Source organism: Oncorhynchus kisutch, linkage group LG10, assembly GCF_002021735.2.
Source record: "Oncorhynchus kisutch isolate 150728-3 linkage group LG10, Okis_V2, whole genome shotgun sequence".
Classification (NCBI taxonomy): Eukaryota; Metazoa; Chordata; class Actinopteri; order Salmoniformes; family Salmonidae; genus Oncorhynchus; species Oncorhynchus kisutch.
Window position 1 is genome coordinate 50,127,344 of NC_034183.2, and position 144,179 is coordinate 50,271,522.

Below are 144,179 nucleotides of genomic sequence, written 5' to 3' on the forward strand. Positions count from 1 at the left end.
CAGGAATTTGTTGGCTCTTTGGTTATTTTTGCTGCGCAATTCAATATCTTGACAGCAGCCCTTTTCTAAAATGCAGATATGGAAACTCATATTTCAAAATACCTTGGGAAATCAATTAATTTGTTGTCCCTCTTTAGAACTGTGTGCCGTTGAGCTCAACTAGTTAGATTTGTCTCTGCCTCATTATTCACGGCTCCTGTTCCTTCCTCTGATTTCTTCATTTAGCTCCCTCTTCCTCCTGCCTCATAGGGTGCATCCCAATTATCTCTTTTGTTCCATTAGCTTCATGTATTTTAAAAGAAGTGACTGGTATAATAGTGCATTCGGAAAGTATTCAGACCCCATGACTTTTCTCACATATTGATACGTTAGCATCATATTTTTCCCCTCAATCTACACACAATTCCCCAATATAATGACAAGCAAAAACAGGTGTTTAGAAAATTTGGCCAAATGTATAAATAACTGAAATACCACATTTTACATAAGTATTCAGACCCTTTACTCAGTACTTTGTTGAAGTGCCTTTGGCAGTGCTTACAACCTAGTCTTCTTGGCACAGCTATATTTGGGGAGTTTCTCACATTCTCTGGAGATCCTCTCAATCTGTCAGGTTGGATGAGTGTTGGCTGCACAGCTATTTTCAGGTCTCTCCAGAGCTGTTTGATCGTGGTCAAGTCCGGGCTCTGGTTGGACCACTGAAGGACATTGAGACTAGAGAATCTTGTTTCTCATGGTCAGTGTCCTTTAGGTGCCTTCTGGCAAACTAAGTGGGCTGTCATGTGCCTTTTACTGAGGAGTGGTGTCCGTCTGGCCACTCTACAATGAAGGCCTGATTGGTGGAGTGCTGCAGAGATTATCCTTCTGGAAGGTTCTCCCATCTCCACAGAGGAATTCTGAAGCTCTCAAGAGTGACCATCAGGTTCTTGGTCACCTCCCTGACCAAGGCCCTTCTCCCCCAATTGCTCAGTTTGGCTGGGTGGCCAGCAAGAGTTTTGGTGGTTCATAACTTCTTCCATTAAAGAATGGAGACCACTGTGTTCTTGGGAACCTTCAATGCTGCAGACTTTTTGTTGTTGTTGTACCCAGACCTGTGCCATGACGCAATCCTGTCTCAGAGCTCTATGGACAATTCCTTCCACCTCATGACTTGGTTTTTGCTCTCACATTCCAAATCATGTCCAATCAATTGAATTTACCACATGTGGACTCCAATCGAGTTGTAGAAATGTCAAGGATGATCATTGGAAACAGGATGCAGCTGAGCTCAATTTTGAGTCTCATAACAAAGGGCCTGAATACTTATGTAAATAAGGTATTTCCTTTTATTTGTAAAAAATAAATAATGTGCAAAAATGTTTTACCTGTTCACTTTGTCATTATGGGGTATTTTGTGTAGATTGATGAGAAACATTTAATTGAATCCATTATAGAGTAAGGAGTAATGAAATGTGGGAAAGGGGAAGTGCTGTCATAATTTATGACAGCACTGTATAAACCAGTCATAATGCAGTCCTATACCAGTCACTTCCTGCAAAGTGAACAATGCCCATGCCAACACCAATCCAGTGCTTTTCAATATCTGCAGACTAGTGAATGAGTCATACTTCAGGAGGGAGAAGAGATTATTGGGACACATAGACATATAGTAATGGGGCCATTGCAAGGTAATGATGGTTCTAGAGCATCGCGCTTGATTACTAATTTGCTAAGATGAAAATGTAATATTAATGCTCTAGGCAAAATGTATTGACATTGTTAGGGATCGTGGCTCGTGTTCACTAGCAAGCGGTAAATTGCCTACGGTCTGTAAGCTGTTCGTGTCTTAACGACCATTCCACAGGTGCATGTTCATGAATTGTTTATGGTTCATTGAACAAGCATGGGAAACAGTGTTTAAACCCTTTACAATGAAGATCTGTGAAGTTATTTTGGGGGGGGATTTTTACAAATGATCTTTGAAAGACAGGGACTTTTTTTTTTTTTTGCTGAGTTTGTATTACAATTATACACTTCAATGTTTACCAATCTTGGTCCTGAGACATCAATGGTTACACATTGTAACTAATAGACTAGAAACAGGATTTAACTAATTAAAGGCAGATTTTTAATTAATATATACAGATAGAATGAAAACTCATTTCCTTCATCTGCATTGATCTGATAAACACAGGATAGGTGTAGTATTTCATCAAATGAGACTTAATTTCAACCAGCAGAGACTATGAAACACTTTATTGAAAGAAGTTCTTGCAAACTATTACAGACTACAAAGGGAATCGCAGCCGAGAGCTGCCCAGTGACACGAGCCTACCAGACAAGCAAAATAACTTCTATGCTCGCTTCCAGGCAAGTAACACTTAAACAGCATCAGCTATTCCGGAAGACTGTGATCATGCTCTCCATAGCCGATGTGAGAGACTTTTAAACATGTTAACTTTCACAAGGCCGCTGGGCCAGACGGATTACCAGGACATGTACTTCGAGCATGCGCTGACCAACTGGCAAGTGACTTCACTGACATTTTCAACCTCTCCCTGTGAGTATGTAATACCAACATGCTTCAAGCAGACCACAATAGTCCCTGTGCCCAAGAACACTAAGGTAACCTGCCTATATGACTAATGTCCCGTAGCACTCACGTCTGTAGCCATGAAAGGCTGGTCATGGCTCACATCGACACCATTATCCCAGAAACCCTAGACCTACTCCAATTTGCATACTGCACGAACAGATCCACAGATGATGCAATCTCTATTGCACTCCACACTGCCCTTTCCCACCTGGACAAAAGAAACCCCTATGTGAGAATGCTATTCATTGACTACAGCTCAACGTTCAACACCATAGTGCCCTCAAAGCTCATCACCAAGCTAAGGACCCTGAGACTAAACATCTCCCTCTGCAACTGGATCCTGGACTTCCTGACAGGCTGCCCCCAGGTGGTAAGGGTAGGTAACAACCCATCCACCACGCTGATCCTTAACAAGGGGGCACCTCAGGGGTGCGTGCTCAGTCCCCTCCTGTACTCCCTGTTCACTGCACAGCCAGGCACGACTCCACCACCATCATTAAGTGTGCTGATGACAGAAGTGGTAGGCCTGAACACAGACAACGATGAGACAGCCTATAGGGGGGAGGTAAGAGACCTGGCCATGTGGTGGAAGGACAACAACCTCTCCCTCAACATGTTCAAGACAAAGGAGATGATTGTGGACTACAGGAAAAGGAGGACCGAACACACCCCCATTCTCATCAACAGGGCTGTAGTGGAGCAGGTTGAGAGCTTCAAATTCCTTGGCGTCCACATCAACAAACTAACATGGTCCAAGCAGACCAAGGGGGCACGACAAAACATATTCTCCCTCAGGAGACTGAAAAGATTGAAGGAGAGAGACTGTTATTGAGAAAATAGGGTAGTTAAAGAAGGTGGTCAACGGGAATCTGTGTGGCCTCACCTGGTGTCCACACTAAGTGGCTGCAGAGTACTTAATACTGAAAAACGTGAATGGACACACAAGGACAAACAATATAGCGTAGTTATAGAAATAATGAAGTGAATGGTTGGCCCTCTTGCCTATTCTTTGACGGTGGAAGGAGCCACAGTTATAATCCTGAGCCTGATTACTGCACAACACAATCCATCAGTCAGATTGATACATGAATGTTTAGGTGTGGGTTATAGGGTGTCTAATTGTTCCACATTCTTTCAATATGGGTGACTTTAAATAGACTGTTTTGTTTTTGTACAGACATCACACCCTTACCTAAACAGCACCCTCACCTGAGAAGTAGAAATCAGATGGAGAAACTAGGAATTGAATAACTGCAGTAGCTAAGTAAATGGAATAATACTCTTATTGCAATGTGGATGACTTAAAAAAGCCTTTGGTTGTGCATAGTGTAGTCTATGGTGTTGCCATGGAACAGCACCCTCTTCGAAGAAGTAGAAGGTGAATATCTCCCGCACACGGATAGCTTCTCTTGCTGTGTTGTTGGACCCCATCCTTGAAACATCCTGCAGAGCAGCAGACTTCTCCTCTGGCACACGGCGGCAAGCTGCAGAGCCCCTCCTTGTCCTTGTGTCCATCCTCAGGAAGTTATGCAGAGCACAGGTAGCCTTCACACGCCTGAATTTCTCCTGGAGGCAGTCCCAGATTGCCTTGGTCACCCAACCTTGCAGTGTCCTACACTAACTGTTTTGAAGGAATCTCCAGTTACAAGGTAACTGTAGGAATATGGAAGATAATGTCATTATTAGACTTTTACATCACCAGGTCATTGTGGATTACTAAAGTATAATATCCCTTATAATAAAGTATGATAACATTGGATTGATAGATGCATAGGCACACACAGTTGAAGTCGGAAGTTTACATACACCTTTAGCCAAATACATTTAAAAACTCGTTTTTTCCACAATTCCTGACATTTAATCCTAGTAAAAAATCCCTGTCTTAGGTCAGGATCACCACTTTATTATAAAAATGTGAAATGTCAGAATAATAGTAGAGAGAATTATTTATTTCAGCTTTTATTTCTTTCATCACATTCCCAGTGGGTCAGAAGTTTACATACACTCAATTAGTATTTGGTAGCGTTGCCTTGAAATTGTTTAACTTGGGTCAAACGTTTCGGGTAGCCTCCCACAATAAGGTGGGTGAATTTTGGCCCATTCCTCCTGACAGAGCTGGAATAAGAGCTTCTTGCTCGCACACACTTTTTTTTTTGTTCCGTTTCAGTTTACATAACTAAGTGTAAACTTCTGACCCACTGGAATTGTGACACAGTGAATTATAAGTGAAATAATATGTCTGTAAACAATTGTTGGAAAAATTACTTGTGTCATGCACAAAGTAGATGTCCTAACCGACTTGCCAAAACTATAGTTTGTTAACAAGAAAATTGTGGAGTGGTTGAAAAACGAGTTTTAATGACTCTCACCTAAGTGTTTGTAGACGTCCTACCTCAACTATATGTATGTGTAGCATGTGACATTAACAGGATCATATCAAGGAATAGTGTCAAAAATTAATACATAAATATCACTTGAAGCTTGATGATGAGTTGATCATTTGAATCAGCTGTGCAGTGCTAAGGCAAAAACAAAAACGGTCACCCCTTTGAGTTCCCAGGACCAGGACTGAGAACCGCTGCTCTTCATTGGGACCTCTACATACGTCGACAGACTTTCATAGCTCTCTTTATCCGAAGAGAAAACCTCACAACAGTCTTCATTATACTCAAATTACACTGCACTGAATAGTATGTTACTATTATCTCCGTCCATACTTCTAGGGACAGGAACTACACAAAAGTACCTGCCCTATCCGGAATAGCCTACTCTCTCACGTTGACAGTTGGGGCTACTATCCTTTCACCCTCCTCCATGGCTGTTAGCTAGCTACCTACAAATGCAGTTGGAGTTTTTTTTTTTTACAGTGATAAATACATAAAGATAACTAGCTAACTTAATTAAATATCACCAGCTACCTATCTATACACTATGTGAAGTTGGCTAGATAGCTAGTTAGCCAACTAGCTAGCTCATTTAACAGCTCATTTGAGTTAGCCTGCACTGTAGCTAGTTAGGTTTATTTTACATTTTCGAAATGTGTTTACTTGAATATGTTCTCCCAGCCGTGTGGACAATTGGAAACAGGGCAGAAAGGGTTGTTTGTCACCAGAGTGTTTTAGAGGATATTACTATTGAAATATTTACCCATTTAATAGCCAGACCTTCATACAAACTTTTTTAAATGTTTGAATCTTCATACAAACATGCTATGCAGAATTCTTGACGCACAATCGAACTTGCTGCTGGTATACGCTGCCAGCACGCCCACACGCGAGTCACAAAGGGCGGCTTAAGCGGCACGCGGCAATGTACCGCAGCCTAGTTGGCATTCCCCATTAAAATTAATGGGAAGCGGTGTTTCACCGCGCCGCACCATGTGCTCTTGAACACGGGAGTCAGCCATAATGATACATTATATATTCAAGAGTCTAGCATTACTGGTAGGCACAACACATGGAGGGGGAAAAATCCTACATTAGAATTAGAATCCTACAAAAATCCTACATTTATGCAATCAAAACTAGCTTATAGTGCTGTCATGCCAATTCTGGAAACGATATGAGCCAACTTCACATAGTGTATAGATAGGTAGCTGGTGATATTTAATTAAGTTAGCTAGCTATCTTTATGTATTTATCACTGTAAAAAAAAAAAACTCCAACTGCATTTGTAGGTAGCTAGCTAACAGCCATGGAGGAGGGTGAAAGGATAGTAGCCCCAACTGTCAAAGTGAGAGAGTAGGCTATTCCGGATAGGGCAGGTACTTTTGTGTAGTTCCTGTCCCTAGAAGTATGGACGGAGATAATAGTAACATACTATTCAGTGCAGTGTAATTTGACGGCACAAACGGCATGATAAATGGTACATTATAAACTGGGTGGTTCGATTCCTAAATTCTGATTGGCTGACAGTCGTGGTATATCAGACCATATACCACGGGTATGGCGAAACATGTATTTTTGATTGCTGTAATTATGTTGGTAACCAGCTTATATTAGCAATAAGGCACCTCGGGGGTTTGTGATATATGGCCAATAGACCACTGCTAAGGGCTGTTAACACGGATATCGGTCATATAGCACACCTCCTCGGGCCTTACTGCTTAATTAAGACCCTGGGAATGAGCTCAGTTATTACCTAAGAAAGGGATTTGTAGTCAAGAGAACAAGTGAGCATACCTTGCAATTAAGATGTGTGTGGGCTTGATGTCATTGCGCAATGGCCAAATCCTGAAGTAAGACTAATTTACTTGCGCAAATAAGGATTTTACAAACGGGGATATTAGTCTTCAATTGTTCTGAGGAAATAAAATAGGAACTAAGCATTAGGTAACCCAACCTTATTTCCTTAGTATATGCCTGCTCAGAGAGTAGCATACATAACATGTCGAATTGCTACAACTAGAGTTGTGAAATGATGTACATTAATTTTTTTTCTATGTAATGTAGCCCTACATGAACGTCACTGAAAATGCCATAAGGTTGTTTCCGTCTTGGGCTTGCCATGATGTCAACACAGCTGCACGTGCGAACGTCCCCTGCATTGTTTTTGGATGTGCGACTGTTTTGTAGAGCGCATATAGCTATTTTCAATCACAGCCTATTGTCCGCAGCGTGACCGTTCACTTCAGGCTATTGAATAAAAAAAAAGAAAAAAAAAAAGAATATGACATTTTTCTGAATTATAGGCTGGAACTAATTTCCCATCCACAAATGTAAATTAAAGAGTAAAACAATAAGACGTATAGACATGTTAATCAAGTCAAGTCACCAGCTAGGCCTATTTAAAGTGCATTTCATAAGTCTCAACACACTTTACAGATAAAATGTTGTTTAATACATGGGGTTAGAACACATACAGCTAAACATTAGGGAGTCCAGTATGGCAGGAGTGACAGAGTCCAGACAGTGACAGCCAGGTGGAAAGGTGAGGGATCACAGGGTAGGACAGAGTGGATGGAGAGTGCAGAATGGATCCAATCAATATTAGGCAATTAATAGCTTTGTTTCGTTTATTTGATTCATAATGTGCAGCTCAAAGTGCTTTACATAAGCTCTAAGAAATCAAATATTGGCCTAATAAAATACAAATAATAGCTTTATAATAGATATAAAACAGCAGAATACAACAATTAGGCTTAGCCTATATATAGTTTCTGTATTGAAAGCCTAATTAGGCTGGTTGTCTTTAAAAAAAATCATAAGCGCAGTTTTAATCACATGCATTATATATTTGCTGATGTTCTGATTTTTGAATGCATGCCAAGCTATCACAAGGTCATCAGGATGTAGCATGTCTATCTCTTAAGGGCTTTATTCAATATGTAAAACTGAAGCGTTACAGATTCCGCGATAGAAATGTAAAGGTAGCCTAATTTCCGTTTGAGCCTACTACATGTGTAGCATTTACCATGAATTCAGTCTCTGCTAAAGCGGGAACATTGCCTTTACATTTCAACCACGCTGTAAAGCTGGACTTCCGCAAATCAGATTGAATAGAGCCCAAATTATTAGTCACTCACTATTGCAGGTTTACAATGACCCTCCAGTACAATCACCCTTCAGTGGAAATTCCCATGAAACATACTTGAATCATATAAATACTTCAAGTCTCCCTCAAAAGGGAGATAAGAAAGAATCCTACATATTTAGCAAAATAGACTAACCATACTGACACGGAATGAACACTCTCAAAAGTAAGTGATATTTTATATGATATATTTATAAATACATTTGACTAGGACACTATTCATTTGTGTATTTTTTCTTAATGATGCAACTTTCTTTTTAAAAAACTTGGAAACAATATTTTGTTAAAAACAAAATTGTCTGAGGAAAGTCATAATAGCTTGGACATATTTTGAGTGGTTGTCTCCAGGCATTTTATTGTGCATGGATACTGCGTACCTCAACGCACTACATTTGACACGCGCCCCTTTCTTGCATAATGTTCTGCGGAGGCACTGGCTGTATCTCAGTTCAACTTGTTCAGAATCTGTATCGCCATAGAGTCGTTCTGCAGCTGTTTTTTCTTTCTCCAAGTTGTAGGTCTGCTCTGCTGTTTAGCTTTTCTGGTCCGGTCCGCACACCTTCCAGAGAGGTCAATGGACGCAAGGAGTTTGGTCGAAAAAATATTAGGCAACATCCCCATGGTTCACGGGTCTAGTGTCAAAATCACGGTAAGTCTGTTGGACGGCGACGATGCCCTATTCTTACGTGGTGTGTATGGTCTTTACTGTATGTCATTTAATCGCAAACTTTTATGGGTAAAATTACGCAGCTTTGCATGGTCTTTAATGCTCGATTTGAGTTGAAATCACGTTGACCGTTAGATCATGTAAACATTGTGTTGTTTTTGCATAAAACAAACCCTAGCACACGACAGGACATATTTGCGTTGAAGAATGCACAAGCATGTATCTAACAAAGATCAATATTAGTACATTTAGTAAATGCAATCATACCGTGTAACTGCAGGCACATTTAGGAAAATATAAGGTAGGTTTAGTTAAATTGCAAAACAAATGCATCTCTTTGTGCATTTAAACTTGGTGTGGTTTGGTTTTACAACCTGTCATGACCACTAACAACACAGATTCCAAAAGGGCACTAACCCCAACTTCTCTCTGCTTGATCTACAGTCAACCCATAGACATACATTGTATGCATTACATTGGCTCCAGCTCTATAACCACTCCACTCCTCTTCTCCTAGTGCCTGACCCTTGACCCGTCCAGCCAGTCTAGGAACATACCGTACCAGTCCATGGTGACCTCCCTGGGCATCCCCGCAGCACCAGAACTAAAGACTGTCTGCAGACCCCTAAACCAAATCGACTTCACCCTGGTGAGTGTGTGTGTCAGTGCCGGACGCTGCCGTTTAAGGGGAGGACAATCTTTTTTTTTAAATGAGCATGGCCTTATTTCTATTACAGTGTATTGGATGACTGTCATTCATATTCCATTCACCCAGCTCAATGTAACATCGATAGGTTGAGACTACTACATGATACATTTTCTCCCTTTACCCATCATGATGTTGCTACAACCTATACAACATAATTGCACAGGTCGAGATCCGCCTTGCTAGCTAAGCAAGTAAAAGTGGAAAAAAAAAATATAACGAAATATGGCTCTCTCGCTCTTTTGCTTCGCCTTAATTTTTGAAGAAATTGATTTGTTCAAAACTGTCCAGCTATTGTCTTTCTCTGAGTCGACTACTCACCACATTTTACACACTGCCATGGCAGCTAGCTGTAGGTTATGCGTTCAGTACTAGATTCAATCTCTGATCCTTTGATTGGATGGCCAACATGTCAGTTCATGCTGCAGGAACTCTGATAGGTAGGAGGAAGTTGTCATAATTAATGTGTAAGTCTATGGAACGGGGTGAGAACCGTGGCCCTCCTAGGTTTTGTATTGAAGTCAATGTAGCCAGAAAAAGATGGAAACTAGCTGTCCTCCAGCTACACCATGGTGCTACCCTACAAAAGTGCTGTTGAGGCTGTTGGGTTGTAATTTGAAATACTTGTTACACCAGAAGTTAATGGTTATCTGTAGGAGGAATGTATTTGGTGGAGTCAATTAAGGGTGGATATGAGCGATGGGCTTGGAGAGTTGCTAAGTGAGGGAAAAGGCAATCGCATGGTTGCGGTCACTGATAAGGGTGGAGCGCTGTGGATTAGTGAGGAATGGTGGGCCGAGGTCAAGTCAGGTCACTTATAAGGGTGGAGAGCTGTGGATTAGTGAGGAATGGTTGGCCGAGGTCAGGTCAGGTCACTGATAAGGGTGGATAGCTGTGGATTAGTGAGGAATGGTGGGCCGAGGTCAGGTCAGGTCACTGATAAGGGTGGATAGCTGTGGATTAGTGAGGAATGGTGGGCCGAGGTCAGGTCACTGATAAGGGTGGAGAGCTGTGGATTAGTGAGGAATGGTGGGCCGAGGTCAGGTCAGGTCACTGATAAGGGGGAGAGCTGTGGTTTAGTGAGGAATGGTGGGCCGAGGTCAGGTCACATGAAGGGAGAAGGAACAGTTTATTGCACGTCACTTAACTTCCCGCCAAGCAACAAATATGTCATGTTTAGAGAAAAGGAGGAGACTGCCTAAATTGTGGTGTAAATACTTGTGCTAGTGGGAATATGTCTTTGTCTTTTCAGCTGTCTGACCCATTGGGTGAATAAACTTAGTTTGAGCTTTTCCTAGTTGTCTGTTAATTTTTACTCTGTTTACATAGAACCTAACTCCACTGTAGACCTTCATTGCTAAACAGTGCGCTTTAATCAATTATTTGGTGACGTGAATATATTTTGTATAGTTATCTAAAAAGGATACAGTGCCTTGCGAAAGTATTCGACCCCTTGAACTTTGCGACCTTTTGCCACATTTCAGGCTTCAAACATAAAGATGTAAAACTGTATTTTTTTGTGAAAAATCAACAAGTGGGACACAATCATGAAGTGGAACGACATTTATTGGATATTTCAAACTTTTTTAACAAATCAAAAACTGAAAAATTGGGTGTGCAAAATTATTCAGCCCCCTTAAGTTAATACTTTGTAGCGCCACCTTTTGCTGCGATTACAGCTGTAAGTCGCTTGGGGTATGTCTCTATCAGTTTTGCACATCGAGAGACTGAATTTTTTTCCCATTCCTCCTTGCAAAACAGCTCGAGCTCAGTGAGGTTGGATGGAGAGCATTTGTGAACAGCAGTTTTCAGTTCTTTCCACAGATTCTCGATTGGATTCAGGTCTGGACTTTGACTTGCAATATACGACTGATTGTTGTCCTATGGACAGAGTCTCCCACCTCAGCTGTAGATCTCTGCAGTTCATCCAGAGTGATCATGGGCCTCTTGGCTGCATCTCTGATCAGTCTTCTCCTTGTATGAGCTGAAAGTTTAGAGGGACGGCCAGGTCTTGGTAGATTTGCAGTGGTCTGATACTCCTTCCATTTCAATATTATCGCTTGCACAGTGCTCCTTGGGATGTTTAAAGCTTGGGAAATCTTTTTGTATCCAAATCCGGCTTTAAACTTCTTCACAACAGTATCTCGGACCTGCCTGGTGTGTTCCTTGTTCTTCATGATGCTCTCTGCGCTTTTAACGGACCTCTGAGACTATCACAGTGCAGGTGCATTTATACGGAGACTTGATTACACACAGGTGGATTGTATTTGTCATCATTAGTCATTTAGGTCAACATTGGATCATTCAGAGATCCTCACTGAACTTCTGGAGAGAGTTTGCTGCACTGAAAGTAAAGGGGCTGAATAATTTTGCACGCCCAATTTTTCAGTTTTTGATTTGTTAAAAAAGTTTGATATATCCAATAAATGTCGTTCCACTTCATGATTGTGTCCCACTTGTTGTTGATTCTTCACAAAAAAATACAGTTTTATATCTTTATGTTTGAAGCCTGAAATGTGGCAAAAGGTCGCAAAGTTCAAGGGGGCCGAATACTTTCGCAAGGCACTGTACCTTTTTTAATGTTTCAAAATACAACTTTTGTATTTTTATGAAACTCACTGAGGAGGATGGTCCTTCCCTTCCTCCTCTGAGGAGCCTCCACTGGTGTGTGTGTGTGTGTGTGTGTGTGTGAGAGAGGGGGAAACTGCTACGGTTCTCCTGAATGTTGCAGATAGAATAATAAAGCTGACATGAATAGTTCTGATACGATTCCTTATTGCATTGTGTCCTAGCATACTGGCCATGGTCCATTTTAGTTGACTGACCAGCTGTGTGCTTCCGCCTACAGGAGGTGTGTCTGAGCAGTATGTCTGCGGGGCTGCAGCTGTATCAGGATGTGCTGGGTGTGCTGAAGGAGCGCGTGACCACTGAAAAGATGACAGGACTCCTGGCTGACATCAGAGACCTGCTGGCCCAGGTCAACAAGGTAAGACTGACACACACAAACTCCCTGAGTAATAGCAAGATCACAGAGGTCCTACACTCATATCGTCAGGCTTGAGAGGTTCGTTTAGGTTGATAACCTCCTGTATGTGTGTGTTTTTGTGCTGTTCAGATGCAGGAGCCGGGCCAGATGAGCAGTGTGGCCCAGTACGAGGCCTCGGGACTGGCCTCACGCCTCCCAGGGGACTACGAGGTTCAGGTTGCCACTCACTTTATCCTGGTGCAGCTCCGTGACTTCACACAGAACCTAAAACGCAGCCTGCGCAACGTCGAACACCTGACTTCCAGGCCAGAACAGAGGGGCTGAACTACTCATTTTCAGGCCAGGACAAAGGGGCTGGACTGCACTCTACAGCGGCAGCAAACCTGTGCAGACATGGATGGAGGACCGGAGTGTGGTCGTCCATGCAAGAAGCCTATTGGACTTCTCAGCCAGCTGCGTCATTCGAGCCTGCTTTAGTCTTTCTATCTATTCTGTCAATCAAGGTCAAACGGGACATTCGAAAACATGAAGCAAGCGGAGCACTTTATCTGAGAGAGAGGGACGCTACACAATTGGTTTTGGTGCCATCCCCTATCTGCCAAGATCTGGTCCTCATCCTATAACTGCAGGTAGCTGGCCTTGTTCTATCTGTTCCCCATCAATTGGTACAATAGCAACTGAAGGACTGAGTACCTGCGTTTCTTCATATCTTTCTCCCCATGAGGGTTTTGTTCTTAGCTTGTCCTGCCACTCTACGACACCTCTGATTGCTGTCTCAGATTTTCCTTGAGATAAAGCAACACTGATAGCTTCCAGATAGTGGCAAGTACCCGCCTGCACTCCCTCTAACTCGGATGTGAGATAAACCATGGCCACTGTTTGATTTGTCTGTTGATTCTCTTAGATACTTATTTATACTTAAAATATATATATTTATATTTATGAAGTACTGGGATATTTGTTTGTGTATTTTAATGTATTTGGTTTGCGTGTGCATGTCTTTATTTATTTAATGTATTTATACTGTATGTGTTTTTTATTGATTGATACAGTCATCCCTAGAATAATTTTCTGGTGGGTGTCAAAAGATTTGTATTGTATGTGGTTTGGCAGAGAGGTAAAACAAATGTTATATACCAGGAGCTCTGATCCCCTTCCCTTTGATTTATTTATTTATTTATTTATAATTATTTTTTTTACAGGACAGTAGGAAGTCGGGAGACATGTAAAGAACAAACAGTGAGGAAGGGTTTTAGACGAGCGGCCGAGTTGCCTTGAAGGCCATGTTGTAACTGTTTTGACTTGAGGTTATTGTTTGTAGGGGTGCCAGTTAGGTTGTGTCTACCAGAGAAAATATTGCTTTCTCCTTTTTGTTTTGTGAGGGAATGAGTCCCGTCTGGTCCGACAAGTCTACACCAATACAAAGGACACATGGAAAAGGATGGACATACACTTTTCATAAACCATTAAAAACATTGGAAATAACTTCAAAACAACTGTTCTTTTGCATTGGTTGTATTACCAACATAAATGATCACACACACACGTAATAATATGACGAACAATGAGCTCTGGTTCCTCCAGAAAAGTCCTGTACCTCGTGCCTGAAAGAGTCCAGCCCGGTAAAGGAGTTCAGTGAACTCAAGTGACCTTAGTCACGCAATGTATGTCCGTTTATAAAAGTGTAGCTTAAACCCAGCCTCAATCATACAATCAAACTCTTTTACTATACAACCATAAAGAGTATCAAATCTCAGTAGTCTTCAACTACAACTGACCACAAATCAACACGGTATAAATCACATTCAAACAAATGAAATACCGTATGCAAAAAAATTTATGCAATCCAATCCTCTAACAGATCTCCAGCAGAGAAAGGCCACGACGAAACAGCCGAGACCAACAGATGTGTAGTCCAAAGGAAGAAATGAGTGGATCCGATCCTGGTTAAACTTGAAACAAGGCTACAAAGCACATTTTTAAATACAACAAAACAAACAAAGTAAAGAAGCTTCGGAACTGAGGGTTGAACACTTCCTCATTTGCACCACCATCACAAACCCTTTTTTCGCAACTGATGCAGGCAATTTAATTGGGAATTAAAGAGGAAGCGAACAGGTCAGGGTTCCCTATCCGCAGGCAGAACAGTTGAAACTGGAGCAGCAGTACGACCAGGTAGACTGGGGACAGCCAAGAGTCATCAGGCCAGGTAACCCTGAATCATGATCCTAGGGCTCAGGTCCTCCGGGAGGGGAGGGAGAGGGAGAAAAAGAGAGTTAGAGGGAGCATACTTGAATTCACACAGGACACCAGATAAGACAGGAGAATTACACCAGATATAACAGACTGACCCTAGCCACCTGGCACATAGACTATTGCAGCATAGATACTGTTGAGACAGGTGGTGTCTGAGGAAGGCCCAGAAGATTTCCAGAGACTTCAGCCACACCAGCCATGGACTGTTTTCTCCCTTACCGTCTGGCAGGTGGTCTCGGAGCATTAGGGCCAGGACCAACAGGCTCAGAGAGTTTCTACCTGCAGTCTATAAGACTGTTGAACAGCATAACCCTGGCTGTCCTTAAGGCTATTTGCACTGACTCTGCATTCCCACATCAAACACAAATTCACTCACGCATGCACACACGCACACACACACACCCAACCCACCCACACCACTGCTGCCTCTATGTGTTATTATCTACCTCTCTACCTCGCTCCTAACTCGCCACTATTCCCTTTACTACTTGTATAAAGTATAACCGTACACTGATATAGATCCACAGTATATTCTTAACATTTCACAATATATATTTATTGATTTTCTTTTTAATGGACAATATGGTTAGCGCATTTCTTTAACTCCTTCTACACATTGCTAGTCATTAGCAGCTGAGATAGAATATTGTTATTGTTGGATTATTATATTGTGTGGCAAGAGAACAGCATACCCAGGATCAACACTTAAATAATAGTGTTGCAATAGTGTTGTAATAAAAGTGTTTTAAAATGTAAGAGGAACATTTTAACCAGAACCTCTATGCTTGTCTACCTTCGAGTTGAAGATGAACAGACTCAGTCTGAGGAATCACTCTGTCACCCCTACTCTGTCACAACCTCGGACTCAGTGGGGAGAACATATGATTCAGATGTTGCTTGCGGTTCCATTGTTGTCCATGACTTGATGGACCATTGTGAACAGATTCACAACATTGTCATGGAGCTGTGAAGAGATGTTGGAGACTGCAGACCTTTTCGCAAGAAGCAGGGATGAGAAGAGGGAACAGCAACTTATTTCACTGACATTTCAGCAAAGGCATACACACAGGCTTGGCGGAAAAGAGCTTCCCTGATTGTTTTTCCCACATCGTGAAAGTCGTTAGAACAATGTCTAACACACTTTTCCCCGCTGCCACTGATTCCATTAACAAACACGTTTCTGTGTTTCAAAATCAGGTTTTGGAGTTCATCAACTATATATTGGGACAGAGTGAGGATCTTATCCATGGAGATTACTTCATGTAAGTCCTGCTGGATTTACAACATCCGGGACTGTGTCAACTACACCAGTGATGGTTTTGCCACCCACTGGAGGGTCGGACTGTACCATCATTCACATCAATAATTGTACTTCGTACAATCGGACAACTATAGACAGGCAACTCACTAGGAATGGAAGTTCCCTCCAATATTTTGGGGCACTGAGCAAATATTTGGTCTTGTCAGGCCTCCCGAGTGGCACAGTGGTCAAAGGCACTGTACCGCAGTGCTAGCTGTGCCACTAGAGGTTCTGGTTTCGAGTCCATGCTCTGCTGCAGCCTGCCAAGACCGGGAGGCCCATGGGGCAGCGCACAATTGGCCCAGCGTCGTCCGAGTTAGGGCAGGGTTTGGCCGGGCAGGGATGCCCTTGTTCCATTGCGCACTAGCGACTCCTGTGGCTGGCAGGGCGCAGTGCACGCTGACACGGTCGCCAGGTGTACGGTGTTTCCTCCAACACATTGGTGCGGCTGGCTTCCAGGTTAAGTGGGCATTTGTGTGAAGAAGCAGTGCGTCTTGGTTGGGTTGTGTTTTGGAGGATGCACAGCTCTCAACATTTGCCTCTCCCGAGTCTGTACGGGAGTCGCAGCGATGAGACAAGACTGTAACTACCAATTGGATACCACGAAAAGGGGGGTAAAAAAACTATTGTGAGCCGAAACTTGAGCTTTGTGAGAGTTTTTGCAACTTCTGGCACGCATTTACAGTGAACACTTACAGTTTTAGACAGTAGCCAATAGGCTATTGTGGCTATTTGAGCATGATGTAGGCCTAAATCCCATAACATTTTCACATGGAAATAGCTTTTGACTTCTATGATTTTCAATGCAGGCCTACATTGCATGAGACTTTTAAAAAGTGTTTACATTATGAAGGGATTGACATTAATTAATTAATTTTGACTTGGTCTAACACCATGCACCAAATAGGTGACTGTAAATTGCATTGTATTGTGTTGTAATATGTAAGAAACCACTTTACAAAATGAAATTAATTATTATTACCATACAAAGAATTAGACAGTGTAGGCTACCCCTCTGCCTATAGGCTTGTTTGCATATTCAAGCCTATCTCAAAATACAACACTGCTCCTTTAATTAAGACATAAGCTTTTTACCTGACTGGCTTTTCAAAGGCAAACGTATCCTACACATGTTGTGCTCTTGTAGGAAGCGGTAACTCCCCATTGCTGACCTATACTTATCTATAACTGGGCTAATAACTCGCTAACTAGCAAAGAATATCAATAAATGTGCACACCCGCGGCTCTGATCTGAAAAGTGCATTCACTCGCGGGTGATTGAAAGACTCCCGTCAATAGAATTCTACTCCTTTGGCTCTGGCTGTGCATAAAACAAAATCACAGACTCAATCTTGAAAAGTTATATTTGTTTTGGTATGTTGCATTGAAAAGGGCTGATATAATGTTGATTCGATCACCAAAAAAACGTTGATCTATATAGTGCAAACTAATGGGGCGCACTCAGTGACGTTCAATCTGTTCAGCATGGCATTTATTTTGCGTGGCAGTCCTGTAGGAAGTGTGCTCCAGCTCTTCATTGCCTTCACATTGAGCCATCGCTACACTTTACGTCATAGTTCCCAAAATGTTATGTAGTTGGGCGAACTTCCCAGAGGTCTTCACTTCTTCAGACCTGGAAATTTCCTCCTGAATGATGACCAAGATCGGAGACTTTTTTGGCATCAGGCATGGTAGCACTGCTTTTGACACAACGGGAGAGAAAATACCCCAGCATTCTCTGAAGACGCTGGCAAGTCACCTGTGCTACAGACCACATCTTCATCTCGGACACAACACCTTTTTCTGAGTCTGTGGATGAGGTCTCTGAATCGTTTGAATCCTGAAGAAGGACCGAGTCTGTACCAGAGTACTCTGTGGTCTGGAACAGGCTTTTCACACCATCTACTATGATTTTAAAAGCATCACAGGCTGGTGTGTCCATACTCATAGAGGAAGCAGTGGGTGTGCTCTGTAAAATGCTGTCCTCACAGGTACGTGACTCAGTGTTGTGACTCTGTGTTAATAAATTCTTTACCCAGTTCATAATGCTGTCTACAAAATCAGACTGCTTCGTGTTGTCATTAGCTTCAAATGCCTTTTACAAAGCTCTCAGCATCCGCCACAAATGTCTCCATGATTTTAGATGTCTCTGAATCAACATTTATCGACGACACAGAGACATTGTCCTCTACCATAGTGGGCATCTTGGTCTGGCGAGCAGCTTTGCTGCATGGCTCTGTGTTCTGAGAGTGTGTTCTAAGACTTACATTTTTCTCAGGAGTACCTAACAATTTCCCCCTTGCTTTCTCTGGAAGCTCTGACTGGATAGTTTCCTGATGCGTGGGATTAGGATACCAGATGGGCTTTGGTGCTGGTTGCGATCTCCCGTGGACTCACATCGGATGATGACTCACAAGGGAAAAGAGAAAAGCTTGAAGCAGTGAATTCATCCAGTTGGGAGATTTTTTTAAATTAATTGATTTAACCTTTATTTAACCATGCAAGTCAGTTTAAGAACAAATTCTTATTTACAATGACGGTCTACCAAAAGGCCAAAAATATAGGACAAAACACATCACGACTAGAGAGACACCACAACACTACATAAAGAGAAACCTAAGACAACATAGCATGGCAGCAATACATGACAACACCCTATGGTAGCAACACAACATGGGAGCAGCATAAAAAAATAGCACAAACATTATTGGGCACAGACATCAGCACAAAGGGCAAGAAGGTAGAGACGACAATACATCATGTGAAGCAGCCACAATTGTCAGTAAGAGTGTCTATGATTGAGTCTTTGAATGAAGAGATGGAGATAAAACTGTCCAGTTTGAGTGTTTTTTTGCAGCTCGTTCCAGTCTCTAGCTGCAGCAAAATGAAAAGAGGAGCGACCCAGGGATGTGTGCGCTTTGGGGACCTTTAGTAGAATGTGACTGGCAGAGCGGATGTGTATATGTTGAGGATGAGGGCTGCAGTAGATATCTCAGATAGGTGGAGTGTGGCCTAAGAGGGTTTTATAAATAAGCATCAACCAGTGGGTCTTGCGACAGGTATTCAGAGATTACCAGTTTACAGAGGAGTATAGAGTTCAGTGATGTGTCCCATAAGGAGCATTGGTGGCAAATCTGATGGTCGAATGGTAAAGAACATCTAGCCACTTCGATAGCACCCTTACCTGCCGATCTATAAATTACATTTCCGTAATCTAGCATGTGTAGGATGGTCATCTTAATCAGGGTTAGTTTGGCAGTTGGGGTGAAAGAGGAGCGATTGCGATAGAGGAAACCAAGTATAGATTTAACCTTGACATGTGCTGAGAGAAGGACAGTGTAGCCATACTCCCAAGTACTTGTATGAGGTAACTTTCTCGAGCTCTAAACCCTCAGCGGTAGTAATCACACCGGTGGGGAGAGGGGCATTCTTCTTACCAAACCACATGACTGTTGTTTTGGAGGTGTTCAGAACAAGGTTAAGGTTTTTAATATTTTACGAATTTGCAAAATGTACAATATGTTACGAAATCTAGCTCAGTAGCGTTAGCTATAGGCTAGGGGTAAGGTTGAGGTTAATTTTAGGAGGTAGGTTAAATAATTAAACTAGGGTTAGGTGAAGGGTTAGCTAAAAGGGGTAGGGTTAGGGGAAGGGTTAGCGAACATGCTCAGTAGTTGCAAAGTAGCTAAAAAGTAGTAAAAATTGTTGAAAAGTTAATGAGCTAAAATGCTAAATTTGTCCATGATGAGATTCTAATTCACAACCTTTGGGTTGCTAGACATTTGCGTTATACGCCCGACCAACCACCATACTACGTAACCATCTGTCTCATGCAAACTTAAAATATCAAACTTAGTTTTACATAAAGAATAACACAATCTGAGACCAGGTTGTCTTTCCACTGCTGGTCCTGTCTTTCTTTGGCTAGACTACTGGCTCTTTCATCTCTCTCCTTTTGATATTTCAAATCCAACTGCTTTCCATCCGATTTGGGAAGGATGCAAAAAAAAGGGTATACTTGCTAAAACATGTACGACCAGTACAAACCCGTTTGAACTGCGCCCTGAATTCGAGGATTGCAGGTGTCATAAAGTCATAACTATAATGGTCTCATGCACCTGATAGGCTAGGTGCTATTCTATACCGCAACCACTGTAGATAGCCTATTACTAGTAGTACTAATATATATAGGACTAATATGTCTATAAATATCAGATATTATGTTAACTTTTGAAATCCCAGGCCTACATGTATTCCAAGGACTAAGCCTACCTTATTGTCATCCATAATTGATCACTTGAAGTTCGAATCCACGTCTGTCTCAGCTACATGGAAGAACAGTAATGATGACTGATGAAAAGTAACAGACTTTATAACGGTATTACGTCATGCAACCTAATGTTGTGCATGTCCTCAAGGTCGTTTTGTTCCTGAAGAGCGCGGGGGCTGGGAATAACATGGGGGGGCAAGGATATAGGCATGGTGCTGTGACTGTAAGAGCAATAATTCAAGGATGTGTTGGCTATGTTCCTTGTGATACCTTTAGGCCAAGTATTAGTCCAAAGCTCCCATAAGACACTTCGAAAAGGATCCACTATGAGGAAATAATTTGAACTATTACAGACTACAAAAGGGAAACACAGAAGTGAGCTGCCCATTGATGCGAGCCTAACACACGAGCTAAATGCCTTTTATGCTCTTAGCTCGCTTCGAGGCAAGCAACACTGAAGCATGCACGAGAGCACCAGCTGTTCTGGATGACTGTGTGATAACGCTCTCGGTAGCCGATGTGAACAAAACCTTTAAACAGGTCAACATTCACAAAGCCACTGGGCCAGACGGATTACCAGGACGTGTACTCAAAGCATGCACGGACCAACTGTCAAGTGTCTTCACTGACATTTTCAACCTCTCCCTGACCGAGTCTGTAATACCTACATGTTTCAAGCAGACCACCATAGTCCCTGTGCCCAAGGAAGCGAAGGTAACCTGCCTAAATGATTACTGCAATGTGGCACTCACATCGGTAGCCATGAAGTGCTTTGAAAGGCTGGTCATGGCTCACATCAACAGCATCCTCCCGGACACTCTTGACCCACTCCAATTCACATACTGCTCCAACAGATCCACAGATGACGCAATCTCAATCGCACTCCACAACGCCCTTTCTCACCTGTTCAAAAGTAACACCTATGTGAGAATGCTGTTCATCGACTACAGCTCAGCATTCAACACCATAGTGCCCACGAAGCTCATCACTAAGCTAAGGACTCTGGGATTAAACACCTCCCTCTGCAACTGGATCCTGGACTTCCTGACGGGCCGACCCCAGGTGGTAATAGTAGGCAACAATACGTCTGCCACGCTGATCCTTAACACTGGGGCCCCTCAGGTGTGTGTCCTTAGTCCTCTCCTGTACTCCCTTTTCACCCATGACTGCATGGCCAAACACGACTCCAACACCATCATTAAGTTTGTTGATGACAACAGTGGTAGGCCTGATCACCGACAACGATGAGACGGCCTATAGGGAGGTCAGAGTACTGGCAGTGTGGTGCCCGGACAACAACCTCTCCCTCAATGTGAGCGAGACAAAGGAGCTGACCGTGGACTACAGGAAAAGGCGGGCCGAACAGGCTCCCATTAACATCGACAGGGCTGTAGTGGAGCGGGTCAAGAGTTAAGTTCCTTGGTGTCCACATCACCAACGAACTATCATGGTCCAAACATACAGTCGTGAAGAGGGCACGACAAAACCTTTCCCCCCTCAGGAGTCTGAAAATATTTGGCATGGGCCCCCAGATCCTCAAAAGGTTCAACAGCTGCACCATCGAGAGCATCCTGACCGGTTGCATTACCGCCTGGTATGGCAACTGCTCGGCATCTGACCGTAAGGCGCTACAGAGGGTAGTGTGAACGGCCCAGTACATCACCGGGGCCAAGCTTCCTGCCATCCAGGACCAATATAGTAGGTGGTGTCAAAGGAAAGCCGATAAAATTGTCAGAGACTCCAGTCCAGTTTTCTCTGCTACCACACGACAAGCGGTAGCGGAGCACCAAGTCTAAGACCAAAAGGCTCCTCAACAGCTTCTACCCTCAAGCCATTACACTGCTGAAAAATTCATGAAAATCGCCACCGGACAATTTACATTGACCAGCCCTTAACCACTGCTTCTACTCGCTGTTTGTTTGTTACCTATGCATAGTCACTTCACCCTCACCTACATGTACAGATTACCTCAACTAGCCTGAACCCCTGCACACTGACTCTGTACCGGTGCCCCCAGTATATAGGCTCGTTATTGTTATTCTTATTGTGTTACTTTTTATAATTACTTTTTATTTTAGTCTACTTGGTAAATATTTTCCTCTTGAACTGCACTGTTGGTTAAGGGTTTGTAAGTAAAGTCTACACTTGTATTCGGGGCATGTGGCAAATACTTTTTGATTTGATTTGAAAAGTGAAATAAGCTCTAATCTTTTAGAACCTCTTGACTTTTGTGAACAAATTCACTGCATAAAATCTAAACACACCAACATTAATACACCTTTCATTCATGAAAACGACACCCCTTTCAGTGAAGTATTGCAGGTGCAACCGGTTATAAAAATAAAACAAGCCAACGTGACCCTTGAGCTCTTGTTCAACACATCTGCATTTATTAACAATGACAGTAAATCATGTGAGAGACGAACATTATGAATTTCTGGACTTTCTCTTACTCATTGTGTTTGCAAACCACAAGGCAATGATAAAAAGAAAAATACAAAAAGGAATGTAACTAGTTTCCTTCCACCTCAGAGGAGGGCAAAGCTATTACACTGTACTAATGGGCCATGGTCAATAATGCAAGAGTCCCTAGTGTGAAGCAGAGATCCAGAATGAGTTTCCAACAGCATTTTGTCTGGGCATGTCGAATCTCATGCACTCGTATAGAGTAATGACAAAGTGTACAATGGAATGTTAAAAGATGAGAGAAACCATACAATCGTTCGGGTCCAGATGATAGAGCTCCTGTTCCATGGCCTCATTGGGGGTTGCTTCCTATTCTGAAGTGCAGATATGAACACTCATTTCCCAGCATATGTACTGTATTCTAACAGTACCCCTCGAGGCAGTATCAGAACTGGAATCATAAAGATGCTAAAATGTCTCAAATTCAAGGATCCACTTCAGTAAATCACATCTCTTTTTCACCCAGACATTTCCATTGGTCAACTGTCCCATTGCTGACATGTTGCCCATGGTTGTAACTTTACTGACAGCATAGCTCTAGCCAAGGAATATTATTTTGTGAACATATTTCATTTAGTCTAGTTTGTAGGTAAATGATACTTGTCCAGTGTCTGCCCGCCATCTGAGAGGAGAAGTCAGCCTTGTGATGTCCCTTGGTTAGGTCCATTTGACAGTCAATACATGAACAGACATCGTATCTATCCAAATGTGTTCTATGCAGTTCGCTTTCTTTTTGTTAGTAGAGGTCAACAGTTTTGATTCACAACTGTAGGGCAAGGTATTCACTATGAAGATGGATTTTAAAAAAGGTAAACATATACCGCATATAGCCAAGAGAAAAGCGCAAAGTAGCAATAATACCATTGGGGACAGTGGTTTAAAGGTCTTGAGATGAGAGAGGCTCTGCTTATCTCTAAGGTGGACCGTGTTTGTTCCATACTGGCACACTCACTATGATAAGATCAGCATCCTATACAAGCATACTGTATGGAGTTAGTAGGCCAATGATGGTTCAATGTCATACAAGACAAAACACACAAAAAGTACTTAAATTTTTTTTTTTTTCCTTTTTCTTGAAAAGATCCAATGCAGCCATTTTATCTCAATCTGAAATCATTTTCTGGGTCACAATTAAGTACCTTACTGTGATGGTTTTCAATTAAAACCATCACAAAGAAACAAAATACTTAGCAAAGAGCAATACTTTTTCTAGGACTGTCTGGGAGTGGTCTGAGTGGGGGAGGGGGAAACTAGATTTTTGGGGCAGGCCAAAAAACGAATTAGGGCAGGCCAAAACTCCATCCCACCAAAACAGTCCGGAATTCACAGGCAGTCTTTTCAATGAACTCTTACACTAAAAGGGCATTACCATAATTTTCACAATTTGACACTATTATTAAAACCTCAGTGTGGAAATATATAATTTTACACAGGTAAACCATGTTGACTGCACTGGGCCTTTAAGTCACTTTTTAGTTCTATGTTCACTACCACTTCTCAGCATGTGGAAGTTGTTCGCACATCGACTCCAATATTACCTAATACTGAAAAATATGGTCATAAAACCTGTCAACTTATTCCAGAGACGGTAAACCAGGAATTAGCCACGACCTGATATTCATTCTCTCAATCCAACTCACTGAAATAGGGACACCTCCTGGTTTAGAGCAGTACTGCAACAGAAATATACAGTAACATTGGGCCCATGAAAACAGATGTACTTGACAAGAGTTTTCACAGTTAAAATACACATTTTTACATTAAAATGACAGAAGATTAAAATAATAATGGGGCCAATTTTTTTTAATACATCGTGGGGGCCAAATGAGTCTGACCTGTTTGTGCCACTAGGGGACAGAGAAGTAATGACAGGAGGTTCCAAATGCCTAGTCTTGGATAAAAAAGACACTTGACAAACATGAGCAGCACAGAGGGAGGAAGGCAGCTGACTGGTATTATTGGAGATTCAAGTGAGAGCATCGCGTCTACAGACAAAGCCCTTTCACCTCACCGCAGTATTCCACAGTGGCATCCTCCTCCCGTCTCCTTCATCTGCACTGACCTGCGATGGACTGGACAGGTGACAGGAGGTCCTCTGGAATCAGATCAGACACACTGCTTTGCTTTAACCTTCCCTATGTTTTTTTCCGATCAGATGAAATTAAGAAAAGGAGACAAGGAGATAGGAAGCCACTTGAGACATGCTGGAACATTTTTCCCCCTGCTTCCGTCGTTCGCTTTCATAAAGCTGCTATGCTACATCAACATTATCCCATGGCTCTAGTTAACCCAACATTCTCCAGAGATTGCCATCCAGTCCCCAAATTCTTAGGGCTATACCGATCTGGGGGCTAAATTTCAACCCCTTTGCTAAACTAGCAGTGATTCCAGGCTCAAACGTTAGAGCGTGAGTAAGACATTCCTGGTTGGGGCGGGGAAAATTGATATAGAGCGAAGCACAAAGTCAAATAATACTGACCCTCTACATTATCAGAGCCCAAGGTGAGACATATGCAAGTAAAACCACGAGTAGCACATTGAACTGTTAAGCTTGCACATATTCACACCCTGTTTGCCATTTTGCTAATATAAAAAGGAAAATGTGCCACTTTGCGTGGCCTATATCCACTTGGAATTAAACCATCTTCTGTATACCCAATCTTCTCGATGCTTAAGTCAATTCCATTCAACGCCCTCTCAACCCAGCCACATTGCTTAAGCTTTTTAAGCAATTTTAAATATATGTAAAGAATATATACAAAAAAAGCATATCATCACTGTACAAATGAACTTGAACCCAACCTGAGTCTTTCCATCATACAAGGGGAGCAGTTGAGCAAAAAAGGGGAAGCGGCCATTTTCCTTTTGTTCAGTTAGTAGAAATCAAGAGAACGTGCCATAACAGCAGAAGCACTGTCTGTCACCAGTAGGCTATACGCCAGTATTTGAGGATCTTTGTCATCATATCAGTTTCTTCTGTCCAATTCTGGTCTCCATATCCAGTTTATTATTGAACCAGTAAGTCCAGTATAGAAGCGTTAAGTCAGTAGGGGCTGTATTTCCTGGTTAATTATTTTACATGTGATAAGACAGAAGGAAGAGCATAGAAGACAAGCGACCTCCTTCACAGATTGATCAATTGGGTAGTTAAACTAGGTGAATGTGTTTCGATGCAACAAGGACTCCAGGTTCTGAATAAGGAGCATATAGGGATTGTTGACGCGGCTCGAAGCAAATGACAGACATCAGTTGAAAACATAATTTTTTTCTTCCATTTTCGCTTGCAGGTGTCTTTTGATACCCCTGCCCCCAAAACTGCTGCCCTTAAAGTCGTCCTTTCTCCATTATTTTCTTCTTCTGTTGTCGTTCTGACAATCCGTCAAGGAAAACGTGGATTGGAAAAAGGATAGCCCCAGTGTGAAGGCATTGTTCCTCCTTTCCCTCTCTCTGCCAGAGGTTTAGGAGGGATCAGAGGTCTTCAGCGCATCCACCTTGGTCTCCAGGTCTGTGATCTGAGGAGGACAGACAGAGAGAGAGGGGGGGGGGCTTTTATTACACACAAAATCCCAAGGCAGAATGATCATAACTCAGTAGCATCTTCATGCTATGTGTCTAGATTAACCACAGCAAATTGTGTTACATGATTATTGAGAATGTCATAAAATATTTCCACCCACAGTAGAACCTAAATATACAACACCTTGTCCTGGAGGTTGTCTGCCTCTTCCTTATGAGTGACCTCGTTCTCCTCTTGGGCTCTGCGCTGAGCCGTCTCCCTCTTCAGATACTCAATCTCCCTGAGACACATAGCGTGGCGTGGTTAGGCTGAATCTTGCCCACCCATCCCTCTCCAACTCCTGAATCCTCCATTCCTCCTACAAACCCCAGAACCCCCATTCCTCTTCCTCCTACAAACCTATAACCCCCATTCCTCTCATTCCCCTACAAGTGCTGAGCGATTAGTGCTGTTTTGAGGTCGGTTCGGTTTATTATACAAAAAATTATCACGGTTTTCAACAAAACGAAATATAGTTTACATTGAATTGCCAAAACATTGAAAAACATTTCATTGTCTCTGCAAGGTGCACATTGGGTAAACATCAATAGAAAAATAGGGAATTACTATGAAATAATAAAATATTTCAGTGTATATTATTTCGTTTTTATTTGATGATTTTATTATTTTTCATTTAATCATCATCTCATCTCTGCTCAGGCAATAGCAGCCAGCCAGCCAAAGATCCAACGTTCTCTGTGCTCCCCATACTGTACTGTCTGACTAACCTAGTAGCTGTAGCTAGTATCTCTGCAGTCAGTAAACTTCGGTACAACATACTATAGAGAGTCGCACTCTCGTGATTTCAGTTTAAAAACCTCTTTGGGGTGGGGGGCAGTATTTTCACGTTTGGATGAAAAGTGTGCCCAAAGTAAACTGCCTGTTACTCAGGCCCAGAAGCTAAGATATGCATAATATTAGTAGATTTGGATGGAAAACACTCTGAAGTTTCTAAAATTGTTTGAATGTTGTCTGTGAGTATAACAGAACTCATATGGCAGGTGAAAACCTGAGAAAAATCCAACAAGGAAGTGGGAAATCTGAGGTTTGTAGTTTTTCAAGTAATTGCCTATCCAATATATAGTGTACATTTGGTCAGATTGCACTTCCTAGGGCTTCCACTAGATGTCAACAGTCTTTAGAACTTTGTTTCAGGCTTCTACTGTGAAAGTGGGGCAAATAAGAGCTGTTTGAACCAGTGGTCAGGTTGAAAGCCTTTAGTTTAGTCACGCGCGCGGCCGTGACCACGAGCTCCGTTCCCTTTCCTTTCTAAAGACAAAGAAAGTGTCCGGTTGGAATATTAATGAAGATTTATGATAAAAACATCCTAATGATTGATTCTATACATCGTTTGACATGTTTCTACAAACTGTAATGGAACTTTTTTGACTTTTCGTCTGGACTTAGTGCCCGCGCCTTGTGCATTTGGATTAGTGTACTAAACGTGCAAACAAAAAGGAGGTATTTGGACATACATTATGGACTTTATTGAACAAAACAAACATTTATTGTGGAACTGGGATTCCTGGGAGTGCATTCCGATGACGATCATCAAAGGTAAGTGAATATTTATAATTTCTATTTCTGACTTCTGTTGATGCCATAACATGGTGGGTATCTGTATGGCTTGTTTTGGTGGCTGAGCGCTGTACTCAGATTATTGCATGTTGTGCTTTTGCCGTAAAGCTTTTTTGAAATCTGACACAGCGGTTGCATTAAGGAGAAGTCTATCTTTAATTCTATGCATAACACTTGTATCTTTCATCAACGTTTATGATGAGTATTTCTGTAAATTGATGTGGCTCTCTGCATTACTGAACATAACTGAGATTTTCGGATATAAATATGAACTTTATCGAACAAAACATATATGTATTGTGTAACAGGAAGTCCTATGAGTGCCATCTCATGAAGATCATCAAAAGGTTAGTGATTCATTTTCTCTCTATTGCTGTTTTTTGTGACTCCTCTCTTTGGCTGGAAAATGGCTGTATGTTTTTGTGACTAGGCGCTGACCTAACATAATCACATGGTATGCTTTCACTGCAAATCCTTTTTGAAATCGGACAGTGTGGTGGGATTAACAAGACGTTTATCTTTAAAATGGTGTATAATACTTGTATGTTTGAGGAATTTTAATTATGAGATTTGTTTGAATTTGGCGCCCTGCATTTTCACTAGGTGTTGTCAAATCGATCCCGTTACCAGGATTTGATCCCTAAGAAATTTTTAAGGATCTACAATCACGCCTGACCAGGCCAATGAAATCCATGCCTCGCCAAAAGCCCTGTCTTCTATAGGTGATAAATTTGAGGGTCTGATTCATTCGATAAGTTTGAGGGTCTGATTCATTCCTTCAATTATTCCGCTCAGTATGAACAGGAATGATTCACGCTACTAAAACAAACAATTAGAAAATGAGACTGTCTTACGTTGTGCCAACTAAACTGTCCCATAGTGGTAGAGCGTGCTCATCCTCTGGACGTTGTGTGCTGAAGTTTGTATTTGTTCTCATACGTTTTCTAAATCAAATGACGTGTTCTTCTTCAATTTGCTGGTTCGATGATTAAGACGGCTAAGAAAATGAACGAGACGACGACGGCTAAGCCATTTATCTAAAAGGTACTCACGATCTGTGTGTAGTTAGTCTCCGCTTGCAGCCCGCTCAGGCGGCCCCTCGCTCAAACCAGTCCGTGGGAGTATTGCCCACCGCCTGTGCGACTCGGTCAAGCACCGCTTGCCACTCTTCCCAGACTTGTTGATGAAGGGTCCGGCCCCACCTCGGTTATGTGGACTTTCTCGACTTGGCTAGCTAAGTGAGCGCTGCATAGCGTGCTAGCCAGGTTGGCTAACACGCATAGGCGAGCTAGCTATTACTAGCTATTCCCACAGTGGAGTTGCTCTCTTGTTGAGTATACGTAGTGTTCAGTCGCTTGGTTTTCCTAAAATGGACCATGCTACATTCAAAGAAGCTAGCTAGCCTAGATTATGCTAAAAAAGAAAAAATCCTGGCTAATGTCAGCTAGCATGCTTAGCTTCCTGCGAGTGAAACGTAATATATTTCCCCTGGCATTATGGCAACCCCATTCCCATTTGTGTTTAAATACGGATAGCCAGGGGCACAATGTTTAGTGAGACCGCCAGATCATAGGCAGTAGGGATGTTCTCTTAATAAGTGTGTGAATTTGGCCCATTTCCCTGTCCTGCTAAGCATTCAAAATGTAACAAGTACTTTTGGGTGTCAGGGAAAATGTATGGGAGTAAAACAAGTTTTCTTCAGGAATGTAGTGTAGTAAAAGTTGTCAAAAAGATAAATAGTAAAGTACAGTTACACACAAAAAACTACTTAAAAGTACTTTACACCACTGGTTGATTTTATTTATCCATTATTTTACCAGGTAAGTTGACTGAGAACACATTCTCATTTTCAGCAACGACCTGGGGAATAGTTACAGGGAAGAGGAGGGGGATGAATGAGCCTATTGTAAACTGGGGATTATTAGGTGACCGTGATGGTTTGAGGGCCAGATTGGGAATTTAGCCAGGACACCGGGGTTAACACCCCTACTCTTACGATAAGTGCCATGGGATCTTTAATGACCTCAGGAGAGTCAGGACACCCGTTTAACTTCCCATCCGAAAGACGGCACCCTACACAGGGCAGTGTCCTGGGCATTGGGATAGTTATTTATTTTTAGACCAGAGGAAAGAGTGCCTCCTACTGGCCCTCCAACACCACATCCAGCAGCATGTGGTCTCCCATTCAGGAACTGACCAGGACCAACCCTGCTTGGCTTCAGAAGAAAGCTAGCAGGGGTTAATGCAAGGTGGTATGCTGCTGGCGACACATTGGAGAAGTGGGCGCTAAGTGTTAAGAAGTGCGGATCGGCGGGTCATGTTTCAGAAGACGCATGCCTCTCCCGAGCCTGTTGGGGAGTTGAAGCGATGAGACAAGATCGCAATTTGATATCACGAAATTGGGTAGAAAAAAAGGGGGAAAAAAGGAGATGAAATGGTACCACGAATATGCATATTCTTGGTACCATTTGAAAGGAAACACTTTGAAGTTTATGGAAATGTGAAAGTAATGTAGGAAAAGATAATACAAAGAAAAAAACAACCGTTCTTTAGTATTTTTTTGTACTGTCATCTTTGAAAGGCCATATAGTATTATTCCGGCCCAGGTGCAATTTAGATTTTGCAGTGTATGTGCAAAGTTTTAGACTGATCCAATATAAAATTGTGCACTCTCCTCAAACAATAGCATGGTATTCCTTCACTGTAATAACTACTGTAAATTGGACAGTGCAGTTAGATTAACTAATGGCAGGGTAGCCTAGTGGTTAGAGCATTGGACTCGTAAACGAAAAGTTGCAAGTTCAAATCACCGAGCTGACAAGGTACAAATCTGTCATTCTGCCCCTGACCAGGCAGTTAACCCACTGTTCCTAGGCAGTCATTGAAAATAAGAATGTGTTCTTAACTGACTTGCCTAGTAAAATAAGAACTTAAGCTTTCTGCCAATATCAGATATGTCTATGCCCTGGGATATTTTCTTGTTACTTACAACCTCATGCTAATCGCATTAGCCTACGTTAGCTCGACCGTCCCGTGGAAGGGACACTGATCCCGAAGAAGGACGTTGTACCTCGTTTCCCTCCTTCAGGGAATAGTAGTTATAGTCATAATGCTACGTTCATCAAAGTAGGCAAGTCATACTTTCTAGACTGCTTATTACCAAATACTACAACTATCAAATCAGGTTGCGCTACCTCACGAGCTGTCTCTATCCATCATCCTCTCTCGTGCAGTCTGTGTGTATCCGTCTCTGTCCATGCCGGAAAGAATAGGCGCAATTGATTATAGTCATTTAAGTTAATTACCACATTTCTGCTGTGAATTAATTTGCTTAAATGGAAACTACAACTCCCTTCAGCCCAGCGTCTCGTAACGTTCTTGACTTCTCTAGAGAAACGGCGCGTTGAGCAAAAAAAATGTAAGTAATTGAACCAACGTAGGTCATTTAACAACAAACCCCCGCAATTTCAGTTAATCGCTCAGCACTACCACCTAAAAATCCCAGAATCCTCCATTTCTCTCTTTCTCCTATAAACCCCAGAACCCCAATCCTCTTCCTACTACAAACCCACAGAAACCCCCCATCCCTCTCTTCCTCCTACAAACCCCAGAATCCCCCCCATCCTTCTCTTCCTCCTATAAACTCCAGAATCCTTCATTCCTCTCCCTCCTACAAACCCCAGAATCCTCCTTACTTCTGCTGGTATTCCTTGATGAGGCGCTTGGCTTTGCTGTACTTGCGCTCCAGGGTCTGGTATTGGGCCTGTGTCTCCTTCAGGTGTTCGTCCACCGCCTGACACAGACTTTGGGCCTCCATCCAGTAGCCCTCCAGCTTCTCCATGCGCTCCTTGTTCTCCCGAACGCTCTGTTCCAGCTGGGCACGCTCCATGCGCCAGCGCAGCTTGTCCTGCTCTGCATGCGCCAGCTAAATGAGGGAAGAAAGTGTAAAGTTTATTCCTGTATACTTCTAGTTTACCCCTGGACTGTGTTTTAGTCCAGGGTTAAGGTGGGTCTGTGAAACAAGTCCCATGTTTGTTGGGTAATTGATTTTGGAGCAGGTCTAACCTTTCTCTTCAGTTGTTGAATCTCGGCCTGGGTGACGGCATGCTTTATCTGAAGCTACAGAGGGAGAGAGCGGTTAAAAAAATGGACACCATGGCTCACTCCAGCCCAATGTCTCATCTCATACGCTCTCTCAACAAATAGTCGAATTGAATATAACTTTTTCTCCATTTCGCGATGAACATTTGCCTTTGGCATCAAGCCTCCCTTCTCACCTCTTTGAACTTGTGGGCCAGTTTCTCAGGGTCCATCTCCATGGGGGAGAGCATGTCCTCATTCTCCGCCAGATCAAACACCTCTATGGCGTTGGGGAACATGGGGCTCATCTCCTCCTCCTCGTCTGTGGCATACTCACCTGTCTAGAGGACATTCGGAAGATTCGGAGTGTATTCACAATATATTCAGAGAGTGCATTTAGACATTCCTGTCATGTTTCTGTCTTGTTGTGAACCAACAATGTCGTCACACAGTAACCATAGCTGCCCATGTAACTACCATGTGAAGTAAATACATGGTTTTACCAAAGGGGAACCAAGGTTTTTAGGGGGGTCCTCACAGGATAGGCCTCCATTTCTATTTCTAATCAATGTTTTCCCTCTACCCTCAAATGGCCACTAGATGGTGAAGTTGAGCATAGAGGAAAAATCCCTCAAGGAGTAGAACGATAGTGGGCCAGAATTGACACCCTAGAATTGGGCAACCACCATTTTGTGTTTACCAGGCAAGCTTGTCAGAAGGCAAAGCTTGTCAGGGGACTCAGTGAATCTTTGTTGACAAATAGTCTACATAACAATTGATTATATACACATTTGTATGTTGATTTGTGCAATAAATCCCACTCTACTGTACTGTCTATATGGACCTGGTGAGGTCAACAACAAAACACACACACATCTCTGTTAGAAAAAATGAACATTTCCCCTTCCTTCTCACACACACTCCTAGGGATGGGTACCGATACCCAGTATTAAACGGGCCCCGGGGCTAAATTATTAAAGAACGTAGTATCGATAAGCTTCGACGTGATCGGTTCTGCTTTCGGTACTGGATACATTAAGAAAATACATTTCCCATTTCTTATTGCTACATAAACGTTATCTTGCACATTTTATCTCACCAACCGTTTCTAATTTGCAATAAAATTAAGACATTCGTCTATGATGCATTTTCGCTATTCCCAACCCAGAAGAGAGCTCACTCTCGCGCGTCTCTCACACGTTACAGCACCCTGCTCTTAATCAGTGACGATGGTGGAGAGAGCTACACGTTAAAGTGTGGTTACACTTCACCAGAGTCGATGCTGACAATGCTCGTTACCACAAGTGCAACAAGACTTTTGCTTGTAAGGGCAGAAACACAAGCAATCTGTCCAAACATCTATGGAAAGTGCATCATGTACCAGACAGAGAAATGCACCGTTTTCGACTGCCTAGCTCGTAGTTCATCTCTCGTTGCTTGATCTACGTTATATATGTATGCTAGCAGCCTAGAGCCCACACACGGAGTTAAAACATTTATGCGAACATGGGTTCATGATCAAAAGTAACCATTAGCCAGCTGATTGTTTAGCTATGGGTGTGTTCATAAATTTAATCACCCATGTAAAGTTTAAACTTTTTTTGTTAAAGTTGCAACTGCAATGAACCAACCCACTCCTCCCTCAAATACCACTGGTCCAAGCCAAAGACAAGCCCAAAGCCCCTTCACGCTGGCAGCTAGTGGGAGGATGACTGAGGAGAAGGTGAATGAGTGCCACCTAGCCGTGACCAAGTTCATAGTGAAAGGCCTACACCCCTTTGCAACATTGGAGTCCAAGGGCTTTAGGTAACAGTCTGTCAGTATATACAGTGGGGAGAACAAGTATTTGATACACTGACGATTTTGCAGGTTGTCCTACTTACAAAGCATGTAGAGGTCTGTAATTTTGATCATAGGTACACTTCAACTGTGAGAGACGGAATCTAAAATTCCAGAAAATCACATTTGTTTGATTTTTAAGTAATTAATTTGCATTTTATTGCATGACATAAGTACTTGATCCCTACCAACCAGTAAGAATTCCAGCTCTCACAGACCTGTTAGTTTTTCTTTAAGAAGCCCTCCTGTTCGCCACTCATTACCTGTATTAACTGCACCTGTTTGAACTCGTTACCTGTATAAAAGACAGACAGACTCCAACCTCTCCACACTGGCCAGGACCAGGTCCTCCACACCAGGGCAGTGTAAAACAGAAGGTCCTCCACACCAGGGCAGTGTAAAACAGAAGGTCCTCCACACCAAGGCAGTGTAAAACAGAAGGTCCTCCACACCAGGGCAGAGTAAAACAGAAGGTCCTCCACACCAGGGCAGTGTAAAACAGAAGGTCCTCCACACCAGGGCAGTGTAAAACAGAAGGTCCTCCACACCAAGGCAGTGTAAAACAGAAGGTCATCCACACCAGGGCAGAGTAAAACAGAAGGTCCTCCACACCAGGGCAGTGTAAAACAGAAGGTCCTCCACACCAGGGCAGTGTAAAACAGAAGGTCCTCCACCCCAGGGCAGTGTAAAACAGAAGGTCCTCCACCCCAGGGCAGTGTAAAACAGAAGGTCCTCCACACCAGGGCAGTGTAAAACAGAAGGTCCTCCACACCAGGGCAGTGTAAAACAGAAGGTCCTCCACACCAGGGCAGAGTAAAACAGAAGGTCCTCCACACCAGGGCAGTGTAAAACAGAAGGTCAACCACACCAGGGCAGAGTACAAATCGCAAACTGGCAAAGTAGTGGCAGAGGAGATCTCAGACATTCTGGAAGAGTTTGAGATCGAGCCAAGCAAGATTGAGGTGGTGACTGTTGATAATGCTGGCAATCTGGATGTTGCCATCAAGAGGCTACACATTCTAAAAATAGGATGCTTTGCGCACACATTGAATCTGGCAGCGTAAAAAATCGACTAAATTTCTGGCAGCCAGAATCAGAGCAGTGGTCATGTGGTTCAAGAGATCCTCGAAGGAACCACAGTCTTGAAGGAAAAGCAGCAGCTCCTTGGTAAAGAAGCCAGTTCAATCTATTAAGGACGAAGACATCTGTAAAGCTGAGGAGTTTGTCCAGCTCATGAGAATCCTCTATACATCCACACTGTGTGTGTCGTGTGAAAAGAATGCCACCTGTGGACAGATCAAACCCATCCTCCAAAAACTGGAAGAGCACTTCACTCTGAAGCATAAAGACACAACGGTTTGTGGCAACCATCAAAGAGAAGGTGTAGGAGAACCTCTCCGAGCACCATCAGGATGAGGACATTCAAGCCTTCCTGCATGAGGCCACAGCAATGGACCCCAGATTTAAAGGGAGGCCGGGGAGTGACGCCACCTGGGACAGGCTGAGGAAGGCAACTGTTGAGGCCAATGTGACAGGAGCAACACCGGGGCTGTCAGAGGAACTGGAACAGACAGACACAGAGCACCAGCAACAGGAGGAGTCTGAATGAGACAAAACAAGGAGTGCCTTGGAGGAGCTGTTCTCAGACTTGAGAGGGAGTTGAGGTTGACAATCTAACAGGACACCTCGTCCCTCAGCGAGCATGTTGGGCTAAAGGTCGAGCTCTACAAATGCCTGCCTCCCATCCCCATGGCTGAAGATTCTGTGATGTGGTGGTGGGAGAATAGAGCTACTCTGCCCCTCCTCACAAACATTGCAACAAGCTACCTCTGTGCTCAAGTCTCCTCCACCCCTAGCGAGAGGGTATTTTCGACTGCAGGGAACACGATAAGTCAGGAGAGGTCCTGACTTCTGCCAGAGAGGGCAAATATGTTGAACTTTCTCCAGAAGAACTGCTAAGAACTGTTAGTTCTTCTGCAGCCCACCTGCATGCCCCACCCGTGTTGCTCTATACCACTGTATTGTCTTCTGCAGCCCACCTGCATGCCCCACCCATGTTGCTCTATACCACTGTATTGTCTTCTGCAGCCCACCTGCATGCCCCACCCGTGTTGCTCTATACCACTGTATTGTATTCTGCAGCCCACCTGCATGCCCCACCCGTGTTGCTCTATACCACTGTATTGTCTTCTGCAGCCCACCTGCATGCCCCACCCGTGTTGCTCTATACCACTGTATTGTCTTCTGCAGCCCACCTGCATGCCCCACCCGTGTTGCTCTATACCACTGTATTGTCTTCTGCAGCCCACCTCCCTGCCCCACCTGTGTTGCTCTATACCACTGTATTGTCTTCTGCAGCCCACCTGCATGCCCCACCCGTGTTGCTCTATACCACTGTATTGTATTCTGCAGCCCACCTGCATGCCCCACCCGTGTTGCTCTATACCACTGTATTGTCTTCTGCAGCCCACCTGCATGCCCCACCTGTGTTGCTCTATACCACTGTATTGTCTTCTGCAGCCCACCTGCATGCCCCACCCGTGTTGCTCTATACCACTGTATTGTCTTCTGCAGCCCACCTGCATGCCCCACCCGTGTTGTTCTATACCACTGTATTGTCTTCTGCAGCCCACCTGCAGGCCCCACCTGTGTTGCTCTATACCACTGTATTGTCTTCTGCAGCCCACCTGCATGCCCCACCCGTGTTGCTCTATACCACTGTATTGTCTTCTGCAGCCCACCTGCATGCCCCACCCGTGTTGCTCTATACCACTGTATTGTCTTCTGCAGCCTACCTGCATGCCCCACCCGTGTTGTTCTATACCACTGTATTGTCTTCTGCAGCCCACCTGCATGCCCCACCTGTGTTGCTCTATACCACTGTATTGTCTTCTGCAGCCCACCTGCAGGCCCCACCTGTGTTGCTCTATACCACTGTATTGTATTCTGCAGCCCACCTGCATGCCCCACCCGTGTTGCTCTATACCACTGTATTGTCTTCTGCAGCCCACCTGCATGCCCCACCCGTGTTGCTCTATACCACTGTATTGTCTTCTGCAGCCCACCTGCATGCCCCACCCGTGTTGCTCTATACCACTGTATTGTCTTCTGCAGCCCACCTCCCTGCCCCACCTGTGTTGCTCTATACCACTGTATTGTCTTCTGCAGCCCACCTGCATGCCCCACCCGTGTTGCTCTATACCACTGTATTGTATTCTGCAGCCCACCTGCATGCCCCACCCGTGTTGCTCTATACCACTGTATTGTCTTCTGCAGCCCACCTGCATGCCCCACCCGTGTTGTTCTATACCACTGTATTGTCTTCTGCAGCCCACCTGCAGGCCCCACCTGTGTTGCTCTATACCACTGTATTGTCTTCTGCAGCCCACCTGCATGCCCCACCCGTGTTGCTCTATACCACTGTATTGTCTTCTGCAGCCCACCTGCATGCCCCACCCGTGTTGCTCTATACCACTGTATTGTCTTCTGCAGCCTACCTGCATGCCCCACCCGTGTTGTTCTATACCACTGTATTGTCTTCTGCAGCCCACCTGCATGCCCCACCTGTGTTGCTCTATACCACTGTATTGTCTTCTGCAGCCCACCTGCAGGCCCCACCTGTGTTGCTCTATACCACTGTATTGTCTTCTGCAGCCTACCTGCATGCCCCACCCGTGTTGTTCTATACCACTGTATTGTCTTCTGCAGCCCACCTGCATGCCCCACCCGTGTTGCTCTATACCACTGTATTGTATTCTGCAGCCCACCTGCATGCCCCACCCGTGTTGCTCTATACCACTGTATTGTCTTCTGCAGCCCACCTGCATGCCCCACCCGTGTTGTTCTATACCACTGTATTGTCTTCTGCAGCCCACCTGCAGGCCCCACCTGTGTTGCTCTATACCACTGTATTGTCTTCTGCAGCCCACCTGCATGCCCCACCCGTGTTGCTCTATACCACTGTATTGTCTTCTGCAGCCCACCTGCATGCCCCACCCGTGTTGCTCTATACCACTGTATTGTCTTCTGCAGCCTACCTGCATGCCCCACCCGTGTTGTTCTATACCACTGTATTGTCTTCTGCAGCCCACCTGCATGCCCCACCTGTGTTGCTCTATACCACTGTATTGTCTTCTGCAGCCCACCTGCAGGCCCCACCTGTGTTGCTCTATACCACTGTATTGTCTTCTGCAGCCTACCTGCATGCCCCACCCGTGTTGTTCTATACCACTGTATTGTCTTCTGCAGCCCACCTGCATGCCCCACCCGTGTTGCTCTATACCACTGTATTGTCTTTTGCAGGAAAATAGTTTAGTTCATTTGTTTTACATTTCCATCATCACAACATTAGTCTATAATAGTGATTTGTTCAAAGCTTTGCTGTTTCTTTTGCTGTAAATAATAGTTTACTTATTTTACATTTCAGAAAATAAAGCAAATGTTAATTCTCTTCATTTGTTTCGTTTTTTTTCCAGTAAAAAATAACTAAAAAGAACCAGATGGATAAGCAGTATCGGTAAGAGCAGTAATAGCCTTAAAATCTCAACGATACCCATCCCTATTCACTCCTAACATCTCCCATCTCATGCACACACACACACCCACAACACACAGACATTTCAAATATTCCTTTAACAACAGCCGCCTGGGACAAACCCCCACAAAAGCTTTCCTAACCTTGTCACACCAATGAGTCACTCTCTCTGAGGGAATGCCACACACACATCCCCAGCCCCCCCCTCCCCCATCAACCCTGGGCTGTGTGTTCGTCTGAACCCTCCCAGTTGGACCAAGCATCAAAGCCCTGAACACGCCTTTCACAACAACACTGTCTGATGTGTCAACTCTCTAAACGTGCTGAACATGTTTACGCCGTTTGAACGTTGCATAGCCAACCGGAGTTGAGGAGAAACTAACAAAGTGCAGAGACTGGGGGATGAGCCGGAGTCACATAGGCATCGTTAGATGGCACTGTCCTATCAATAAAAACAAGGCCAAATAACATGAACGATTCATTTTTAAACGCATTAGAAAGGACGTGTATGGAAACGCATCTTTAGCAGGAAATGACATTGATGCAGGCTCAGATCTGTTGGGAGGGGGGCATGTTCTGATGGGGAGACACAGTGTGATGGAATACCAGACCTGGGTCGTGGCATCTGGCCCCCACTTGTCTGTCTTTCACACCCAAGCCCAGACATCCCTTGAACGTGATTGAATTTAACAAGGAGACAGATTCAATTAATTCAAGCATTTCCTCTCCATGGTAGAGACTGAGGGGAGACAAGGAACTGAGACAATTGCTGGGCTGGGTTTCATTCCACAACACTTTCCCCTACTGTATATGTCCTTATTCAGCCCCTTTCAAAGATCTGAGATGACTGGGCAGGTATAAAGCACTACGTGCACCTAGGTTCCGTCATATTGCTTAAACCTATCCAGTCCTGTTAGATCAAGTGAAGGGGAGGTGAACAAGGAGTGTTCTTTCTAGAATGACCGTTGTATTATTCCATTGTGAAGGGAGCCTGATGGAACATCGGATAGTGATGCGGAGGAAGTGCCAAACGCTTCTTAAGCGCCATCTTGTTCAGTCATATTATTGACTGATGGAAGGAGTGGAGATGTTTTGGATGGGCTGAACTAATCTTTTTTCATGGCGTGTGTGTGTGCGTGCGTGCTTGTGTGTTTGACCAGGGCCCTACGCTAACCGGTCAGAAGTAGTGCACAATAAAGGGAATAGGTTGCCATTTGGGACACAGCGATGTGAGCCCCCTCACCTCCTCGTCCTCCTCCATGTACTGGCTGTAGCGCTGCTCCATCATCTCTTTCTGCCAGCGCTCCTGCTCCAGGGTCTGTTGGATCAGCTGGGCCACCTCACTCTGCTCACCTGGCTTCTCTCGGCCAATCATGAACCTGCATGGGCAACAACGACCAATGGGGTGAGTGGAAAGGCATGTCTGTCAAGGAGTAGCCAATGGGAAGCCGGCGGTAGAATTGAGTGGGTAGCAAGGTAAACCTAGGGTAGGGTAGTTAAGTTTAGGTCTAGTGGTTGCAACGTCAGAAGATAGATGTGCTATTGTCACAGAAGGACCATACGGTAGAATTCAAAATCACTCATCCGTTACATTTGCCAAGACATTAGCCCCCAGTTTACAAACAAGTGCAAGCCAGGGCAGCAACTTTTGACAGGAAATTAAAATCAAAGCTTGTGCCTGGAAGGAACATGACACTCACTGTACATGGACGGATGAGTTGACATCACTAATGAGAATCAAGGAAAAATGTGTAACGAGTAGAAAATGTGATAAAGACAATTCAGTGAAGAAGTGTGGCACGCCATCAGAAGAGAAGATTATGGCGGTGTCTGATATGGCACATTATTCCCTATTTAGTGCACTACTTTTGCCCAGAACGCTACACAGGGAATAGATTGCGATTTTAGACACAGACTTTTTCTATGTATCACAGATAATAACAATTAAAAAAAACAAATGTCAGTCCTGGGGACCAGAAAGCATGAGAGAACATGCATGTTTCATAGAATGTGGGACCGAAGCGTCTACAGAGACATTTCATCTGTAGCAGAACTGTCTGACAGTTCGCGACACCGGCTCTGGCTGTCACATGTTGTCAAATGGAATGACCGAGCGGAAAGACCTCAACTGGACGCTTGCCTGGAGATCATTTTCCACACTCAAGCATGTGTGCAAAGCAGCCTGATGCACATTGACACGTAAGACACAAAGAAAAACATAGTGCTGTCGCTATAATACCACATTTTTACTCAAAGTGATTCTCTCAACAGAATATCATATTCCTTGACGTAAGTGCACTAGACAAAAGGATGAAAACAATAATTTCTAAATCGATTATAACGTGATGTATTTTTGTACACCCAATATGGTTTTACTGCAGGGGGGAAAAAAATGGCATTGATCACTACATCATAAAAATGACCCTAAGTGAGATATAAACGAACAACCCTCTGGTCACCAATCTGTATCCCTGCGAGAGAATAGACTACCACAGATGCTCAATGAGACCTAAGAGAGCGGTAGCTACATAACTCAACACGACCGCCGGCACCACTGTGGCATCCAGTGTGAGCGGGGGCGGGGGCGGGGGGTCCGTGATAATGTTGTGAGTGTGTGAGGGTTTCAGAACCCACTAGAGGCCCCCTCAGTTGCCCGAGGAGAAATAACTCAGTGGTGGTCAAAAGGGCGGAAGAAATGGTGGCTAGGAATCTAACCACTATGTGGAAAAGCCAAGCTGTACACGGAAAAAGATGCCAAGCAAATATGACGCCTAACCTCGCCAGCATTTTGAAAGCAAACCACACCATCTATTTTCTGTGACTATGCTGAATCATATTCATCAAAGAGAAGGCGCTTCTAATTTTGGACCAATCAAAACATCAACACCTGTCAGTGCAACCCCTCAGCAGCCTGTGAGGATGATCGACAGATGCTAAATCAATGAATATTCACACGCTCAGAGACGCTCTCCATCCAGCCTGCAGGACATGAGGCGACGTGGAAAACAACCAGGCCTAGTCTGGAACCATCTGTGCGTGTGAATCTGCAAGTATCCCCCTGCCATCATCTTTACAAACCCATCCGCCTTTGGATGAGGTCAAACACCAGCATTCTCCACAGAGATTGTCTAGAGACAAATCCATTTATTGGATTTGGATTAAAATGGGTACAAAACTGAACAATAGGTGGGAAATTCACTTTGAAAAAAGGTGCTTCCACAAAGGGAGACAAGAGTCCGATTGGATAGGCGATTACATTTTTGGGGCATCCCCCCTCCTTTGGTTACAGTCCGTAGTGATAGACAGCAACCTGAGCTTGGTCCGAGAATCAGGTTGGACCAGGCTGTTTTATAAATAGCTTCGCCACTCCCTCACCGACCTCTCCACTATCTCCCTGGGATCCAGGCTCATGTATTAATCAGGCTCTGTGATGTGAAGACAGGGAGAGACGTCTCTGCTCGCCTAGCTACACTACAGTCAAACTGCCCTGCCAAATAACACAAGGACCCCCACAGGCAGTTAAAAATACAGGAGAGGGATGAGGGGGGAATAGGGCAGGGCGATATGGCCAAAATATTATATCACGCTATTTAAAAAAAATTGGACGGTAATGATGGTATTTTTTGTTTTTGAATAGTAAAAGTTCTACATTTGCTTTATGAGTAGTGAGTGAGCCTACGGTGGCAACACATATATTCTAAGTGATTTCAATGAGTCTTTCTCCATTCTGATTGCTTTATACTGTTCAATTCAACTTCAACCAAAACAAATTTCAGTACTTTTATCATTTCTGCATTTCCTGCACTCAATTGCATTGGTGGAAAAAGTACCCAATTGTCATACTTGAGTAAAAGTAAAGATACGCTAATAGAAAATTAAGCAAAAGTGAAAATTTAAAGTGAAAGTCACCCAGTAAAATACTACTTGAGTAAAAGTCTAAAAGTATTTGGTTTTAAATATACTTAAGTATCAAAAGTAAATGTATAAATAATTTCAAATTCCTTATATTAAGCAAACCAGATGGCAGCATTTTCTTTTTTATTTACGGATATCCAGGGGCACACTCCAACACTCAGATATAATTGATAAACAAAGCATTTGTGTTTAGTGAGTCCTTCAGATCAGAGGCAGTAGATGACCAGGGATGTTCTCTTGACAAGTGCGTAAATTGGAACATTTTCCTGTCCTGCTAAGCATTCAAAATGTAACGAGTACTCTTAGGTGTCAGGGAAAATGTATGGAGTAAAAAGTACAGTAAAAAGTGAAGTAAAAGTAAAAGTTGTCACAAAAAAAAAAAAAACTTAAGTAGTACCTGAAAGTATTTTTTACTTAGGTACTTTACACCACTGCTCAATTGAGATAATTTCCACACTGCCACGTAGGGTTGCATGATATGGGCAAATAATCTAGGACTTATTTTTAACCAAATGTTGCAATTGCGATTTGACTTGCAAATTAGAGCAAAACTGTTGGAATCATGGAAAAAGAATGACTATTCTAATTCTATAGCTAGAATATAATAGTGGGCACTTTGAATACAGTGTTGTTTGAAATTCCAACGAATTAAAATGCCAGGGAGGAGTTATTGTGACAGGATAGGAACTAAATTATTGATAAGTGTTTCCTAGGGGACCCTATCAGCTTTGGCGACATTTTTATTTTATCTACTTCATGTAGCTAACATTCTTGCTTTGCATATTCCTCTTTGATTTAGAAGATACTGTTGCACAAACAACATGCCGATTTAGGTCTACACCATTACTGGTATTATCAAGCTGTATTAGCTAGCTACGTTTGCTCTTACTCAGTACATGTATTAGCTAGCTAGCTATTAGCATTAGAGGCTAACAATTAGCGTCTCACAAGATTTAGGGCAACTTGCTAAGAAAATACAAACTAGCTGTTTGCTGATGTAAGAAACACAAACGAATTGGTGTCAATATAGAATGCTAGTGGATTTATATTAAGAAGCAAAATGAAAACAGCATTGATGCCATCAACATTGTTGCATGTGCTGCATTGACCATGCAGACTGAACGCAAGTGTCTCTTGGTTGAGGAACATCAAATGCGCTCCTTGAGTAACAGGGGGCGTGGCGCTAGGTCTGTGGAAAGTGGCACGAGAGAAAGAGTGGAGAGAGATGACTAAAGTAGCGAAGTAAACTAACAAAATGGAGGTTACACACAGCGTATAACATTTAACAAACAAAACATTCAAATAACGGTATAGAAGGTCAAGTAAAAACCCAAATCTGTCCCTGCATCAATACCGGTATATCATAAAATAAGGTATACCGCCTAGCCCTAGGGGGGAATGGGGAGAGGGGGATCCCGATTGTGATCTGGTCTGAAGGGAGGTGGAGTTATTTGGGAGCAATAGTGTGTTTGGTTCCCTATCACCAGTCTTCATAAAGTGCTGTATCTAGACCCCCTTCCTTCCAGTCCCATGCTTAGTTTCTCATGACAGATTTTGTCAGGGTACTGTTGAACCATATTTGACCAGAGTGCAGTAAATACACAATATATACTGTACCAATAGCTTGATGTTGAAACCTAGTGTTTATTGACAGCTATTGGGTGAGGGTTCTTACTTGACAGTGCCGGTAGTGTTCCTGAGGACGGAGGCAGCAAAGGCCTGGGTCACGCCCACCAGACTGGTCCCGTCCACCTCCACAATCAGGTCATTCACCTGGATCCTGCACGGGGGGGAGAGAGAGTGATAGTGAACAATGGGAAAAGAGGACAAGGAGCAAGGGAAAAACACCATTTTTGGATACACTGCTGAAACACAGATTGTTCAGAACCTTTCATCTCTGTGAGCAGCTCCTCCGTCAGTGACCGTCTTGACGAAGATGCCCAGTTTCTCCAGACCCATGTCAGCCCCGGCACCCATGCCGATGATGCTGATCCCCAGACCGTCCCCATCTGTGGAGAGGAGGGGATAGGATATGGGGAAATTGTATTTAATCAAATACTACAATAACCTCATGAATATGAGAATGGCTTACCAAGAAAAACCTTTAAAAATGTCTAATTCAAGGTAAAAAGGAGTTGGAGCACTCAACAAAAAAAGGCAGAGATTTATTTTTGCTCACTTTAATCCATTGTACAGGATCCATTGTTGTGTCTCAATGGGGCACTAGGCTAGAAATAGGAGCTAAGTGCAATGGTCAGGTCACTCCGCGGAAGACGTCAGCTTGACGTCGAAATAGTCAGTCACCTGTTCGCATCCTGTACAATGGATTGAAGTGAGAGAAAAAATAAATCAATCTCTGCTCTTTTTTTGTTTTAGTGCTCCAACTCCTTTTTTACCTTGAATTCATCCTTTTGGAAGTGATTTTTGTCATTGTTGTTGAGCACCCCTCCTTTCCTTTGTTTGCTGAAGCGAGAAGGCCCACCTGAACTCTAACCTCATAAATGTTACCGTCCAGATGTAAGGAAATAAATGGAATAAAATGGGGGACCTTGACTTAAAGATAGAGTAGCTAGCTAAAACTACTACGCCATTATCCATATTAGAACCCAATTAGCCACTGTTAATTTAGTGTAACATAAATCCAATAAGGAGATAACGGGCGACTCTGAATTCATTAGCGACCACTTAGCACTTAGTGACCACTAAGGTGTTTCATCGTCATGTAAATATATGTGGCTAGCAGATTTATGAGAAAAAAAAGTAAAAGGTTACTCAAAGACTTCAACTAGCTAGTTGAAGCAATTTAATGGGATCTACAGACTTCACTGAAAATGTTTAGCTACTAGTTGTAACTTTAATAGTTACAGTTAAATGTTTACAGTTAATTCTCTCTCTAGTTGTCTTTCTGTTGTATTGGTTTATGCTATTGAACTCGCTACGTGTGGAGCGTAGTGGCGCAGCGGTCTAAGGCACTGCATTTGCCTGGTTAAATGTTTTTTATTTTTTTTAATCTCGGTGCAAGAGGCGTCACTACAGTCTCTGGTTTGATTCCAGGCTGTATCACATCCGGGCGTGATTGGGAGTCCCATTGGGCAGCGCAAATTAGCCAAGCGTCGTCCGAGTTTGGCCGGGGTAGGCAGTCATTATAAATAAGAATTTGGTCTTAACTGACTTGCCTAGTCAGGGGGCTGAAGAAATGTGGCTTGTCACCCAAAACCATCACAAACTTTTACAGATGCACTATTGAGAGCATCCTGTCGGGCTGTATCACCGACTGGTACGGCAATCTCGGCAACTTTGCCCCCGGCCCCCAGCTGCAGGGCTCTCCAGAGGGTGGTGCAGTCTGCACAACGCATTACCGGGGGAAAACTACCTGCCCTCCAGGACACCTACAGCACCCGATGTCACAGGCCATCATCAAGGAAAACAACCAACCGAGACACTGCCTGTTCACCCCGCTACCATCCAGAAGGCGAGGTCAGTACAGGTGCATCAAAGCTGGGACCAAGAGACTGAAAAACAGCTTTTATCTCAAGTTTCTTGGCAATTTCTCACATGGAATAGCCTTAATTTCTCAGAACAAGAATAGACTGAAGAGTTTCAGAAGAAAGGTCTTTGTTTCTGGCCATTTTGAGCCTGCAATCGAACCCACAAATGCAGATGCTCCAGATACTCAACTAGTCTAAAGAAGGCCAGTTGTATTGCTTCTATAAATCAGCACAACAGTTTTTCAGCTTTGCTAACATAACTGCGAAAGGGATTTCTAATGATCAATTAGCCTTTTAACATGATTAGCTAACACAACGTGCCATTGGAACACAGGAGTGATGGTTGCTGATAAATCGGCCTCTATCTATGTAGATATGCAATTTAAATTTTTATACGAATTTTTATTTAAAAAATTAAAATTCCAGCTACAATAGTCATTTACAACATTAACAATGACTACTGTATTTCTGATCATTTCTAAGTGACCCCAAACTATGAACGGAAGTGTATATTCTATACCATCTATTGCATCTTAGCCTATGCCGCTCTGTCATTGATCATGCATATAAAATATAAACGTCCCTTTTTCAGGACACTGTCTTTCAAAATGAATTCGTAAAAATCCAAATAACTTCACAGATCTTCATTGTAAAGCGATTAAACACAGTTTCCCATGACTGTTCAATGAACCACAAACAATTAATAAACATGCACCTGTGGAACGGTCGTTAAGACACTAACAGCTTACAGACGGCAGGCAATTAAGGTCACAGTTATGAAAACTTAGGACACTAAAGAGGTCTTTTTACTGACTCTGAAAAATACCAAAAGAAAGATGCCCAGGGTCCCTGCTCATCTGCGTGAACGTGCCTTAGGCATGCTGCAAGGAGAAATGAGGACTGCAGATGTGGCCAGGGCAATGAATTGCAATGTCCATACTGTGAGACGCCTAAGGCCGCTACAGGGAGACATGACGGACAGCTGATCGTCCTCGCAGTGGCAGACCACGTGTAACAACACCTGCAGAGTCAAAGCACTGTCAAAAAGTGCTCTTCACTGATGAGACGCGGTTTTGTCTCACTAGAGGTAATGGTCGGATTCGCGTTTATCGTCAAAGGAAAGAGAGTTACACCAAGGCCTGTACCCTGGAGCGGGATCGATTTGGAGGTGGCGGATCCGTCATGGTCTGGGGCGGTGTGTCACAGAATCATCAGACTGAGCTTGTTGTCATTGCAGGCAATCTCAACGCTGTGCGTTACAGGGAAGACATCATCCTCCCTCATGTGGTACCCTTCCTGCCAGCTCATCCTGACATGACCCACCAGAAAGACAATGCCACCAGCCATACTGCTCGTTCTGTGCGTGATTTCCTGCAAGACAGGAATGCCATGGCCAGCGAAGAGCCCGGATCTCAATGCCATTGAGCACGTCTAGGATCTGCTTGATCGGAGGGTGAGGGCTAGGGCCATTCCCTCCAGAAATGTCTGGGAACTTGCAGGTGCCTTGGTGGAAGAGGGGGGTAACATCTCACAGCAAGAACTGGCAAATCTGGTGCAGTCCATGTAGAGGAGATGCACTGCAGTACTTAATGCAGCTGGTGGCCACACCAGATACTGACTGTCACTTTTGATTTTGACCCCCCCCTCCCTTTGTTCAGAGACACATTCCATTTCTGCTAGTCACATGTCTGTGGAACTTGTTCAGCTTATATCTCAGTTGTTGAATCTTGTTATGATCATACAAATATTTACACATGTTAAGTTTGCTGAAAATAAACGCAGCTGACAGTGAGAGGACCTTTCTTTTTTTGCTGAGTTTATTTATATATTCTTATTCCATTCCATTAGGCGTTTGTTGTGGAATTGTTAAATAGTGCAGCAATATCTAACAAGTAACATCTGAACTAGAAGCACAAACATTTCTTTACAAACGCAATAACATCTGCTAACCATGTGTATGTGACCAATAAAATTTGATATGATTTTGATAAAGGTTGCATTTAAAAAATATATTTAAATACATTTTATGTATGTTTTCTTTTTTTTAACCTTTATTTAACTAGGCAAGTCAGCTTAGAACAAATTCTTATTTTCAATGACGGCCTAGGTAGAGTGGGTTAACTGCCTGTTCAGGCGCAGAACGACAGATTTGTACCTTGTCAGCTTGGGGATTTGAACTTGCAACCTTTCGGTTACTAGTCCAACGCTCTAACCATTAGGCTACCCTGCTGCCCCTATGGTTGGCCCCAGCACGAATCAAACCCACAGCCCTTGGTGTCGCACGCGCCAGGCTCTATCGACTGAGCCATGCAGGACTAACAATGTTCTGTAATGCTCTAGAAAATTCCACCAGGTTGTACCTTTCTCTAATTCCACAGGGAAGAGGTCCAGTCTCTCCACCCTTTTCTCCAGCTCGTACTCAGCCGACGCCGCCATGGGGTCCACGTCATCATTACGCCGGTCGTAGTCCTCGTTGGAGTACGTGGTGAACACCTGCCAAGAGAAGACAAAAGGTCATAGGTCAGTTCAACACTCACCAACACACAAGGTTTACACCACAACAGGTTTCCCATAGAGAAGACATTTCCTCTAGGAGAGTCATTCCCAAACTGTGGGGAGCGCACCCGGTATGAACAGTTTGTGTTATGAACAGTGCTCTTGCCCAGAAAAATAGACGTGGCATGTGTGCGCGCAGGGTAGGCGCAGGATGTTCCCCGATGCTGAAAGGGTGCCCCCCCCTTTGGGAACCCCTGCTCTAGAAAATGATTTAAGGTCAGTTTAGCATTTTCACCACTAATGGTTAAGGATAAGACTACGGGAAGAGTAAGCTGATCCGAAAAATCTCTGCTAACAGACATACAGACCTCTACCCAGAGCTAAAAGGAGAGCCAGGCGGCCAAGGCGCAAACAGGGCGGAAGGAGACATCTCCAATAACTAGACAGACAGGGGTGGTGTTATATACGGCCCGCTGATACAAACACACACCCTCATGGCTTCTCACTGAGCTAATGGCTTCTCATCCAACCTAATAAAGTCTATCTAGTTTAATGTGTGTGAGTGTGCTAGAGAGAGGAGAGGAGAGAGCGTGTGTGTGTGTGTGCACATGTGCATTCGTGTGTGCATTTAAAGCCTCTCTCCTCCCTCTGCAGCCAGCCAAATTCACTCTGGCAGCGAGGACATACTTCTGGGTGGTGTTGGTGTGCCCTGCTGCTCTGGCAGAGCAGTGGTGAGGGTGCTCCAGTGAGCGGTTAGGTGGGGTGTATTTTAGCGCTACTCAGGTGATTTATATTTAACAGGGAGACGTATTTTTCATAACCTCCCGTCCTGCATTAGATAGGTGTCCGGGCAGGTCTGGAGAGGTAATGGTGTTTTTTGGGGGGGACGTTCTGCTTTCAGAGGGATGAGGTTTCATATTTGAAATGGGGTCGTGCGCACGCACACGCACGCACGCACGCGCGCACACACACACACACAGTTTCACATGTATTATTCATATCATAAATTGGGAGGAATCTTTAATCCAGTTATTTGATCTGATTCAGGGTTGCCATGACAACATTATTCATATGCATTAATTTCCATAGTAAAAACCCGCCACCAACAAATGAACAACAACAACAGTAATCCACAAGTGAGTATAAATAAGGTAGATACTCTCTTGCTGAGGTTAAAAGGATAAACACAACCCTCAACCTTTAGGATTTTGTACTGCTAGAATTCTAACCACAAATCCCCTAGTGGCCTAGTCCAAAATTTGATGAAAGACATTTTCAACACCTTGTGCTCATAGGAGCAGAGTAAAGAAGGTAGATGGGGCACAGATGTGAGAAATAATTCAAAGTAGGCAACAAGGGAATTGAGTTCATCAGCTGGTCAGGGGAGAATTTAATAAGCCGTGTGGTATTTTATGGGGAAATTCAGATTGACTGTGCGAGAGGCAGAAAGAGAAGGAAAGAGAAGGCAAAAATAAGGATTTGGAATTCAGCATTGGTTCAAGTCCTCGAATCTCCTCTTCAAGTTTCAGTTTTCCATAAGAGTGACATGAACACTGTCTGCTTCAATAAGGTCTTACTAAAAGAAGCCGAGACCTGACACTAGTACAGTGAAAGTACAGTGAAATGTACAGTGAAATGCTTAACTTAATAACTACCCAACAATGCAGGATTCAACATCAAAAGTTGAATATTTTTTTTTTAAACCAGATGAAAGATACTACACCTAAATAACGTGTAGGAGTGTGATGCATCTTCTTGTCAAGCGAAAGACGTTGCCTTATCAGCCGCTCTATTCAGGGCTGCGAGTAGTTGTGCCACGCCCCTCTGCTCCAAAAAGGCAGAAGATTAATATTTACTACTGAGAAAGACAGATCACTACCCCTAGTAAAATACCAACACTTGTTAGCTTTCTTTTACACCAGAGACGGACTACTTATCACAAAGCCACATTGAACTAAGCCCAACCGTAAAATCAACATGTATTTAACTGATCGGGGGCTTCATTTACATAGAATTTGCATAACACCCCCCAAATGGAAAAATAAGCCTACAAACTATGCCTCCGATTTACCAGCTCATTTCAGCTGGTGAAAACCCAGCACTGCCACCCAGATGTTTAAAATACAGAAACATTTCATCCTAAAGACAGCTCTGGATAAGTTACAGCACATAAGAAAAGGAACAGACATTTTATAGCACATAAACCGGAGGTGTGTTAACACATAATATCATATGATTGGCTCTATGTAGCAGCCAGCGAAGATGCTGTTTTTACCCTCCACCTATTAGATAACTACAACCAGACTGATTCAGAGGTGTCGGGTTAGATGCAGAAGACACATTTTCGGTGGAATGCATTCAGTTTTGCGAATGACTAGGTATCCACATTTTGTTGTGTTACAGCCTGAATTCCAAATGGATTACATTTATATATTGTTTTTTACATACAATACCCCATAATGACAAAGTGAAAACACGTTTTTAGAAATGTTTGCTAATTTATTGAAAAATAAATACAGAAATAACTAATTTACATAAGTATTCACACCAGAGTCAATGTTTGAATCACCTTTGGCAGCGATTACAGCTGTGAGTATTTCCGGGTAAGTCTAAGAGATTTGCACACCTGGATTGTACAATATTTGCACTTTTTAAATATTTTTTTAATTGTTCAAGCTCTGTCAAGTTGGTTGTTGATCATTGCTAGACAGCCATTTTGAAGTCTTGCCATAGATTTTCAATCCGATTAAGTTAAAACTGTAACTAGGCCACCGAGAAACATTCTATGTCATCTTGGTAAGCAACTCCAGTGTATATTTGGCCTTGTGTTTTAGGTCATTGTTCTGTTGAAAGATAAATGTGTTTCTCAGTGTCTGTTGGAAAGCAGACTGAACCAGGTTTTCCTCTAAGATTTTCCCTGTGCTTAGCTCTATTCCGTGTATTTTTTATCCCCCCCAAAAAATTACCACCTAGTCCTTACTGAGTAGAAGAATACTCATGATGCAGCCACCACCACCATGCTTGAAAATATGAAGAGTAGCACTCCAGTGTTGTGTTGGATTTGCCTCAAACATAACACTTTGTCAACAAGACATAAAGTTAATTTCTTTGCCACATTTTTTTGCAGTTTTATTTTAGTGCACGTTTTGGAATATTTGTATTCTGTACAAGTTTCCTTTTCACTCTTAACATTTAGGTTAATATTGCGGAGTAACTACAATGTTGTTGTTCCATCCTCTGTTTTCTCCTACTCGCAGCCATTCAACTCTGTAACTGTTTTAAAGTCACCATTGCCCTCATTCTTCCTCTCCAGCAACGGAGTTAGGAAGGACGCCTATATTATCTTTGTAGTGAATGAGTGTAATCGATACACCACCCAAAACGTAATTAATAACTTCACCATGCTCAAAAGGATATTCAATGTTTTTTTGTGTGTGTGTTTAAAAAAAACAAAAATACCTAGAAGGTGCCCTTCGTTGTGAGGCGTTGGAAAACCTCTCTGGTCTTTGTGGTTGAATCTGTGTTCGAAATTCACTGCTCGACTGGGGGACCTTACAGATAATTGTATGTGTGAGGTATAGAGACGAGGTAGTCATTCTAAAAAAAAATGTAAACGCTATTATTGCAGAGTCCATGCAACTTATGTGAGTTAAGCACATTTGTACTCCTGAACGTACAGTTTTTAAGCTTGCCATATCAAATAATGTGAGAGATGGAATGATTGGGTCTGTGAGAGAAAATAGAAATAAAAACAACCATTCAAATCCTTAAAATATCCATTAGGCCCTTTCTTTCACAACCTTGTTTTTGACCCCTTCCTCCTCCACACATATCCCATCACTCTCTCTGCCTAGGAGCATCAATATTTTATCAAATGCATTGTAATCTCAACTCTCTGCTTTTCCAGAATCTCTCGCCTGCGCTCTCTCAACAGTTTCCTCACTCCGTGGTCACATGGTGCCCGTCGCCATAGCAACCCGCAGCTTAGCAAATGTTAGTTTGACACCAGTTTCTCTCTCCTATCTCTCTTTGTCTCTCTCTCCCCAGGCTGCAGTCAGAGGGCAGTTTCTCTCTCTTCAGTCTCAGCGTCTCTCTCTGTCTAGACTTCGGGGAATTCATTTTACACATATGCACATACACACAAACACTCACACGCCTTTTAAAACGTGCACGGCACACATTGAAAAAAACCCGTGTGCTTTCAGTGTCTCCACTGTCATGGCGTATTGCTTAGCTAAATAGTGAACATCTAATTTAACTATTTGACATCTGAAAACATAAATCTACAATACCTTTGACAATATGGGGCGGCAGGGTCGCCTAGTGGTTTCGAGAGTTGGACTAGTAACCAGAAGGTTGCAAGTTCAAACCCCCGAGCTGACAAGGTACAAATCTGTCGTTCTGCCCCTGAACAGGCAGTTAACCCACTGTTCCTAGGCCGTCATTGAAAATAAGAATTTGTTCTTAACTGACTTGCCTAGTTAAATAAAGGTAAATAAAATAAAAAAATATGGTTGAAAATCAGCGGAAGCTTCCACAGTGGGAAAAACATAAAAGATACCGCCCTCCCTCACTCGATATGAACAAGCTGACCAGCTCAATGATCTCTATACTAATCTCTCCATCTTCCTATAGAGAGTCAATTATACATTTGCTGTACTAAAACTATGGGCAAAAGCTAAGTAATGGCTTTCAGAGCTGTAATGGACCTTATGATTGTAACATGAGAATGAGGACAGACAAGAGAGTGGTCTTTACTGTAGCTCAGTTAGTAGAGCATAACGTTTGCAACACCAGTATAGTGGGTTCCATTCTCAGGACCACTCGTAGGTCAAATGTAGGCACGCATGAATGTAAGTCACTTTGGATAGAAGCGTCTGCTAAATGGCATATATTACTGAACACAAATCTAAAAACGCAACATGTAAAGTGTTGGTTTCATGAGCTGAAATAAAAGATCCCAGACATTTTACATATGCACAAAATGCTTATTTCTCTGTTAGTGAGCATTTCTCCTCTGCCAAGATAATCCATCCACCTGACAGGTGTGGCATCAAGAAGCCGATTAAACAGCATGATCATTACACAGGTGCACTTGGTGCTGGGGACAAATAAAGGCCATTAAAATGTGCAGTTTAGTCACACAACACAATGCCACAGGGGGGGGGGGGGCGTGCAATTGACATGCTGACTGCAGGAATGTCCAACAGAGCTGTTGCCAGATAATATAATATTAATTTCTCTACCATAAGCCAATGTCATTTTAGAGAATTTGGCAGTGTGTCCAACCGGCCTCACAACCGCAGACCACATGTAACCTCGCCAGCCCAGGACTTCCACTTCTGGCTTCTTCACCTGTGGGATCATCGGAAACCAGCCAACCGGACTGCTGATTAAACGCAGTAGTATTTCTGTCTGTAATAAAGCCCTTTTGTGGGGGAAAAACTCGTTCTGATTGGCTGGGCCTGGCTCTCAAATGGGCCCTCCCAGGCCCACCCATGTGAAATCCATAGATTAGGGCACAATGAATTTATTTTGATTGATTGATTTCCTTTATATGAACTCTAAGTCAGTAAAATCCTTGAAATTGTTGCATGTTGTGTTTATATTGTTTGTTCAGTATATTATGGATACAAGCCTTAGCAATGGTATATTGGCCATATACCACAAACCCTTGAGGTGCCTTATTGCTATTATAAAATGGTTAGTGGTTACCCGCATAAATACAACATGAGAATGAGGATGGACAGAGACAGAGAAGATTCCAGATGACCTCAGAGATCCAGATATGACCAGTGGAAAATGAACACAGCTGCCCAGCATGATATCACAGCCATAAAACACCAGCCAAATGCAAACCAGTAAAAAAAATGAGAGTGAAGTTATTGTAGTGACTAAGACAGTTACAGTAGCCAACTATTTTCAGATAATGTATCCATGTAGATGTGCAGGCTATTGTATAGCACACAGATGTGAATAAATCATTTTGATAGTACAGTATATAATATGAGACCAAGTTTGAATTTTGGGCCCTGCTCTGACCAGTTTGGAAAGTCCTCATCCCTAGCTGGCAGCTTGTCCTGTTCCCCTGCCTGCCTGCCTGCCGTCCCCCTGGAGCTGTACATTGATACAAGTGGCCAGCTGTGGCAGGGAGAGCGACGCATGGGCCATGTCCGAATACCCGTACTCGCATTCTAAATATTAGGGTATTTTGGGTATGCAAAAAATACAACGTTTTATAGTGTGACATTTCGAAAATGTAGTACGCTTTAAAATGCCAGGGTGTCGTACTCATTTTCCGGCTTTTCATCTTGTAGAATACCCGGCACACTATCGAGGAAGATAATCGTCTTTCGAGATCCACGTATGTTTGACAACAGCTAGCTGGTAATCAGCTGAGGGGACGCGCTGTACCAAAATGAACAAATGGCGGGTAATCAACGTAATTATGCGTCAGATGACACATTCTCAGTAGGATGAGCCTAGTATGTTGCTTACTGCATTCGTTCTTACTAAACAGTGTATTCTAAATGGTGTGTAGCTTTAGTAAGTAGTAGGGAAGACAGATTTCTTACACTGCCATGGACTAACCCAATTCAGGGAGAGAGAGAGAAAGAAAGAAGAAAATTGAGAGAGGGGTGGGGGGAAATGAGGAAGGAAGGAGAAGAGAAGGATAGAGGATAAAACAGATGTCCTGGTTGTGTTCAGTTTGTGGGAGCTGTTCTTAACCACTTATACAAGATCAGCTATTATTCCATCAATCTCCCTAACGGTTGAGATGAAGAACGAGGGTTAAATCTGAACCTAGATCTGTGGTTCAAGGTGACCCCTACCTTTAGCAGGTTACTTAGGGGAGAGCGAGGTGGGTAGAAAGTGACTGCGTCCCGAACGTTCCTATGGGCCTAGATCAAAAGTATAGGGAATAGGGCGCAATTTTGGACGCAGAGACAGTGAGGAATGTGGCTGGGCTGATCACTGGGTTTAACCATCTCCCGGTCCCTGCCTCTCAGCCATTCCACAGGATTTAGCTGGCATGTGGCTGGCACTATGCTAGCAACAGCATAGCATGTCGCTAATGCTAACAGCATAGCAATTACAACCATAGCATAGCCTGTACCTTCTCCCTTGGCTCCGCCCAGGTGTATGTGTACTGCGGTGTGGTGGCTGGCTGGAGCCAGGCGAACACCACGGACGAGTGTACGTAAAAGCGCTGGCACAGTCAGCGGTTTAGACTCCAGTGAGGCGGGGCAGAGTGTGTGCCTAGGTTTTATTTCACAAGCTGTTTTTCCTTTTAAAAAATAAGCAAATGGTTTCATGAGCGATGTAAATTGGGCACGCGGGCCGATGTTTGACACTGCTGGCCTGGTTACCATGGACACACACAGCTCTCAGTCAGGCCTGTGGACACCGGGAACGTGACTAGAGTATTTTCAGCATCCCTCACAGAAAAACGACATATAAATGCAATCAGTTTGGGCAATAGGGCTCATGCATGTGATTAAAGCACGTGGCAACTCGCAGCGATTGTGATACTCACCAGAATGGCTAAGAGAAACACAGCAGAAGGGGGAGAGAAGAGGGGTCTACAACTACTGCCACAGAGTCCCACACCCCCTGTTTCCATACAAGACTAGGTCAATTTCCCATCTCCTACTGAGGTCCGTTTTTTTTGGAACAGTCTCCCAGAAAATCTCCAGGCACTGCAACAGCTTCAACTCCTTCAAATTCAAAACCAAAAAAAGATCTGGATATTCCACGTAAAAGCCTCATCCCAGTAACTTCTCTGCCTATCAGCCTTTCGTCTTGATTAGGCATTGTACTTTAACAATCATTTTTCCTTCACCCCTTAATTCACCATGTTGTCCTTCTGCTGTGTGTAAATCGCCAATCACTTGTTTATCCCTCTTAAAAATCAGAGAGAGAGAGAGAGAGAGAGAGAGGAGCAGAGTGCATCATCGTCACACACAGCAGGCCTTAACAGTGCTCGTCACAGAGGACGTCCTCGCCTCTGCTCTGTACTGTCCCCTTCAATGAGAGGCAGATCACTGACAATACTGTACACACACACACACAGAATGCAGCGGGGAGGGGACACTACCAGTCACAGGCTGTTTTCCCAGCTAAATAATCCACTTGGTGATCTGATAATGAACCTGAGGAGACATGCTGGTTATAACAGTGGAGGGGAGGGGGTCCACACTGCTGGGGTTTAGCGTGAGGAAGGCGGGGGGAGAGAGATGGGCGGGTGAGGAGAGAATATTTTGATGAAGACGTTTTCCTGTCTAGATGTGCGCGCGCACACACCACACACACTTAGCCTCAGTCTGTCTTTATGTCTCTAGGGGGTTCACGTGTCACTACCCCTGACAGCTAAGGGTGATGGGCAACAACAGCAAAAATCCATGTCGCTAAGGAGTTGCTATGGCGTCAGCCACACCGTAGTGCAAGCGCTGTATCATAGGTCTATAGTCAGTAGAATACGCTCAAGACTGACTCTGGAACAGTTTCAGACACTACTGGGGAGGGACAGGAAGCACAACATGACGACAGGAAGTGGTTGATACTGATCGGCTTCTGTTCCACCTCCCTTGTGACAGGCCTGTGTGTGTGTGTGTGTGTGCGTGTCGGTGTGTGTTTCCACTGTCAGACTGGGGGGAGTCTTCCCTTCCTGTGTGTGTGTGTGTGTGTGTGTGTGTGCGTGACTGTGTCTTTGCATGTTTCCAAACCTTTTAAAGCTGTATCTTCAATAGAGCTTTTGGGTGTTTCCCATGAATTATGAGCCACAAATAAAGCAAAAACATACACCCAGCGCCCAGCCTCGTGACTCAACCCAAAGAAATCCGCCGCAACCCATCGGTTGGGAAACACGGGGCTAAAGCATTGTACATTCTAGCCTGTATAGTAGGCCTACAGAGAAACACGGGGCTAAAGCATTGTACATTCTAGCCTGTATAGTAGGCCTACAGAGAAACACGGGGCTAAAGCATTGTACATTCTAGCCTGTATAGTAGGCCTACAGAGAAAAACAGGGCTAAAGCATTGTACATTCTAGCCTGTATAGTAGGCCTACAGAAAAACACAGCGCACTGCTCTAGTCAATTCAACTACTCAGAAAGATGCACACACCAGTTGGCATGTGAAAAACGACCATTCACAGTTGAAATACAACAACGCTCCCATGTGCCTTTCTGCGAAATCCTCCGGTTGTACTGTACAGCAGTTATCATATTACTATGGCATCTTACCATAGCCAGGGGGAGGGACTATGGCAGTCTATTGTGGAAGGATGATGTGCCAGTAAATGACATGGAGACTAAATCAAACCATTCTCTTGATGCATTCTCAAAAGATGGCTTCAAAAACTATTAGATATACATACTGTGTACCGAGATCCTCTGAAACTAGAAACAATTCTAAACACTGCAGGATACTTTGTGACTTGAATATCGATTCATACCAGGGCTCAAACCAGACAAATGCATGACACATAGTAGCTAAACCACACTAGCTAACGACTCGGTCGGAGCCCAGAAGCGACTTTCAATTTCTTGTTCAATTAACCTCCTCTGGTTTTACATTACATAAAAAGGTAATTTGTCACAGAGTGCTTTGCCTCCCAAAAATGTGTCGCCCCAAGCCTGGAGGCCACAAACGACAAAATACTGTGTGCCAGTGCATATCAGTCTGATCTATGTACGTTATCTAAGGTAAACGTAGCAACTAGCTATATAGCTAGCCATCACGGAGATAGCCACGCTAGCTCCAGTAATGTGCCATCCCTTGGCTATCAAGATCAATGACACCAGCGCAGACTATGCATTAGCACCATTGCGATCAGACGGCATTGTAAAGTATTAGATTAGCAGCAGGAAATGTAGTCTTCGGAGAACACTGCAGGCACGACAGCAGTTTCCCCATGTAAGAGTGGGGATATATGTCAGACGGCATGCACGTCATAGTATGTTAAACGCCTGGCAGGGTAGCAGCTAGGAGCTATTCAATCATGAGTTATTACTAGTAGCCCAAACTCTCAGCCAGCTAAATCATTCATTAGATCCATTTCCATCGTACAACATCTCAAACTGCTAGATGAGCAGGAAGCGTAGGAAATACTATATATTAAATCACCTCTATTAAATCACATTCTAAATATAGAATAGCAGTAGACTTTTTTTTTTAATGACAGACCGAGCTCTGGTCTGCTGAAGGGATGGAATCCACATGAGACGAGAATATCCCACATTCCCTTTCTCCCCGCTCTGTCCACTTCCCCAAGCCCAGGCTAACAGATGAAGGGAGGGATAGACGCTCCTCTTTCTGTGAAGGGAGGAGGAGGGAGAGGAGAGGGAGCAGACTAGCTGCAGGGCTTCTGGCTGTCATTGTCATCGACACGTGGAGCTTGCTAGGGCAGGGTACCAGGGCTGAGACCAGACCAGGTCTGAGACAGAATCTGACACGGGGCAAGATTCAAACGCTGAAGGAAAGCATTTATATAAATAACGTGTCGAGTTATTTACTGTATTTAATATTGGCTGACTTGAATATCGATTCATAACAGGGCTCAAACCAGACAAATGCATGACACATAGTAGCTAAACCGCACTAGCTAACGACTCGGTCGGAGCCCATCGGGGAAGAAGCGACTTTCAATTTCCTGTTCAATTAACCTTCTCTGGTTTTACATTACATAAAAAGGTCATTTGTCACAGAGTGCTTTGCCTCCCAAAAATGTGTCGCCCCAAGCCTGGAGGCCACAAACGACAACAGATCTTCCAATGTTCCAAACCCCATTTGGGGTTAAAAGATCAATGTTTAAATAAATGTTATTGATCCCATGAAGTATGGCTGATTTTAGTGGTCACCAATCAAATCAAATTTTATTTGTCACATACACATGGTTAGCAGATGTTAGTGCGAGTGTAGCGAAATGCTTGTGTTTCTAGTTCCGACAATGCAGTAATAACCAACAAGTAATCTAACTACTACCTTATAGACACAAGTGTAAGGGGATAAAGAATATGTACATAAAGATATATGAATGAGTGATGGTACAGAGCGGCATAGGCAAGATACAGTAGATGGTATTGAGTGCAGTATATACATATGAGATGAGTATGTAAACAAAGTGGCATAGTTAAAGTGGCTAGTGATGCATGTATTACATAAGGATGCAGTAGATGATATAGAGTACAGTATATACGTATACATATGAGATTAATAATGTAGGGTATATAAACATTATATTAGGTAGCATTGTTTAAAGTGGCTAGTGATATATTTTACATCATTTCACATTATTAAAGTGGCTGGAGTTGAGTCAGTGTGTTGGCAGCAGCCACTCAATGTTAGTGGTGGCTGTTTAACAGTCTGATGGCCTTGAGATAGAAGCTGTTTTTCAGTCTTTCGGTCCCAGCTTTGATGCACCTGTACTGACCTCGCCTTCTGGATGATAGCGGGGTGAACAGGCAGTGGCTCGGGTGGTTGCTGTGTCAATAAACCAATCACATTTGATTTTTTAACCTTTATTTAACTAGACAAGTCAGTTAAGAACAAATTCTTATTTACAATGACAGCCTACCGGGGAACAGTGGATTAGCTGCCTTGTTCAGGGGAAGAACGACAGATTTTTACCTCGTCAACTCGGAGATTCGATCCAGCAACCTTTCGGTTACTGGCCCAACGCTCTAACCACTAGGCTACCTGCCGCCCCAAAATGACGGTATTACACCCCAGCTGTAGCCAACTCCGTGGCCAACTGGAGCGGCCGCCCTGAGATTGGAAGGTTGGGAGTTCGATCCCCGGCCAAGTCTTAACAAAGACTGTAAAAATGGGACCCAACATTAAGGAGATAGATTGAGGATAAGGCCCTGCAGTAGTCTACCATCCTGTCCAGGGGGTGTACTTGTACATCAAGCTTCCTCATGCTACAGAAACAGGAGATAGATTGAGGATAAGGCCCTGCAGTAGTCTACCATCCTGTCCAGGGGGTGTACTTGTACATCAAGCTTCCTCATGCTACAGAAACAGGAGATAGATTGAGGATAAGGCCCTGCAGTAGTCTACCATCCTGTCCAGGGGGTGTACTTGTACATCAAGCTTCCTCATGCTACAGAAACAGGAGATAGATTGAGGATAAGGCCCTGCGGTAGTCCAGCATCCTGTCCAGGGGGTGTACCTGCACATCAAGCTTCCTCATGCTACAGAAACAGGAGATAGGAGCTTATGAGGCATTCCGGCTCGCAGAAGCCAAAGCTCATGCAAGGCTACTTACTTACACCCCAGCTGTATGAGGAGGAGAGGCGGCAGGGGTGGAAGCTACCCCCTCATCATGTCCCTGTAATTACACTGCGTATCGGTTGACAGAGTACCCCTCCGTTGATGGATAAGGTGATGCAGCTCAATGTGAGACTCGGTAACGCGAGTCATTCGGCAACACAATCACCGTCACGTGAAAACGATCATGCCCGTCACAAAACAACCATCATAGACTAGTCATCCTACCGACAAGCACCATCATCTCTGTCACATAATCAACGCATGTCCAATCAACATTCAATATGACTCTTATATCCAATATAACAGTATTGAATGGTGGATATGGGGCTTTGCACTGTTAGCACATTGCACTGCTCTCTCTCATCTCTGCAGGAAGACACACACAACAGACAGAACCCAGAGGATTCGCTTGTCAATATGTTTAACCCTTCTGGGGCACACAGACACAACCACTAGAAATGATTGGACCTATAGAAACGTGCTGAGGGAGGGACAAAATGAGCGTGAGGAAAGACAGGGGTGGGGGGGGGGGGGGGTGATGAGGGAGGGAGAGAAAGGAGGAGAGCAATAGAGGGAGTGACGCTCTCCTCCCTGCTAATCAACAATGGTGAGAGAGAGAGAGAGAGAGAGAGAGAGAGGAATGCAGCATTTCCTCTGTTCTAATAACACACTACCTCTCACCAGGAGTGAGGGAGGGAGAAAATGAAGAAGGATAGAGCACTCTTCATTTCTGCTATCAGCCCTATATATAATATATAAATATGAGAGAGAGAGTGTATCTGGCTGGAAACGGTGAGGTACCTGAGCCATTTATTTCTGGTCCTCCACCATGATGAATGTGGACAGTACTGCAGGTCAGAACGACCCACCAAGTCAACGTGCAGAGTTGAACACTATCCGTTTAGAGTTTTTTTTTAAACCAAAAGGAATTGAGTGTTTTACTGGCAGGCCGGTTATCAATCTTTCTAACGGTGTGAGCCTTGCTAACACCTTGAAGTTAACCACATTCTATCTTGGCGGCATCGTTTAAAACGACAAGCCTTGCCCACCAAGAATTCAACACAGCAGAAGCCACAACAGTCAAACGCCTCCCCCCCAAAATTTCCCCCCACTCCTTCTGCACAACTGCCATTCAAAATAGCAGGCCCTCGACTGACTACTACCAGCAGTAGTGTTACTGCAGAAGAGGGAGAGTTCACATGAACGTCTCCTCTCTTCTCTCCATCTTCTCTCCTTTCTGAGAGTGAAACAACCTGGGAAGAAAATGCATTGGAAGGTTCTGAATGCTGCAGTGTCCCCTCCCTGCTCCCTCCTCCTCCATCATTCCCCCTCTTTTACTCTCCTTCCTTCTCGCAACGCTGACCCAGTGAGCAGTACTGACGTCACCAACCACCCAAATTGTGACAGCACCCGCCACTGGAGCAGCTGGACCAATCACCGAACAGCTCTGCTACTGCTGCCACAGAGCACCCTGGCTGTCAGAGACCGTCCAATCAGCTTAGAGATAAGGAAGGGAGGAGGGCTTACACACACCAAAATATATAACTACACGCACTTGCATAAAGATACGAAGACGAAGACTCTCTCATACATACTGGCCAGTCGGCCACTGATACACATTAAGAACACAGACATGGTCTCCCCCTTTCTCTCTCAGACCTACTTAACAGGGCAGCCATTGAGCTATGCCTCTCTCTTTCTTTCTCTCTTTTAGAGGTCATGGCAGTTCTCAGCCTGCAGCCTTTTAAAGATGAACACCCATAAATAACCCTGCAGCTGGTGTACTGTAGTGTACCATCTATCTATCAGCAGTGTGATCCATTGTGGTCCACTGGTAGGGGACTATTACTGCACATTATGTCACAGGGAAACACCAGCTGTAGAACTGGCCACATATGGGGTTACTACAATGTATGTATGTATGTATGTATGTATGTATGTATGTATGTATGTATGTATGTATGTATGTATGTATGTATGTATGTATGTATGTATGTACAGTGGGGAGAACAAGTATTTGATACACTGACGATTTTGCAGGTTTTCCTACTTACAAAGCATGTAGAGGTCTATAATTTTGTATCATAGGTACACGTCAACTGTGAGAGACGGAATCTAAAACAAAAATCCAGAAAATCACATTGTATGATTTTTAAGTAATTCATTTGCATTTGACTGCATGACATAAGTATTTGATACATCAGAAAAGCAGAACCTAAATTTTGGTACAGAAACCTTTGTTTGCAATTACAGACATCATACGTTTCCTGTAGTTCTTGACCAGGTTTGCACACACTGCAGCAGGGATTTTGGCCCACTCCTCCATACAGACCTTCTCCAGATCCTTCAGGTTTCGGGGCTGTCGCTGGGCAATATGGACTTTCAGCTCCCTCCAAAGATTTTCTGTTGGGTTCAGGTCGGGAGACTGGCTAGGCCACTCCAGGACCTTGAGATGCTTCTTACGGAGCCACTCCTTAGTTGCCCTGACTGTGTTTCGGGTCGTTGTCATGCTGGAAGACCCAGCCACATCCCATCTTCAATGCTCTTACTAAGGGAAGGAGGTTGTTGGCCAAGATCTCGCAATACATGGCCCCATCCATCCTCCCCTCAATACGGTGCAGTCGTTCTGTCCCCTAAACTCCATGCTTCACGGTTGGGATGGTGTTCTTGGGGTTGTACTCATCCTTCTTCCTCCAAACACAGCGAGTGGAGTTTAGACCAAAAAGCTCTATTTTTTGTCTCATCAGACCACATGACCTTCTTCCATTCCTCCTCTGGATCATCCAGATGGTCATTGGCAAACTTCAGGCGGGCCTGGACATGCTCTGGCTTGAGCAGGGGGACCTTGTGTGTGCTGCAGGATTTTAATCCATGACGGCATAGTGTGTTCCTAATGGTTTTCCTTGAGACTGTGGTCCAAGCTCTCTTCAGGTCATTGACCTGGTCCTGCCGTGTAGTTCCGGGCTGATCCCTCACCTTCCTCATGATCATTGATGCCCCACGAGGTGAGATCTTGCATGGAGCCCCAGACCGAGGGTTATTGACCGTCATCTTGAACTTCTTCCATTTTCTAATAATTGTGCCAACAGTTGTTGCCTTCTCACCAAGCTGCTTGCCTATTGTCCTGTAGCCCATCCCAGCCTTGTGCAGGTGTACAATTTTATCCCTGATGTCCTTACACAGCTCTCTGGTCTTGGCCATTGTGGAGAGGTTGGAGTCTGTTTGATTGAGTGTGTGGACAGGTGTCTTTTATACAGGTAACGAGTTCAAACAGGTGCAGTTAATACAGGTAATGAGTGGAGAACAGGAGGGCTTCTTAAATAAAAACGAACAGGTCTGTGAGAGACAGAATTCTTACTGGTTGGTAGGTGATCAAATACTTATGTCATGCAATAAAATGCAAATTAATTACTTAAAATCATACAATGGGATTTTCTAGATTTTTGTTTTAGATTCCGTCTCTCACAGTTGAAGTGTACCTATGCTAAAAATGACAGATCTCTACATGCTTTGTAAGTAGGAAACACTGCCGATTTTGCAGGTTATCAAATATTTGTTCTCCCCACTGTATGTATGTATGTATGTATGTGTGTGTACGTACGTACGTACGTACAGTTGGGCAAAAAAGTATTAAGTCAGCCACCAATTGTGCAAGTTCTCCCACTTAAAAAGATGAGAGAGGCCTGTAATTTTCATCATAGGTACAATTCAACTATGACAGACAAAATGAGGAAAAACAATCCAGAAAATCCCATTGTAGGATTTTTAATTAATTAATTTGCAAATTATGGTGGAAAATAAGTATTTGGTCAATAACAAAAGTTTCTCAATACTTTGTTATATACCCTTTGTTTGTTTGTTTGTTTGTATGTATGTATGTATGTATGTTAGGTTCCATACAGTATACACTTCCATCTCAGCTTTAGCAGCTGTAAAAGCCTGATTATGCAGGTCCTTTATTTCTCTCTGGCCCGCTTGACCGAGGCCAATCACGGGCGTTACACTGTCCATGACGGTGTGGAGGGAAAAGGGTCACGGTCAAAGGCATGCCCCCCCCCAATCATGATCTCTCCCAAAACCACTGCATCTCTACTCCTTCCCCCAGGGCACTGTCTCGGTCTCAGCCTCTCTGTCCCATTGACGGAGACTGGCTACTGCCTCCGAGGTCACAGCTGCTAGTAGCTCCTACTGTTGTGTTAACTGTGAACTCTGCAGTTACTATTATGTTAGTGAGACAACTGCCAGTGCTTCTAGCCTACCGCTACTAGCAAACATACAGCTACTTTAACTGAACTTCTAAAATGCCAGTGAGCGACAGAAAGACCCACCCAAAAGCATCAGTTACAACAAAACAATCATGATCTCTCCCAAAACCACTGCATCTCTACTTCCCTCCCCCATCCCTCCTTCCTCTCCCCCTCCACAACCACCCAGCTGGTGGCTAAATGTGTAGCTCCAGGAATCCCATTTAGAAAACAGTTAACCTAGCGCACACAGACCCGCTTAGTGGCAAAAAAAAATGGTCCCTCCTGTACCCTGTGGATCGGGAACAAAATACCAACACAAAAAAAAACGGGAAGAAAACATGACCCACCAGGCATACACAACAACGCATACATAATGCAGGAGTAGTGAGTCGGCTTTCTGGGCTTGATGAGTTTGACACCCAGAGGCAGGGTGGCAGCGATTCCAATGAGACTTTTTCTTTCAAATGGTTGCTTTGAATGGATATGCAGTGAGGTGGATGCAGGAGAGAGAGAGATTAAGTGAGGACAAGTCAGAGGAGGACTGAGTAAAAAGGAGTGTCGAGGGGGAGAGAGGGGGGGGGTGACAAAGTGAGAAGGGGAGACAGTGGCACTAACTGACAGAACTAGGGAGGTTGACAGAGAGACAGCAGACAGAGAAAGAAAGAAAGAGAATGATGGAATGAGGGGAGGAAAAGTGAGAAAGAGGCACAGTGGGTGAGAGAGTGGCAGAGAGGACAGGGAGAGGCACAAATCTCATGAGCAAAAAAAAGGAGAAGGAGAGAGAGTGAAAGAGAACAGAGATGGCAGTGTGCTCACTCTCCCTCACTCTCTCCCTCACACTCTCTCTCGCTGTCTCTCTCTCTTTCTAACAGTTCCACAGGCTTCTAGCCAGTGGAGGACTATCAAAGGGACGTGAAGAGAGAGAGAGAGAGACAGAAAAGAGCTCTTTCGTTTTCTGTCTCTTTCCACCTCAGCCTGACCCGGAGTGCCTCTCTTCACAACCAACTCCCTGTGTTTCCAGCCAAAGACAGACGCCATTTTCTCCCACGCGGAGTAGGAGTAGGAGAGGAAAATAGCCTTTGTGGCGGCGGCATTAGTACTTCCTCTCCGAGACCAAACAACCCTCGGGGACCATCCTGCAGAAAAAAAACAAGAACACGACAACCAGAAGAACCGCAAAAGTCTATCAAAAGTCTGGGTGCATCTAAATAGTTAGCATAAGAGAGCTCAAAACTGAAACGGCAAAGCTTGGCTGTCATCGGAGAAGAGGTAATTAGTGGAAATTATGAACGTGATAGAAGGTAGAAAAGTAGGGCACACGATTAAAGCTCATCTTAAAAGGGTCTCTTCATGGTCTCCTCTCCTCTTCTTTCTCCTCCTCTGGGTCTTTAAGCCACGACGTGCGAGAGCAAAAACAGCCCTGGAGGAGACTGAGCCAGAGTGACATTCCTTGCTGACGGCAGCCATTTTGGGGGCCAAACGGTCACAACGTCGTCAAGAGAAGCCATTCGCAAGGCAGAAGCTGCCTTAAAAGTGTTACACAGACACTAAATGCCAGGGAAATAGGTTTCAGTCTACCGATGCCACTGGGGATCATTGCTATGGCACAGACTTTACACGTCACAATGGAGTGTGTGTGGAGCGCACATCCAATATTTATCTGCTACTGGGTATAATTTTTTTTTTTTTTTAAACAAAAAAACCCCCACAAAAGTCAGCTAGGCTCACTTTAACATAATTCACTTTTAGTGTAACACTTTTGTAGAACGGACTTCGCAACTGCCACACAAATCAGGAAGTATGAACGAAGCACCAAACATGATGTCAGATCAGATCGACATTGTCTGAAGAAGAGAGTGTTGGGTGACAACAGGGCACTGAATTTGAAAATTGACACAGAAATGTAGTATTAGCAGAAAAGACCCTAATTCTCTCTCTCTCTCTGAGGTGAGTCAATGAGCTATTTCTACACGGAAACATCACACTTTGGTTGTGGTAATACCCAAGCTATTACTTATACATCTACGTTTTACGCTGCCTGATGCGAAAACCGAAACACCTTGGTTTCAGTGCACTTCCTCCTCCTCCCGGGCCTCTTGTAGCTCAGCTAGCTAAGAGACTGTAAAACTCAGCTGTGCGTCACTGGTGCAACACGAACACAGCTCTCTCTCTCTTCAGCTCTAACTGCTGTTTCCTGCCTGCCCTCGGCTCTCGTAAACAAGTTCATATTGCTAAGTCTTTCATGACCTCGGCCCTCACAAGTCATGTGATTAGACCTTGCCGTCGACAGGTTCCTGTTGGATTGGCTTTTGAAATGGCCGTTGTGTCGTCCCAATCTGTAACACGGTGATACTAGTAACAAATGGTTACAGTAACCACCCCTGTGAAAATCTCACTTCTAAAAGTTCACAACAAACACTTTTTTTCACTTTTTATTGATAACCAGTGAAAAAAGTGTCTATTGATCGTTTCCACACTGTCAACACTATTTTCCACACTGGCCCATGAGGGCTCTGGCCAAAAGTAGTGCACTATACAGGGAATAGGGTGCTATTTGGGACATCGACATCGGAATCACAGCACAACAACGGGCTGTCATGTCTAGCTAGCTGACTTCCAGAGAACATTTTTGTTTAACTAGTGTTCCTTGTTTCTGAGAAACTGGAAGGAAACGGCAGAACCATAAAAGCAACAGAGCTGCCAGGGCAGTGGGAGGATGGATGGGAGGACGTAACATGTTTTTATAGACCTGATTACTTGTGCAGGAGCATTTTCATCACGTCGTAGTTACATTTAGTGCACATAGGCTTTCGAGAGATTATGGCCTAGGAAACTAGACCTGCAGAAATCAGACGTTCAACAATAGGCTTGATGCGTATTCAGTGTTCATCTACAAGGTGATCCCTTAGCAGTGAGCAGGGACAGCCTGCTGTAAGACATGACAGCCATCCATTGTAAATGGGCATCACCTAGAATGAATCCCTTCTCGCGGTGACCATTACACACGTGTCACATACAGTATGGCCCCCAAAATGTCTTACACAAGAGTGGAGATCGAAGTGCAGGGAAGCGGAATTAAGAGGGTTGTGTAAGAACGAGAGTCAGTCACACTAGATGCATCAGAAACTTAAGATTTTACTGTGAGCTCATAGACCAAACAAGCAAGTCTCCTTAAGTTTTGTTTGCATAGCACCAAGAGGTGTCGGGAACACTTTTAAAAGGAACGTTACATTTTTTTTTATTACTGTTCCCTTTAAAACTTCAATAGAAGCCCCAGCAGCGACAAATACAATCATGGTTTTGTCTGTAATATCCTAAGGCTCCCTTCACTAAGGGCATGCCGAATAGGCAGAAACACATTAAAACAACTACAAAAAAAGTGGGGTTCAACAGGGATGGAATTGATTCTAGTTTAGATATTTAAAAAGACCCTGCCTCGACAACAAAAAATACCAGACTTGAGACAGAAATCTCAACCTAAAAGTCCTAGTTAAACGGGATGCACTATAGGCCTAAATTTGCGGGGTCGCATAAGTAATTAACGTGAGCATAAAGTGATCAACAGCAGTACCGGCTAATCCGTAGCTACAGCGTGACGGAAAGAGCAGAGTAGTTGTAGTGACAGGCGAGAGCAGACAGCGCAGACAGCTTGAAGACCAATAATAAGTGCATTCTAAAAACGGAGGCTGTGGGAGTTCCAGGCTGCCACACCACCACAACAAAGCCTCTCCACCACAGTCGATCTATGGAGGGGAGCTGAAGAGGGCTGAGAGAGGCTGGAGAGAGAGGGAGACATGTTTCAGGGGTTCAGATAAAGTGATCAACTGTCTGAGAGAAGGATGGGTGTAAAAGACAGAGGGAGAAATTGATTGGCTATGTGCGCGAGTGAGTACGCACTTCATTAGACTTTTCAGTCTGGGAGAGACATCCTGAATCAACCCCCCCCCACCCCCCCGCTCTTTCTCTCCCTTTTCCCTCCTTCCATCCCACCAAAACTCATCCACCGTTAACTGCACTCTATATTCTCTCCGTTGCCCCTCCCTCCCCTCCTCCTCTTTCCACTCCACCATCCTTCCTCGCCTTTCCCTCCTTTTCCTGGCTGGCGCAGTTCACACTTGCAAGTGCCCTTGTAGGAGTCTCTCCCAAACACCAGGAAAAACATGTCGAGGAGAAAACACAATAACAATAACAGCAGGCTCTAGCCTAGCTTCTTTGTGTGTCTGAGAAAGTCATTAGCTAAGCGTGTATCCAAAAGGACTAAAAGCCTCCAAAAGGCCTCCCTCACAATGCAATGTTTGCAGGTGCAGCGATTAAACTGGATTCTTATGAACTGTGACATTGGAGTGTAATGACTATATGGTATCCTTCAGGGTTGGGCTCCATTCCATTTCAATTCATGGTGTGGATAGAAATTCAAAATTCCCCTAGAAAATAAATGGCTTTTGAATTGACTCAAGAGGGAGTAAGAAAGAAAGAAAGAAAGACACACACACGATAAAGAAAGAGAGAAAGCAGTCAGTCAGAGCCAGGTAAAGAACTATAAAGAAAGGACAAAAAAAGAGAGCAAAATAAAGAGAGCATTAGAAAAACACAGAATGAATGAAAGTAGCAGGATTGAATCAAGTTTCTGGAGCATGTTGAGACAGAGACCAGGGTGTGAGTCATAACTAGTGAGGGGGTTGCCAATTGTTCCCCTACTGTAACCTTCCTTGGACAGCCTCTATAAGAACTAGGCTAAATCAAACCCAAGCACTTTAGAAATTGTGGTTTGAAAAGGTCCAGGTACTGGCAACCCTGCATTTTGCTTTGAGGGGAAAAAAAAAAAGTGAGCCATAAGTAAGTCCTGCTTTAGATGACATTGGTGTTGACATCTTGGTAAAGAGGCAGATTAAACACGGGGGTATTGTGCAGGAATGCATTGAATGTGTTGTGTCAGACAGCCTAGCAGACAGACAGGTAAATATGGTGTCAGAAAGAAGGTACGTATGTACAGGGGAGAGGAAGAAAAGGCCATGATTGCGCCACAGACAGAAAATTCTTAATATAAATGTGTGAGTAGGAAAGCGAGATAGAAATAGAAACAAATGAAAATGAAGGTTGCCACAGTTTAGAGAGTGACAGGGGGGAAAGCCATTCACCAGGAGAGAGAGAGAACAAAACAATGATTAACATTCAGTGTAAAATGTCATTTAAGTAGATTCATTTGCAGAGATTTGTTTTGCTTGTTAGCGCATAATGGTCATGGCCTTTGGTAGAAATCTGATCCTGAAACAGAGCAGCGATTGGAGTTGCCTGGGAAACAATCACGTCAACAACCATTAATAAGGTCAAAGCCTTCCCTGAGACTGATGGCTTGATTTACCGTGTTCACATGGTCATCAAACTACAATAGGTTGTTTATTTAAAGACCGCCATAACACAAAGTTTGGTAATTGATCTACACTTGCAAAGTGTACCATCTTGTTGATCTTGGTTCATTGTATATTTCTGAATCTCGGATTCCAACATGGCCACTCTTCCCTGTATACACTAGTAAGCGTTGCTGTTATCGAATAGAGATGTAGCAGTAATGTGGCTAGCTTCACGTCGTGCCAGGGCATGGCAAGTATGAGGTTCAAGTTGAATGCGTTACACAAGGGCTAGTCATTAACCAATAGCTCACTGGAGAGGTTTTCTATAAGGCTAGGTGCTTTCATGGGTCACTTGAGTGAACGTAAGCCAAATCACATTGTCATACTTCCTTGACCAGTTACATTTAACTCAAATGTGAGAAAGCTGCTAGATAGAGGTTTGATGAAGGAATTTTTATTTTTAAATGTTTCTTTTCTTTTCACTTTTTTTCTCCCCAATTTTGTGGTATCCAATTGGTAGTAGTTACAGACTTGTCTCATCGCTGCAACTCCCGTACGGACTCGGGAGAGGCGAAGGTCGAGAGCCATGCGTCCTCCGCAACACAACCCAACCAAGCAGCACTGCTTCTTGACACAATGCCCATCCAACCCCGAAGCCAGCCGCACCAAGGTGTCAGAGGAAACACTGTACACCTGGCGACCGTGTCAGCGTGCACTCCACCCGGCCCGCCACAGGAGTCGCTAGTGCGCGATGAGACAAGGATATCCCCCCCATGGGCCTCCTGAACTCGAACCCAGAATCTCTAGTGGCACAGCTAGCATTGCGATGCAGTGCCTTAGACCACTGAGTCACTCGGGAGGCCTGAAGGCTAACTATTTTAAGGAGAAATTATAGGAAATGTTTTTACGGGGAATTACTATTTTTGCTACAATGAGAGCCAAGAGGCACTGGGTAGTCTATTAATCATTATTACACAATTGTTTCATTGTAACCTTGTGATGACAGGGATGTAAAAGGGTTACTAACTTACATCCCAGCGGAATTCAGACCCTGCAACGCCCAAAATGACACTCCAGCCTCTTAAATCGATGTGGCACAAACAATCCATTCTCACCATCCTCCTCTAAATGTCAGACTCCGCTAACTGGGAGACACAGAAGAGATCACTATGGACGTTACTCAAATGAAGATAAAACAAGTCGTGGCTTATGGCAGTCAGTGCTTAAGACACTGCCTATTCTTGGGGCTATAAAACAAAACACAGCCTTGGATTGAACGTCCACAGTCATACGGTTAAATGCTGTTCCCATCTCACCCCGACGGCAAGGCACTCAGACACACGCTATAATTTTGTTTTCTAAAAGCACAGGATCAGCACACCTGGATGGAGAGCATGTTAAGAGCCTCGCTCAAGGGGCCTAACGGTAGGGCGATGTCTTTTAACATGTGTTGAACCCAGCAGGCCTCCAGTGGCATGAACAATTCCCACATTTTTTGCACTGCCCGGCCCAGGGTTCAATCCGGCCACCGAAAGGTCCAAGTCCTTAGCAGCTGGGCTACCCACTGCCCATGATGCATGTACAAAAGCTGTGTGCGCTTGACAATGTTTCCCTGTGACCTGGCTTTGTGTCAGGCTTCTGACTGTGACAGCACCTGAAAGTAGATTTGTTTTGTGGGGAACATGCTGGAGGTAGAAGAGATCGGAGTAGGCCTACGTAGAACTGCAGAATAAGTCCTGAGGGGAAAAACAGAGTCTGCTTGCTGTCAATGCCTAACCTGTTTCGGGTTGTGATTTAACCAAGCCCAAGTCAATATTTCATAACACCATATCCTATAAATCGCCGCTTTAAATCAGGCGAGTTACTGTGCCATTACAGTCAGCAGCCGAATAAATCCTGGGAGAAGTAGGATGTTAAATCATCACATGGAGTGCTGAAGCACAGCCAAGACCAGTTCATTTGAGCCCATACACTGACTGGGGGTACAGTACAGTACATCGCTGAAGTTAGAGCGTTTGTGAGGTTGTGTCTTGTATAGTAAGAATGCCTCTACTTCCATAATGGAGGTAGAGGTCTACATGACTACCAAGATGGCCACCTCAAGGCCAGGAATAACATTCTTCCTCCCTCATTCGAAGCGCGTTTCAGTTCAGGTTCTAGTCAGGCATGAGCGTCCACAGAGGAGTAGGCTCTCTCTAACATGAAGGCACGAAACAAAGGCGATACAGTAACCGTGGATGAGGAGCGTCACAAACCAGTGGTTTTCCAGTGGGCAGAAACAAACAGTAGACTCACACCTGTGTCGAATTACATTGGCTTTTATGGGTAACGTTGAAGTCATGATATATCCTCATTTGTTCCAAAGCTTCCACCCCCCCCCCCCCCACAAATTCTGAAGAGCAGGCAATTCAAAAAGTATCGGAGTGATGGAATGAGGTTCGCAGATAATTAGGATCAACATGAGCTATCATTCACACCGCCAGAACACTGTTGGCAGGCTGGTAGAGAGACTCCCAAGGTTAGGTTAATGAACCAGAACAAATACAAAAGCATCTGTTTAAATTGAGTTAAGGCCATTGGTAATACAGTAACTGTTCTGTATGAGTAATATTGTCTAGAAGTGGCATAGAAAGAGTTAAAGAAAAACCAGCCTGGAAAGTGGAGAATAATAACATGCTGTTTGTGAACAATACAATTGGAAGAAATGGAACATGCTCTCTGTCCCGTTCCTGTTCTTGGAGGTTCTACTCGGAACTCAGAAGCAGTCCTCAAGAATTCTGCTAATAACTCCTGCCTTTTGGATGCAAACCGCTGTCGGCAAAAGAGCAAACACGTCAGACGGCGGCACAAAATGTCTGTTGTGGCACAATCTGTAGGTAAAAATACCACCCACTGTGGAAACAAAGAACGAAAAAGCTATGCTGTAATTCTGAGGTGTGAACTGGCACAATGGGACTCACGGCATAGCCTATTTCCTGTTGAATATTTGGGAGAAAGGCAGATTTTTTAAATAATCCTTCTCTCCAAGGGAGAGGGGAATGGCAGACTGAGGCGAGGGAGGGAAAGAGAGGGAGGTCTGCTGTGCTGCTCAGACATGCCATTGGTATTGTTCTCCTCCTCTTTAATACTATACACCCAGTTTCTCCAAACTCACTGACACAAAATACACACAGCTCACCATTCAACGCCATCACACAGTCCACCCATAGACATATGGAGAATCGATTTAGACCACGTGTCAAATTCGAGGCCTGTGGACAGGATCCAGCCAGTGACACATTACTATTTGTCCCGCGCAATGATATAAGTTGTCAATTCATTTTGGGCCGCTTCAATATGGCCCGCGTTGCGCCGCAGTACAAGTCACCGCCAACGTGCTGAACGCCAAACAGCAGTTCATTGCCACACACACACACACACACACACACGAGCCAGCCAGCGCACTGTATCATATCATCACTAACCGCACTGAACAAATCTTCTACCAGACCGAAATGTTTAAAAGTTGTTGTCGCTAAATGTCCATGCCTACAGAAAATGTCATCTTGGTTGTCAAAAAGTTTAAAGATAAAGGATTTACACGGGAGTATGAATTACAACAGGACACACAAGGGAGTATAAATTAGTCATCTACTTTATGAAATAACAGCCTGATTGAATTCACCGATGCCCGCGCAATGTCAATTGCGCTGCTATCGTGTGTCACATTTACCGCTCGCAGTGGAGGGAAAGTGTAGACACATCACAGTCCTAGCTAAGGTTCTAAAATGTTGCAGTCTGGCTTCCCCTGGTGACTGGTCTTATAGGCTACTAACTAGCTTAACCCAAACAATGAGTCACGAGAGGTTCACCCTTTTGACATTCTTATACAAATGACATTATCGGTGTCATCATCAGGTGGTGACGAGGGGACCGGAACTGGAGACGTTAAGACTTCCTGTCTACTGACACTATTGACACCCTCCCCCCTCCTAAGCCTTAGGCAACATTGTAACCAAGGCTGCCCGTTTAAGACTATAAAAAGACCCGTCATGGAATGATGGAACTTTGATAACGATCAAAATGTGAACAGAAAGGCTGCTGACTGAAGAGCACAGTCTGCATCGGAAAGATAAGGGCATCTGCGTAATGGGGAGAGAAACAGAAGAAAATATCCACGTTACGGCAGCGTGATGTCTATGGTACAGTATGTCCACCTAACCTAAGTGGCCTCCAGACCTGCCCCCCTGCAGCGCCACCCTAGCATCCTGACACAGGGAGACGTCTTTAAATAACCCCGCACGGCAGTACAGAGGCTCTAAGAATCAAGCAGTGGATTATGGGAACGTTCAGAGCGGTAGACCTCTATTTATAAACACTAGGGCGTTCCGCTAATCTGTTTCACTACTTAGACTGTGGCACTGTACAAGACAATGGACCAGGTTATGGGACTATATACCGCTTATACGCCGATGCTATGGATAGATGTTGATGAGAAGGTCATTTGTTCAAATAAGTCATTTCCTTTGGAATGCATGTGCTAGATCTACCAACTGAGACGACATACCCCCCCACCCAGCCCTAGGGCTCCCGAGTGGCGCAGTGGACTAAAGCACTGTATCTCAGTGCTTGAGGCGTCACTACAGACATCCTGGTTCGATTCCAGGCTGTATCACAACCGGCCGTGATTGGAAATAGGGCGGCACACAATTTACCCAGAGTCATCCGGGTTTGGCCAGTAGGCCGTCATTGTAAATAAGAATTTGTTCTCATTAACTGACTTGCCTAGTTAAACAAGGTAAAAAAAATGTTTTTTATTAAAAGATGCATCAAAAACAGTATTATTACTTACACAATCACGGTAGCTGGGGGTTAGTTGGACACGAATAATCTACCAGATGTATTGAAGGATGTCAGCTTGTAATACTACAGATGGCAGCCAGTTTTAGTCAACGTGAGGAAGGTTAGACATTGACCTGTTACAAGACAGTGTCTGCAGGTTCAGATCCCTGCAGACACTAGTAGCCTACAAAACTCACTAACTGCCTGGTACTCAGTACTCTATTGTCCCTCTAATCACTCTGACATCAATGCAAATGTAATCGAAAATCTAATAATCACTTCATGAGCTCTTGTTGCGGAACATTTCTATTGGCTATGCAATTGCGTGAGAAAACAGAGTGATGGCCTCTACTAAAAAGAGGAGGATCCCATCAGCTTTCTATATGCTAGGAATACTATATTTATTTCTCAACTTTCCTAATATTAAGTACATTTCTTCTCTTTACAACAGGAGTACAGTGCCTTGCGAAAGTATTCGGCCCCCTTGAACTTTGCGACCTTTTGCCACATTTCAGGCTTCAAACATAAAGATATAAAACTGTATTTTTTTGTGAAGAATCAACAACAAGTGGGACACAATCATGAAGTGGAACGACATTTATTGGATATTTCAAACTTTTTTAACAAATCAAAAACGGAAAAATTGGGCGTGCAAAATTATTCAGCCCCCTTAAGTTAATACTTTGTAGCGCCACCTTTTGCTGCGATTACAGCTGTAAGTCGCTTGGGGTATGTCTCTATCAGTTTTGCACATCGAGAGACTGAAATTTTTTCCCATTCCTCCTTGCAAAACAGCTCGAGCTCAGTGAGGTTGGATGGAGAGCATTTGTGAACAGCAGTTTTCAGTTCTTTCCACAGATTCTCGATTGGATTCAGGTCTGGACTTTGACTTGGCCATTCTAACACCTGGATATGTTTATTTTTGAACCATTCCATTGTAGATTTTGCTTTATGTTTTGGATCATTGTCTTGTTGGAAGACAAATCTCCGTCCCAGTCTCAGGTCTTTTGCAGACTCCATCAGGTTTTCTTCCAGAATGGTCCTGTATTTGGCTCCATCCATCTTCCCATCAATTTTAACCATCTTCCCTGTCCCTGCTGAAGAAAAGCAGGCCCAAACCATGATGCTGCCACCACCATGTTTGACAGTGGGGATGGTGTGTTCAGGGTGATGAGCTGTGTTGCTTTTACACCAAACATAACGTTTTGCATTGTTGCCAAAAAGTTCAATTTTGGTTTCATCTGACCAGAGCACCTTCTTCCACATGTTTGGTGTGTCTCCCAGGTGGCTTGTGGCAAACTTTAAACAACACTTTTTATGGATATCTTTAAGAAATGGCTTTCTTCTTGCCACTCTTCCATAAAGGCCAGATTTGTGCAATATACGACTGATTGTTGTCCTATGGACAGAGTCTCCCACCTCAGCTGTAGATCTCTGCAGTTCATCCAGAGTGATCATGGGCCTCTTGGCTGCATCTCTGATCAGTCTTCTCCTTGTATGAGCTGAAAGTTTAGAGGGACGGCCAGGTCTTGGTAGATTTGCAGTGGTCTGATACTCCTTCCATTTCAATATTATCGCTTGCACAGTGCTCCTTGGGATGTTTAAAGCTTGGGAAATCTTTTTGTATCCAAATCCGGCTTTAAACTTCTTCACAACAGTATCTCGGACCTGCCTGGTGTGTTCCTTGTTCTTCATGATGCTCTCTGCTCTTTTAACGGACCTCTGAGACTATCACAGTGCAGGTGCATTTATACGGAGACTTGATTACACACAGGTGGATTGTATTTATCATCACTAGTCATTTAGGTCAACATTGGATCATTCAGAGATCCTCACTGAACTTCTGGAGAGAGTTTGCTGCACTGAAAGTAAAGGGGCTGAATAATTTTGCACGCCCAATTTTTCAGTTTTTGATTTGTTAAAAAAGTTTGAAATATCCAATAAATGTCGTTCCACTTCATGATTGTGTCCCACTTGTTGTTGATTCTTCACCAAAAAAATACAGTTTTATATCTTTATGTTTGAAGCCTGAAATGTGGCAAAAGGCAAAGTTCAAGGGGGCCGAATACTTTCGCAAGGCACTGTATAACCTACCTGGCTGGCATGAAAAGGAACCACAGGAAAAGCGCCCTCCATTTCCCTCTGCCCATTCCCAAAAGTTTTCACACATATTTTATATAGTATATGTAAAGACAAGATTGAATCAAGAACAGTCTGATGGGTGACAATATTAGCCTATCACTTGCAGTAAGGCAAGAAACAAGTCTTTTTTTGCAACTTTTTCAAATCATTGTTGCACACCTCATGTAGCCTAGCCTATAGGCCTATATGTTTTGATTGGGTTTGTATCACAACTAAAAGTAGCCAAATAACTTCTTAAAATTAAGTACATTAAATCAGCTTTACAATGGGTTTAAAGCCTAACTGGCATACATACATACACAGCACAGGTTTTTCAAGTTTGGGGAAGATAATTCTCACCATAAAAACGCACCTTTATAATAAAAGCATAACATGCATAATCACATTTGTGGTCACGTTTGAGAATGGTGTTTTCCCCACTAATGGGGCTGCAGGGTAGCCTAGTGGTTAGAGTGTTGGACTAGTAACCGGAAGGTTGCAAGTTCAAACCCCCGAGCTGACAAGGTACAAATCTGTCGTTCTGCCCCTGAACAGGCAGTTAACCCACTGTTCCTAGGCCGTCATTGAAAATAAGAATTTGTTCTTAACTGACTTGCCTAGTTAAATAAAATAAGAATTAATTAATTAATAAAAAAATGGAACATTTGCACTTATAGCCTACTGCCATGTGCGCATTGCTGCGCTTATAATGTCAAGAAATAGCCTAATAGTTCATCAACATTCAAAGCTAAATGTTCTGATCTGTTATGTCAGCCTCATTGCTTAAAAAACATTTTTTTTGCTAGTGGTTGTATTAATCTGCAATCTATCCCATCCCACAACTGTCTCAGACTATGTTTGGAATACTTCTTTCTCGCACAGAATAGATAAACCTTTTTACTAGGGGGTTAGTAGATTGACATAGGCTAGTGCTTTTGCTGTTCGTTAGGCCTACTCATCTTGTTGGCTGACGAATAGTACGTGGACAGTTCTTCCAATATCTTCAATATGCACCTCGGAATTGAATAAGGTTGCGTCCCCACAGTCATGTCCCCAACTTCACCCTAAACTGCCCCCACCTTCCCTCTCTACTGCTTCCTCCCTTTGAGAGGATAAGAGGGGCCGCCCAAGTCTGTCTGGGATCAGGAAAAACTTAACAGGGTCACTCTCTCACAAATCACACATGCAAGGATGGACAGAAACAAACCCTCTCATCCACATACAAATACTCAACCACACTTGAATAGGCATTGTCGTGTCTTTGGCTATGCCGGATTAAGTGATATGACATGCTATTCTATGTAAAAACATTTCTCCGTAATTAATATCACCTGATTGAGCTAATCATGCAAATGTAATTAACTAGAGAGTTGGGGCACCACAAAATAATACTTATAGAGCTGTTATCCTCCGAATAAACTCTTAAAGCCCTAGTAATATTTTACATCAAGAGCAGTCAATATTAATCGTCACCTTAATTCAGTCTCAACCAAGAATTTACAACTTTCAGATATCTTCATGAACCCTGGCTAACAAGTTGAATCAGCAATACAACATTGGGTTTAATTATTTATTTACTAAATACCTAACTAATCACACAGAATTACATATACAAATAATGAATTATATAACTTGATTACAAATGACGTCATAAAGGAAAACATCCCTAGCGGGCGGAACAGATAAGACAGCTGGTTACACAAAAGAAAAGGGCTGGGTTTGAGTGAAAGAGCGGGAAGACTGTGCTATCGTAAATACAGTACCTTATGCATTCTAAATTACCGCCCATTTGGAAAAGGAAAATGCAATAAATATTTACTCTGAGCTGTAGGTTGGTGGTAGTTGGAAGGCCGTGTTGCCAAACCGAGTCCTTTGAAGAATGTCTCTGGTGGTCAATTGGATACGTTGTAGTAACGTCATTTTGTGATAGACGGGATACTCTGTCTGTTCCTTCCTAACCCTCGTTTGCAGCTGCTGTTGCTAGCTCAACGGCTAGGAGGTATCACTTCATTAGTGAATAAGAGTTCAAAGTCCATACCATTCGTAACCAAAGCTCACGCTGATGTTGGCTTCGTTCTGTAGTTATTATCTGAAGCATTCTGACATCGGACCGTCGTCCTCACATCCTTGGAACAGGAGGTTACATTTTCGTCAAGGCTTTATATAGCGGACCGAGAAGGGTGTGTCTGAAAAGTTTTATAACCCATGACTCTTCACAGGGGCGGGCCACTGATTGAGCAGAGCCCTAACCTTATGAAAACCCAATTATCATATTTTAGAAGCTAAAATCATATTTCATCCCATCACGAATAATTTCATATTCAAAAATTTAAATTGAACAACAATTCCATGTGAATCCGATAACTCTGATGTGTTGATTTTCCACTGTAGAGTTTATGTCATCTTATCATCTTATCACTGACATCATATTCATTAAGTACCACTGCATATGTTCAATTGGTCGGATTACCAGAATATAGTTCATTTCCCCCCACCTTCTGATGTTCCCAGAATCTCTATGTTAACCAAGGGGTTTGCAAATGTAACCTCAGTAGGGTAGAGTGGAAAAAGGGGGGGGGGGAGAGGTCTTTATGACTGTCATAAACCTACCCCCAGGTCAACGTCATGACAGCATGTACACAATGAACATGTGTGCGCATATAAACACACAGTTTGGACCAACTCACAGAGCTGTCAGTTTATGCATGTACCAGACTCTCACTGATCTGAGATTGGGCAAATTATTTTACAGGGTAAATTGACTGAGAACACATTTTCATTTACAGCAACGACCTGGGGAATAGTTACAGGGGAGTGGGGGATGAATGAGCCAATTGGAAGCTGGGGATGATTAGGTAGCCATGATGGTATGAGGGTCAGATTGGGAATTTAGCCAGGACACCGGGGTTAACACACCTACTCTTACGATAAGTGCCATACGATATTTAGTGACCACAGAGAGTCAAGACTGTTTTAACGTCCCCTGTGAAAAACAGCACTGCCCTGGGGCATTGGGATATTTATTTAGACCAAAGGAAAAAGTGCCCTCTACTGGTCCTCTGGCCCACTTCCAGCAGCATCTGGTCTCCCATCCAGGGACTGACCAGGACCAACCCTGCTTAGTTTCAGAGGCAAACCAGCAGTGGGATGCAGGGTGGTATAACATAGGGGACTGAAGGAATGTACTGCCAGCCAGCTGACACAGACAAACAGCGAGAGGGAGAGAGAAAGAAAGCGCAGGGGCTAACATGCCCTAAATGCAGAGGGACTTGGTGTTTATTCTCAGCTCTCCACCATGGAAAGTAAAAATTGTGTCTGATAAGAGTGACAGCATGCCTGCTTAGAGGAAGAGATGGAGCATATATTAAGTTTGCATGTCATATTACGGTGCTTTCACTGAGGTATGAATGCCATATCAGTCTGAAAAACCTAAATAATCAACCACTGAGAAGAAAAAGCAAAGGCAGGCCTGAACAGGTTAAGAGTAGTAGCAGCTGAACTTTTATAAATAATATCACCATAATCAAGAACAGATAAAAAAGGTTGACTAAATAATCTTCTTCCTACAGTTTAGAGAAAGGCACAATCTGTTTCTGTAAAAAAAGACAACTTTAAATCTCATCTTCTTAATTAACCAGCTCATCTATATGTAAAAAAAACAAAAAGTCAAATCCATATCAATCGAAATGCGGGAACACGTTCGATTGGAGAACCATCTAACGAGGGAACGTGTCGTTAAACTCTCATAAGAATGTTTCCGATTAAAAACAACATGTATTTAGTTTTGCCCATATTAAGTTTTCAATCAGCAAGGGATTCCTGCATAGCTATAAAATCTGACTGTAGTTTTAAAAATGCCAGATCAACATTCGGGTCAATAGCATTGATAATATAGTATCATCCACATATAGATAACGTTTTTTTTAAAGTACAGATTGACCACTATAAATAGTGAAGAGAACAGGTCCCAAAATGGACCCCTGTGGTACACCTTTATGTACATCAAGAAATTCAGACTTAGTCCCATCAATCACGATAGCCTGAGTTCTGTCACTAAGATAATCATGAAACCATGAACAGGCGTCAGAGCTCAGGCCTATTGAGGACAACTTATTCAATAAATGAGCATGATCAACAGTATCAAAATCTTTGGGCAGGTCCACAAACAAAGCAGCATATTTAATTTTAGTGTCTGAAGCATTGAGAATATGATTAACTAATATGGTTGCTGTAATAGTACTACGTCCAGGCCTGAACCTGACTGGTTTACATTCGTAAATACATTTCTCAGTTTAAAGAAATAGCAAAGTTGTACATTTACCAAGGATTCAAGAATCTTAACCATACAAGGAAGCCTTGAAATGGGGCAATAATGATTAAGATCACTACTATCCCGCCCTTGTGGAGTGGCAGAACAAGAGCTAATTTCCATACTTTTGGAATATATCCTGACAACAATACAAATAAAATTTAAAAGTGGGTTTGAGCCAACAATGATGGACGCTGCACACTTAAGCAGCCCAGGTTCCAATTGGTCGGCCCCTGTGGATTTCTTGTTGTCTATTGCTAGAAAAGCATCCAGGACTTTCTTTTCTGTAAATAGCCTAAAAGAAAAGCTTTGACTATAATTTCTCTGATCATTCAGCAAGTTTCCCCAATCAGCATCCAGCCCAATATCATTGTGAATAGGCTTACAAGTAGTTATTTCAAAGAGATACCCGCTGAAATCAAATTATGATTAAATGCATCAATGATTTTTTCCGTAATGAGGCCAATGTCTGAATTTAATTTGTTATAGTGCACTACTTTTGACCAGGTCAGTGCACTATCTAGGGAATATGGTGCAATTTGGGATGCAGACCTCCAGTGACCCAGAAACTCTGGAGCTGACTGAGAGGAGAATGGACCTGCCTGTTCTTTCCTTGTCTATGCAAAAAGGACAACACGGGCAATTCAACAAGTCATCTCCATGGACTGCTGAATGCCTAACTGAAATTCATTCTCTTCACGGAGTGCCCTCACCTTGGCTAAGAGAGGGAGTCAGTCAGTCACCCATGGTACGGGAATATGAGTAAGTATCAGGCAATACTGCAGACAAAACAAGACACTCATATACAGCACAGTTTATCAACAATGGAAGCTGACCGCAGAATGAACTCCCAGGTGCAGTAAATGTGTCATGGTTAAGCCACACCCTTGGTTGAGTTAAAGCCGTAACATCATAACAGGGTCGATAGGTCAGAAAGGACACTTAAGATGCTGAACTGTCGTCATCTGTTCTTGCACAGGTCAGATCAATTCAGTGTAACATTCAAAAGTGCAACAGCAATGGCTATGCAGAGATAGGTGGTCTAGTAGACTTAACAAAATCAAACCTTCCACTCTACACTGATGGACTAGCCTATCTGATAGCGCTCTATCCTCCTCCACTGAGGAATAAAGGGATATTGCTTGCTGTGACAGCAAAGTCATGGCATGCCACTACACGTGTCACAAGCGGTTGTGCTTAAGGGTGGCCTACTGCGAAGCAGTCAATCCTTTACCAGGATTACAAGGCTGTGCTGCAAATCTATTGTGCCCTAATCACAATCATGAAATCTCAGACACTCACTGACTGAGAAGAGGTGAAGATATATTTTAAAGGCAAAAATTGCGACTGAAAATCCCTCTCACATAACATATCGTTACAGTGATATGGTGGCTGCCCGGTTGGTTATCATGCTGTGCATGGTGGGGAGATGAAATCCACACTACCTGCTGGTGGCATTTAATGGCAAGTCACCAAGGGACAGGAGAGAAAGGCCATTGGCATAACCATCTGACATTTCATAATGACGACATGCAGTAGCCTAGAGCTAATCTCTACCTACCGACATTTTAAGTAAACAATGTAGTTGTGGTTCAGACTGAAGCCCATGAGAACACCTGGCCTATACCTGGCAGGAAATTACATATCATTGGAGCAGCAGTCAGCATTAGGAATTTTTTTAATCAATTTTCTACGCCCGGCTTTTTTGAGATACCATGATATAACATACAGATCTCAGAGGAATTAAGCTATGGAATGATGAACCCGTCTGGTGTCAAGGCAGGAGGAACAAGTCTATCCTGCTGTCAGGACTACTGGGTAGGCCCTCAGTGTCAAGCAAAGTCATGAATGCTGACCAAGCCAAAAAGAGATTTCACAAGTTGTCAGTCACTTAGTCATACTTAGAGCAGCTCACACAGTAGTGTTCTGCAGTATTTATTATTGAACCTTTATTTAACTCGGCAAGTCAGTTAAAGAACAAATTCATATTTACAATGACGGCCTAGGAACAGTGGGTTAACTGCCTTGTTCAGGGGGAGAACGACAGCTTTTTACCTTGTCAGCTCGGGGATTCGATCTAGCAACCTTTCGGTTACTGGCCCAACACTCTAACCACTAAGCTACCTGCTGCACACGCTGTTCTGGATACCGCTGCGGTGTTCAAACAGCTAGACCAATAAGTGGGACTGATATCCAGAAGTCAAAACCCAACACACAACATCTAGCTATTAGCTTCTATCTCTGATGCACTCCGTAGAAGTGTTGGGAAGTATCCAGATTTTCATACCGTTTCTGTACACTACCGGGGTATACGGTTATACCGGCAGTGATCACAAGACAGTGCACACATCTTTCCAGATGTAAAAAAAAGTACTGTCTTGAAAGAAAATGTTTAAAAATGCTAACAAACCTGGCAAATTGACATAGCGGACGCTAGCTAAATGCTAACAACCGCAAGAGAACGTTAAACTAATTGCAGGGGAAAAGACACCCCAGCTCACGAAGTTGTACAACTATCTCAAAATGTTTGCTGTAAGCACAAAATAAATAATAGACAGCAGGGATCTTGATCCAGGAGGGGATTGATTGTCTCTGCTGTAACCAAGAAGCTTGATCTTGCAAGCTAGCTACTTATCTAGAAAGTTAACAAAACAAATGCATGGCTGGAGCCCTGATCTGGAGAGAATGTGTTTGGCACATCTTAGATAGTTAAACTTGATCACCTCTCTTGCACCTCTCTTAAATAATGATTTAATAGTTAAAGTTTTCATAACAATTGTAAATCAGTATTTTAGGATTTTTTTTTAACCTTTATTTAATCTTTATTTAACTAGGCAAGTCAGTTAAGAACACATTCTTATTTTCAATGACGGCCTAGATTTTCACCTTGTCGGCTCGGGGGATCCAATCCTGCAACCTTACAGTTAACTAGTCCAACGCAATAACGACCGTTGCACTCCACAAGGAGACTGCCTGTTACACGAATGCAGTAAGCCAAGGTAAGTTGCTAGCTAGCATTAAACTTTATCTTATAAAAAACAATCAATCATAATCACTAGTTAACTACACATGGTTGATGATATTACTAGATATTATCTAGCGTGTCCTGCATTGCGTATAATCTGACTGAGCATACAAGTATCTAAGTATCTGACTGAGTGGTGGTAGGCAGAAGCAGGCGCGTAAACATTCATTCAAACAGTATTTTCGTGCGTTTTGCCACCAGTTCTTCGTTGTGCGTCAAGCATTGCGCTGTTTATGACTTCAAGCCTATCAACTCTCGAGATGAGGCTGGTGTAACCGAAGTGAAATGGCTGGCTAGTTAGCGCGTGCTAATAGCGTTTCAAACGTCACTCGCTCTGAGCCTTGGGGTGGTTGTTTCCCTTGCTCTGCATGGGTGACGCTGCTTCAAGGGTGGCTTTTGTTGTTGTGTTCCTGGTTCGAGCAAGGAGAGGGACGGAAGCTATAGTGTTACACTGGCAATACTAAAGTGCCTATTAGAACATCCAGTAGTCAAAGGTTAATGAAATACAAATGGTGTAGAGGGAAATAGTCCTATAATAACTACAACCTAAAACTTCTTACCTGGGAATATTGAAGACTCATGTTAAAAGGAACCACCAGCTTTCATATGTTGTCATGTTCTGATCAAGGAACTCAAACGTTAGCTTTCTTACATTGCACATATTGCACTTTTACTTTTTTCTTCTTTTGCATTATTTAAACCAAACTGAAAAGTTTTATTATTTATTTGAGGCTAAATTGATTTTATTGATGTATTATATTAAGTTAAAATAAGTGTTCATTCAGTATTGTTGTAATTGTCATTATTACAAATTATTTTTTTATTTTAAAATCAGCCAATTAAATCGGTATCGGCTTTTTTGGTATCGGCGTTGAAAAATCATAATCGGTCGACCTCTAGTACATATCTACCTCAATTATCTCGTACCCATTGCCACCGACTAGGTACTGCTACCCCTTTTACAGTTGAAGTAAGAAGGTTACATACACTTAGGTTGCCGTCATTAATACTCATTTTTCAACCACTCCACAAATTTATTGTTAACAAGCTATAGTTTGGCCAGTCGGTTAGGACATCTACTTTGTGCATGACAAGTCATTTTTCAAACAATTGTTTACAGACAGATTATTTTACTTAATCACAATTCCACTGGGTCAGAAGTTTACATACACTAAGTTGATTGTGCCTTAAAACAGCTTGGAAAATTCCAGAAGATGACGTCATGGCTTTAGAAGTTTCTGATAGGCTAATTGAAATAATTTGAGTCAATTGGAGGTGTACCTGTGGATGTATTTCAAGGCCTACCTTCAAACTCAGTGCATCTTTGCTTGACATCATGGGAAAAATCAAAAGAAATCAGCCAAGGCTTCAGAAAAAAAATTGTAGACCTCCACAAGTCTGGTTCATCCTTGGGAGCAATTTCCAAAACTCTACAAACAAACAAACTCTACAAACAATAGTACGCAAGAATAAACACATATATTATGTGGATATATTGAAGCAACAACTCGACATCAGTCAGGAAGTTAAAGCTTGGTCGCAAATGGGTCTTCCAAATGGACAATGACCCCAAGCATACTTCCAAAGTTAAGGACAACAAAGTCAAGGTATTGGAGTGGCCAAAACAAATCCCTGACCTCAATCTGATGGAAAATTTGTGGGTAGAACTGAAAAAGCATGTGCGAGCAAGGAGGCCTACAAACCTCACTCAGCTACACCAGCTCGGTCAGGAGGAATGGGCCAAAATTCACCCAACTTATTGGGGGAAGGTTGTGGAAGGCTACTCCAAACATTTGACTCAAGTTAAACTATTTAAAGGCAATGCTACCAAATAATAATTGAATGCATGTAAACTTCTGACCCACTGGGAATGTGATGAAATAAATTAAAGGTGAAATAAATCATTCTCTCTAGTATTATTCTGACATTTCACATTCTTAAAATAAAGTGGTGATCCTAACTGACCTAAGACAAGCGATTTTTACTAGGATTAAATGTCAGGAATTGTGAAAAACTGAGTTTAAATGTATTTGGTTAAGGTGTATGTAAACTTCCGACTTCAACTGTATATAGCCAAGTTATTGTTACTCATTGTGTATATATTATATGTTTTACTTTATTATTTCTCTATTTTCTTTCTCTGCATTGTTGGAAAGGGCCCCTAACACGGAACCCAAACTGTTTGCGCACGTGCGCCATCGTGCATGAATGTATTTTGTCCCCCCACACCAAACGCGATCACGACACGCAGGTTAAAATATCAAAACAAACTCTGAACCAATTATATTAATTTGGGGACAGGTCGAAAAGCATTTAACATTTATGGCAATTTAGCTAGCTTGCTTGCACTTGCTAGCTAATTTGTCCTATTTAGCTAGCCTGCTGTTGCTAGCTAACTTTTCTTCTCTTGACTTTTTATGCGATTGGCAACTTTCATAAATTAGGTGCATTGCCGCCACCGACCTTGTTCGTCTTTCAGTCACCCACATGGATATAACCAATGAGGAGATGGCACGTGGGTATCTGCTTCTATAAACCAATGAACGGATGGGAGAGGCAGGACTTGCACCATGATCTGCGTCACAAATAGAACTGACTTCTACTTTAGCCCTTGGCAACGCAGACGCTCGTTGGCGCGTGCGATGTTGCAATAATTTAATAATATAGATTTCTACATTTATTTTGCGACGCAAGCGGTGTAGTCAGCCTGTAAGTAAGCATTTCACTGTTAGTACACACCTGTTTACAAAGCATGTGACTAATAACATTTGATTTGAAGATGGAAGGAAGCATGTGGATGCTGACCTTTGCACAGGCTTTCACAAGTTGTTTTCACCAATACAGGAAATGCTAAGTCATTCAATTGTGTCAGTGTAGAGAAAATAGGCCAATGTGGGGAAAAAAATGGGGCAGTATCAACCAACACCTACTATGGCTTCTACACAAATTAATCAGACAGCATAGTATTCTGAATACTACTGTCAAACAAATAATAAAACTACTCAAGTACTATGCCTACAGGTAGAAATAATGGTCTACCACTACAGACATCTTCTGATCTCCACTTCAGACCAGCATTGATGTCTCTTCCCTTATCATCTCTTGATAAACTGTTCGTCATTTCTACCCACCTGAACCAGAGACTCACCTTTATTGGTCCAGTGCTAAAGCAGATCTTCCTGTTCTCCGGCGGTGCTTCCTCCTCGGCAGGCAGTCCCGGGACCTCAGAGCAGCTCGACTCTGGCTCGTAAGGCTCATCTTCCTCCTCCTCATCCTCATCCAGCTGGCTGCCGCCGGAGTCCTCTCCGATGCCGCTGTACGCGCTGATGTCCACCAGGTCGCCCTCTGAGTAATCATCCTTACGAGACTCCTCCTCCAGGCCATCCTCTTCCTGTCCCTCACACTGGGGCCCCTCCCCAGGCTCCTCCCTGTGTCCCCTCTCTCCCTCCTGGCGCCCTGCCAGGTCGCTGGGGACCCCAGGGGCCTCTCCATTTTCCAGTGAGGCATGGACCTCGGCCTGCACCAGCCGGCTCCCTGCCTCGGGTGCGGAGGAGTCCTCCTGGTCCCTGGGTATGGGTTCTCTGCTAGGCTCGCCTCCTGTACTTGAGCCCCTGGCTTCCTTCCCTCGCTCCCTCTCAGACTTGGCTTCGGTAGAAGCAGAAGAGGTCCTATCCCCTGTTTGTGTACTTCCTGAGGAGCTGTCATCGTTTCGGGGAGCTGCTCTGTTCCTGGGGCTTCTGGGGGAACCCTCCTGGTCCAAGTGTTGGCTGCTCCCATCCCCCTGACTGCCTGGGGGCAAGACTTGCACCTTCCTGGCGATGATTTTGGAGTTGAGGCATTCTGCTGTTTTTACCGGAGTGGGGCTTTCTTCTCGGGAGGGCAACGGGGACGTGGAGGAGGGCCGGTGCAGGTTGTTCCTCAGGTCCCCCTTCTCGAAGACGGCGCTAAGCTGGCTTACAGTGGGCGACACCGCCTCACCGGCTCCCCCTACCGTATCCAGGCAGTCCAGAGACTCCGTGCTGCCGTTGAAGCGCACTACCACGTCCAGCCGGCTGTCCTGGACAGCGGACGAAACCGGACGCTCCTTCTTGAGCAGGATGCGGTTGGTGGCCGACTGCTTCTCCTGCAGCTGGCGCTGCTCGAAGATCTTCCTCGTCTCCTGCAGCTTGGAGTACCCTGCTGATGCCCCTCGGGACCCACCAACTTTGCCGCCCTTGGGGTCAAAGCGGTTGACACGCTCAGAGACCGTGGCGCCCAGCTTGAGCAGGGCGCTGTGGTTCACATCTTCGTTGAGGCTGCTGGCCCTGGGCAGGGACAGCCGCACCGCCTGGTCATTGGCCTTGGACGGGTCGTCCTCGTCGCCAGGTGACTGCATTTGCATGAACATGTTCTTGATGCGGTGGACATTAGAGCCGTACTGGCGGCGCCCTCTGCCAGTAGGCCGCGGCGGCTTGCCATCCTTGGCAGCGTCGTCCCCATTGGCTGCATTGTTCAGAGCGTCGTGGGCCTGCTTCAGAGCCTGGATGCCCGCCTCGTAGGCGTTCCTGTGGGGGGATGGGCTCCGGAGGGTGGAGCTGGCACTGCCCGCCGATGGGGGTTCAGTCTTCATCATGGTTAATCAAACTGAGCCACTGAGACTTGGAAGTAACAGCATAGCTCCTCTGTCTGTCTTCCTCCCCCTGGATGAGAAAAACAAACAAAACTACTCAATTTCACCTGAGGGAGTCTGCATGCACATTGGGTAGACAGACACAAATGCAAGGACCACATTGAGCGATAGCGGGGAAGAGAGAGTGGGTTAGTGAAAACCAAAGGGAGATAGCAATTCTGCACATGAGAGAGGAAGCGAAGAATGGATAGAGGCTTGAAAAGGAGGAAGTTAGATGCAAGATAGAGAAAAAATAAAAAGCTACACACGTGGGTGTGAGGGAAGTTTACTCTGACGTAAATAGGGAACAGTCTTGGGCACAGAAAATCTATTCACCTACACTTAAGGAGAATTGCAGTGAAGGATATGAGATATACATTATATGACTAGTCTAGGGTTTACAACAATAACACCAGATTGCAAATTGGAGTAGGCCTGGCAGAAATCCAACTTTTGCTGTGTCCCTTAGTCATTATATAATTTGATCGCTAGGATTTTTATCAGCTGCCTTAAGATTTCAGGTCTCACCACCGACAGCAAAAGCTGCTGCAAAGTAGAAAGACACCTCTTTAAAGTTAACTGTATTACAATAATCCTCATTCATGCAATCAGAGCCATGAGTCTGGCTGAGAGAGGAATACAAATCCAATGTCTTTAAGCTCACTCAAATACACTATTTAACCAACAGTATATGGACACCTGCTCGTCAAACATATTATTCCAAAATCATGGGCTTTAATATGGAGTTGGTCCCCCCTTTGCTGTTATAACAGCCTCCACTCTTCTGGGAAGGCTTTCCACTAGATGTTGGAACATTGCTGCGGGTACTTGCTTCCGTTCAGCCACAAGAGCATTAGTGAGGTTGGGCACTAATGTTGGGCGATTAGGCTTGTCTCGCAGTCGGTGTTCCAATTCATACCAAAGGTGTTAGATGGGATTGAGGTCAGGGCTCTGTGCAGGCCAGTCAAGTTCTTCCACAGTGATCTCGACAAAACATTGTTGTATGGACCTCTCTTTGTGCATGGGGGCAATTGTCATGCTGAAACTGGAAAGGGCCTTCCCCAAACTGTTGCCATAAAGTTTGAAGCACAGAATCGTTTAGAATGTAGTATGTTGTAGTGTTAAGATGACCTTTCACTGGAACTAAGCCCGAACCATGAAAAATAGCCCCAGACCATCATTCCTCCTCCACCAAACTTTTCAGTTGGCACTATGCATTGGGGCAGGTAGTGTTCTCCTGGCATCCGCGAAACCCAGATTCATTCCTCGGACTGTCAGATGGTGAAGCGTGATTCATCACTCCAGAGAATGTGTTTCCACTGCTCCAGAGTCCAATGGCAGCGAGCTTTACACCACTCCAGCCGACGCTTGGAATTGCACATGGTGATCTGACGCTTGTGTGTGGCTGCTCCACCATGGAAACCCATTTCATTAAGCTCCTGACAAACAGTTATTGTGCTGACGTGGCAGTTTGGTACTCGGTAATGAGTGTTGCAATCAAGGACAGACAGATTTTTACGCGCTATGCGCTTTAGATCTGTGAGCTTGTGTGGCCTACCACTTCACGGCTGAGCCGTTGTTGTTCCTAGATGTTTCCACTTCACAATAACAGCACCTACAGTTGACTGGCGCAGCTCTAGCAGGGCAGAAATTTGACTAACTGACGGTGCCAAGTTGAAAGTCACTGAGCTCTTCAGTAAGGCCATTTTACTGCCAATGTTAGTCTATGGAGATTGCATGGTTGTGTGCTCAATTGTATACACCTGTCAGCAATGGGTGTGGCTGAAATTGCCAAATCCACTAATTTGAAAGGTTTCCACATACTTTTGTATATATACTGTAACTCAGACCATGTAATAGAATAAATATGCCTAATTGTTGTTGCAAATCATGTAAAACATATCAAGCTGGACCATGATTATGCAAATAACAGCCACAATGCCTTAATTCTTCAATCAGCAGCACTGCATTGATCCAGCTTCCTGTTATTGTATATTAACACTTTTCTAATTTTATTTACAAAGAGAGCACAGTATCCTGCTACCACTACACATAGGCCTATGTTATGAAGACTGCTGTAGCCTACATGTCATGTATGATTTCAGTTGGATTTAAATATGCCTACTGTCTATGATGAGAATCTATGCAACATCAGGCCTAATTGAAATCGGACAGAGAATCCGGATATCCGCATTTGATCGTTGCTATTTCCATGAATGGAATAACCTATTGCAACAGCCTATATGAATTGATGGCACAAAAGGTCCTCCTCTACAAAACACGAACACAATCTACCCGTAGTTCTTTAGGCATAGAGCATGCTATTTTGTCAGTGACTCATCTTCTCGGCGTATAGACCATTCCGTTATATTGACACAAAATAGCCATTTTCTCAGCTACAGTCCAACAACGGTACGATACATTGTACCAGGAAACGACAAGTTCCAAATAGGTACTCTGTAAAATGTAGCAAAGTTTGTCTGATGTGCAACGGAGCATCTAAAATGAACACATCATGGACTGTCATGTTATGATAGGTTTTTGTTGTGAGGAATAGCCTACCTGGCAGACAGACAGTTAGGATTAAGGAGCGCTTTAGTTTAGTCTGTTCGCTCTAAACGCTGGCACTACTCAACAAACTATGTCTACACAGGACATTTATTGTGGAATACACTTTCATTAAACATCCCCGACAATAGCCTATGAGCGTCCGTCAAAACAACGTGTTGTCAAAAACATTAGGACCCTGCGGAAATGAAGGGCCTCGAACACCTCGCTTGCATGATGGCTGTATGTCGCTTCCTGCATCTTCTGCAGTCGGAATAACAGTTCTCTTTCTCTACAAAACGGGCAAAATAAAAGCAACGAAAAAAAGGAAATGTCGTTACGTCTTTACTAAGGTTTGGTTACCGTACCTTGCTCACCGTGTTTCACAGAGGTTGGTTCAAGTTACGATCGGTCTATTAGAGAATCCATTGTGTCCACGTTCTGTTTTCGCTTCTGATTCCCCCGCGATCGTAGCGAACTGATGATGCCTTCTCTCTCTCTCTCTCTCTCACTCCCCTCCATCCTCCCCGCCAACAGCATATGGCATCACAGGCAACCTTAACCCTTGATGTAGAGCAAAACAAAATAGACTTTTAGATTCCCTCTATTTTATATTGTAAGAGACATGCCACTCGTATACCTATTGGCGACAAAAAAAATAGGGACAACAATCGAACGGTTAGGCCTATGGATTATTTATTAGCCTGCTAGACCTGTGGGTTTATAGCCGATTTATAGCCGATTCAACTCAACTCCACGATTTATGATTGAGTTGAGCGGCGACTCGTGTGGGCGGACTGGAACTCCGACGTTACTTGAAAGGACGTTTCTATAAAAAAAAAAATACTAATTTCAGCACACAAATAATTACAAATTACATTGTTATGTATAATTGAGTTTATAGCCCCTTATAGCGCAAGACCATTAGGCATGCTGGTGACCGAAACGTCAAAAGCTACACTTTCAAATAGGTCGATCTGAAATAAATTCAATCAAAGTATGGCCCAATGAAACGTTACACACATCATAAAAGGTATCATTAAGAAGAGTAAAATCAATACTGGTTGTTAGGCTGTTCCTTGGGTAATGCAACAAACATGTGACTGTCGGCAGCGACCCCGTGAGGAAATCTGTGATCACACAAGAAGAACAATGGTTTATGGTCACTATTCAAAAGCAATCACCACATTTGACAAAAACACAATTAAATATTTTTGACGGGATGGTACGCTAGGCCTGTATTACTATTTGCGTGTTATGTACAGTGCACAGCAGTGTACACAACAGCCAGTGGCACTTCTAAATGGCACCACTTTCCTTTTGACACATCATCATAGGATTATCCACCCGCAATTATTTTTTTTGTCAGATCGTTTATGCGATGGTGATGTGTGACGAGTGTGACGAGTTTCTGTTCATTGGTTTGTAGTCAAATTTAAACAATCCTTTGAAGAATGTCCCACTTCCATGCAAGCACCATTTGCCACGGGCAGCTGCTTTTTTTTAAAATGCTGGGATAAATAGGATTTCTCTTGAGCCTAATACCTTATTCCTAGATTACAACAAAAATCTCTTTATCGTTTATGGGTTTAGGGGTTCTAAGAAGGCCTAATCTAGATGAGATCTTTTGTCGAGTTTATCGGATAGGCAACAGGCGTTAAAGTGCCTTTTCATTACATTAAACATATGTTGTTTAGAAGTGTGTCCATTACCCTTCATTGATGTATACTGAACAAAAATAGAAATGCAACAATTTCAACGATTTTAATCAGTCAATTGAAATAATTTTATTAGGGCCTAATCTATTGATTTCTCATGACTGTGTAGGGGCGCAGTCACCCACTGGGGAGCCAGCCCAACCAATCAGAATTCGTTTTTTCCCCCACAAATGGGCTTTATTACAGACATAAATTCTAGTCAGTTTCATCAGCTGTCAGTGTGGCTGGTCTAAGACTATCCCACGTGTGATCCCACGTGTGAAGAAGCCACATATGGAGGTCCTGGGCTGGTGTGGTTATACCTCATCTGCGGTTGTGAGTATGGTTGGACATACAGACAAATTCTCTAAAATGACATTGGAGGCGGCTTTTGGTAAGCAAATTAACATTAAATTCTCTAGCACAGCTCTGGTGGACATTCCTGCAGTCATCATGCCAATTGCATGCTCCCCCAAAACTTGAGACATCTGTGGCATTGTTTTGTGTGAAAAAACTGGCCAGGTAGAATCATTTTTGGTTCCAGGTAGAACTCTTTTGGGTTCCATGTAGAATCCTATGGGGAAACCCATTAAGGTTCTAGATAGTGTATTTTTTTTCTCAGAGTGTAGGCTACTTGCACATATAGACTTATTTAGAATTTTCTGCCTTTATTTAACTAGGCAAGTCAGTTAAGAACAAATTCTTATTTACAATGATAGCCTAACCCGGCCAAACTCTAACCCGGACTACGCTGGGCCAATTGTAAGCCGCCCTATGGGACTCCCAATCATGGCCGGTTGTGATACAGCCTGGAATCAATCCAGGGTCTGTAGTCACACCTCTGGCACTGAGATGCAGTGCCTTCGACCACAGCGCCACTCAGGAGCCCTAATGTATTTTAATTAAGGTATCTTTTGAAAAGTGGATTATTATCTCGATGAGACTAACCTGGTAAAAATGAATGAAAAATGAGGAATAAACCAAGCCATCTCTTAAAATGCAGGCCTATCCCACTGAGCATTATAATAACATGCAGGATTAAAGAGAAATGTGTAATCTATGAGGGATGTCATTGTGTTATGGTTCATAAATTGATAGAGTCATCAGTTTGCACTTGGAGACACTTTGGAAAGTATCATGTCATAGGTATTTTTATGAGACGAAAATATAGGCATCTTTTCATAGGCTCTTACCATTGTGATTTGCTCACTCACCCTCTATAGAAAGAATACCATAGGCTTTACAGTGCATTCGGGAAGTATTCAGACCCCTTGACTTTTTCTACATTTTGTTACGTTACAGCCTTATTCTAAAATAGATTCAATTAAATGGTTCCTCATCAATCTACACACAATACCCCACAATGCCAAAGTGAAACCAGGTTATTAGATATTTCTGCAAATGTATTAAAAATAAAAAACCTTATTTACATAAGTATTCCAACCCTTTGCTATGAGACTCAAAATTGAGCTCAGGTGCATCCTGTTTCCATTGATCGTCCTTGAGATGTTTCTACAACTTAGCTGGAGTCCACATGTGGTACATTCAATTGTTTGGACATGATTTGGAAAGGCTGACACTTGTCTGTATAAGGTTCCACAGTTGACAGTGCATGTCAGAGCAAAAACCAAGCCATACGGTCGAAGGAATAGTCCGTAGAGCTCCGAGACAGGATTGTGCTTAGGCACAGATCTGGGGAAGGGTACCAAAAAATGTCTGCCGCATTGAAGGTCTCCAAGAACACAGTCATTCTTAAATGGAAGAAGTTCGGAACTACCAAGAGTTTTTCCTAGCTGGCCGCCTGGCCAGACTGAGCAATCGGGGGAGAAGGGCCTTGGCCAGGGAGGTGACCAAGAACCCAATAGTCACTCTGACAGAGCTCCAGAGTTCCTTCCAGAAGGACAACCATCTCTGCAGCACTCTACCAATCAGGCCTTTATGGTAGAGTGGCCAGACAGAAGCCACTCCTCAGTTAAAGGCACATGACAGCCCGCTGCGAGTTTTCCAAAAGGCACCTAAAAGACTCTCAGACCATGACAAACAAGATTCTCTGGTCTGATGAAACCAAGATTGAACTCTTTGGCCTGAATGCCAAGCTTCAGGTCTGGAGGAAACCTGGCACCATCCCTACGGTGAAGCATGGTGGTGGCAGCATCATGCTGTCGTAATGGTTTTCAGCAGAAGGGACAGGGAGACTAGTCAGGATCGAGGGAAAGATGAACTGAGCAAAGTACAGAGAGATCCTTGTTGAAAACCTGCTCCAGATCTCTCAGGAACTCAGACTGGGGCGAAGGTTCACCTTCCAACAGGACAACGACCCTAAGAATACAGCCAAGACAACGCAGGAATAGCTTTGAGACAAGTCTCTGAATGTCCTTGAGTGGTCCAGCCAGAGCCCAGACTCGATCGAACATCTCTGGAGAGACCTGAAAATAGCTGTGCAGCGACGCTCCCCATCCAACCTGACAGAGCTTGAGAGGATTTGCAGAGAAAAATGGGAGAAACTCCCAAAATAGAGGTTTGCCAAGCTTGTAGCGTCATACCCAAGAAGACTTAAGGCTATAATCTCTGCTAAAGGTGCTTCAACAAATATTGAGTAAAGGGTCTGAATACTTATGTAAATGTCATTTTTCAGTTTTTTTTATTTGTAGTAAATTAGCAAAAATTTATAAAAATCTGTTTTTGCTTTGTCTTTATGGGGTATTGTGTGTAGATTGATGAGGGGGAAAAAACTATTGAATCTATTTTAGAATAAGGCTGTAACATAACAAACTGTGGAAAAAGTCAAGGGGTCTGAATACTTTCCCGAATCCACTGTATGCTGTATTTTTCAGTTAAGACTTTAGTTATAAAGGAATTGCAGTACTGTCATTTTTTTGTAATCCTTTTGTATTGTTTATTTAAAGAACAAATACCATCTTCATGTTCAGCGATTATAATTTTAACCTTGAGAAGGCCTACCCTAGCCTCTTATGCGTGTCGCCCTTGCCTTTCTTTCTGTTCGGTTATTCTTCCTGTCAGTGTCACCACAATGGTCCCTGGGCATGTAAAACACTCCAATAACAGACCTGATGGGCACAGAGCCCTCAAGAAGACATGGTGAGAAAACCATGTTCTAAAATAACCCTGTGTACATGTTTTACCTTCCAGTGTATAATGGGATTCCATCTGTCTAGTCTACACTGGTGTGGCAGGTAGCATAGTGGTTACAGTGTTTGGCCAGTAACCGAAAGGTTGCTGGATCGAATCCTGAGCTGACCAGGTAAAACTCTGTCGTTCTGCCCCTGAACAAGGCAGTTAACCCAGTAGGCCGTCACTGTAAATAAGAATTTGTTCTTAACTGACGCAAAAAAATACACATAATTTCACTCCAGTGGCAGAATGATCATCCTTTGGGGTTAATCATGTCTCAAATGACATCCTATTCCCTACATAGCACACTACTTTTGAACAGGGCTCTGGAAAAAGAAGGGCACTATTTAGGGAATAGTGTGCCATTTGGGATGCATTCCCAACTCCCTAAACCAATGACTCAACACGGCATACTAACTGCAGAGAGAAGAGGCAGCATGGTAAGAGATGTTGTCTTGACTGAATCCTATATATCCCTATATACAAACACATTCACTATATACCATGAACATCATTCCTACCTATTGATAATAGGACTAGTGGTAACAGTAATAATGGTTGTGGTAATATGAATATCTTCAGCCTGCTCAAATGTAACGATTTATTGCTACTGACCATTTGCCGCCAGCAGATGGCAGAGCAACAAAACAGCCACCCCTTCCCTTCTCCAGCTTGGATAGCAAAAGAGAGCTGGGTTCTTAAAATCACACAGTGTGAGTCTGTCAGGAGATGCACAGATGTATCATTAATATGGATGGGCTTAAATGATTTCTATGTAGCATCATTGGAATGTCCACATCCACATTGTATAATAAAATGAGTATTAGCTGCAAAGCTACTTGTACTATACTTGTATATGTGGCCCTATTCAAGATTCAAACCCACACCTCTGGTGGTGTTGCAAGCAGCATGCTGCAGCCAAGTGCCACCAGAACCATGTTCTGTAGGGTCCAGACCACTGTGTCTGCAGCAGGTTGGCTCACAGCAGGCACCCGTTCTCAAGGAGATTCATTGCAGCTGAGGACTTGAATCTCTCAACTCACGTGTGGCCTTCACACACACGCACGCACGCACGCACACACAGCTGTGGAGGAGTCTCCGTGGCAACGCCTCCCCTGCCTGTGGTAATGTGGCTGCACAAGCACACACACACCGCAGTAATGACCCAGATTTGTGCTGCCTGTTGTCTCTCTGTCTGGAGACTCACTGTGATGACTGGAGCCTCCCCAGGCAACATGTGATTCATGTGACAGCCAAAATGACTCAATAGCGACCGCGGGTGGTAGTGGTCAGGCATCAAGCCAAAATACGTTTATTCTCAAAGATGTGATCCACAGGCAGCGATGCTTTGCCTAGCCACGCCAGCTTTGTCCAGAGTGGCCCTTCATGTAGTTTCTAGCAAAGTGACAGCACGCCCAGTAGTGCAAGCCTAGGTATCAACAGCCTATCCAGTATGGTCTGGAAGTTATAGTGAGCTTCGATTGGTCATTTGCGCTGCGATATCGAGTCTTGTACATAAAGGGAATCTATCCCCAAGTCCCGCCCTGTCCATGCACTATTCGCATCGCCCAATGCCCCCGCCCCCCTTCACATCGCTTCTCATCACTTTACTTCCATTTGAAAATGAATGGCCTCTGAAAAGCAACTGACTAAACAGTGACTGGCAATACTTTGCTCAGGTCCGAAGAGCCATAAGGGCCTATGATGGTGCAATAGAATGGAATATATTCTAGTATCTAATAGTAGTAACAACCTCTAAATGCAGATGCAAGACTAGAAGTCTCCAGTCTATCTGTTCCATTATCTTTGTTTTCTATTGCTTTGGGGATACAGCTACTGTTTTGAGAGTGCTACTAGGCCTAGCTCATGTGACCTGAACCGCCTGGTTCCACTAGGTGGCAGTATTTCCCCTAGTGACATAAAACATACTTGCACTCTCCAAACTTCACAAAAAACAACATGCTCACCATGAATCAAAGAGTGGGTCGCTAACAAAAATGGAAACCACAGAGCAAAGGCGAAATGCATGCAATGCAAATAGTTGGTCTACTTCATTTCTATAGCCAATAGACAGTAGGCCGTCACTGAGTTGCCTAGTTAGATAAAGGCTAAATAAATAAAAATCTAATCTGGGCCTGGGGAATGACATGTAATGAGAACAACACAATTGACTAAATCAAGCATGTTTAGTGATAAAGCAAGACAGTAATAATCTCATCCATTCCAATGATTGGAATTTCACATACAGAATGTGGCTTTAACTATCTCTCTCTCTCTCTCTCTGTCTCTCTTTCTTTCTCTCTCTCTCTGTCTCTCTCTCTCTCTCTCTGTGTGTGTTTGTGCATTGTTTTACTATCCTTGTTTACTATCCTTGTGGGGACCAGAAATCCTCACAATAATTTGGGGACATTTCACCAGTCCCCCCATGGAAAAGGCTATTTTAGGGTTAGGTGTTAGGTTTAGGTTTAGGGGTTTGGAGTTACGGTTAGGGGTTAGGAAAAATACGATTTAGAAAATAACCTACTTATTTTTAATTGAACAATGATTATAACATTGTTATAAAGATCCTTTTAAAGGGAAATTACAAGTACATTCATTTGCGGAATAAATGATCAAATTTCAGAATAATCCTTCATGATTCTTCACACCCTCTCTTTCCAAATCTCCATTTACCCCTAGCCTAGATTATTTAGCCAAAACGCCGTTATTGTTGGTTAACATTGATGTTGCATACCCGAGAAATGTGAGGCCAAAAATTGGAATTTACAGACGAATTCAAACCCCTATAGCCAGCCCTCTCCGGAATTTGGGGGTAGCCGCCTACTATGCTGCTGCCTGCTGACACAACAGAGTGGACAAACGGGCCCTTTGTAAAGCCAACTCGGGGCTAACTGGTAGAGTAGAGCCCACCTGAATTGTGTGCCACTGAAAGGCAGAGACGGTTAGACTACGGTGCCGGGTCTCCACAACTGAATGCCTATCAGAGAGAATGTTTTACGGATGATTATCCTTTTGTATTTATTTTTCTATTTCGGATTAACTATGCTTGAAACCAATTGTGGAGTGGTTTTGCTTTTGCCTGTCGATGCGTAAACATCAATGCGCAAACTGTGGGCACGATACATTTTGTTGCATACAGGTGTCGGGCACCGCTGCTGTCTCCAAGGTCGCGTCAATGTGGACGGTTATGGTCATCACTGGTAGGACAGAATGGAATATCTTTCAAATCAACCCCGTCGAAAGGACATGAACAGCGTGGGGAAAGCCAAATGTCTTGGATATGTATTTTCAAACCGGATTTTGCCCTGAGCGATTTTAAGTCAGAAAAAGGATGAAACCATTTAGCATATGTTGTAAAGGTAGAGTACTGAAGTATCCAGCTTCTGTGCTGTGTACTATTGAACTGTCTTTAATAATAGCAATGGTCACCATGTGTTTTTACTTTGGCCTAATTGTTGATATAGACATGGTTCCAATTGAAATGGTACCTAAATTCTAAGAAGCATAGAATTTTCAGAGGCAAACATTTCCGAGATTTTCTTTAATCTTCCTTTCAGTCAAAACAACGGTAACAGGTGCAAGCTGTGCCTCATTCAAGTCCATTGGGCAGTCAGGGAATAGTCAAGATCATGTCTGACAAAACATAAGGTAGACCACTTTAACATGCTTTATTTCAGCATCCAAAATAATTAAAAACATCTCAAATTTTTATACATATACAAAATAGGTACAGATCCTCTTGTTTTAATCCCCCAACGGTGTGTCTGCTTCTCTCATAATTTGATGATATCTCATTTTTTTCTGTGTTCAATTTTTCCCAAAACCCTTCTAAAATAACAAAACAAAAAAACTAAAACAATGGGGGGGGGGGGGGGGGGGGGGGGGGTACTGCTAGAAGCAATTGGACAACAAAAGGGGGGATTTAAAAAACGAAACAAACAACAACCAAAAAGTGTCAAAGATGTTAAAAACAAAACAGACAACAAATCCACCTGCTCATTCTACACTAGACAGGACCGTGTGCATCTCAACTACAGTATACCTCTTGCTACACCTCTGTTGCAGAGATCTTAGCCAACACTTGAAACATCTTTGTACGACTGACATCAAGATAATCTGCTAATTTAGCACCTAAGGTCCTGCAAGCAAGAATGACAACATAGTAGCACAATTTCGATCACCCTCCATTGACAGGACCTCATGAAGAATAGCACCTTTTGCAGCTGTTGATTTCAAACATACTTCTGCCGTGTAAAATCTAACCTGGGGTTCACTAACACTGGGTAACGTGGATTTCCTTTTTGAGGTAGCCATAAGATTAAAAAATAAGTTGAACCCATGTCTTTAATGCTGCTTTCGTGTGACTTCAGAAGGAACAACAACTGCTTCTACAGGTGAGTACAACAACAAGACACTTCACTGTCATTTTTAAGATTTATTTGACATCACCTGAAAGTGGTACAAAGCATTTTATTTTATTTTTCATTGTCCTTCCGCAGTGGTAAAAAAAAGTCACCTGTATCTGGGATGTTTTTTCTGTCAAACTCCAGGGGGGATTTTACACTTTACAAGTATATATTATTTTCTTTTTGCCAGTAAAACCATTGAGTCTTCTAAAGTGTCCTCGGTGTTGATGGTGGTGGTAATAGTGGTCCCAAAAAAGCTTGATGACACACAACCACTGTCTTCAGAAGTGCAGTTTTTAAGCAAGTGGACCATTTGAACAGCCAAATGAAACTCTAGTTTTTTTTAAATGCATAGAAAAAGGTTGAGAGGGATGACTGCTAGAAAAAAAACCATACACAAACAATTTCAAGTCCAGATTTCTTTTTTACAAGAAGCAGACTGGGCCAACTTCAATGCCAAATTCCTGATTGGGTGCACCAACGTCCATAGGAGCGATGTCAATGATAGGCAGACGGGATGTTTTCGTTGTCTTGTAGTCGATGACTGTCTTGCCCCATGCACCGGTGTGCGACTGTGATGAGAAAATGAGATGAAAATGGCACAATCAGAATCCATAGTTGCATTTCCTGATCAATTGAAATCATTCCCTGCCCTCCCCATTTACCCTTTCGAGTTATGAGGAATAACATCTCAGATACTATCACAAAGCCCGTCACATGAATCCCTCATCTGCTTGTCCTATACCAACACCATAATCCCAAAAGCCCTTTACAATTTCACCTTAACAAGATTACTGCTGCTCATACCCACAGTCTTACATCAACTACCTCTTCAAGAGGAGAGAATTCTCTCTTGAACCATTCCCGAGAGGAAGGATTCTTTCTAGAGAAGTTCCTGAGCGGACACAGGCTAAGATACTCTCTGCTGTGTGTAACAGGAGGAAGGAGGACTCACCGTGCAGCCGTCCTCGGTGACGCTGTATGTGAAGCGGCTGTTGCCCTCGGCTCTGATCTCGATCTCGTTGGAGCCCTGGAGCAGCAGGGACTTCTTGAGGTTGCCGGACTGCTGGTCCATGTAGGCGATGCTGTTCTTGCAGTGGTATGTGATGTTCTGGCTGGCCTCAGTGGCCATAAGGCGCAGGAAGGTCAGCTGGATGTTAACATCCTGAGCGCTGGAACCCTCGCTGCCATACTCGAACTGTGAGGGAAAGGAGAAAGAGATAAGAGTTAGCATGGTTTGGAGTTAGCATGGTTTGGAGTTAGCATCAAGGACTCATCATCCCAGAGAATGGTGCGATTATGGTCCTGTTTTCTCAACAAGCCCAGTTTGTGGCCCGAGGTTCTCACCTGGAAGCCATCGGTCATTGCCTCGCCGAACCAGACGTGCTTCTTCTCCTTGATGTTCTTGCTGGTGTACCAGCTCTTCTTGGGGATTTCTGCCTCGGTGGGGTAGACGCAGGTCTCGCCGGTCTCCATGTTGCAGTAAACCTTGATGGCGTCCTGGGTGCAGCCCTGGTCGGGGTCGATCCAGTACTCGCCTGCATGGAGAAGAGAGTGGATCGCGTCAAGAACATCCAATGTGATTGTTGTTGTTAAGAGACTACACCGACAGCAAGACTCACCAGAAACTCAAAGAGCATGTGTCTACTGAAGACGTCTTTACACCCTATGCTAAAGCTTGACAGAACCAATACAGCTCCATGCTTTCCTCAAAGCCAAGCAATTTCTTGACTAACGAGGAGCGAGCAACTGTAGTCAAGAATGGGTCTATGACTCACCGCTCTTCCAGTCGGGGTGGCACATCTTCAGGTCTCTGCAGGTGCGGGCGGGGTTCTTCTTGGTGCCCTCGGGAGAGCGGATGTTCTCAATCTGCTGGCTCAGGCTCTTGAGAGTGGTGTCAACCTCCAGGTCGCGGTCGCGCATCACGTTGGCGTCGTCGGCGCGGAAGTGACGGAAGGGATCGGGGGCCTTCTCCTGAGCGGGCTGAGCAATGAAGCCCATGTCGAATCCACCGCCGGGAGGTCCGGGGGGGCCAGGGGGACCGGGAGGGCCAGGGGGTCCCTATATGTGGAGGAAGCAAAGGCCAACCAAGATAGGATGTAAAGAAGAATAAGAGGAGTACCAAGGAGCAAAATATATTGATTTTTGAAGTGGTTGATGTGACTTACAGAGGGTCCCATCTCTCCAGAGCGACCACGGGGTCCGGGAGGTCCGATGGGGCCGGGCAGACCGCTCATACCATCCTTACCGGCGGCACCAGCAGATCCAGAAGGTCCCTAGTGTAGGGAGAGCCATAGCTTAATACGACAGTGTGGACTATCCACGTCATATTGTCACCAGAGAAGTGATCCACAGTCGGAACGTTGTGCTGATAGTTGTGTGACCGCTGTCGTAATGTAGGTCATACTCACTCTAGGTCCAGCGGGGCCAGAGGCTCCAGCAGGTCCTGACTCTCCAGATGGTCCCTATGGGCAGAAACAATAGATTTAGGTGCCTGTTATATCAAACAACAATATTACAGGGAGAAGGTTGATTCCCCCCCCCCCCCCACCCACCCACTTGCTAGGTTTTGTGATATCTCGGCTTCATGCAGAAATATCTCTTCCCCTGTGCCTTTTGCGGGCATGTCCGAATCTAGCCATTTATGGTGTACTGCAAGTGGATAAAGGGTAGCCATTTCCCTTGTTTCTGCTGGAGTCACTTGTGTGTCGTTATTATTGTCGATTGTAATCAGCAGGGGTACTCACAGAGGGGCCAGAGGGTCCCTGCATGCCAGTGAATCCTCTATGTCCCTTCATGCCTCTCTCTCCAGCCTCGCCAGCCTCTCCCTTGTCTCCACGAGCTCCAGCGGGTCCCTGGGTGAGAAAAGGACAGGTGCGTTCAGTATACCCTTTCCTCAGTGGAAGAGCGGATATTGTGTTCCTCGTGATGGTTTTATGAGTCTGTGATGGAGTATACACGTACTGATGAGCCACGGGGACCAGCAGGGCCAGCAATACCAGCGGGGCCAGCAGGACCCTGAAGGAGAGAGAGAAAGAGATTATGACAATCAATTCCATTGATAATCCCAACTGGCATGTCATGAAGGCTATGTAGCTCAACTACTAGAAACCTCCAGTATATGCTGTATTCTAACAGCACTACAAACAAAGCCCTCAACCCCTTCTACAGCCTTAACTAGTTTGCAATAGGCGGCCATTTTGAGGCTACAACAGTTTAACATGCAGTAAGGTCTCTGAACATTATCAAGTCTGAATTGCCGCCCAGTTATGTATTCCTCGTCAGTCTAAGGGAGTAATGGTGGAGGATCTGGACACTTACAGACTCTCCACGGTCACCAGACTTTCCAGCAGGGCCAACGGGTCCAGGGGCACCAGGGGGTCCGGGGGCACCGGAAGCACCAGCGGCACCAGACTCACCACGCTCTCCCTATAGGCAGGACAAAGAGGAACAGAGACAGGCCAAGAGAAGATCAAACTCCTGGACATGATCCCAATACATTACAGTATGTGATGCCTATTTCAGCCACGCAAGTAGTCGTGTAATGGTGCCCAGTGTTCCCAAAGTGAAGGGTTGAATCTGTCTTGAGGACATGTGTATGAGCAGAGCTCTCACCTTGGGTCCAGCAGCACCATCGCGACCAGAAGATCCCTCGTTACCAGGAGTTCCCTCGCGACCAGACTCACCAGGTGCTCCAGCCAGTCCAGGGGGTCCCATGGGTCCGGGGGGTCCACGCTCACCAGAGGGGCCACCAGGTCCCTGCTTGCCAGGCTCTCCCTAAAGCAGGAAACAGAGAACAGGGTTAGATCTCAACCACACCACGAGAGTAACCACGACTGAAGTAGAGCAATGGTGACTCAACTGTATGAATAAGCTACTGCAAGAGCGGTGCACTTGTCGGCTGCCATCTTGGCAGAGCTAGCACAGAGGGCCTTTAGCATCATTGCGGCAGGCTTGTAGACTATCCAATCACTGCCTTATTGAAAAACTAGGGATCTCCACCATGAACTTGGTCTCCTCTGCAAAAGCCTAACGGCATTTAACGTGAAGTTCTACAACTAGCTCTCTACAGCACTGACCAGTTGTCCGGCGAGGCCGGGGAAACCGCGCTCGCCTCTCTGTCCGGGCAGACCAACAATACCACGCTGTCCACCAATACCCTGAGGTCCGGGAGTTCCAGAGGGTCCCTGTAGGAGAGAATAAGAGAATAGGTCATCGAGACGTCCCTTTTCTAAAGCGTCAGATCTCAACTCCAGCGGCGTGTGTTACAGGTGCACTCCAAAAGGAATATTCGTATTGTTCTGGCTTGTCAGTGTAGGGGTCAGAGTGTTACTTTGTTAGGGTAACGGTGACGCCCCCCCCCCCCCAAAAAAAGGGGTACTTACATTGGGACCATCTCCACCAGGCTGTCCCTTCTCTCCCTGGGCACCAGGGGGTCCGGCAGCGCCGAGCTCACCAGGACGACCGGCGGGGCCAGTCTCACCACGGTTACCCTTCTGTCCTTCCTTTCCACCAGGGCCTGGGGGTCCGGGGGGTCCGTTGTTGCCCTGAAAGAAAGAGGAGAGGATGGTTGAGTATGAGATGTAGCCCGAAGTTGACCGAATACACCAGTATCAATGGCTGTTATCAATGACCGTATTGTGATCAGCTACATGCTAAGCTAACGCCTAGCTAGATGCTTGTTTGGGCATCAGGCAATGCCATTGTGTCTTGGGTTGGTTGCACAATAATATGTTAACTTGATAGTTGTGCTGTTGTATTGTGGGATTGCTGTTTTAAGCTGTCACCGTTTGCTTGCTTAGTGTTAGCCTATGGTTGAATCTGGAACCTATGGCCACAGCCAGGGTATTGACTGGCATACTGATGGAGGATGGGCATGGTTCAGTGTGAACGGAATGGTGGTGGAGAAAGAAGTACTTACAGATGGGCCAGGAGGTCCAACTCTACCAGCAGCACCGGGGAAACCAGTGGCACCCTACGGAGAGAAAAGAGAGGCACTGGTCAACCTAGTTGTATCAGATTGGGAAGCATGATACTACTTTACAAACGCCATCTTTTACAGTCAGACAGATGAGAGGATAAGATACAAAGCTACTTACAGGGGGACCAGCAGCACCACGGGCGCCCTTAGCTCCGGTGTTTCCAGCGGGACCCTGTGTGGATACAGCAGTGCTTCAGTCCGTAAGCAAGAGCAATACAAACACCTCTGTAATACGATGTATTACAGCGACGTACAGTCATGCATGCATACATTTTACATATGGGTCATCCCGGGAATCGAAACACACTAGCCTGGCATTGCAACTGCCATGCTCTATCAATTGAGCTACAGAGGACCATTTAAGATGGTCCAGGGTGGGTACCCAGTGGTCAGTCCCACGTGTTATACCTGAGGTCCAGGGGCTCCTGTAGGTCCAGCGGGTCCCTGAGCACCACCGTCACCCTTGGCACCGTTATCTCCAGCCTCTCCCTTAGCACCAGGCTGACCGTCACCACCCTGAAGGAGAAGAAGTAATTGAGTGAATGCAGAGCAGATTAATGTGGCGTTCATCTAGACTGGCTGCTATGGTAAGAGAAGCCCGTCTCATTTAATGCCAATGAAATCAATTTAGAATCGCCATAGTGTGCAAGATGTTGCGAGTCTTCATCTTGATTGACACCCCACGTCCGTTTTAATTGGCAACTGATTTCTGTGTGAATTGAGGCCAATTTCTGTGTGAATTGAGGACAGGTAAAGAGGTGTGTGTGTGTGTGTGTGTACTTACAGGAGGCCCAGCGAATCCAGCGGGTCCAGGGGCGCCAGACTCACCGCGCTCACCCTGGGAGAGGAGAAGGTTAGGGTTAGTCAGGTCAGGGGTGTGTTAATGGTCGGGGACAAGCATCATATGAGTGTGGGTCAGTTCTCTCTTCTATACACCTTTAATTTCTACTTAAGTTTCATTCTTTATTGCTCGCTTTGGTGCTCGGTACGTTCCGGGCACCATTTAAGCTTTTATTCGTGCATTGTGGCGACGTGGTCTCTATTTGAAGCTTCAAGACTGACTCCCATAGAGAGAGGCCTGTGGCGTGGATGCATGGGGAGCTATTTTTTTCATGTCTGTGGCGAGGTGGGAACCGGGTGGGACGGAGGTACTCACAGGTGCACCACGGGCACCAGAAGGTCCACCAGGTCCAGGAGCGCCAGTCTCTCCCTTGTCACCAGGAGATCCAGCAGGGCCGTTGGGTCCAATGGGGCCAGTCATACCACGGACGCCATCCTTACCACCGGCGCCATCAGCACCCTTGACTCCTTGGTCACCCTGTGACACAAGAGCAGCTGAATTAGTACTGTAAGCTGTGGGATATGCAGATACAGAGACGGAGGAGAGCTTTTTCTGGACTCAGTCAAGTCCACTGTTAATGCAAGTGGGAGTTTGGATGGATCGGAGTGCCACAGAAGTATGAAGTCAAGGCCCACTGATGAACATGCATTTGGGCATGGAGGATGATAAGTGAAGGGTGGGACACCGGTACTCACTCTGTCTCCCTTCAGGCCTGGCAGACCACCAGCACCACGCTCTCCGGGCATTCCCTGCAGGCCAGGGGGTCCTTGGCCACCGGGGGCACCTGCGGCACCAGCCTCTCCCTTACCACCATCGTTACCAGCAGATCCTGGAGAGCCACGGGCACCAGCGGGTCCAGATGGGCCAGGGGCACCACGCTCACCGGGGAAACCTCTGTCACCCTGGGGTACGGAGAGAAGAGAGGGCATCAGCTTTGTTTCTGGAGCATCACGTGTATACAAGGTGAAGGATGTCATCGATGCCAATGCTAATGTCTTTAGCCTGGGTCAGCTGGGTGCTAGTCTGCTGCTGCTTCAGCTGTTAGCCGTTGCCTTGCTTGGCTAAGTCGCTAGGCCACAGTGTAGCTGTAGCAGTCCATCACCCAGGAAGTGATGCCATTATTATTCTGGGATACTCACTCTGGATCCAGCGGCACCAGGGGCACCACCCTCACCGGGAAGACCCTAGAGAGAGAGAGAGAGAGAGAGAAGATATTAGAGACTACGACTAGAGATTTGAGATCTGCATTTGTGATGGTCAATGTTCAGCTGCGTCAAGTCCCAAATCTTGACAGGAAGTCAAGTGTCATGTAGTAATGAGTAGCAACGACAAGGCATGGGGCAGCGAGTGACTACACCAAAGGTGCTGCAGTCCTGTAGTATTCTTACCTGCTCTCCGGGCTTTCCAGTCTCACCAATAGCGCCTTGGGGTCCTGGAAGTCCCTGTTATACAAAGAGACAAGTGAGAGACAGGTGAGGCAAGGGTCAGAGGTCCTGAAGTAGGAGGAGGTCTGCGATTGGTCAGGTGCTGATCATTTCCCATAGTTCAGTGCTGTACCTGGAATCCAGGGGGGCCACCGGCTCCCTGTTCGCCTCGTTCTCCAGAAGGTCCCTGAGGAGGAGAAGAGTCGGTTAGGAAAATCAGTGTGACCGGCATAATGGTGGGTGCTACACCTTGGTTGTGATGGGGTTACCCCCATATCATGTAAGGAAACACAAACTGAGTGGTTTTGCAGTCTCCTAGGAGATTCCATGCTGGCTTGTATTAGTGATAGTGTTTGCTTGTGTGCAAGTGTGACGCAGTGCAGGTAATGCTGAAGAATGTTGTCCTCAAAGCTTTGGGGAGAATGGGAGTGAAGCAGTGTGGGATGCTGGAGAGTGGAAGTGTACTTACGGCAACACCGGGAGCACCAGGAGCACCAACATCACCATCCTTGCCGGGAGCACCAACAGCACCACCGGGTCCCATGACTCCTCTCTCACCAGGCTTGCCACCCTCACCCTACAGGGGAAGACAAATACCCATTAGCTCATTTCCCATCAGAGAGCAATTCTGTATACTGAAACCTAGGTTTTAGGCTATGGACAACTATGTCATACATTGTAGTGAATGCTGATGAGGTGAGAACGGCTCATAGGAATGGATGAAATGGATTCAATGGAATGGTATCAACCACATATGTTTGATACCATTCCATTGACTCCATTCCACTGCCATTATTATAAGCCTTCCTCCCCTCAACAGCCTCCACTGTATACATTGGGTTACCTCTCAATTTCAGATCTCATTTCTCGAATTAGCCTGTAAATGATTGTGCCCGAATAAGAGCAGCATGAGAGAGAAGGGTTACTCACTGCGGCTCCCTTAGGTCCGGGGAATCCCATGACTCCGGGCTGGCCTCTGGCTCCAACGGGGCCGGGAGGTCCGGGGCGACCATCTTGACCACCGGCACCCTGTCACAGGAGAGGGCAGAGAGTCAGTGACCACAGTGATAATCGGTGGAAGTAGCCATAGGTCATCAGTGTCTTTCAGTGTCGTTGAATTGGTGTCATGAGGGTCAGGTGAATCTGTAGCTGAGGAACTTACAGAGGGGCCAGTCTTGCCATCGGGACCGGGGCTGCCAGGGCTACCAGTCATACCCTAGAGATGGGGGGGCAAAGGTGAGAGGGCAAAGGTCAGGCACATAACAACCGTAATGTAAACACATAACATAGGCAGCATGCACATCTTGACACGCCATTTTAACATGAATATATTGGTTTCATGTTTATAGTATCTATTAGTTGTTGAATAGTTATCCAACAATGATAAAGTATAACAAAAAGGTCCTGTGATCTGAGACCGCTACCCTGTCTAACTCACCTTGGATCCAGGCATACCAGGCTCGCCGTTGCGGCCAGGCTCACCAGTGTTACCCTTAGCGCCAGCAACTCCGGCACCACCACGCTCACCAGGGCCACCCTATTATGGAGGGAGAGAGAGAGAGATGGAAAGAGAAGGGTAGAGAGAGGAGTTTGCTATACTTAGCTATTGGCCATAGCATGTAGCAACGTTTGGAGGTGAACTGTGGTATATACATTTGAACATGTGTGTATGTTCCAGGTATATGTGTGTAGTCACCTTGGGGCCAGAAGCTCCATCAGAACCAGGGAAACCACGGCTACCAGGGGCACCCTGTAGGGGGCGACAAACACAACACAGGTCAAACCACAACATTCCTGCTACCTCAGTACCATAACACAGCCATTCAGTAACATTACATTACTGCTCAGCAATCACAGCCCTCTGGTGGCCAAATTAGGTTATGAGCTAGCTATTGGTTCCAAAAAGAGATAAGCATTCATAAGTCAATGTGATTATTTATGTGATGGAATAGTGGTATAGATATCATCCTTGTGTATGCATGTGCCAATACTAGCTGTACTGTGAGGAAGTAAGCAATGTATAAAAAGACCAAATGCCCAAGTTCTTGTATAGCACTCTCCTACTGACCCAGTTCCTATAGTTGATTTAAAGCATTATATTGGATGGTTCGAATCATATCATTTTGACGGGTATGAGGCAGTAACGCAATGGTGGTTCTTTGGAATAGGAAGACAGTGGAGCAAGAGTATTGTAGATTTGGAGGACTACAACACAGTTTAGTGAGCCCGGGGGGGAAAGGGGAAGGGGGGGACACACACCTACGTGTAAAGGACAGGAGAACAGTATGATGAAGAGGGGACACTGTGACTATCTGGGTTACTTACGCGCTCGCCGGGGGCTCCACGGGCACCAGCACCACCGGGCTCACCACGGCCTCCTCGCTTGCCTTCCTCACCAGCAGGGCCGGCGGGTCCCTGGACTCCAGCGGGGCCCTGGGTAATGGAGAAGAAACAAGATGAAGGTCAGAGAAATGGAGGGTGGCAAGGCATTGTGCTGAGATGTGGATCAGTACAGTGGTAGAGTTCAAACACATACGGACTGCTGACTGAGCATGTGCGGACAGAGTACGTGCTATGGGTGACTTGGTGGATCGTATTTGACCAAAGAGGAAGTAAAAAGGTGTACTTACAGACTCTCCCTTAGCACCAGCCTCTCCTTTGGCTCCATTAGCACCAACCTCACCCTAGGTTGAAGAAATCAGAATCTACACTCAATGGTCTGTGCATTCTGACCAAGTTATAACATCAATATAAATTAAGATAACATATATTTATTTTACATTTTTTGTACAATATCTAGTGATGGAAGTCAGAGAGAGCTGGACTTACAGTGTTACCCTTGGGTCCGGGAGCTCCACCAGCACCCTGGGGTCCGGGGGGTCCACGGGGTCCAGGGAAGCCAGGAGCACCAGCAATACCAGAAGAACCCTAGAGGAGGCAGCAGAGAGACCATCATTATACTTCCTGGATTCATCATCACTGAGTGACCAGTCAGTGACAACAATATTGGCAAATAGACAAACCATTGACAACTAAAATGGCTAGTTCAGTGAGGAGTGGGGGAGGTGTCTACTTACAGGGGCACCCTTGGTACCGGGGGTTCCGTCAGCACCGTTGTTTCCCTACAAGAGACACAAACCAACGGGTTAGAGGGGAACGTCTCTCACAGGGACAGCAAAGTCTCCAACGCAGTCCAGAGGTGTATTTCACTAGAGGTTTCTAGAGCTGAGACTCACAGCGGGGCCAGCAGCGCCAGCGGGTCCGGGGTTACCAGCCTCTCCACGGGATCCCTGGGGTCCCTCACCACCACGAGCTCCCTGGGCACCAACCTCTCCCTGTTGGGGTGAAGATAGGTCAGGGCAAGAACCTGGAACTAATATTGTACTAGTACTACTCTAAGTGCTACCCTACACAAGTACTACTCTAGTAGTACTACTGCTACCAAGTTAAGTACTACTGTATTAGTACTGTACTACCCTACTCCCTAGTACTTCCTTATGGTAGTACTGTACTATGCTGCCATTCAATTAAATTATGTTCACATCATGACCCCATATAAATCAATGTGATTTATATGGGGTCAGTGTGCTAGAATGGATGTAATGTATGTTTTTATCTCATCTACCTCTCCAAATACTGCCCCCTGGGAAAGAGCTAGAGGTGAGGGTAGAGGGTGGAGGATAGACAGTAAGAAGGTAGGAGGTATACAGGTGTGTGAACACAGATAGGTGCAAGTTGACATCTTACCTTGGCTCCAGGGCCACCGGGGAAACCAGGGGCACCAGCGGGGCCAGTGGGGCCCTAGAATATGAGAAAACAAGAGAGAGGAATGAGTTACAGTCTAAATGATGAATACTGCATAAGTGTGCTTGTGTACCAATATGTTTCTGTTGATGGTTGTGTACTGTTTATGTGTGAATAGATAGCTGCCGTCAGTACTTACAGGAGGACCAGCAGCACCAGCAGCACCATCGTTACCACGAGCACCCTGCAGGAGAGAAAGATACAAAGAGAGAGAGAGACACAACAGGGTCAGATGCAACTAGCCATCACCCCTTCAGGGTCCAATTCCAATATGGCTGAACTATAAACATCAATTGTAAACGAGAAAAATGGCTGACCCTTCAATGTCAGAATCCAACATGACACTGTAAAACTAAATAACTGACACACTGAGTTGTAAGATCATGTGAAATATGGCTTTCTACTGAGGCCAGTATACAAGGCTGTACAATGCTTATGTTCCACAATATAGGGCATTCAAGTAAATCAGGTTGTGAGGCCTTTTGTAGATTGAGAGTAAGAATGGTTGTTTCCAACAAATTAGCCCTGGACTGATCAGTAAACATCTGAAATATATGCAAAACGCTTGGGAAACACGATGACCCTTGAGCTACATGAATAGTGACTCTCATAACTATGTTGTGATGGTGATAGTGCACCCCTTGTTTATGGTTACAGGGGGGGGTGTAAAGTACTTAAGTCAAAATACTTTAAAGTATCTTGACTTTTACTCAAGTATGACAATTGGGAACTTGTTCCACCACTGGTTCCTGGGGGTGGTTTTGGGGTTGACTTACAGCAGCTCCGTTGGGACCAGCACGTCCTCTCTCACCAGGCAGACCACGGGGTCCCTAAAAGAGAGGGACAGATATTGGCACGGTAAGTAATCATGGCTGCCATTCACATTGCTACTGTAATGCTAAAAATGAGTGTGATCTTCTCTCTACACTCCTTTTCTTGTGTAGGACTGTTGACAAAAATGGAGGGTGGGACTCACCATGGCTCCAGCGGCTCCGTTCTCCCCGGATGCACCACCCTCTCCCTGAGGAAGGACAAACGGACAGGTCAGTGAAGGGAGGTTGAGCGAGGGGAATTATGTGTGATTTCTACATTAGCAGGAGAGATGGACGAGAAGGGGTCTCACCTTGGGTCCAGCAGGGCCAGACTCTCCCTTAGCTCCGTCAAGACCGCTGAATCCCTAGAGAAGGAAGTAGAGAGAGATGGAGGACAATATTAGAGGAGAGGAAAACAGGGCAGATTGTACTGCTGCTATTTGGGAAGTATAGGCTGATGTTGACACCAGACACTGGTCCAAGATCAGTTTAGCGTGCAATCCCCTTCATGATTAAGGTTAGGACGTTTAGCTGATCCTGGATCTGTTCTGGAGAGCAACATCTACCAAGACAGTTTGGGGGTGCGGTGACTCACTCTGTGTCCCTTGATGCCGGGAAGGCCGGGGGTTCCGGGGAATCCACGAGCTCCCTGGAGAGAGAGAGAGAGGGAAAAAAAGATAACGGGACATGTTATCAGTGCAGTTGATGGCTTAACATTCCTTGAAGTATGAGATGTCTCATGGTGTCTGACTATTAGGTGCTATTGCTCTTGAGACTAACGTTCTAGACTGAGTGTATGGATGGATTATGGAGTGACATTAGAATGACATTGTGACTCACCTGTGGGCCGGAAGCTCCACGCTCACCAGGGCGACCAGGCTTGCCAGACTCACCCTGGATGGGAGTAGAGGAGGGTAGGAAGGAAGGAAAGAGTGGGATGGAGAGGAGGAGACAAGGTGAGGAATAAATGATGATCCAAATCCATCCCCTTTATGAATATCTTACCCAGAAATTGTCCTGGGACATAGGTTGATTTCAATTATGGATATCTTGGTGACTTACATCATCTCCGTTCTTGCCAGGGGGACCAGCAGGACCACGGGGGCCCATGGGACCCTGTAAGAGATAAACCACTGGGTGAGAAGGCTGTGTATATGTGTGTGTGTGTGTGTGTGTGTGTGTGTGAGCGAGAGAGAGAGTTACCTTGATATGAGAAATATTATTACAATTTGTCAGTGATGGAAATAATCTAGGATCATCTGTCATTCATCTAGAAACTTGATTACCTAATAGGTAGTTAAATCAAAATACTATTGGAAGGTGGTGATGGGGGTCTGTGTTGTGTGTGTGTGGGGGTGGGGGGCACATTAACATATATTGGTGACCCTGTGACCTTAGTTGACTCCATTCCAAGCATCAGGATAGAGCAGGACATATGCAGCAGGTAATGGGTGGTTTAGTAGCCTGGAGGTTGTTTGGAAGTAGTTTTTTTAAGTGTAGTCATTGTATGTTGAGCTATTTTTCTTCTTTTTGGCATTATATTGCCCTGCAGAATATGGCGTAGAATTTAGCTCAAAGTGTGTGTTTATGAGGGATTCAGATACTGAGGTGGTGGCGTATCATTTTCTGGAATATTCCGGAACGAGATACTCACAGAAGAACCAGCCTCACCAGGCTCACCAGGGGGGCCAGTGAAACCCTGAGGTCCCTATAGGGGGAGACAAAGAGATAATGTCAGACTCTAATGTTCATTCATCCAACAAAAAAAAAAGAAAACATGGTTTCGTTTTTTTGACAACGGGCAATAAGTCCTGTGGGTAAAACATTCCCACGGTCATTATAGTTATCGAAGACTGAAACTGAATGTAAAAAAAAAGGAGAAAAAAAAATCTATACAAATAGTCAACTAAGTATGACAGACAATGACAGTGACAGACAATGACAGTGACAGACAATGACAGTGACAGCCAATGACAGACTAGCAGCTTACTAAAATGAAAAATAAAATGACAAGAACTTAACAGATACTAAATAGAAATGGTCAGGAACCTATCAAATTAAACCAAGTTAACATACAGCCATATATGCTTAAAATAAAAACACACACCTACAATTAAACACCTCGAGAGCGACTTCAACTCCCATCATGCGATTCACCTAGTCATAAACGGACCTCTTTTTTGACATTTGACCCGAGGTCTCTTCCCCTACATGACAAATGTCACTTAAACAGCTAGAACACAAAGGGAAGGGATACTTACACTTGAGCCAGGAGGTCCTGGGGGACCACGGGGACCCATGGGGCCCTGTCAATAAAAAGGCAAAGAAACGATCAGTAAATTATTGACCAATCACATCAGTCTTCCCATTAGAATATATCTTTGAGAAGGAGCCAACTGACCAAAGGATCAACCAAAGGTTGGGTGGGCAAGGGTTAAAGTCCTCCAAAAGTATACATTCTAATGCTCAACAGTCGCACCATGATATTAGTCGCACAGTGATATTAGAATAGTGGCATCAGTAACCTTTCAAGGCATCTACACAGTGGTAACAGGGGAATTGATGCTATTATTGAAGTGACAAAGTAGGAAGAGTCAAAGTTTATGCAGATATCTCAAACATGTAATGCTAGTCGTTTATGGAAGTACATAAGATTTTGTTGTGCCATATGGAGTACCACAGAGGCCAATTTGCAGGACTTCTGCTGAGCAAAAATCTCTCATGGCCAGAGTTTTTATTTGGTAGTGTCTATACACAAAACAGATACCGCGTGTCAGTGATGCAATTAGGCCAACAGGCTCTGTGTCGTTTTATGCCCTTACCATGGGGCCGGGCATGGACATACCACCGCCGCTCTTCTCATCAAAACCACCAGACATCTGAGGGGAGAAGTTCTATAGGGAGACACAAGGTAGAGATGTGTTACAGTCAGTCAGTATTGGGAATCATGAGAACAGTACAGTGATCTCGACATCGAGTATATGGATGGGCCTAACCCGGCTAGAGAATGCAAGGCACTAGGCCTGTCCATATCAATGACAAATCTGTTCATATCCATTACATATCTACAGGGTGACTACCTCTCTGGCGTTTCCTAGCTGTGTTAGGCATTACCTCCCTGTCCACTCCTGGCTGGGCGCTGTCCACCTGCCCTGGTGCTGAAATACAAACTGCACTGCGCTCTAACCAGGATAGCTTAGCACCACACCTCCCGTGCTCTTGCCTCTACTCTTTTGGGAGGTTTATCATTATGATTTGGAGATTTCCATTCTGAATAGAATAGCACAATAGTTCCTGTTGTATTCACTGCGCAAACACTGTATTTGGAGCCTGTCCAGACTACATGGAGATCAGTGAGGTTAAGATATGTGACATCATAAGAGGGTGTTGATGTGACCTCCACCCAGCTGTCAGACTTAGCCACTTTCTCCACTTTCTTTAAATCTAAGTTACTAACCCCCAACAGAAGCTGCCCCTAATATCTGATCTAGGATCAGTTTCCTCTGTACAACGCATAACAGTTTAACCATTTGACATGGGTCAAAGCTGACTCTGGGTCAGTGCTAAGTAGGCTAAACGTCCGTCTTGGCCTGAGATACTTACTCCGCCAAGACCAGGGGGTCCAGGGGGGCCTGGGGGTCCAGGAAGGCCGGGCTGGCCGGGAATACCATCGTTGCCGGGGAAACCAGCAGATCCCTGCAGTAGAGACGAGAGAGAAGCTGGTTAGTGATGAACTATAGCAGTAGTCAGTGAACAGGGAAAAGGGCTTCGTTGTTATCTATGGGGGATAAGGCATCAGTGAAGAGTGACAAGGGAAAAGCTAACATAGGGCCTAGGGTTTGGGGTGAACTCGAGACATATAGGCCCCTAGTATAATACAAGCAAATTGATACCTGTAATACCTTCAGATCAATTGGACATTAGTCGAGTTATCTACCGGTCCTTCCATACATCAATCTATCTCTTTGTTCATCCAACCGTATAATTATCTACCAGTCTGTTTGTCAGTCCGTCAATCCGTCCAATGGATCGGAGATGAAATGACACGCATGGTCTCAGTTACAAGACAATCCCAAGTACCTTAAGTCATGAAGATTGAAACACCACACTGTACCCACTTCAAGTACTTGGTTAGGGCCCAACCAGTCACTGTCGCAGATATTGTGAGCACCACATTATTCTTCAAATTCATTTGAAATGGAGTAGAACTATTCAAGATGAGAAATTGTATTTCTAGTTCAACGAATGCACAATATACCTGCATATACTGGTGGCCCAATACAAATCCACACATATCTCAAAATACTAGTCACCAAATAGGTATCTAGACAGGTTGGGCTTGGATGAAAGTAAAACATCTATACCCATTGGAAAAACATGAATTGAGATTTAAAGAAGGAAGATGGTGGTCGACTATTTAGCCAATTAGCTCCTCTGGTAAACTCCAAAGACTCTGGATGTACAGGTTTATCCATTGCCTTCGATTATAATCTAACCCCATGTCAGACATTACCAACATTAAAAAACAGAATCTACTAATAGCTAATATCTTATGGGCCAAAACTGCTATGAGTACTAACGAGCTAGTACAACAGTCATTATGAGTGATGTGTGCAAGATGCCAGGTCTGTCCTTTAAAACTGAGACAAGAGGCACGCAAGTCCAAAAAGACACCAGAAACATAAGGGCCAAATCCTAACCTTGGGATATAGGTGCAAACCTTTAACCTCCACACACCTCTATCAATGGAGGATTAGTGAAAGGGATGTGACTTTAACGTTTTGCACGCATCTCATGTTTGTCAGGTTTTGGCCCGACAGGAAGTGAATACAAAAGCATGCTAGGAATAAGGAAGTGAAACGTACTGGCTCTCCCTTGGCTCCACGATCACCCTGGGGTCCCTATTTTGACGGGGAAACAGCAGCATTAGGTTGTGGTTGCACTTGAAGATGGTTCTTATTGTGCCATGGCCTTACTAGTTTTGCAGTGCAAGATAAAATAGTTTTGTTGCAATGATGTATTTATAATGAATCAACAATTTTAAAAAAGAAATACATGTACAAGTACGCTTTAAACGTTGACAATAATAGCAAATCTAATTATAATAGCCTTATCTAATAGTTAATAACAATAAGGATCATAATTTCATATTTACCTCAACCTTTGGCTCCTGGAAGCCTATGGTAGCAACAGAAAAACAACGATTAGATTAAAATGTGAAATATCTGAAATAGTCTGAACAGTAAACAAATAAAATATTTGTAGGGTGCATTTAAATTGTATATAAGGCCAATGTTATTAGATTTAGAACTAATAGGGGACGACAATTTCTGAACTAGGCCTAGTGAAAATGTACACAAAGTCCCAATTTGAGACTGGGTCAAAGTTGAAAGGAAGGCCAAAGGTAGTTAGGAGGTGGCAGTGGCACCAGACTGGACATGCACATTATATGTGCCTGAAGCGCTGAATAGTATCCCATCCCATTTCGGAGGAAAAGGGGGAAAAAATGACTGGTGTGATTGGAATAAAGGTAAATCCGAGTTTATTCCTCGTTGGCCATCCATAAAATGCTGTCGAACCCCTTAAAAGTACAAGCCCAACAGTCCCTCTGAGGCCTCGAAAAACGTGTCAAAACTGATTCTGAGAGTGCCTGCGCCTGTAAGGTAAACTTCGTGAACGTTGCGTCGGGAGGAAATCGGCGTACCGTCGTCGGGGCAGATGGGGCAGCATTCGTCGTGGGGGATCACTGGATTGGGGCAGTCGGATGTGTCCTCGCAGATAACTTCGTCGCACATGACGGTGCCGCTGTCGCACACGCAGATCTGGCATGGCTCGGGTTTCCAGACATCTCTGTCGTTGTAGAATTGACCGTCCAACGTACAGCTGCCTGCGGTGCCTGAGAAAGATGCAGAGATGAAATAGTTTAGAACGCTTGCCTTCAATGTCGACCTAGAAGGCACGGATGCCCATGTGATGACACCTTGACCAGGTGATGCATACGAAAATGTATGTACTCACCAAGTCGCTCTGGATAAGAGTGTCTGCTCAATCAGCGTTCCCTAACTTCAGTCCTTGATTACCCCCACAGTACGCCTTTTCGTTGTAGCCCCAGACGAGCTCATCTGATTCAACTTGTCAACTAACATTAATCAAGTTCATTCATGTGAGTTAGTCAGCGGAAACAACAAAAATGTGTGCTGTCGGTGGTACTCATGGACTGGAGTTAAGAAAAGCTGCGCTAAATGACACATGTATTTGTAATGCCTTGATTGGAATGAACAACAGGGCAGAAGGCCTGGGAAAAGATTAAAGTGAAGTCTATTTCCTACATTTATGTTGACAAATATTTTTGAAATGTAAAATAGGGGTGGGCATAATGTGGTACGTTCCAACAGGAATATGTTACAAAAACGTCGTAAATAACAAGGTTGCCAACAAACAACGTTTTCACTCAGTATGTTTATTCCGAAAAATGTCTGTCCTCACTCTGGTAGCCTATGGACAAACATTAAGAAATAAGCTACGTGGTGAGTTGATGCCTATTCGGCAGCTAGTTAGCTAAGTGAATGGATCATGCTACTTTGTATGCGTTGTCTTTTAGCATCCTGTTTTTGGAACAGATTCCTGTTTTAACTTTCGACAAATTATACCCACTCGCAAAATAGTAAGCCCTGATGGGTATACTACAAAGTAGGATCAATTAGTTACCCGGATAACTTGCCTAAAAATTTGAAATAACTTATTGCTTTTCTGCATCATTAAGAAAATGTATAAGTATTTGTTTATTTTATAAAAGTTAGATGGCTAACTAATTGATCCGGCTTTGTAGTATAATCATCATGCTTGACTACCTCTGAAAATTTGTTTTGAGCTTGAACTAGGCCTAAATAGCCAATATTATATTGATGGCGAATTTGTGGTCTTCGTTTAGCCGTTGGCCCGACTACCTGTGTCCAAACCAGCAATGTTGGTCCACAGGAGTTGCTACAATTTGACTGTAGAGGGCGAAACAGTCAGTGGAAAAGGTCCACGTTGTCAATGCTGTCCTCCAAACGCTGCTGAAATAACTGAAAACTATCGGTTTGGCAACCACCAGCGTTTATACCTCAGTGGAAAGTTTCCGAAGTCTGAATGTGTTTCCAATTATTTAAAAAAATGAAAGGGAATGGTAGGGGGCGCATCGAAAACATTGAAATGTTGGTGGAGTTGCATTTCAGAACCACATGGTGGCGCTACAGGGCCGTAGAGCGAATTTGCACATCTGTACGCCCCAGATGCAACTAGAAACCCTATACTCAAGTGTAGGGTGACACCATACAGCCAATAACTTAAAACGGATTTTATGTAGTTTGTCTATAGGTAAAGCATTTAGGTTCTTATACTTTATCTCTATTTTGAATACACTTTCTGTAAGTAGCTACCTATGCCAAATAACTGAGCTTGAAACTATTCAAAGGAAGTTGCGCACGATGATGCTTTGTCCTCTCCTTCAACGTGTAGGTCACTATTCTTCCCACAAAAGTTAAAATATAGTCTACCTGTGATGAATGACTGTATACTAGGATATATTCCATTGAGAAAAACTCGAGGCTCAAGATTACCATCGTTCAGGATTGACCCAGTTTCTTTTCTACATGGCTGACATTTAGCCACGGGCTATGAATTATTCCTCCATAACCAACTGAATAACTTTATCCTTTATTTCCAGACTGTTGAGCCATACAGGCCCATTCAATTCCACTCAATCCAATGGGCACAGAGTTGGCATGCCATGTATAGCCTTCCCCTCTATCCCTTACATAAGTTCAAATATTTCCAGCTGTTAAAATGTACCTCCAGGGCATCAAATAACGAGTGGAAGAGAAAGCCTTGGAACCTGTACCAACTCGTTCCAAAGGCACGCGCAATCAAGCGTGAGAAGGCCCACAAGCAATGATGCGCATACACTCTGCTCAAGCTGCAAGAGGTAGGCTATCCTTATGAATCCCACACACAAAAAATAACAGTTAACCAGTCAATAAACATTTACCACAGCTAAAGAATAGAAATGTATCCTAATTTGCACATGAATCGGAATGGCTCAGTCATAACCAAACCTTTTTCCTATTAAAACCACCTTTCTCCTTCAACCCAGTCTTTCCATATCAACTTCGTTAAGACAATAGATATCAGAGGCAAGGATAGACTCAAAATTGACACTTACGATCGTCCTCGCCTTGTCCTCTTGCCAAAAGCACTGTTGCGCTGAGCAACAGCGCTAACCGAATATCCACAAAGCTGAACATGTCTAAATATTAGACATGTAGACTCTTTGAGGCGAGGGGGGAAGTTATTTTTTCCGTTAGACTCCAATCATACAAGTAGGGTCCAGTCCTCTGTATTTCCAATCCAGACCCCGCAGAAAACTCCCTACTGCCTATAGAAACTTCTTGCCCTGCCTTTTATATTCCAAACTTTTGGGGAGGTGCTGGCCACACCAGCATGCTCATGTTCATTAAAAAAAAAGTCCCTCCTTCCATCAGTAGAAAGGGGGTGTCGTAGACACATTTTTCACCTTAAAGTCTCAGGAAACTTGATATTTTTTAGAAAAGGTGGAGGTTTTGTAAAAAAAACATCCCTTATCCCGGTTTAGACAGACGACAGGCCATGACATCCAATAGTCTATTGGCGAGGAGGGCCCGGATAGCTAGCTCACTGTCGGTAGATTCTTCAGGGTTGCAATTAAATAGAAACGAGCTGTGCACAGGAAAGGGACTTAAATTATGTGCCTTACCCCACTTGTGTGTTTCCAGGCAGATGTTATTTTGTTGTCAATATTGAATGCTTTGCAGTTGTAGCACAGTCTTACTTTTACGCGTAAAAGGTGCCACATCAACGTGGACACTACATTGGGCATATGCACTTTTCCCTCAGGAGCTGTGGTTTCGTTGCCATTTTATTATTCTGCGGGGATGGATTGGCTGTTACTTAGCAGGCCTGTACATCTGTGTCTCGGCCTAGGATATTTCTGATCGAAATGTAGCCATCGGAAACGTTTGCCTACATTTTTTCTTTAAGGTGAAATTGCTCATCGATTGAATCCAGATGTGAGAGACTATCGAATGTATTCCTAAGACTATTTTAGTTTTTGTAGTAAACGTGGTTTGAAGTTCTATGACCGATCATATTGGGAGAGGTGTGCAGGCTTTCGATAACTTATTGCATGTCAGCCAATCGTATCGATAAGGATCTTGATTTGATGAAAGGATGGCTGCTAGGCCTTACTGGGCTACAGTTTAAGGGAAGAGTGTGTACAGTGTCGTTATTTGGCACATTGGAAACTCACAGTTTAGGTAATAGTATTATTTTGCCTGGAATTGTACGTTTTTGTTTCACATTTGTTCATAGTATAGTTCATGCGATATGGGATCGGCTTCGGAAGGTATACGTGGAATGAGAGATCGGAAAATTGAATGCCTGTGGATTGCCAGCGCATCTTTCATTTTGGCATCAATCCCACTACAGGTCGACTGAGGAGAATACCGTCAATTAACTCCTGGTTATAGCCTGTTTGAAGAATATATACCTGATTATTTCTGGATGGAAACCGTCAATTCTTCTACTTCTACTGGTCATGTGCATGCTGCAGAACGTCTGTGCACAGACATAAACACGCAAAAAAAGTTATGACTGAAACATATGTGAAAACTCCCCTGCAATTCCACAACGGAAGAATTCGTTTCCAAACGAAAAAATAATGTAATTATTTAGGACGTTTGTCTCAAGTTTGTTGTTAGTCCTGCTATAAAGAGTCAAAAAGCACCCTAACTCCCCAGATGAAGGTGTCATACAACATCCATGCACATATAGCAAATAAATACAATGAGATATTAGTGAATAATGTGTAATTGTAGGTCGCCAGATGCACTGCTCCGTAACGCCCATAAAGTAATTATTACGCACAGAAAGACAGACACCTCTCCATAGACGCGCCTGCATCTTCCTTAAGAAAAAAAAACATTTTTTTTGGCATCAGTGCAGTCTTTTCTCTGCACTGCAGACACGTTGCAGCTTTGAGCAGAACTACTCAATCCCATCCCTGCTCTTTCCCTTCACTTCTGAACCTCTCTCACATCACATGCCTTCACATTATCCAAGAAATGCGTCTGTCTTTTTTTTTACGAGGATGACGATGGAATGCTTTCTCTGAGATAGAAAGCGCCACCTCATCATTTTGAGTTCTGAATCAGGTGTATGTGGGACTAAATTACACGTGCATTGTACCATTATTGAAAACAGAACGGGGCATGATTGGCTTCTCATAATGATGGAAATTCTGTAAGAAAGGGGAGCTAGCTTTGCGTGAATGAACCCTCCATTTGGATATGTGGCATTTAGGATGGACTGCTGTACAGTCCAATGACAGTCTACAGGCCCAGTGGCGAGCAACCCGGCAATTGTGGGAATGAGATGGCCGTTACGACCAAATTATCCGTCCTAAAAATAATTTCACTAAGACCAACCGCATGTTTGATAGGCTATATCTCTACAATGATCAATGAAATTCATTTTAGTTTTGTGATTCTTTTTTTACGTGCGTAAAATACCCTAATAATGTGTAAATGTAAGCCTTCTTGCTTTATTTTTGATGATGCAATGTAAGCGTCACTTGTCGATCAGCAGATTAAAATAGAAACTTAATTTGATGGAAGACCGAATATTTATGTTGAATGGTAAACAACAAAGACTGAACTGCAACTATGCATTGGTTACTGCAAAATAAGAATTTGTTCTTAACGGACTTGCCTAGTTAAATAATGGTAAAAAAATAAATACAATTTCAAAAAATTACGTATAGTGCACCTTTTCCTTGATTGGCTTGTACAGTGGGGCAAAAAAGTATTTAGTCAGCCACCAATTGTGCAAGTTCTCCCACTTAAAAAGATGAGAGAGGCCTGTAATTTTCATCATATGTACACTCCAACTATGACAGACTAAATGAGAAAAAAAATCCAGAAAATCACATTGTAGGATTTTTAATTAATTAATTTGCAAATTATGGTGGAAAATAAGTATTGCTGAAACTTGCCGTGCAGCATGAATGTCAAGTGAAACCGCAAAAGCCACAGTGTTGTCTGCTCTCACTCCTTGGAATTACTGGAACTCTTCACGCCCTGCCTGTAAATTGTGGTTATGGCGAGCGGATGGCCACCAATGTCTCCAGAGGGAAATGCATACCCAAAATATTGCCTACGCTGAAAAAATTTGCTAAGGGCAGAGTTGTGACAGGGCTACTATTGAGAAGCAAAAGCGTCAAACATCTCAAGTTAAAAAGTCAAACTACAAGCCTGTAATTCAAGACCTTTTCCTTGGTTTAGCTCTCTGTATGTCAAATCAAATTGTATTTGTCACATGCGCCGAATACAACAGGTCAGCGATCTTACTGTGAAATGCTTAGTTATAAGCCCTTAACCATCAATGCAGTTCAAGAAATATTAATAAAAAGTAACACAATAAAATAACAATAAAGAGGCTATAATACAGGGAGTTACCGAGTCAATGTGCGAGGTAATTTGTAGGAAAGGGCAGTGAATTACAGACTCGGTCAGGAAGAGGTTGAAAATGTCAGCGAAGACACTTGCCAGTTGGTGCATGCTTTGAGTACACGTCCAAGTAATCCGTCTGGACCGCGGCTTTGTGAATGTTGACCTGTTTGAAGGTCTTGCTCAGATCGGGTTACAGAGAGCGTGATCACACCGACGTCCGGAGCAGCTGGTGCTCTCATGCATGCTTTAGTGTTGCTTGCCTCGAAGCGAGCATAAAAGGCATTTAGCTCGTCTGGTAGGCTGGCGTCACTGGGCAGCTTGCAGCTGGGTTTCCCTTTGTAGTCCATAATAGTTTGCAAGCCCTGCCACATCAGAGCCAGTGTAGTAGGATTCAATCTTAGTCCTGTATTGAAGCTTTGCCTGTTTCATGGTTTGTCTGAGGGTGTAGCAGGATTTTTTAAGAGTCCGGATTAGTGTCCCGCTCCTTCAATGCATTTAGCTCGTTGCGGATGTTGCCTGTAATCCATGGCTTCTGGTTCGGATATGCACGTACGGTCACTGTGGGGACGACGTCGATAGACACTTATTGATGAAGCCGGTGACCGAGGTGGTATACTTCTCAGTTGCATTGGATGAATCCCGGAACATATTCCAGTTTGTGCTAGCTAAACAGTCCTGTAGCGTAGCATCTGCGTCATCTGTCCGTTTCCGTATTGAGCAAGTCATTGGTAATTCCTGCTCAAATTTTTAGTTTGTAAGCAGGAATCAGGAAGATATAATTATGCTCAGATTTGCCAAATGAAGAGTGAGGGAGAGCTTTGTACGTGTCTCTGTGTGTGGAGTAAAGGTGATGTAGAGTTTATTTTTTAAATGATTTGTTTTCTCCTCTGGTTGCACATGTGACATGCTGGTAGAAGAGATTTAAATTTAACTGCATTAAAGTCCCCAGCCACTAGGAGTGCCGCTTCTGGATGAGCATTTTCTTGTACAGCTCGTTGAGTGCGGTCTTGGTGCCAGCATCGGTTTGTGGTGGTAAATAGACGGCTACGAATAATATAGATGAGATCTCTCTTGGTATATAGTGTGGTCTACAGCTTATCATGAGGTACTTTACCTCAGGCGATGAATACCTCGAGACTACTTTAATGTTAGACATCGTGCACCAGCTGTTATTGACAAATAGACACACACCCACGCTCCTCGTCTTACCAGATGTAGCTGCTTTGTCCTGCCGATGCACTGAAAACCCAGCCACCTCTATATTATCCATGTAGTCGTTCAGCCATGACTCGGTGAAACATAAGATATTACCGTTTATATGTCCCGTTGGTAGGATAGTCTTAATCGTAGATCATCTAGTTTATTTTCCAGAAATGAAATGAAACCCAGGTAAAAAATCAAATACAACAGCAGCAATTACCAGTAAAAAATAAAAAGCCAAAATATATATATATATATAAAAAGCATTAAGGGGGGATAGAAGGAGGTAGGGCCTTGGCCAATGGTACTGATGGTATTTGAGTTTTGTCCTCACTCGCCGACGAATTCTCACAAGGCATCCCGACTTCCACGCCCCTTTTTCTCAGTATTTTCTTCACGCGAATGATGGGATTTGGGCCTGGTCTCGAGAAAGCAGTATATCCTTCGCGTCAGACTCCTTATATATAAAGTCTTCGTCCAGTTCGAGGTGAGTAATCGCTGTTCTGATGTCCAGAAGCTCTTTTTGGTCACAAAATAAGTTACAAACAATGCAAAAAAAACACACAAAATAGCACAGTTGGTTAGGAGCCTGCAGCCCTCCGCTCTGGCAGCATTAGCATTATGATGTGGGTAGAGGGAGAGAGAGAAAAGCTGGTCCAGAAAATGTTTAGAATTTCTTTGCCAGATGAAGACTTGTGTTTACTTTCAGGGGGTCAGAAGTGGGGCAACATTGCCCTATTCTCCTGACGATATATGAATGTGTAAAAGCCATGTGATGGACATCTCCGCTGCTATAGCTTGTGGCTGCTGCAGCCATATTGCTTTTACCTCAGGAAGGAAGGGATGAAGAAAACGAGGAAGGAAGGACATTTAGGCCTACGAGTGTTTGGACATGGACTGTTGATGGTGGAAAGACAGCGCGAAGAGCGCTGGGAAGCTGCAACGAATAGGGCTGTAATTATGAGCGTTCAGTCAGAGGGCGAGAGCGATGCAGAGAGAATGCAGAGGCTTCAATGATCTCGCCATTGTCAAGAACCAGCATTACAAAAGGATCTTCATCTCTTGGCCAACCAAAATGCCTCAAATGTGGCTTTTAAGAGCTGCAGCGCTTCACTTAGATATGCAATGCCAGTGATGGAATTGAGATGCCATTGACCCCAAGCCTGCGTGATAATGTCAAAAACCACAGAGGAGCACGTTAGGTTAAAAATGGCATGTTAATGGAGTACAGAAATTGAGTAAAGGGCAGTTTACACATGCATGCCAGTTTACATGTGGGCAATTCCACGGTTCAGATGCAAAATTTGGTAACAGAATGACAGTTTGTGCTATTTGTCATCATTCTGTTTACCAAACTTTGCATCTGCACTGTTCTACAAGAAATGGAGTTGATACAAATTGTCTGTGTGCATAGAGTTGGTTTGTTTAGCTTTGCAACCTTTGGTTTTAGTTTGACATACAGTACGTTTTTAAAGTGAAAAATCTGAGTCTCAGCATCACTCTGTTACCGTGGAATAACCCATATATGTGAACCTTTCAAGGTAGAACTCCTATCTACAATTCAACTAATGATCAGATTCCTATGAGTGCCATTCTTTGCTGTTTAATGCCACGTTGTTCTCTAAAGGGTGGGTTTACACAGGCAGCCCAATTCTGATCTCTTTTTTTCTCACTAATAGGTCTTTTGAGCTCTGAAAAATATCTAATGCCAAAAGGTCTGTTGTGATTGATCTAAAAAGCAATTAGTGGGACAACGATCAGAATTAGGCTACCTATGTAAACGCAGAAAATGACGAACCCTGACCCTTGAAGCACAGCCATGTACCCTCATATTATTCCATTTAATGAATCTAATCAACATCTACTGGTACTGTTGTTGAAGGAAACGACAAGGAGACTGGTTGATGGGCGGGTGTCAGTCTTTAGCAAACAGGTGTTGGGACCCTCCTTGCCCTTTCAAGAGACTGAGGGGATGCCTCTGAAAACACCAGCTTTGCGCAGGTTGATGTTTCACCGCAGCTGTTCCCTCTTAGAAAGGGTCTCATCCTCTTTGTGGTTCCCGGCAATGTCATAAAAACTGAAAATGAGTAGGAATCTCTGCAAACCTGGAAAGAAGGAGAGGAATGCAAGATGGACCCAATGGCACTACAAGACCTCAATTATCATCAGTAAATCAGCCCTCTGACTGAACTGACTTAATCTGAGACATACAAATATTTAGTTCAGGGTTTTTAACTACCTGGACTACAAATAGGAAGACATTTGAGGTTCCATCACATACGGTCGTGGCCAAAAGTTTTGAGAATGGCACAAATATTAATTTCCACAAAGTTTTCTGCTTCAGTGTCTTTAGATATTTTTGTCAGATGTTACTATGGAATATTGATGTCACGCCCTGACCTTAGAGAGACGTTTTATTTCTCTATTTGGTTAGGTCAGGGTGTGATTTGGGGTGGGCATTCTATGTTGTTAGTTTCTATGTTTTGGCCGGGTATGGTTCTCAATCAGGGACAGCTATCTATCGTTGTCTCTGAATGGGAATCATACTTAGGCAGCCTTTTTTCCTTTTGGTAGTTGTGGGTAGTTGTCTTCGTTTGTGCATGTATAGCCTTAGGGAGCTTCACGTTCGTTTTTGTTGTATTATTGTTTTGCTGGCGACATTTGCAAATAAAGAAAAATGTACGCTCACCACGCTGCTCCTTGGTCCATTCCATACGACGGCCGTGACATTACTACCCACCACCAATGGACCAAGCAGCGTGGAGAAAGGGACTCATGGACATGGGAGATCCTGGATGGTAAAGGACCCTGGAGGCAGGCTGAAGAATATCGCCATCCAAAGGAGGAGATAAAGGCAGCGAAGGAGGAGCGGCGACGATGAGGAGGCAAGTCATCGACGGAAGCCCGAGAAGCCACTCAAAAAAATATTTGGGGGGTGGCACACGGGGAGTTTGGCGGAGCTAACTCACGGCAAGGAGCGTGGTCGTGGTCAGGCACCATGTTATGCGGTAAAGCGCATGGTGTCTCCAGTGCGCGTGCTCAGCCCGGTGCGCTCGGAGCCAGCAATCCGCAAGTGCCACGCTAGAGTGGGCATCCAGCCAGGGCAGATTGTGCCAGCTCAGCGCTCTTGGTCTCTGGTGAGCCGTTTTGGCCCAGGGTATCCTGCGCCGGCTCTGCGCACTGTGTCTCCGGTGCGTTGTGACAGTTTAGTGCGTCCTGTGCCTGCGCTCCGCACGTGCCGGGCTAAATTGGGCATTCAGTCACGAGGAGCGGTGCAAGTGCCCGGTTCGACCTGTGCCTGTGCCCTGGATGTGCCGGGCTAAAGTGGTCATTCAGCCTGGAAGAGTGATGCCAAGGATAAGCACCAGATCTCCAGTGCTCCCCCACAGCCCGGTTCATCATGTGCCTGCTCCACGGGTTAGTCCGGAGCCTCTGGCGACGGTCTCCAGTCCGGGGCCTCCGGCGACGGTCCCCAGTCTGGGGCCTGCTGCGAGGGTCCCCCCACCAGAGGTGCCACCAAAGTGGGGAGAGCCAGAGGTGGAGCGGGGGCTACGTCCGGAGCCGCCACTGAGGGTAGATGCCCACCCACCAGGCTGAACCTTGGTCCATTCCCTACGACGATCGTGACAACTGCTTTTTTTGTCAAATGCTTTTATTGACAATTACATGAAGTTGATGCAAAGAGTCAATATTTGCAGTGTTGACCCTTCTTTTTCAAGTCCTCTGCAATCCGCCCTGGCATGCTGTCAATTAACTTCTGGGCCACTGATAGCAGCCCATTCTTGCGTAATCAATGCTTGGAGTTTGTCAGAATTTGTGGCTTTTTTGTTTGTCCACCTGCCTCTTGAGGATTGACCACAAGTTCTCAATGGGATTAAGGTCTGGGGGGTTTCCTGGCCATGGACCCAAAATATCGATGTTTTGTTCCCCGAGCCACTTAGTTATCACTTTTGCCTTATGGCAAGGTGCTCCATCATGCTTGAAAAGGCATTGTTCGTCACCAAACTGTTACTGGATGGTTGGGAGAAGTTGCTCTCGGAGGATGTACCATTCTTTATTCATGGCAGTGTTCTTAGGAAAAATTGTGAGTGAGCTCACTCCCTTGGCTGAGCAGCAACCCCACACATGAATGGTCTCAGGATGCTTTACTGTTGGCATGACACAGGACTGATGGTAGTGCTTACCTTGTCTTCTCCGGACAAGCTTTTTTCCGGATGCCCCAAACAATCGGAAAGGGGATTCATCAGAGAAAATTACTTTACCCCAGTCCTCAGCATTCCAATCCCTGTACCTTTTGCAGAATATCAGTCTGTCCCTGATGTTTTTCCTGGAGAAGTGGCTTCTTTGCTACCCTTCTTGACACCAGGCCATCCTCCAAAAGTCTTTACCTCACTGTGGGTGCAGATGCACTCACACCTGCCTGCTGCCATTCCTGAGCAAGCTCTGTACTGGTGGTCCCCCGATCCCTCAGCTGAATCAACTTTAGGAGACGGTCCTGGCGCTTGCTGGACTTTCTTGGGCTCCCTGAAGCCGCCTTCACAACAATTGAACCGCTCTCCTTGAAGTTCTTGATGATCCGATAAATGGTTGATTTAGGTGCAATCTTACTGGCAGCAATATCCTTGCCTGTGAATCCCTTTTTGTGCAAGCAATGATGACGGCACCTGTTTCCTTGCAGGTAACCATGATTGACAGAGGAAGAACAATGATTCCAAGCACCACCCTCCCTTTGAAGCTTCCAGTCTGTTATTAGAACTCAATCAGCATGACAGAGTCATCTCCAGCCTTGTCCTCATCAACACTCAAACCTGTGTTAACAAGAGAATCACTGACATGATGTCAGCTGGTCCTTTTGTGGCAGGGTTGAAATGCAGTGGAAATGTTTTTGGGGGATTCAGTTCATTTGCATGGCAAAGAGGGACTTTGCAATTAATTGCAATTCATCTGATCACTCTTCATAACATTCTGGATGACATTTGACATCATACAAACTGAGGCAGCAGACTTTGTGAAACTGTATATTTGTGTCATTCTCAAAACGTTTGGCCACGACTGTACACAATGCATACCGCTACTGTCTAAGGGTCAAGATAAGTTATTTATTATGAACTCGATGAAGCCTGGACATACAACATGTGAGACTTCAGATCTCTCTCATTGTGTTACAATGCTGTAACGCTTGACAATACCATTATCATATTGACTTTACTGCATGCTCCAACCAATTGTATGCAAATGAGATGGATTCTTAGTGTCAGATTGGGTAAGACGGAGACCTATCATCCTATACCCCACCACGACACCCTTTTATTATACTGTGACCAGGTGAGGGCTGATGATGACATCATTACCATTTCAGTAGGCCTGCTAGGGGAAGAATGCAACCTAATACCACTTACTATGACTCATTGCCTCATACTGTATAATCTCTGTTATGCTATTATTTGTAGTTGAATACTGTACTTTTAACGTCTGCAGTGAAACTGTATTCTATAATTAACAAAGAATACAATGAAAACGAGAATTAAGGTATTACACCAGATGTAGGATCTTCATTTGACCACTTTTGTTGAGATTTAAAAAGGCTTCTGAAGTTTGTCATTTCCACTGTCATTTCATACATTTTTTTATGTAAGGGCAATTAAAATATCAACCACTACAAACATTTCCATTAAATCAATTATAATCCACATAAGAATTCACATTTCCTGTTGCTGCAGGATTATTTTCTTGCTCTAACAAAATGGCTCAAATGAAGATCCTACATCTGTACTTCGAACATCTTTATTATATTGATGCATAAAGCTGAATATTATACAGTGCATTCGTAAAACATTCAGATCCCTTGACATTTTCCACATTTTGTTACGTTACAGCCTTATTCTAAAATAGATTACATTGTTTCCACCCCCACATCAAGCTACACACAATATCCCATAATGACAAAGAAAAAACAGTTTTTTTACAGAAAAATCACATTTACATAAGTATTCAGACCCTTTACGCAGTATTTTGTTGAAGCACCTTTTGCAGCGATTACAGCCTCGAGTCTCCTTGGGGATGACGCTACAAGCTTGGCACACCTGTATTTGGGGAGTTTCTCAACAGACAATTCCTTCGACCTCATGGTTTTGCTCTGACATGCACTGTCAACTGTGGGACCTTATATAGACAGGTGTGTCCCTTTCCAAATCATGTCCAATCAATTGAATTTACCACAGGTGGACTTCAATCAAGTTGTAGACACATCTCAAGGATGACCAATGGGAACAGGATGCAGCTGAGCACAATTTCGAGTCTCATAACAAAAGGCCTGAATACTTACAGTTGAAGTCGGAAGTTTACATACACTTAGGTTGGAATCATTACTCATGTTTCAACCGCTCCACAAATTTCTTGTTAACAAACTATAGTTTTGCTAGGTCGGTTAGGACATCTACTTTGTGCATGACACAAGTCATTTTTCCAGAAATTGTGTACAGACAGATTATTTTACTTAATTCACTGTATCACAATTCCAGTAGGTCAGAAGTTTACATACACTAAGTTGACTGTGCCTTTAAACAGCTTGGAAAATTCCAGAAAATGATGTCATGCCTTTTAGAATCTTCTGATGAGCTAACTGACATAATTTGAGTCAATTGGAGGTGTACCTGTGGATGTATTTCAAGGCCTACCTTCAAACTCGGGGCCTCTTTGCTTGACATCATAGGAAAATCAAAAGACATCAACCAAAAAATTGTAGACTTCCACAAGTCTGGTTTACCCTTGGGAGCAATTTCCTAACGCCTAAAGGTACCACGTTCATCTGTACAAACAATAGTACGCAAGTATAAACACCATGGGACCATGCAGCCGTCATACCGCTCAGGAAGGAGACGCGTTCTGTCTCCTAGAGATGAACATACTTTGGTGCGAAAAGTGCAAATCAATCCCAGAACAACAGCAAAGGACCTTGTGAAGATGCTGGAAGAAACAGGTACAAACGTATCTATATCCACAGTAAAACGAGTCCTATATCGACATATCCTGAAAGGCCACTCAGCAAAGAAGAAGCCTCTGCTCCAAAACCGCCATAAAAAATCCAGACTACGGTTTACAACTGCACATGGAGAAATAGATCGTACTTTTTGGAGAAATGTCCTCTGGTCTGATGAAACAGAAATAGAACTGTTTGGCCATAATGACCATCGTTATGTTTGGAGGTAAAAAGGGGAGGCTTGCAAGCCGAAGAACACCATCCCAAACTTGAAGCACAGGGGTGGCAGCATCATGTTGTGGGGGTGCTTTGCTGCATGAGGGACTGGTGCACTTCACAAAATAGATGGCATCATGAGGTAGGAAAATTATATGGATATATTGAAGCAACATCTCAAGACATCTGTCAGGAAGTTAAAGCTTGGTCGCAAATGGCAATGACCCCAAGCATACTTCATAACGTTGTGGCAAAATGGCTTAAGGACGACAAAGCCATCACAAAGCCCTGGCCTCAATCCTATAGAACATTAGTGGGCAGACCTGAAAAAGTGTGTGGAAGGAGCAAGGAGGCCTACAAACCTGACTCAGTTACACCAGCTCTGTCAGGATGAATGGGCCAAAATTCACCCAACTTATTATGGTAAGCTTGTGGAAGGCTACCCGAAACATTTGACACAAGTTAAACAATTTAAAGGCAATGCTACCAAATACTAATTGAGTGTATGTAAACTTCTGACCCACTGGGAATGTGATGAAAGAAATAAAAGCTGAAATAAATAATTCTCTCTACTATTATTCTGACATTTCAACTCTCTTAAAATAAAGTGCTGATCCTAACTGACTTAAAACAGGGAATTTTTACAAGGATTAAATGTCAGGAATTGTGAAAAACGGAGTATAAATGTATTTGGCTAAGGTGTAAACTTCCGACTTCAAGTGTGTGTAAACAAGGTATTTGTTTTCTATTTTGAATACATTTGCAAAGAAATGGGGTACTGTGTGTAGATTGAGATTTTTGTATTCATTTATTTAATACAGCTGTAACGAAATGTGGAAAAAGTCAAGGGGGTCTGAATACTTTCTGAATGTACTGTATGGGAGTGTTGACCGACGTGCCGGTTGATGCCAGATGGAGCAGAGAAACTTTCTGTTGTTGAGCGTGGCCCTGCCAGCAGACCAACCGGGAGCATTACTGGAATGCAAACACAGGATCAGGGAGGAATTGAAGTTCGGAAGAAGGGAGAAGATACTGTAGATCCCGCTTGAACTTTTCTGTCTATTTTTGATTGTTGGCTTTGTTGCTTTTCATTTCATTGGCTTCATTACTCTCAAAGGGGCCTGTGGAATTCAAAAGGTTATACTGCATTTCCCTCTATTATTTGGCCATTTTAACACTTTTAAGTCTTTAGTGAGCTTATGTGATGTGCAGTGAAGGCCACAAGTGGTCAAATACCTTTACCTTTCGCCAAAATGGCTGAAAGTAGGTCACTATGCAAAATGCCATATATGCTAAATGGATTACTAATTCAATGTAGTACTGCAGTATCACAAAGTCACACACCAGTTAGTCACCTACTCTCTCATCCCAATTTGTAAGGGATCCAGCTATCATGACAGCACTGCTGGTGCCTTGCACTGGCCAAAGAGCCACCAGCGTCTGAAATAGAAACATTAATTTACAGGGCCGGCTAGCCTGACAGGACTCTTTGTAATCTATTGTTCTGTGGTCAGTGTCTTGTACAGTTCATACTGGTGGTTAAGAAGGGTGGAGTCCCACTGTGTCGGGTTGGCTCAGACTAGGGTTGGCTCAGAGAGATGGAAAGAGGGAGAGGATGAACTGTGTACATTTCTACTGCAGTGCAGAAAGGTTACTACTCCTCTCGCAGTTGACACGATACAATAGCCACCGATGGAGGTATCAGGCTCTTGAGTTAAGTTGGATACAAGATAGTGGAAAAGTTGTGAGACTGGATTCAGTTGAGTTATACACATAAGATTAGCATTAGTCTTAATTGGGGGGGAAATACTTTTTGTTTTTACCACAGAAAGAAACAAAGGGCAATGGGTTGTTTGATTTACTCACATTATTAACCTTTTACTGCAGCGGGCAAAACAACGTGTTTCTTGGAGTCTTTCCTTGGTAGTCTTTTTTAAATCATGTTTATTAATTAAATGAAATTATGAAAAATAGGAACATTCCACCCGTGAAGCCACTAGGTCATTTCACTGCAGGAAAGGGTTTTTAAAGAAGGACAGATGTATTACATTTGGGGTCTCTAAGGACAAAGCATAAGGGCAGGGTTGGTTATGCCAAGCTACTAGTAAAATGTAGGGGTTTAGTTTGCCAACTGCCATATGTACACACACACACACCATACCCTTCTATGGTTTGCCATTTACCCCAAATTTGAAGACCAATCATTTGTTCAGACCTAGGAGGTTGATTCCTTTAATATTGCTCAGACTGATTCTTGGTCAGCACAAGGTTTTATAGAGCCAAATTCACCACTTAAATATATATTTTTAAGTACATGTACATACAATCGAAAGACTATCAAGTGCACCGTAGAAAGATTATCAAGTGCCTCTTCTATATCCTAGTACTTTCATCTTATTTTTTTTCCTTACACATGAGCAGATTTGACGTAGTAGGTATGTAAGCAAGCAAGCACATTTCAATGAGGCAATAATGCAGAGAGGCTACAGGTATATCAATAACATTCGCATGGCTAGGGCAATATTTTAGGCCCAAGGTTATCTTTACTAATCAGGAGATGACTGCACTGTATGAGTGTACAGCAGCTACATGCTACCATAAAACACACCAATGTAGCTTGACGTTCTTTTCAGTCTACCTTGCACTTCAGAGCAGCTTGAGGTAAAGATTGTTTATTTTTTATTATGTACCATTTTCCACTAGGGAGACCAAAGACTTGCAGAACAGAGCAAGCCAGCACAGCAAGTGATGAAAAGGTGACTGTTGCTTTTTCATTACCTCCATAAGAGACCTTTTAATGAATACACTGATGCAGCTTTTCCCTCGGCACCCACAAACCCTAAAGGTGCCTCTCTTCAAAGCCTGCTGTTTTTATGAACGGAAGCCTGCCGTTTGAAGTTTTGCAGGAGCCATATGTTTGCCAAAAGCAGTGAGTGGATGTCAGTTTGGAGGAGTGGGGTGAAAATACGCATTACTGGGGGGCTACTAATAATATGTTTCAACACACAACATGTAGTTTACGAACATCTGCAAGACAGGAACCGGGGCACCAGTAAATTGGGTCTGTGTCTTGTGTCTGTTGGAGGTGCGCTCGGTTGCTTAAGATTTATTTTCTTTGCGTCTGTACAGAGGGGTTCAAGCTCCACATCAATGGCTAGTTGGAAGTTTCTGCTAACTGTCTAATGTTGAAAAATGAAACATCCCAGTGCAGTAATGTGAACCTGTAATTACCCAATGAGGAAAATGTTCTCATCTCTCAGAAGATGGGAAGTAACCACATGAAAGGTGTCATCAGAACAGTGGCGGCCTCTGATTGGCTGAATATCTGGGGGCGAGGGGTGGCTGGAGTTGTCAACAAAGCGGCATGACAGAAATATAATACCAAGTGTTCGAACTACCCGTAGTTTCTTCTAGAATGTATATGAAGTGATGTGTGCGTTTCTACAACAGCATAAATACAGTTATTTCACCTATGCACGTCAAAAACCAAATGAACACTGCTGCACAAAATGGCACTTGTTAAAAAAAAGATTAGACCCTACTAATTAGAAAAAGCAGCCAGCGCACGAATGAACGAGCGCACCAGGGAGAACGCAACAAGCATTTCAATGCAATAAGTGACAACACATTATCCCTAACTGAAAACATAATGTTACAAAGCGTTAACATTCACTTTAAAATAACTTCATATTTCCGAGTTAATCAGATATTAGTTTAGAGAGACTTAAAATTGGCATGGTAGTTAACTAGCTAGCAAGCTATCAGCTAGCTGCTTATCAATTGTGGATAACTGGTTAATTTAACCAAAATAATTTACCGAACTATTTCTCAATGTTTCTCAAAATGACTGGAGCTGGCTAATTCATTTGATCGTCCTTTGCGCTACACCCCCGGTTTTATGCTGTTTTCGTCGACACAACATGTCGATGTCTCACCCACAGTAGAACCTGATGAACAATCAAATTGGCCAGCCACCGTCATGGCTTTTCTGTTCTCCCAGACCTGCGATGAGAAGGTTCTAGCTGTCCTTCGACTCTTGTCGGTTGTAGTTGTCTGGTTTATCAGGTCCCAGGCTCCCGTGACTGTTATGATTATTTATTTACAAGTTAATTACAGTTGGCTTTTTGGTTTAGCTCCATCTGTACCTGATAGAGCAGATCTAGTCTTACATGCACATTTGGTGCAAGAGGCTTATTGGGAGGGAGAGCAGACCCAGACGTTCTGACGGGACTCACATTTGAGCGACCCAGGACAGTCCAATTACTTTGCGCTGTCACAATTTGTGCAAAAAAAATCTGTAAATTTCAGTTCCCCTCATAGCAAATAGCTGGCAACACAATCCAAGCAATGTTTGCATGGCCTATGCACCTGCGGAGCTGCTGGCAGTCACTGAGGGGCAGAGTAGTAAGTAACTGAACAGCTTGTTTTGAACAAACAGGTAAATATACACATTTACCACACTTCAATGAGCAGTTAAAACAATCTATGAAGTGTGTGTGTGTGTGTGTGTGTGTGTGTGTGTGTGTGTGTGTGTGTGTGTGTGTGTGTGTGTGTGTGTGCGCACACACAGTACCAGTCAAAAGTTTGGACACACCTACTCATTCAAGGGTTTTTCTTTATTTGTACTATTTTCTACATTGTAGAATAATAGAGAAGACATCAAAACTATGAAATAACACATATGGAATCATGGAGTAACCAAACAAATGAAAATAGATTTTAGATTCTTCAAAGTATCCTCCCTTTGCCTTGATAACAGCTTTGCACAGTCTTGGCATTCTCTCAATCAGCTTCATGAGTTAGTCACCTGGAATGAATTTCAATTAACAGGTGTGCCTTGTTAATTTGTGGAATTTCTTTCCTCTTTAATGCATTGGAGCCAACACAAGTCGTGTTGTGACAAGGTAGGGGTGGTGTACAGAAGATCGCCCTATTTGCTAAAATACCAAGTTCATATTATGGCAAGAACAGCTCATATAAGCAAAGAGAAATGACAGCCCATCATTACTTTAAGACATGAAGGTCAACTATGATGAAAAATTACATCAAGCACTATGATGAAACTGGCTCTCATGAGGACCGCCACAGGAAAGGAAGACCCAGAGTTACCTCTGCTGCAGAGGATAAGTTCAGTAGAGTTACCAGCCTCAGAAATTGCAGCCCAAATAAATGCTTCACAGAGTTCAAGTTACAGATCTCAACATCAACTGTTCAGAGGAGAGTGAGTCAGGCCTTCATGGTCATATTCCTGCAAAGAAACCACTACTAAAGGACATCAATAATAAGAAGGCTTGCTTGGGCCAAGAAACACGAGCAATGGACGTTAGACCGGTGGAAATCTGTCCTTTGGTCTGATGAGTCCAAATTTGAGATTTTTGTCCTGCCGCCACTGCATTAGAAGAAGCTGATAGGCAGAAAACTCTTGGACTTGCTACTAATTGTTTTTGCGTAGCCTCGCTCATGCTACCCATAATGATTTTATGTACCAGGAAGTGGTGTCCTGTACATTGGAACATTTTTCTTCATAGAGCAGGGTTAATTTATACAACAAAACATCTATAACGTTTGAAAGATACCCTCTCAATTAGCCTTGTTGGCACCCTCCCTATATAATAACTGTATACATTCATCCTCATAAAGTCATCCCCAAATCAGCCCCCTTCAAGTGTCACTTGTTGCAGCTTTTTAGCAGATGTTTGAACATGGATGACTTGCGTTACGTAGCGCGGTATGGAAAGTGTGAATTTAGAATGGTCGCTGTGCCGCCACCTCACCACATTGGGGGGCCTGCTAGTTCCATTTACAGTGTGTGGTGCCACTTACTGCAGAGCTACCCTCGTACAACAGTAATGACCCTGCGTCGTTAGTGCAGTGCAGGTTCTTATGTTCCATTTGTAAAAAAATATAATAATAATAAATCAATCCTACCACAAAAACACTACAGAATTTATACCATAGTATACTACAGTATTGTTTTTTATGCGGGTAAGGACATGTGAAAAGAAAGCTAATTATGACTATTGGAACGCTTGCATTTCACTCAGTAATGAAGACGTGAAAGGTCCTTAAATCCATTGATGAATTATGTTGCCTCTCATGAGCCCTCGTCTAGATTGAGACCAGAAGGCATTGAAGGGGAAATGTACAGCAATTGGTTAGCAGGATCCCTGTTATTTGCCCGGTGAAATAAAGCTAGTTGAAAGGTAGCAATCAGGCCTTGAATACCTATAGAACGCTCATGCCTATTCATCACCAGTAATGATTTCCCATCTTTGCCTTTTCAGTGCCTGTCTGCCCATACATACGGGTATGTTTTATAGCAACCATTACTGAAATTCTTAGCAACCTCGCAAGAGGCAAAACATCTGAAACTGTCAGTAGGTTGTTGGTTTGAATGCCCCAATCGCCATTTCCATTTTTGGTGTCAGAGGTGGGATGTTTGACCAAGGTGACGATATTAGAAGTGCGCCCAGAGAAATAAGTGAGGGTCTTGTGAAAGTGATGCACCAGGGTATGCCTTGCAGAGGTTAATGTTCCAGGCAGGCAGGCAGCAGATACTAGCTGTGAGACACACTTCACAAACGTCTGTTAAGAGTTGAGAGGCGCGGGCATTCGGCGCCTGCTTCCAACGAGGGCTTCTGTTACACAGCAGGTGTTCTGGCTGCGATTAGGCTACTGCCAGACGCCACCATTTCTACTGTGTCAGGACTCTACGCTACTCCACAAAGCACAGTGAACCGCTACTGGACTGTAACGTACAACGCCTACATCTGGAGTAGCACCCCTACACATGCTACACATACGATTTTTGCAAATTGGTTTCCAATGCACAAAGTTGTCTCCTATAGCCTAATGTTGGCTGACTATTTTCAACTTGTCCAGTTAGATTTTGGTTTAAATCCCAATGTAGCCCATACGATTCTCTGGAAAGGTCCCCGTCTCAGCACTGACCATTTTCTGCCGCGTCGCATATGGCCTCCTGGGCCACGAGCACTGAATCAAATCCCATCCCTTGTTCCGTCAGTAACTGAAGGTGGATGATCAGGTGAGGTAGAGGTAGAGCCAATTTTCCCTTCACAGACGGTCTGTTTTTCATCCCTGTGGATCCTCTTTGATAGGCCCTCACGTTCCAGACAAATTATAGGCTGGGGGGGAGAACGGGGGCGAAATCGCACCCTTTTAAGACACTTCAATTTGGGAGACTGTAAAAGCATCTGTCATTAACGCAGAGTTAAAAATAATCTGCTCCAATTACAGGTACCAGGCACAGTCTTTCCCAATGTTACAGACACACTAGGACGGGGATGAGGGAGAGAGAAAGGGTGAACTCTGTGCACTCCTGTTGGTGGTGTCTGCACAAAGCAGCTTGGATGTCTTGAGTCTTAATTGGATCGATGATGTCATTATGTTGACAAAAAAAAATGCATTGCATTTTGCATCTTGCATTGGTTGCCATGGTAAATGGAAGTAGATGACCTAAATGGGACGTAAGGTTATGTACAACATCCATGCATCTTATAGCTGCCTTACCCTATCATTAACCTTGGGCTTGTCCTATTGCAACTCAGAGTTGACTCCGGTCCATTCAGATGACAAAATGGCTGAATGAATGGTCAACTACGTCTTCGCTCGTTAGCCATAGCATTCCCCGTTACTTTTCTAGCTTTATAAAAGACACACCTCAGGCTGGGTCAAACACAGCTAAGGCAGCTAAACTCAGACATTAGGGTTTTATGTAGGCTATATTCAGGTGACATGAAAAGCACCAAGAGAAATAGTGGGCACAAAAGCGAACATGGTCATAGTACTAACAGAGAGAACTGCGTTAAGATGATTTTTGAGGAAAATGTATAACTACAGGTGTACATGTACTTAGACCTAACATTGAGGGGGAGGGGGGGGGCAGCTTAACCTTCTATAAGTAGAGCATGAAATGGTGGCATCCAATGCCATTAGCAAGGTCTGGAAACATGAGCATCAGTGTCTAAAGTACATACGGCTTGAGGTGTGAACAACCATGTGTTCACCAGCACCATTCACACCACAGCGCTAGTTGCTCGTTGACCTCTGTAAGCTCTGTCTCTCTCAGATGCGCAGTTGTGAATTTGAGTCCTGCTTGAGCTGCCCCCCAAGTTAACTGCATTTCCTGAAAACATTGGATACATTTTACCACGGTGCAGTGATTTGTCAGTCATTTGTTATTAGGGAACTGTAGAACTCTCATGGTTGAAGTAAGGTAAGCCTTAGCTCTGTAGCTTTACGAACTCCTGTTGTGCCCACACAGTAGGTTTTCAACGTTCCCAAACGGGATAATTTCTGAGTGTACTTCTCTGCCTTTTGTTTTTGTTGGTCAGGGAAGACACTGGAGTAGCATGGAGAGGGAGAATATGAAGCCAAACCCAGGGACAGCCACGTCGACAGAGAGCATTTTGATGACGTGTCTGTGGATGCTGGAGTTGTCCGTTTCAGGGTTGGGGTCAATTCCTAATTGATTCAGTCAATCCGGGAAGTTGATTTGAAATTGTTCCATGAATCAAAAAGTGACGTTTGTTGACAATAGCTTTTAATTATTTTTTTGGGAATGTTAGTTTACTTCCTGAATTGAAAATCTGAATTGGCCTTAACCCTGATCTGCTCAATACAGAGAGAAACCCAGGGATAGAGTGTGGTTGGCCACACTAAGCTTCCATTCAGAAATGTTAAAGTGATGATCATCTGGTCTCAGATCTGTGATAAGCGCCTTAACCTAATTGGCATGGCTCTTAATCCCCTGACCTCAGATGAGTGTGAGTAAACATCACTCCCTCTAGAAACACTTGACAGTATGTAGCACACCTGCCACAGCCAGCCAGCGACCACACACCCTGGCGGGCTGCTTCTCTCAAACCCAACACAAACACAGACAGGGCCTGAGGGACTGGTGTCTGGCACCAGGCGGTCTGTGTGTGTGTGTGTCTGCAGGTATAGTAGGCCCTGCCAAAGAGGGAAAGGACGAGAGATCGAAAGGACCGACTGGACAGAGACATCAGTTCAACATCTTGTTTTGATTTACATTTGGTTAAGTTGTCAGCTAACCTGAATTCAATGTGAAATTATCAAAAGAAATTCATCATGTTGTTGGATTTAGGTTAAAAGTAGTGTGGGGGGAAAAAAATAAGAAAATTCTCAAACATTGAGGACTTTTTTTTCAAATCCAATCAGTTTCCCTCTCTCATTTAGTAAAAACACGTCATCACAATTTTGAGGGAACAATGTTGATTCAACCAGTTTTTGCCCAGTGGGAAGGGCAAATACACAGAAGGAGATGGAGAACACCAAAAGCAGTGTTTTTACTAAATGAGAGAGTGGAAGAAGCCGACCATGGGAGGGGTTCAATTACAGGGTGGATAGGCGAGCCTTCTCTGGTTCACTGGCAGCTATACTATAGCAACGTGGAGCAGAGTGGAGCGTAGTTGGCATGGACATCAATTTACCTACCGTCTGTGTGCCAGGCCTAAGACTCTCGCATTAGCATAGGCAGACGGCCCATTGAAACTTAGGGGAGGCTCTTTCCTTCTTTCTTTTGTTCTTTTCCATGACTCTTTCAGATCTATGGCCGTGTCTGAATACGCGTATTTGCGTTCTAAATAGTAGGCGTTTTGGGTATGCAAATGTTTGTTTTGTTTTATAGTATGTGACGTAAAAAAAATGGTGTATGCATGCTTTAAATGTCAGGATGTCATACTCATTTAAGCTTTTCAACTATTAGAATACGCTGCACACTATTGAGGAAGATAATGGTCTTTCAAGTCCCATGTGTGTTTGACAACAGCTAGCGGCTGATAATTATGCGTTATTAGTAGGATGAGCCTAGTATGTGGATATGTGTTGCTTGCCGCATTTGTTTTTACTAAACAATATGTTCTAAATGAACTCAGCAAAAATTGAAACGTCCTCTCACTATCAACTGTGTTTATGTTCAGCAAATGAACATGTGTAAATATTTGTATGAACATAAGATTCAACAACTTAGACATAAACTGAACAACTTACAGAGACATGTGACTAACAGAAATGGAATAATGTGTCCCTGAACAAAAGGGGGCGTCAAAATCAAAAGTAACAGTCAGTATCTGGTGTGGCCACCAGCTGCATTAAGTAGTGCAGTGCATCTCCTCCTCATGGACTGCACCAGATTTTCCAGTTTTTGCTGTGAGATGTTACCCCACTCTTCCACCAAGGCACCTGCAAGTTCCCGGACATTTCTGGGGGGAAGGGCCCTAGCTGTCACCCTCCGATCCAACAGGTCCCAGGCGTGCTCAATGGGATTGAGATCCGGGCACTTCGCTGGCCTTGGCAGAACACTGACATTTCAGTCTTGCAGGAAATCACGCACAGAACAAGCAGTATGGCTGGTGGCATTGTCATGCTGGAGGGTCATGTCAGGATGAGCCTGCAGGAAGGGTACCACATGAGGAAGGAGGATGTCTTCCTGTAATGCACAGCGTTGAGATTGACTGCAATGACAAGCTCAGTCAGATGATGCTGTGACACACCGCCCCAGACCATGACGGACCCTCCACCTCCAAATCGATCCCGCTCCAGAGTACAGGCCTTGGTGTAACGCTCATTCCTTTGATGATAACCGCGAATCCGACCATCACCCTGGTGAGACAAAATCGCGACTTGTCAGTGAAGAACACTTTTTGCCAGTCCTGTCTGGTCCAGCGACTGTGGGTTTGTGCCCATAGGCGACGTTGTTGCCGGTAATGTCTGGTGAGGACTTGCCTTACAACAGGCCTACAAGCCCTCAATCCAGCCTCTCTCAGCCTATTGCGTACAGTCTGAGCACTGATGGAGGGATTGTGCGTTTCTGGTATAACTCGGGCACTTGTTGATGCCATCCTGTACCTGTCCCACAGGTGTGATGTTCAGATGTACCGATCCTGTGCAGGTGTTGTTACATGTGGTCTGCCATTGCAAGGATGATCAGCTGTCCGTCCGTTCTCCCTGTAGCGCTGTCTTAGGCGTCTCATCTGCAGCCCTCATGCCTCCTTGCAGCCCTCATGCCTCCTTGCAGCATGCCTAAGGCACGTTAGCGCAGATGAGCAGGAACCCTGGGCATCTTTATTTTTGTGTTTTTCAGAGTCAGTAGAAAGGCCTCTTTAGTGTCCTAAGTTTTTACAACTGTGACATTAATTGCCTACCGTCTGTAAGCTGTTTGTGTCTTAACAACCGTTCCACAGGTGCATGTTCTTTAATTGTTTATGGTTCATTGAACAAGTATGGGAAACTTAAACCCTTTACAATGAAGATCTGTGAAGTTATTTGGATTTTTACGAATTATCTTTAAAAGACAGAAAAGGGACCATTTCTTTTTTTGATGAGTTTAGTATGTTGTATGATTTAGTACACAGTATGCAGTTTAAGTAAGTAGTAGGCAAGATAGATTTCTGAGACGGCGCATGACTCTTTCACTTCTAAAGCACAGATTTGGCTCTGCAGTTGGAAGATGCCAACATGGGTTTCCGAGTCCAAGTGCCCAAAGAAGTGTGTAATTTTCTACTGTATGATTATGCCTTTTTAGGTCCAAG

The 144,179-nt window shown here is 44.0% G+C and overlaps 2 protein-coding genes across 3 annotated transcripts; both read right to left on the minus strand.

Moving 5' to 3' along the window:
• Window positions 1-22,660: 22,660 nt before the first annotated feature.
• LOC109898306 (neurabin-2) lies at window positions 22,661-92,127 on the minus strand. 2 transcript variants are annotated; one of them, XM_020493238.2, is made up of 11 exons: window positions 91,967-92,127; window positions 87,543-89,073; window positions 48,109-48,241; window positions 44,149-44,269; window positions 43,936-44,040; window positions 39,589-39,724; window positions 32,170-32,313; window positions 31,958-32,011; window positions 31,588-31,817; window positions 26,459-26,555; window positions 22,661-26,270 (listed from the first exon to the last, which is right to left on the minus strand). In XM_020493238.2, exons 2-11 carry the CDS (start codon window positions 89,004-89,006, stop codon window positions 26,217-26,219), a joined length of 2,538 nt encoding a protein of 845 aa, XP_020348827.1. In that variant the 5' UTR covers window positions 89,007-89,073; window positions 91,967-92,127; the 3' UTR covers window positions 22,661-26,216. The 2 variants fall into 2 exon arrangements, with proteins under 2 accessions (XP_020348827.1, XP_020348826.1); XM_020493237.2 differs by having other exon boundaries at window positions 91,958-92,126.
• A 7,935-nt stretch (window positions 92,128-100,062) lies between these two features.
• LOC109898318 (collagen alpha-1(I) chain-like) lies at window positions 100,063-121,253 on the minus strand. The gene is made up of 47 exons (XM_031833883.1): window positions 120,890-121,253; window positions 118,391-118,582; window positions 117,842-117,864; window positions 117,552-117,587; window positions 116,290-116,382; window positions 115,509-115,580; window positions 114,948-114,992; window positions 114,341-114,394; window positions 113,749-113,802; window positions 113,527-113,580; window positions 113,282-113,335; window positions 112,998-113,051; window positions 112,851-112,895; window positions 112,651-112,704; window positions 112,014-112,058; window positions 111,818-111,871; window positions 111,307-111,405; window positions 111,148-111,192; window positions 110,900-110,998; window positions 110,701-110,754; window positions 110,396-110,503; window positions 109,767-109,820; window positions 109,509-109,607; window positions 109,233-109,286; window positions 109,001-109,099; window positions 108,540-108,647; window positions 108,204-108,257; window positions 108,035-108,088; window positions 107,786-107,830; window positions 107,342-107,548; window positions 106,962-107,123; window positions 106,590-106,643; window positions 106,214-106,321; window positions 105,924-105,977; window positions 105,746-105,799; window positions 105,210-105,371; window positions 104,904-105,011; window positions 104,440-104,601; window positions 104,146-104,253; window positions 103,789-103,842; window positions 103,572-103,679; window positions 103,236-103,289; window positions 102,993-103,100; window positions 102,603-102,885; window positions 102,172-102,362; window positions 101,780-102,022; window positions 100,063-101,396 (listed from the first exon to the last, which is right to left on the minus strand). The coding sequence occupies exons 1-47, from the start codon at window positions 120,969-120,971 to the stop codon at window positions 101,250-101,252; spliced, it is 4,350 nt and encodes a 1,449-aa protein (XP_031689743.1). The 5' UTR covers window positions 120,972-121,253; the 3' UTR covers window positions 100,063-101,249.
• Window positions 121,254-144,179: the final 22,926 nt, after the last annotated feature.

Coding starts and splice junctions, on each gene's coding strand:
- LOC109898306 (XM_020493238.2), bottom strand. CDS start 89,006: ATGATGAAGACTGAACCCCCATCGGCGGGCAGTGCCAGCTCCACCCTC. Junction 44,270..48,108: donor CCCTGTGGAATTAGAGAAAG/GTACAACCTGGT, acceptor TCCTCTCCACAG/ATGGGGACGGTCTGGGGATC. Junction 31,818..31,957: donor TTCAACAACTGAAGAGAAAG/GTTAGACCTGCT, acceptor TCCCTCATTTAG/CTGGCGCATGCAGAGCAGGA.
- LOC109898318 (XM_031833883.1), bottom strand. CDS start 120,971: ATGTTCAGCTTTGTGGATATTCGGTTAGCGCTGTTGCTCAGCGCAACA. Junction 118,583..120,889: donor AGGACAAGGCGAGGACGATC/GTAAGTGTCAAT, acceptor CATCTTTCTCAG/GCACCGCAGGCAGCTGTACG. Junction 103,101..103,235: donor CTGGCCCCGCTGGACCTAGA/GTGAGTATGACC, acceptor TCCCTACACTAG/GGACCTTCTGGATCTGCTGG.